Source organism: Equus przewalskii, chromosome 6 (genome assembly GCF_037783145.1).
Source record: "Equus przewalskii isolate Varuska chromosome 6, EquPr2, whole genome shotgun sequence".
Taxonomy (NCBI): domain Eukaryota; kingdom Metazoa; phylum Chordata; class Mammalia; order Perissodactyla; family Equidae; genus Equus; species Equus przewalskii.
The window spans coordinates 47,420,406-47,525,210 of NC_091836.1; the positions used below are offsets into that span (position 1 = coordinate 47,420,406).

Sequence of the window (104,805 nt, forward strand, 5' to 3'; positions counted from 1 at the left end):
CATCCTGATTGAGTACAAAAGGAAAAATAGGAAACTCCAAACATCTTTTCATCACAGGAGTCCCTGGAAGTCTCTTGTGTCAATGATCCACAAAGCCCTGGAGCCCCTTTAGCTGTTCGCAGGTTTCATTTCCATATGCTTAGACATCCAGCACATGTTATGGAAAAGTGGGAAACAGCAGTAACAGATTCCAGGTTTAAAACTGCAAAGGAAATGGAATGTATTCCATTTTTTTAGTGTTAACTTACGTATTGGAGGGGTGCCATTCAAATGGGCACCACAGGAGTGTTCTTTTGGAGTGAAGGTATGGTTTTCATCTTTTGATGGTAGTATACATTTGTGAAAGCTCATGAGAGCTCTTCCACTATTTTATATGTTTAAATATATGTTAAATACATAATTATTAGAAAACGAATAACATACTTGCTTTCATATGCTAGAAGATTGTTAAGCTCTTTTGAGCCTTGGTTTTTATATGTTCAACTCTTCTTTCTACTACTGTGGGATCCTTCTTAGGAAGAATTGAAGGACTGGGCAAGAAGGAGTCAGTCCTCAACAGGCCTTTCTTGCAACCCTGTCTTAATTGAAAAAACAACCTCTAGGGTTGCACCTGCCCTCAGCTCATACTCATAACCAAGAACGAAGTGACAAGGCTCCCAGAATCTGTCCTTGAGTTCAAAACAGCTTCTGTGGACAGATCTTGAGAAATACTATGGTTGTAAAACATGAAAGTGTATCTGAAGCGGGATCTGCCTGGGGACATCCCTATTCTTGTGCATCAGCATCATTTCATTGCCATCCAAAAACTCTTTCCAGCTGTTCGTTTCCCAACTCAAACCTACTCTCTGCCCGTTGACTTGGAAACATCTTTCGAAATCAACACATGACCCCCTGGAAGATTTCTCTAAGGCAACTCAAGGGGGCTCTGTGCTGAGTGGGTGACAGAAGCAGTGGTAGAACCCATGATGTGAGCACATTCTGTCAGCCACAATGACCACAGACATCCCATATTTATCAGAGATCTTGCTTACTTATTCATACAACACTTAGAAATTGACTGTCTTTGAACTGGGCAACAAACAGCTGTAGAAGTTTTCAAAATGACAGTCCCTATGTCAGCACCGCCCTTGACACATCCCTTTACCGTAAAGGTTTTAGCAGCCTTCCAGTGTGCATTAAAGAGGCTCTAAACCTCTCACAGTGGACATAAATTGCCCAAGGCATTCTTGTGCCAGAGGTATTCTCATCCATTGCTGCACACAATTAGGGAAACCACTAATGGCAACTGACATAGTCTCTTGTAAATGGAGGCTGTCCCAGGGCCTGAGCTGATGGTCTTCCACAGGCCACTTCTCATTGTGCCTTGGATCAGGAATGCAGAAGCCCTCAGGCTTCTTAATCAGAGGCTTTTTCATTGAAGAGAGTTGGATACCTACAGGATAGAGCCAAAGATGGTGCTTCTGGAATATCCTACTTAGAAAAGTAGAAAGTGCGTTCTGCTCTTTATTTGACATAATCCGTGTGAAGGAGGTCACTCCCTTTTCAGGCACAATGGCCACTCAGATAGTCACTTGGGGGCACAGGAGTAACCAGGGTGTTCATTTCCTTTATAGACAGTGTGCTGCCACCACACGTGATGGCATCCAGTGTAGAGATGCTGCATTCTTCTCCTAGATCAAACAGGCCATCTTTGATCAAAGATTGGACCCAAGCATCAGGTAAATTAGTCAAACTCCAGACAGTCATGCTAAAAATAGAAAAGTCCTTGGCCGAGAATTGAACTTATGTGCACATTTTTACAGATCCTTTGGAAATTGCCAATAATCTAGCTGTCTCGTCCCATCACTAACAACATCTTATTTATGGTCACATAAAGGATTCTGGGAATATCTTGCCTCATGATAGCCAAGTACAAATCATTCACTCTACTCTGCACATTTAAACCTCAATCTGCAGAGGCTCATGTCATTGCTCAGGGTGATAAATTGACCCAAATTTCTGAGACACAGACTGACACCTCAGACCTGATGGTATTGACGTTGACCCTCTGATCCCACAGAATATGAAACCACTTGGACGTTTCTAAGCTAAAAGCTTAGGCAGAATTCAAGGGACTTCCCTCCTTTGCCATAGCTACCTTCGTGACTGACCAAAGCAGCTAATGTGAAAAAACAAGTCACTGGTAATACAATCAAGTGACATACCTTGCAGGCCAAGGAGGGGATCCCTACAACTGATGGTGAATAGACATTGTAGGGACCCTTACCCTCTGTGCTGGCGCACTCGTTATGCAGAGACCATGGTAGAAACTTATATAGAAAAATTACTCATGCTATCATATAGAAACTCCTGAAACCAAAATGCACAGACTGATCAAGAGAGTCTAGAAGTTATCGATCATATCAACTCATTTATCAACATACAAAACACTGGGCTCCTGAAAAAGGTATTCAATGAACCTCATACCTCTCTTACAACCCTGGGCCCCTCTCATAAGCTGGCCTAATAGGTCACTTAGGCGGCCTTGCTTTCTTCTAAATAGATCTTCCTGCTGTTTGAGTCATTAGTTAGATTAATCCCCAGTCTTTAGGATCTATTACTTGGTCCTGATCATCAGACTTACTGGCACCTGTAAGTACAGCCTTTCTATATTAGACATCTCTGTCAGAATGGTCACTCCTACGGGTCTTTGGTTTACTGTAATAGTGCCCCCTAGCCACCACTCTTATATTCCACTCCTGGGTCTTCCTCCTAACATCACCTGTAGTCTGTGTGCCCTGCGTGTCAGTATTTCATTTTGGTCATGCTCCCTCCAAACTCCTCAAGCCCATTGAACAGAAAGCTGCTGGTTTCCTAACATTTACACGCATGTGCACATTGTCCTGGGAGTCACTGGTACGGACCTGGGCACACCTGATGTCATTCAACATCATCATTACTACCAACAAAGAAATGTCCAGAACACTTAAAATACATGAAGCAGACAGCCAATGTTTGACATGTTTTCCCTGAAGGAAAACCCCCTGGCAGCCATGGTAGCTGCCGACTCCTTGGGTTTGGATTATTTATCAACCAGCCAGGGAGAGCTCTGTTCCCTAAAAGGGCTGCTCGCTGCATGTGGGCAGGCTATACCGGCAAGGTGCCACCAATAACACAACAAATGAGACACTACCTTAAAATAAACAATAACATTACCAGTATATTTGAACAGAGTTCTGAAGCAATATTGACACACTTTTCTGGGTCTCTCCAATACTTTGAAATGACTGGATTCAAATGTTTTTCTGAGGCTTTTTCATCTTGTTTACTTTCTTGTGTTTTTCACATGGCTTTTTAATTAATATTCAAATCAAATTCATTTAAATGAGTTGTGTCATTATTCAGTCAACAAACCTCAGGAGTCTAATAAAGACACTGACATCATCTTTGATATTTGCCTCTCAATCAGCCTTAGACACCTGCTCACCCTGCCTGGTCCACAATGGTGAACAAGTCAGGAAGGTTCACATGCCACTTTTCTTTGTGTCAGTGTGTAGGAGGGTAAAAACTCAAAGACCTGCAGCCTGTTCTCCTGCCTTAACGAACCAACCCAGTGTTTTTGTGCGAGCCACCTCAATCCACTTACTTTTGCAATATTTGCCTTTAAAAGTACCTGTGAATAATAAACATATTTCTATTCACTTGCTATATGCGGTGACTTAGTCTTGCCATCCAGTCCTATTTTAGGCGAGGTGTCAATCCTGCCCCCCAAAGGGCAATGATACAACAGAATGTAACCCATTGAAAATCTTTTGGTTGATACACAAGTATTCAGTGTAGGGAATTTTTATAAGATGAGGAAAAGGAATCCAAATGCAGAGATCCCTGTGTGATAATATTTTTACATGTATTGGACACAAAAGAAAAACTCTGAGGGGCCGGCTCCATGGCCGGGTGGTTGAGTTCACGTGCTCCGCTGCAGCGGCCCAGGGTTTGGATCCTGGGCGCGGACATGGCACCGCTCGTCAGGCCACGTTGAGGCGGCGTCCCACATCCCACAGCTGGAGGGACGTGCAACTAAGATATACAACTGTGTACAGGGGGTTTGGGGAGATAAAGCAGAAAAAAAAAAGAAAAACTCTGAAACTGCCCACATGGCTCTAGCAGTGGAATTAATACATGAAAATGGTGTAGTCTCACAAGGGAAAATACAGGGCAACAGATGTGAATCGATAGTTTCTGTTCTGTTCTGCTGAGTGATGACGCTCATCTTCACAAAAATAAAAATACTAAACTCTGAAAAGGAACAACTCTTCTTAGATATACGAGACATTTGAGGTTACATGGCAAGCAATGCCTCCAAAATGAGAGGCAAACATAGAGAATCACTGGGTACTGGGAGGAGAAATAGCTGGAGTCAGCCACTCTCTATGGACACATAAACTAACAGATGAACTGCTGGAGACACAGTATGGATAATCTTAAGAGTGAAAAACTCTAGGAGGAGCCAGTCTTAGGGGGCCCTCAAAATTCATGAATGTTCCCTTCAGCAGCCCAACCCAGTTCTCATGGTGAAGATCAGGAGAAATTGCCTCCTGCTTCGTGCAGGACATGGAGGAAAACATCTTGATGTATACAAAAAGCTTTTTGTTGTCTGTAACATAGACCATCCCTCAGAGGAAACTAATGTGCAAAGTCTTCTCTGATTGGGAAAGTGCAAACAGACACCTACAGTCACTTCAGGTTCCTCTCTGAGCAAAGTGGAGGAAATATAAGTGCTAAGAACCTGTTCTGAAGTTCACAGTCCAGGGATTCTTTACCGCCAACATTGCAGGTTTCATCGTAACAGAAGAGGACATTTCCCTTTCAGATACCTGACACCATATCGCAGGTCCCAAGATAAAAACAGTGGATGAAAACAGAGCTGCAAGACAGACTCTACTTAAGAATGAGTTTGTAGGGAAACCCAACACACCAGGGAGATAAGTGCAAGGACACTGCAGACCATGAAGCCCCTGACCCCTCCAGCTGCAGCAAACACGAAACATAGTCTGACATCTGTTCAAGAAGTAATAACACATTACACTAAAGGCCTATTTATCTCAAAAATTATTGTGAAATTTCACAATTATGTGGAAATTAAATAACACACTCTTGGACAAACCACTGAGTCAAAGACAAAATCAGAAGGGAATTTAATATATCTGCTGCCAAAGCAAGCAAAAGGAAATTTAAAAAATATCTTGAGACACAAAGATGAAAGACTTGTGGGATGCAGCATAAGGAGTATTAAAAGGAACATTTGTAGTGAAAAACGCCTATATTAAGAAAAGAGTTCTAAAATTAACAACCTAAATTTACACCTTAAGGAACTAGAAAAGAGAGCCAGCCCAGTCATGAAGTGGTTAAGTTCATGCATTCTGCTTCAGCAGCCTGTGGTTCACAGGTTTGGATGGTGAGCACAGACCTAGCACCGCTCATCAAGCCATGCTGTGGCAGCATCCCACATAAAATAGAGGGAGATTGGCACAGATGTTAGTTCAGTGACAATCTTCCTCAAGCAAAAAGAGGAAGATTTGGCAACAGATGTTAGCTCAGGGCCAATCTTCCTCACACACACACACAAAGGAACTAGAAAAGGAAGCACAAAATAAACCCAACATTAGCTTAAAGTTAGGAAATAATAAATATATATATTTTTTGGTGAGCAAGATTCACAGATGAGGAAACATCTGTTGCCAGTCTTCCCCTTTTTCTCCTTTTATGTGGGCCACTGCCACAGCATGGCTGCTAACAGATGAGTGGTGCAGGTCTGTGCCTGGGAACTGAACCCAGGCCACCTAGCGGAACACGCCAAACTTAACTACTAGGCAACCGGGGCTGGCCCTAGGATATAATACATCTTAAAGGAGAAATACAGAATAGAAAAACAGCAGTTTTGATTTTTTGAAAAGGTAAACAAAATCAACAAACCCTTAAATAGACTAACAATGCAGAGCGAAGACTCAAGGACCTAAAATCGGAAAGGAAGGACATATTACAACAGATTCCTCAAAAAAATAAAAAGGATCAAAAGAGACCATTATGAAAATTTATATGCAACCAAATTGGATAATTTAGAAGAAATGGATAAGTTCCTAGAAAAATGTGACCTACCAAGAAAGAATTAAACATTAGGAAGCCTGAGCATATGAACACCAAATAACAACAAATTCAAAGAATTAATAGCGATCCTTGTTAAAGTCTTCCAGAAACTGGAAGTAGAAGCAATACTTCCAAACTCATTTTAGAGGCCAGCATCTCCCTGATTATCAAAGTCAGACAAAGACACTAGAAGAAAAGGAAACTACAAGCCAATATCTCTGTGTCAACTTGGTTCGATCATAGCGCCAAGATATTAGTTCAAACATTCTACTGGATGTTTCTGTGCAAGGTTTTTTTTTTTTCAAGAGATTACCATTTCAACGGATAGAGGCTGAGTAAATCAGCCCCCTCCCACTGTGGATGTGCCTCATCCAGTCAACTCCAGTGCTTAATACAACACAGACTGACCTTCCCACAACAGGAAGGAATTCTGCCAGTAAACTGCATTTGTACTTGAGCTGCAGGTCTTCCCCTGGGTTCCCAGCTTGCTCATCTAGACTACAGATTTTTCACTTTACCAAGTCTTTATATTCATATGAATCACTTCCTTAAAAGAAAAGAAAAAATGACATATATGTATGATCACACAGGCACTTACATACACATGTCATGTTGGTTCTGTTTCCCTGGTGAACCCTGACTAACACTATGTTTTATTTTTAGTATTTTATAAGTTGAAAGAGTCATTAATTTTAAAAGGGAAGCCATTTTGTTTAATTCTCTAAACAATAATTTTTATGAAGTGTTCAATACATTTTTGCAAACCATAAAAAATAAGTTTTCTGTTTTGTTCACATATAAAATGACAAGTGATATTGGAGCTTCTTCCATCCTATTTCACACTTGTAAATATTGAGAGGAATGGGCTCCACTCTAAAGGTATTAGGGTGGCATAACTGTTAGAGGAGCTCTGCTGACTTACTCCCCAATAAAACTGGTGAAAATTATTTTAATAAACATTTAAAGCCACTGGAAATGGTCCTAAAGGCAAACAGGAAATGATGAACACTTATTCAAGAAAAGCTATGAAGTTTTGTAAGAAACATGAGAGTCTGTGCTATTGGAACCAAGAGCACTGCCTCCCTAACCCCTCCCAGCTCACATTGGTGGAGACTCCACTCCAGACCCCTGCAGTCTAGTACATGGGGCACCCTGTCACCACAGCTCCCACTGACAGGGTTATCTTCCTGGAAAGAACAGGACATCAACATTTCAAACCTTGTGCCCAGGTACCTGTTGCTGAGAGTAAATAAGTGCTGGGGGAGTGTGCTTGAGAAGTGGGGACACCATTGTTTCAGTCCCTACCGTGGAAGTGAGGTGATGCCTTTGGAGTGGTGAGCTGACAATACTTAGGCGCTGATCGCCCTCGTTCCATCTCAAGATTGGGTGGCAGATGTAACTGTAAGTATGTCAATAGTACTAAATGTGAATGGATTACATTATCCAAACAGGAGAAGGAGATTGTCACCTCAGATTTAAAAAAGAAATGAAATCATGATCTAAGTATATGCTGTGTACAGTAAGCACTTTTCAGATTCAAAGATACAAAGAGATTGAAGGTAAAAGCATGGGAAATATACATTGGAAAACAGCACCCACAAGGTAGCTGGAGATAATACATATATCCAGTCAAAGAGACTTGAAAACAAAAAAATGTCACTAGTGATACTGAGGAACATTATATCATACTGAAAGGGTCAACGTTTATGGGTGGCCTCTCAAAACCAATATAGAAAATGATCTATAGGCATCAATGCCTGTACCAGCAAAGAAGAGAGATCTCAAATCAATGATGTAACTTCTCACCTAAACAGACTTGAAAAGACAAAGCACCAAACCCACAGCAAGGGGAAAAGGAGATGATAAAAGCAGAGCAGGAATTAATGAAATGAAGAAGAGAAAAATCAATGAAACCAAAAGTGGGTTCTATGGAAAGATTAACAAAATCCACAAATCTTCACCTAAATTGAACCAGAGAAAATGAAGGAAGATTCAAATCAATACAATCAAGAGAAAAGAGAATACTATGGCTGATATTTCAGAAATAAAAAGAATTATAAAGGAATTCAAAGAACAATCGTATGGTCACAAATTAGGTAACTCAGATGAAATGGATAAGTTCCTCAAAAGACAGAAAGTACTGAAATTAATTCAAGAAGGAATGGAAAATTTGAACAGAACTTGAAAAGTGAAGTAGTTAAATCAGTAAAGAAAAAACCCTCTAAGTAAGTGTAGGCTCAGATGGGTTCAACTCAGAATTCTCCAAAAACACTAAGTGAAGATTTATTACAGATTCCTCACATGCTCTTCTAAATAATAGCATGGAGACAACACTTCACACTCATTTCGTGAAGACAGTACTACTCCGATACCAAAACCAAGTGTATTGCCAAAAAAACTACACTTCTCTTTTCTGAATATGAATGCAAAAAATCTCAACAAATACTAGTGAGACCAATCAGCAACGTATAAAAAGAATTATATACCATGACCAAGTGGGGTTATTCCAAGGATGAAAGGTTGGGTTAACATCTCAAAATCTATTAATGTACCAAAGGATATCAATAGAGTAAAAATCAAAAATGGCAAGATCATTTCAATAGACTCAAGGAAAATAATTGACAAAATCAGTACACTTTCAGGATTAAAACACTCAGCATACCAGGAATGGAAGGGAATTTCCTTACTTCATAGTGAGCATCTATGCAAAACCCCCAGCTATTATTATATTTAATAGTGAAAGACTGGAATGCTTTTTGCTGAAGATAAGGAACCAAAGAAGGATGTCTCTCTAGGATGTATTGGAGATTTTAGCCAGAACCCTTAGGCAAGAAAAGGAAATAAAATGCAAGTAAGTTGGTTGGGAAGATGTAAAACTCTCTACTTCCAGATGAGGTATCTTGTGTGGGCATTTGGAATATGTCACCTCAAAATATGGTACAGTGACATATTGATTATTTTGAATTAAATGTACTTGAGAAACATTTCAGTAAAGAAGTTCTGGGGGCCAGCCTGGTGGCATGGTGTTGAGTTTGTGCACTCCACATCGGTGGCCTGGGGTTTGTGGCTTCAGATCCCAGGTGTGGACCTCCACACCACTCATCAAGCCATGCTTTTGCAGCACTCCATACACAAAATAGAGGAAGATTGGCACAGATGTTAGCTCAGGGACAACCTTCCTCAAGCAAAAAAGGATGATTGGCAACAGATGTTAGCTCAGGGCTAATCTTCCTCACCAAAAAAATAAATAAATAAATAAACGACACTCTGGCCCTCCTTTGTCCCCAAGAAAGTTGGAGATGGATTTTCCATGTGAAAAGTATCCTCCTTGAATCAGAAGGGCAGAAGGCAACTTTATCATCAGAGACAGGGAATTAGGACTGAGAAGGCTGTACAAACCTTGTTATTTCTGCAGCATTTACTACAACTAGCCCAAAGTACTCTGCCTTGGCAATTCTTCCCCAATTTATTGTTTCTTTGCCTAAAAGGCATGAAAGCTTCCTGCTCTGGTTACTTCTTTGAGTCCCATTTTTTATGGGGCTCCCATACGTAGGTAATTAAATATGTGTTCCTTCTGTTAATCTGTCTTAGGTCGTTTTAATTATCAGACCAAAGAACCTGGGAGGGAAGAAGAGGAATTATTCTGCCCCTACAAATGCACATCAAAAACTCTGAGAAGGCCACCAAAAAAACTACTAGAACTGACACTTGCATTATGTAATGTTGTAGGATACAAGATCGAAATATAAATGAATTGCATGTCCCCAGCCAATGAGAAATTCCATAGCTCAGCCAATGAAGAGCCATTGCTGCCCTGAGCTGTTATTTCCCCCAAGTATTTTCATTTAGAACAGCCCCTCCCTACTCTCCCTTTTTCTCTATAAAAGCAGCTCCTTTTCTTTGTTTTCTGGATTTGCCTCTGGTTTGCAAAGCATTCACATCCCAAATTGCAATTCTTTTGGCTACTCTTGAATAAACTCATTTTGAGATAAAATAAGTGGCAAATTTGCTTTTTAAGTTGACGTTAGAAATTGGCAAATGTTTCATAAATCATATGGAATTATATGGAAATCAGAATAGCCAAACAAATCTTCAAAAGCAAAACAAAGTAGTAAGATTAACATTTCCTGATTTCAGATCTGACTACTCAATCCAAGGAATGAGATAATGACACAAGGACAGACACACAGATCAATGGATTTGATTGAGATTCCATATATAAACCCACTCATCTATGGTCAAGTGATTTTCAATAAAGGTGCCAAGAACGAGGAAAGAACATTCTTTTCAAAAACTGGTACTGGGACAACTGGATAGCAACATGCAAAAGAATGAAGTTGGACCCTTACGTTACACCACATACAATAATTTACCAAAATGGATTGAAGACTGAAACCAGAGTTAAAACTATAACACTGTTAGAAAAAACACAGGGGAAAAAATGACCTTGGATTTGGCAAAGAATTATTAGATGTGACAATAAAGGCAAAAACAGTAAAAAAAAAAAAAAAGTTTCGAACTTCATCGAAATTAAACCTTTTTTTTGCTTCAAAGGACACCATCAAGAAAGTGAAAACACCCAGGGGAATCCTTGTTCACTTCTGGTGGGAATGTAAAATCATGTCCCCATTGTGGTAAACAGTATGGCACTTTTTCAAAAATTACAGAGAGTGTTACCCTATGATGCAGCAATTCCATTTCTGAGTATATACCTCAAAGAACTCAAAACACAGTCCCAAACAAATATTTGTTCCCCTGTGTTCTTGGAGCATTATTCGCAGTAGCCAAAAAGTGAAAACAACTCAAGCATCCATCAACAGATGAATGGATCAACAAAATGTGGTATGCACATATGACGGAATATTATTCAGTTTTTAAAAGCAATGAAATTCTGACACATGCTACAACACAGGTGAACCTTGAGGGCATTAGTCTAAGTGTAACAAGCCAGTCAAAAAAAGGACAAAAAGTGTATGATTCCACTGACGTGACGTGCCTAGAGTGGTCAAATTCATAGAGACAGCAGAATGATGGTTGTCAGGGGCTGGAGTACAGGGCAGTGGGGTGCTGCTGTTTCACGTGTACAGAGTTGCAGTTTTGCAGGATGAAGAGTTCTGGAGATTGGTTTCACAATGTCAGTGTACTTCACACTACTGAACTATACACTTAAATATGGATAAGATGTAACTTTTATGGAAAATATATAGAAGGTGGTCAAATGGTGCACACTTCACATTGTAAACTAAGTCATGGCGATGTAATGTACAGCAAGGTGACCATAATTAATACTACTGAATTGTATATTTAAAATTAGCTAAGAAAGTAGATCTTAAAAGTTCTTATCACAAGAAAAAAAATTGTAACTGTGTGGTGATGGATGTTACCTTATTGTGGTACACGTGAAACAAATATAATGTTATAAATCAATTATATCTCAACTTTAAAAAGAAAGAAATGGAGCCGGCCCCAGGGCGGAATGGTTAAGTTCGTGAGCTCTGCTGCAGGCGGCCCAGTGTTTCGTCAGTTCGAATCCTGGGCGCAGACATGGCACCACTCATGGAGCCACGCTGAAGCGGTGTCCCACATGCCACAACTAGAAGGACCCAAAACTAAGAATATACAACTATGTACCGGGGGGCTTCGGGGAGAAAAAGGAAAAAAAATAAAAAATCTTTTAAAAAATAAAGAAAGAAAAGAAAAAGAAAAAGAAAAATGAAGTATTGATGCATGCTACAATGTAGAATTCCCTAAAAAAATTATACCAAGTGAATGAAGTTAAACACAAAGACCAAGTTATTATACAATTCCATTCATCTGAAAGTCAAGAAATTTGGAAATTTATAGAGACTGACAATAGATTAGTGGCTGTCTGGGGTTAGTGCTCCGAGGAGCTAGGTGGGAAGACAGGGCAGCGAGAGGTTAAGGGTGGAGGCGTTTGTTTTTAGGTGATGGAAATGTTCTGAAATTGACGGCAGTGATAATTGCACAGTATCTGTGAATATACTGAAGACCAGTGAGTTGTAGACCTTACAGGGTTCCCTTGTATGGTACGTGTATTGTATCTTTAAAAAACTGCTCAGGGGCCACCCAGTGGCCAAGCGGTTAAGTTTGCGCACTCGGCTTCTGCCGGCCAGGGTTTCACCAGTTTGGATCCTGGGCACAGATGTGGCACCGCTCTCAGGCCATGTTGAGACGGCGTCCCACGTGCCGCAGCTGGAGGGACCCACAACTAAAATATACAACTATGTACTGGGGGGATTTGGGGAGCAAAAGCAAAAAAAAAAAAAAAAAACAAAAAAACTTCAAATAAGTGGATAAATGCATTGTTTTGCAATGCAAATGAGTTTTATAATCCAATCTCTTTAGCATATGAATACTTTCCAGTACATCCCACATTTACATAACCTTTTCTTGCTTTGTTTTTATATCAGTCCAAATGGGAACTGAATTTCCTTAGGGATACTATAGACTTTTACATTTCAAAGATCTTTCAGGATACACTCAAAAAATGATCTAAAAGAAATTTCCCTCCAGTGTAAAACGTACACCTTAGAACTGAATGAACACATCTCATACCTTGTGGTTAGACTGAGAAGAGATCTTGCGCCCAGTTGGGGCTACAGGTTCCAACTTCCCAGCAGAGCGAAGGGCTTGGGAGGCCACAGGATTTTGTAAACTGTGATATGAGTCGGGGTGGGGAAGCGCCGGGTGGAAGATCAAAGATCAGAGTGGAGTCAGTCTAATTATTACATATGGGGAGGTGACTTTTAAGTATCTGTGTCCGCAAAGAAGGGTCACAGTTCCTCAAGTGGCCTCGCAGGAAGAAATTTCAATAGAAAGTCCCGGGAGAGGACTAGGTCCAGCTCCCGGTCAGCTCAGAGACGAAACGTCTGTCCCGCTGTCACTCAAGAGCGAGGGGGCGGGGGTTTTGAACTGTCCAATCAGAGTCGGCGCCGGGGCAGGTGGGTGGGGCGAGTCTCTGCGCCCACCCCCTACTTCCTGTCCCTCCACGATCCTTCAAGATTGAGGTCGCCTGTCCTTAAAGGCCCCACGTTGCTCTGCGACTGACTTTGTCTCACTGTTACCTGTGCTGAATTATAGGAAGGACTCAGGGGACCCAGGACACTCAGCAATGGTGAGAGTGCGGTCCCGGGGTGAGGACACGGGAGGAGGGGCTGGTGGGAAGCGGCGGGGCGGGCCCGGCCTCCCGCGGTCCCCTCCGGGGTCTGCGGCCCCGAGTCCGCGGTGGCGCCGCTCGGCCCTCAGGCCCCTCCGGCCGCAGCGTGGGGGCGGGGCCGGCAGCCAGGCCAGGGCGTCCTGTGGTCCCTGCGCGCGGCGACTTGGGCAGGAGCGTCTCTGGGCCGCTGTGCGCCCGCAGCCCCGCGTGTCCCAGACGGTGCGGGGCCCGGGGGAGGGCCCGCAGGACAGTCGGGCCTCGGTGTCCGAGGTCCGTGCGCGGAGGGGCTGCGGTGTGTGGGTCCCCAGGGCCTCCTTTCTCCTCAGAGGGGACCCGTTTTCTCCTGAGTTTTCTAAACGTTTGGGGAGCAGGGTCTCAAGTCAGCGACCCTGTTCCCCCAGCTCTTCCAGGACCGACAGTAAATCCCTAAATTCCCAGATTCCTCCTCACGTTCCCGAACGCCAACTTCCCGTCCCCGAGTCACAGCATCGTCATCAACCACAAACAGACCCGATATTTTAGTTGTTTATCACTTTTCCGTAGTCAGTGGGCGGCTCTTTCAAGAGGGTTTATTCCTCGTTCGTGGACGTTTTTCTTGAGAGAAAGTAGCGCATCCCCCTGGAGGCGCGTGGTGCGAGCTCCTCCCGCCTCTCCTCCAGGCTGCGACCTGGGCGCCGACGCGCAGCTGGCAGTCCTTTGCTGCAGGTTCCTCTTGAGAAACTTTTCCGGGCCATCTGTCCTGTCAGCACCGCCCCTCCCTGGGGTTGTCACCTTGAAAAGAGGTATTCACTTAAATTTAGTCTCAGTTTTTTCAGTGAATAAAAATTTATTTAATCAATACGGCTTGACAGACAATATAAAATATCTCCAAAGAGGGAGAAAAGAAGTGAATTTCAGAAAAAATAAAATATTCCAGTTTTACATTGCATGATTTAAAAATTATTTTTCGTTTTTCCTCCCCTGAGCATGATACTAACATTCTGACATCTGTTCTTTTATTTTGGGTGAGTTCAAGTGGATTTCCAGGACTTAGATGTGCAGAACAGCAGTGTTCAAGTATGATTAATAGTTTATAAAAAAAATTTCTTGTCTTGGAAAAAATAAACATCTTTTTTTTTTCCAGAATGCAATGCATGCTTGTGGGGTTTCTTGTTGAGTCAGAAAACTGCCATACAATTTTCTTCCCTCATTTCCACATAAGACTGGTTTGAGTGTTTTCACTGGATTGTTCACACACTGGGTTTGTGTATTTAAAATGTCAACAGTGGTCAAAAAAACTCCTGTGGGGAGAGAGGCCTGAGGGCAGTGTCTCTGAGCTAAGTGCCCCTTCGACCTGCAGAGGGAAGGCCTTGAAGGCCCAGTTGTCCTTCCTGGGGGTCCTCCCCCTGCAGGTGTCCTACTGCTCACACCCCATGGAAGGAGCCTTTATCCTGAGAGGAGCTGCAGAGCCCTGGAAAGCTGGGGGTGCCCGTGCTCATCGGGTGGGGAGTGACGCCCTTTCTGAGGTTGTCACTGTGGTTCCCTTGGGCCTGTTTCTAGACATAGTTGGAGTTTTGCATCCACAGTGTAGGTGCACTCAGAGAGTAATTTGTTTACACTGAGAAAGTCTGTGAGAGTCAGGAGCTCTTGTGTCCTGGGTTAGGGCCCATTCATCTGGGGTCCATTTGGGTCAGAACCTTAAACTGGATCCAGCTGAGTTTCCTCACTGTGAGAATGGAGCCTGAGAGAGGGAGCATGTGCACTGTTCCCTGGGGAGAGAAGGGTGTGTGGGGCTCCCAGAGCTCCTTCCTGTGGCTGCTCAGGTGCCCTCCCCTCCTTCTCCAGGGACTGACCCCCTCCAGGGCTCTGTCTCCACCAGGAGAGTCAGGAACCTGGGACCTTCTGACTGAGGCTTTCCTTCTGTCCTGTGGGAAGCAGGCTGCTCATCTGAGCTGATTCCAGCATTTGTGTTTCTTTCCTTTGGATTCCTTTATCGATGGACTAGTGCAGCCCTTTGGCTCCAGTTTCCCTTAGCACTTCGGCCCTGAGACTGTAAGTTGATTGAGAGATGAGATGTGAAGAAAGCAAGAAAATTCTAGAAACAAGTAGTACTTTTGTTTCATTTAGGAAAGAGAACCTCAAGATGTCAGATGAATGTATTGAAGTTCTCAGGTACATGTTTCATTTTTAGATCCATTTTTCTATATGCATGTCTCTAGAGAATATAGAAATTTAAAAGGCTAAAATAATTGAAATTCTACTTTAATTTATGTGAGGAAAACTTCTGAAAGCTTATGTAAGTCTTTTAAAATCCAATACGTGTAAGCTTTTAAACACAAACCCTGATTGCATTATAATATGCTGCTTATTCCCCAAAATATCCCCAGCATGAGATACAGGGGAGGGACAAAGTAGGACGCCACATGCCCTTTTAGTGAGAAAGAGATTTGAAAATTTTCATTTTGAATTGTGTAAACTTTTGCAACCAATAGTATTTAAAGGAATTAAATCTTAGGATGGTTTCCGATGTACAAAAGTTAGAATTAAAGACTGTTAAATGGTAAAATATAGTTACATAAATTTCTCTGTTTATTTGAAATAAATCTGTAAGACAGCAAACTCTACCTTAAGAAGACTCACTGTCAACATATCCTGGTCCCCTGCAGCAGTGGTAATCAAGTCACCCCCAAATATATTTTTGAGGCTCCTATTAGTGTTTCTTTACATAAATCAATAGAGAATGCATATTTTTCTTACCCACTTTGTCCTTATAGTGAGCAGTCAGACTCCACATTTTGGGTGACTGCTCACAGCTTAAGCCTCACCCACCCTCTTCCCTTGTGCCCCCACCTGGACAAGCTGAGGAGAAGCCTGGGTGTCTCTCCTCTAGAGCAGGCAGGAGATTCCCACCACCCCAGCCCCTGCCTGTGTGCAGAGCTCTTGCCCCGGCCCCGCCCCCAGGCCCAGTGAAGCCCCAGGCCAGGCTCCATTCCTTGCTTTCTGAGCCCTGTCAGAGCTGCTTGAGAGGCCTGCCCTGTCCTCCCCTGATTCCTGTATTATGTGAGTCCTAAGCCTTTTCCTACCCTGTGTGTGTGTGTTTGTGCCACCCTGGCATCAGTCCCAACAGGGGAACCACCCCTCTGCAGGTGACCATAACAGTTGGCACCTGTGCAGCATGTCCAGACATGACCCCACCCATGGGTCTGTCTTCTCTTGCTCTGACTTGCTCCCCGTCTCTGCTGTCTGGTGACGGCATGTGCTGTGGGCTGCTGCTTGCTGGGGAGCTCGTGCTGGGAGCTGTGCTGCCCCGTGTTGCATTGTTGACCCACCAACCTCAGTTCTAGGTTCAACTCACCAGCATTGGCAGTTTCAAGATTGTATAGGCATTTGGGAGCAGGAGTATGGGATTGGGGCCTCCTTAAATGACTCCTGGGTCAATATGTTTGCCAAGATTTATCTGTGTGTTAGAGTGAAGCTGTGACACAAACTGGGTTGGCCTGACACACCCCAGGGACCGGGATGGTAGACAGGGACTATATACCCTGTGCAAGAGTTGTGTCCATTACATGGTCACTCCTACAAGAGCAATCCTTAAAGAAAAGAGAAGAAAAGGGGAAAGGCAGGCCTCATTTTGCTGAGGAAGATTAGCCCTGAGCTAACATCTGTGCACATCTTCCTCTAATTTTTGTATGTGGGATGCTGCCACAGCATGGCTTGATGAGCAGTGCTTAGGTCTGTGCCTGGGATCCGAAGCCCTGAACCCCAGGCTGCCAAAGCACAGAGCGTGAACTTAACCACTACAACCCTGGACCGGCCCCTTAATTTTAATTTTTTAAAATTTATTTTATTGAGGTCATATTAGTTTATAACATTGTGGAACTTCCATTGTACATTATTAGTTGTCAGTCAGCATATATAAGTGACCTTTTATCCCTTACGTCCATCCCCTAACCTTCTCCTCTGGTAACCACTAATCTGTTCTTTTTGTCCATGTGTTTTATCTTCCACATGTGAGTGAAATCACATGGGGTCTGTCTTTGGCTTATTTTGCTTAACATACTACCCTTAAGGTCCATCCATGTTTTTGCAAATGGGATGATTTTTCCTTTTTTCATGGCTGAGTATTCTATTGTATGTATATCCATTTGTCAGTTTTTAGCACTTGGTTTGCTTCCACACCTTGGCTGTTGTGCATAATGCTGCAATGAATATAGGGGTGAATGTCTCCTTGAATTGTTGATTTCAAGTTCTTTGGATAAATACCCAGTAGAGGGATGGCCAGGTTGTATGGTATTTCTCTTTTTAACTTTTTGAGAAATCTCCATACTGTTTTCCATAGCGGCTGCTCCAGTTTGCGTTGCCACCAGCAGTGGATGAGGGTGACTTTTCTCCACACCCTCTCAGACATTTGTTGTTATTCTCTTGGTAATTATATCCATTCTAACAGGTGTAAGGTGATATCTCATTGTCGTTTTGATTTGCATTTCTCTTATGATTAGTGGTGTTGAACATCTTTGCATGTGCCTATTGGCCATCTGTATATCTTCTTTGGAAAAATGGCTGTTCATACCCTCTGCCCATCTTTTGATAAGGTGGTTGTTTTTTATTGATGAGTTGTGTGAGTTCTTTATATATTTTAGAGATTAACACCTTGTCAGATATATGATTTGCAAATATTTTCTCCCAGTTGGTGGGTTTCTTTTTTGTTTTGTTCCTGGTTTCCTTTGTCTTGGAGGAGCTCTTTAGTCTGATGTGGTTCCATTTGTTTACTTTTTCTTTTGTTTCTCTTGCTGAAGTCGATACAGTATTTGAAAAGATCCTTCTACGACCATTGTCAAAGAGTGTACTTCCTATATTTTCTTCTAGGAATTTTCTGGTTTCACATCTCACCTTCAAGTCTTTGATCCATTCTGAGATAATTTTTGTGTATAGTGAAAGATAATGGTCTACTTTCATTCTTTTGCATGTGGCTGTCCAGTTATCCCAACACCATTTGTTGAAGAGACTTTCTTTTCTCCAGTGTATATTCTTGGCTCTTTTGTCAAAGATTAGCTGTCCGTGGATGTGTGGTTTTATTTCTGGGCTTTCAGTTCTTTTCCATTGATCTGTCTGTCTGTTTTAGTACCAGTACGATGCTGTTTTGATTATTATATTAGTACATTTTGAGGTCAGGGATTGTGATTCCTCCAGCTTTGTTCTTTTTTCTCAGGATTGCTTCAGCTGTTTGGGGTCTTTTGTTGCCCCATATGAATTTTAGGATTGATTGTTCTATTTCCATGAAGAATGTCATTGGGATTCTGATTCGGATTGCATTGAATCTGTAGATTGCTTTAGGTAGTATGGACATTTTAACTGTTTATTCTTCCAATCCATGTGCATGGAATATCCTTCCATTTTTTTATGTCAATTTCTTTCAATAATGTCTTAGAGTTTTCATTGTATAGGTGTTTCACCTCCTTGGTTAAATTTATTCCTAGATATTTTATTCTTTTTCTTGCGAGTGTAAATGGAGTTGTATTCTTGAGTTCTTGTTCTGTTAGTTCGTTATTAGAGTGTAGAAATGCCACTGATTTTTGTAAACTGACTTTGTGTCCTGCAACTTTGCTGTAGTTGTTGATAATGTCTAATAGTTTTCTGATGGATTCTTTAGGGTTTTCTATTTATAAAATCATGTCATCTGCAAACAGCGAGAGTTTCACTTCTTCATTTACTATTTGGATTCCTTTTATTTATTTTTCTTGCCTAATTGCTCTGACCAAAACCTCTAGTACTATGTTGAATAAGAGTGTTGAGAGTGGAACCCTTGTCTTGTTCCTGTTCTCAGCAGGATGGCTGTCAGTTTTTTCCCATTGAGTATGATGTTGGCTGTGGGTTTGTCATATGTGGCCTTTATTATGTTGAAGTACTTTCCTTCTATACCCATTTTATTGAGTTTTTATCATGAATGGGTGTTGGATCTTGTCAAATGCTTTCTCTGCATCTATGGAGGTGATCGTGTGGTTTTTTCCCCTCCTCTTTTTAATATGGTGTATCACGTTGATTGATTTGTGGATGTTGAACCATCCCTGTGTCCCTGGTGTGAATTCCACTTGATCCTGGTGTTTGATCTTTTTAACATATTGCTGTATTTGGTTTGCCAATATTTTGATGAGGATTTTTGCATCTATGTTCATCAGCCGTATTGGCCTGTGGTTTTCCTTTGTGTTGTCCTTCTCTGGCTTTGCGATCGGGGTGATGTTGGCCTCGTAGAATGTGTTAGGAATATTTCCGTCTTCCTCAATTTTTTGGAATTGTTTGAGAAGAATAGGTAATAAATTGTCTTTGAATGTTTGGTAGAACTCTCCAGAGAAGCTGTCTGGTTCTGGACTTTTATTTTGGGGGAGGTTTTTGATTACTGTTTCAGTCTCTTTCCTTGTGATTGGTTTATTCAGATTGTCTATTTCTTCTTCATTCAGTTTTGGGAGGTTGTAAGAGTCTAAGAATTTATCTGTTTCTGCTAGATTGTCCAGTTTGTTGGCATATAGTTTTTCATAATATTCTCTTATAATCTTTTGTATTTCTGTGGTATCCATTGCAATTTCTCCTCCTTCATTTCTAATTTTATTTATTTGAGTTTTCTCTCTTTTCTTCTTAGTGAATGTGGCTAGGGGTTTGTCAATTTTTTTTATCCTCTCAAAGAACGAGCTCATTGTTTCTTTGATCCTTTTTGTAGTCTTTTTTGTTTCTATTTCATTTATTTCTGCTCTAATTTTTATTATTTCCCTACTTCTGGTGAGTTTGGGCTTTTTTCTTCTTTTTCTAATTCTGTTAGGAGTAATTTAAGATTGTTTATTTGAGTTTTTTCTTGTTTTTTACCATGGGCCTGTATTGCTATAAATTTCCCTCTTACGACTGCTTTTGCTGCATCCTATAAGAGTTGGTATGGTGTGTTTTCTTTCTCATTTGTCTCCAAATATTTTTTGATTTCTCTCTTTATTTCTTCGATGAGCCGTTGGTTGTTCAATAGCATGTTGTTTAGTCTCCACATTTTTGTTCCTTTTCCAGCTTTTTTCTTGTAGTTGATTTCTAGTTCCATGGCATTGTGGTTAGAAAAGATAGTAGATGTGATTTCAGTCTTAAATTTATTGAGGTTTGCCTTGTTTCCCAATATACGGTCTGTCCTTGAGAATGTTCCATGTGCACTTGAAAAGAATGTATATTCTGTGAATTTTGGATGGAGTGCTCTCTAGATATCTATTAAGTTCATTTGGTCTAGATTTTCATTTAAGTCCACTATCTCCTTGTTGACTTTTTGTCTGGATGATCTATCCATTGATGTAAGTGGGGTCTTGAGGTCCCCTACTATTACGTCTTCTCAATATCTCCTTTTAGATTTGTGAATAGTTCCTTTATATACTTTGGTGCTCCTGTGTTGGGTGCATACATGTTTATAAGCGTTATGTCTTCTTGGTGGAGAGTCCCTTTTATCATTATATACTGCCCTTCTGTGTCTCTCTTTACCAGTTTTATCTTGAAGTCTACTTTGTCTGATATAAGTATGGCAACATCTGCTTTCTACTGTTTGCCATTAGCTTGGAGTATTGTCTTGCATCCCTTTACTCTGAGCTTATGTTTGTCTCTAGAGTTGAGATATGTTTCCTGGAGGCAGCATATTGTTGGGTCTTGTTCTTTAATCCGTCCTGCCACTCTGTGTCTTTTGATTGGAGAATTCAAGCCATATACATTTAAAGTGATTATTGATATATGAGGGCTTAATATTGCCATCTTATCACACTTTTCCCGGTTCTTCTGCATTTCCTTTGATTCTCATCCCTTGTATTTTGGACTACCAATTTGATCAGGTAGTTTTCTCTGTTGATTTCCTTCATTTTCTCCTTGTTTACTGTAAATGTCTCTATTCTAATTGATTGTTTAGTAGTTACCCTTAGGTTCATATAAAATCTTGTAGTTCAGATAGTCCATTTTCTGGTGGCCTCTTATTTCCTTAGACTATACTGATTCCATCCCTTGCCTCTTCCCCTTCTAAGTTATTTTTGTCATACCTTTTTCCGTCTTGTGTTGTGAGTTTGTGGTTAAAATGATGAGGTCATTTTTGTTTTGGTGTTTTCCTTTTCTTTATCCTTAATGTTAACATTAAGTGTTTACTAACCTGATCTGATAGAGAGCTGCTGTTTTCTGATTATTACCTATCTAGTCATCTCCTTGCTCAGGGCTTTGTAGCCCCTTTCATATTTTATTTTTTTCAGGTATGAGGGACTTCTTGAGGATTTCTTGTAGGGGGGTCTTGTGGCAATGAATTCCCTTAGCTTTTGTTTATCTGGGGAAATTTTTACTTCTCTGTCATATCTGAAGGAGATTTTCAGTGAATAGAGTATTCTTGGCTGCAAGTTTTTGTCTTTCAGCATTTTGAATATATCACTCCACTCTCTCCTAGCCTGTAAGGTTTCTGCTGAGAAATCCGCTGAAAGCCTGATAGGGGTTCCTTAGTAAGTTATTTTCTTCTGCCTTGCTGCCCTTAGTATATTTCCTTTGTTCTTGACTTTTGCCAGTTTCACTACTATGTGCCTTGGAGTGGGTCTTTTATATTGACAAAGTTAGGAGATCTGGAGGCGTCTTTCACATGGATTTCCAGCTCCCTCCCCAGGTTTGGGAAGTTCTCAGCTATTATGTCTTTGAGTAAGCTTTCTGCTCCATTCTCCTTCTCTTCCCCCTCTAGAATACTTATAATCCTTATGTTGCATTTCCTGATTGAGTCAGATATTTCTCTGAGAGCTTCTTCGTTTCTTTTTAGTCTTAGTTCTCCTCCTCCCTGTGAAGCATTTCTATAGTACTGTCCTCTAACTGGCTTATTCTCTCCTCCATGTTGTCAGCTCTGTTCTTTAGGGAATCCAGATTTTTCTTTATTTTATCCATTGTTTTCATCTCCAACAATTCTGATTGGTTCTTCTTTATGGTTTCAATCTCCTTTGTGAAGAAGCTTCTGAATTCATTAATTTGTCTTTCTGTGTTTTCTTGTAACTTGTTGAGTTTTTTAATGATAGTTGTTTTGAATTCCTTATCATTTATGCTATGGATTTCTCTGCCTTCACGGTTGGTTTCTGGGTACTTGTGACTTTCCTTCTGGTCTGAAGATTTAATATACCTGCTCATACTGCTTGATGGAGTGGGTTTTTGCTTCCTCCTGGTGCTCTTATCTGGTCACAGCTGCCACATATCAACACTGGGTGGGGATCAGGTGCTGTGTATTCTGGGCCCAGAATGAACAGGGGCTCCCCAGCTCCAGCCACTAACTACTTTTCTCTCTGAGTGACTGATTGATGGCAGATCTGGAGCACCAGGAAGGGGCAGGGGTACTCTCCTTCCCCAGTGCTGCCCCCAGCCCCCACTTGTCTCTCTGTACAGAACTCTGGGAAATTGCAGGACTGTGAACTTTCCCTTTTCCCAGCCACCTCTCCCTTGCTCACCGCTCTATGCACCAGGCGATAGTGGGGCTGGAGTGCCAGGCAGGGACGGGGTACCTCTCCTCACCTGTACACTTTCCCTCCTGCCTCTGCCACATGCTCTGCACTGTGCTCCAGTTGATTCTAGTGCTATGCACTTTCCCCTCTGCCACCACCAAGCTCTCTGGGCTGTGCTCCGGGCAATCCTGGGGCTGGAGTGCTGGGCAGGGATGGGGCACCTCCCTCTCCTGTGCACTTTCCCCTCTGCCACACACTCTGCACCATGCTCTGGACAATGCTGGGGCTGTGCACTTTCCCTGCCACCACCACCAAGCTCTCTGCACCTTGCTCTGGGTGATCCTGGGGCTGCGAACTTTGCCTGTTGCTTCTACCTGTTTTCTCTACCCCTGTTTTCTCAGGGGTTCTTTAGGGTTTTCTATATATAAAATCATGTCATCTGCAAACGATGAGAGTTGCACTTCTTCCTTTCCAATTTGGATCCCTTTATTTCTTTTTCTTTACTAATTGCTAATTTCTTGACTAGTTTCTTGACTAATGGCTAAAACCTCCAGTACTATGTTCAATAAGAGTAGTGAGAATGGGCATGCTTGTATTGTTCCTGTTCTCAGAGGGATGGCTTTCAGTTTTTCCCCATCGAGTGTGACGTTGGCTGTGGGTCTGTCATGGATGGCCTTTATTATGATGATGAACTTGCCTTCTATACCCATTTTATTAAGAGTTTTTATCATAAATGGCTGTTGGATCTTGTCAAATGCTTTCTCTGCATCTATTGAGATGATCATGTGGCTAGAAGAGTGTTTTCCCCCATACACATTCAGAATTCTTGCTGCTCTGTAACTGATATCCCTTTACAATTATGTACATTCATTAATGACCATCCAATAGCGATGGTGCATAGTTTCTAAATTTTAAATATATAAGTGTATAATCACTTTTCTGTTCATATATGACTATCATAAATATGCATTTGGGGGTACAACTCCCTTTCTTTTGTATTTTTAAATTTTACCTTTGTCCTCATTCACCCCTTTCTCCCACTCCCCCCTTCTGGCAACCTCCAGAACACTGTGTATCCACAGGCTTGGTGTTTTTTTTTGTTTGTTGTTTTTGTTTTAGATTTCATATATAAGAGAGATCACATAATATTTGTCTTTCTCTGTTAGCATAATGCCAGCAGGGTCCATCCATGTTGGCACAAATGGCAAGATTTCAATCATTTTTTATGGCTGAATATGTTCCATTGTACTAGTATACCACAATTTCTTTATCCATTTATTTATTGATGGACACCTAGGTTGTTTCCATATCTTGGCTATTGTAAATAATGTGGCAGTGAACATGTGGACACATATATCTTTTTGAGTTAGCATTTTTCCCTTCTTTTGATAAATACCCAGAAGTGGAAGTGCTGAATCACATGGTAGCTCTATTTTAAGTTTTTATGAATCTCCATACTGTTTTCCATAGTAGCTGCACTACTTTATATTCCCACCGACATACACAATGGTTCCCTTTTCTTCACATCCTTGCCAGTGTTTATTTCACACTCGTAGATCTTTATTAATTTTTTAATAATGTTTTGCAGTTTTCAGAGTATTTTCTACTTTTATTAAATTTATTCCTATTTTATTCTTTTTGATGTCATTATAACTAGATTTCTTTTGTTAATTTTATCAGACTGTTCATTGCAGTGTATGAAATATAATTTATTTTCTTATACTTATCTTGTATCATACAGAATTGCTGTACTCAATTGTCAGTTCTAATAGATTTTTTAGAGGCTTCCTTAGAGTTTTCTATTTGCAAGATAAGTCATACGAGTGAAGATAGTTTTACATCTTCCTACCCAGTCTGGATGCTTTTTATTTCCTTTTTTTTGCAAAACTGCTCTGACTAAAATCTCCAGTACATTGTCAAATAGAAGGGGCAATAACAGACATTCTTGTTTTGTTCCTCATTTTTGGAAGAAAATATCCAGCCTTTCACCTTTAACTATAGTATTAACTGTGGGTGTCCCATACCTGCTCATTATCAGGTTCAGGAAATTTCCTTCAAATCCTGGTTTGCTGAGTGTTTCTGTCATGAAAGAATGTTGGATTCTGTTAAGTAGTTCCTCCAAGTGTATTGAGATGATCAGGTCATTTTTGCTCTTTATTGATAGGATGTATCACATTAATGGATTTTTAGAGGGTAACCCCACCCTGCATCCTTGGAATAAATCCCACTTTGTCATGGTGTTTAATTATTTTAAGATGTAGCTGGATTAAGTACTAATATTAGTTGAGGATTTTTTGGATCCATATTCACAAGGGAAATAGGTCTGTAGGTTTTTTTGTGATACTTTTGTCTGATTTTGGTATCAGTATAACATTAGTTTCACAAATGAGTTTGAAGTGTTGTGTTGATTTTGTTTTGGGTGAGACTTTGTGAAGAATGACTATTAAACCTTAATTGGATGTTTTGGAGAATTCTGTGCAACTGTCTTGAGCTCAGCTTGTCTTTATGGGTAGTTTTTTGTTTACTAATTCAACCACTTCACTTCTTATCATTCTATTCAGATTTTTCTGTTTCTCTTTAGTCACCTTTGGGAGTTTGTGTATTTCTAGAAATGTATCCAGTTCACCTAAGTTATCTAATTTCTTTGCATGCAATTATTCATTGAATTTTTTTATAACCATTTTTATTTCTATAATCTTAGTAGTAATATCCCCGCTCTCAATCTGATTCCAGGAATTTGAGTTGGCTTTGTTTCTCTTTAGGTCGATCTAGCTAAATTGTCTATTAGTTCGTTATTGTCAATCTTGGTCTTTTTATAGGACACACTTTTGGTTTCATTGATTTTCTTTATGTGTTTTCTATTTTCTTCATTTCTGCTCTAATTTTTATTTCCTTATCTCATTTTTGGTTTGGTTTCTCATCCTTTCCAATGTGTAAGGTAAATGGTTACTGATTTGAGATCTTTCTTCTTTGTTAGCTGAGGTGTTTATGGATATAATTTGTCTCTATATAGTGTTTTTGATGTAGCCCATAAAATTTGGTATATTGAGGTGGTTGTTTTCATTCATTAAAAATGTGTTCTGTTTTCCCTATTGATTTCTTTGACTTATTGGTTATTTAGGAGTGTCTTGTTTAATTTCCTCATATTTGCAAGTTTCCCCAAATATCTCAAGCTACTGATTTCTAATTTCATTCCCTTGTGGTCAGAGATCTTACTTTGTATTTAAATTTTAAATTTCCTAGCATTTTAAATTTAATGAAGTGTTTTTTAGGGCGTGGATTTGATCTACCTGGGAGAAAGTTCCATGCGTGGTTGAGAAGAATATGTATTCTGTGTAAGAACGTGTAAGAAGTTGCACACCAGATGCCACAAGCCTTGATCATATGCCCCAGTAATGATTCCACATTTGGAAAACAGCTCTAATTGACATCGCAACCTCTTTAAGTTTGTGATATTCTAAACTCACTCTCCATAGTTTTCTAACAAACAAACATGGAAAGTAAAGAGGAAGATGGTTAAAAAGTGCCCCTGTATCTCTCAGGTCTTTGATGATAGAACTTATCTCTACAGTCTTCTACAGATAAGGTGTTGTTTCTGGGTTACTGTATTTGTTGGGGAAGAGATCAAGAAGCACCCATTTGCACTTTCCCACAAGAATATGCCTCAGTAAATCTATTAGGAAACCAAGATAGGTATTTTGTGCATTAATAAGTACATCTATTTTCATTATGTATATTGGGCCTAATGAGCTAATTATTTTTATAACTTTGATAGGCAGTTATAATTTATAATTTTGTAAGCTTTGTGCATGGCTTTTGCACATGTTTATTGGAACATTCATAGTTTGTTTTTGATTACTAAGAACTATTTAAACTGTTAATGATATTATGTTTTTCTCGATTTTATTACAGGAAACAATTTCCCAGGTGGTGTTTCTGTATCTTTTATTATTATCATTGATATATTTACATTTTTTAGTTTATCAAATCTATTTAACTTTAATTTACAATTTTCTTGGGATATGGTGCCTTCCACTGCCTACGTATACAGAAGTGCTTCCTGATGTTTACTTTCAGTATTTTCATTTTATATTTTTTACTGTTTATCTCTTTATTTCATATAGAATTTCTTTGGATGGAGGAGACAGGAGAGTTATAGATTGTCAGAATTCATCATCTATTTTGTTACATCCTTGTGTGTTTATACACCATCAGGGGTTCATCTGACTAGTCCAGTTTTTCAATACTGACACTACTGACATTTTCAACAACATAATAGTCTCTGTGAAGCGGACTGTTCTGTGCATCAGAGGATCCCTAGATGTCTGTAGCAGTGCTTCCCACCTGCCACAGTCATGACAGCCAGAAATGCCCCCAGATACTGCCAAATGTTCCCTGAGAGGTTAAATCATTGCTGTACAAACAGCTGGTTAGTTTTTATGGCGGCAACAGACCATTAAATTATCACAACTCATTAATTTTTGTAATTAGTGCATCTGGTGAAAACTTACTCTTCATTCTTTATTTGCAATCATTTCCCAAATACCCTTTGAAGTTATTTTCAGAGATATACTTTACAATTATGGTATTTTAAGGCAGAAACAATCGTCCTGATGGAAATGTCTTTAAAAAGGTTGCTGTGTGTAGAGAGAGCTGCGTCTTTGACTTCAGGAGTCTCCCATGCACCAAAGTTGATTATGTTTGCATGGAGGTAATGCCTCTGTCACCTCATCAAGAAACACTCAGACTTGTCTGCATATAGATCCCACATATGATGTTAACCCTAAACCTCCAAATTTTGAAGGACATGTGATGTTAATTTTATAATATATGTTTCTATGTATAATGTGTGTATTTACACAATGTTCAACACACTGACTCCTTCATCAGTTGTAGTAATTTCCCAGTTATTTTCTCTTTAGCTTGTCTAAACAAGCCTCTCATCTCCAATAACAACATTTGCTTCTTCCATCTTATTCATCAGATTGATCATTGTGTTTTCTGACGTGAAGCTATAGATGAAAGCAATGATAAATACTTGGAGTGAAAAGAAACATCTTTGCTTGCTGTTTGGATTGGTTCCTCCTTTCGATGGGATGCCTCTCACACACCAGATCCTCTTTGTGCTCTGCTCCCAAACATCTTCTATGAGTACTAGGCTGGGCTGGCAGTCACTGTGCCTGACAGTGACCATGGCATTTTAGCACCAAAAAGTGACTAAAAATACTTTGGCACCCTCTTCAGATTTCAACCAAGGACATGGGCAATCTATTCCACAGTGGGGATTTTAATAAGGCTAATGGGGAAGAATAAAATTGTTTCTGATTTGCACAAAGTTTTCAGTCCTATTCAATGAACCATTTTTCCTAATTTCATAATTAGAGGTGAAGCATGCTCAGTGGCAAAGCTTGGTCTGAGTCGGGCAGCCTGGTGATGAATCCGAGCCCCCTCCTGACTGCCTATGTAAAGTCACCCAAGTCACTCAGCTGCCCCAAGTCTCAGTTTCCTCTTATCAAATAGGATCACGTTAGTGCTTCCCTGTTAGAAGTCTGTGCAGATGAAAAGGAATGAGCCAGTCCCCCTAAGGTGCTGAGTGCCATGCCTCACACTTAGTAAGCCTCCCCAAAGTGCCTTTATTGTAAGTGTCAGCATTCCTGTTAGTATTCTCACTGTCATTGTCATCATCATCTTTATAAGCACTTAGAAAGCAGAATTTCTCTCAGTGGAATCTACAACATTTCACACTGCAGATGACTCAGTGGTTCCTTGAAATGTAAGGCTGCAATTGGCCTTTAAAACTACTGAGAGCTAGCGCTTTTAATAAAGTTCTGTGATGGCTATTTTGATTTCTTCTATGGGTGCTTACTTTCCCATACTTTGAAATCTTCACTAAATAAATGTTGTGATAATTAGTTTTTGGTAATTCATTCTTTGCCCACTAGATAGAACAATTTAGTTCATCCTTTCTCCTGCCAGTACCTCAAACACCATGTCATTGTTCAGTGAGACCATGAAGAAAACAATAGTTTTAAAAGTGCAAACATATATCTTGTTGTGCCAGTCATCCTCCATGCTTCCCAGCACAAGAAGGATCAGTTGCTCTTTTATTTTCATTCAGAGCTAAGAACATGTTTGTTCACAACCTCGAGAGTTCTCCGGGTGGCATCTGAAACTGGCTCTTGTACATGGAGGGCAAGGAGAGCCTGAAGAAAGAGGGAGTCACTGCAGATTGTCTGGTGGCAGTTTAATAAGTAAAGGAACTTATTTTTGAGGCTTGTCATAGGTGGTGCAAGATGAGTAGATCTCCATAACCACCCACCAGAATCTTAAAAGTTTATATAGAGGCTTTTATGGGGTCCAGTAATGTCTACAGTCCCAATGATCTCAACAGCGCATTATTCTCTCCAGACTGCATCCTTGGAATGGCTCCTTGTTTGGGAACAGTAGGTAGAACATGTAGTCCAAGGACAGGGGAGTGGTTAAGAAGCCTCTGATTGCCCAAGTCCAGTCTGAGGGTCAACCAGTGGTCATGTCCTCACAATGACCTCCTCCAGCAGAGCAGCTTCCTGAACCTTGTGTAACTCATTCCATTAGGGCCATTTCTCAAGGTCATGGGAAAAATATCTATCTCCATGTGTACAACAACTCTCTCTGTTTCTTAAGTGGAGCTCTTTGTTTGGCTTATAAGACCATATAGTAGGATATTGTTGAGTTCTTATGGGCTTCCCTCAGTGCAGGTGGATGCACCAACACTCTAAGTATATTCTGGCCTTCATGTTTCCCATGATGGTGATTAACAGGAGTCAGGTGGTCTTACCAAAGGCACCCTTAGGTATCATGTCTACTATGCCAACCACAGTGAGTAAAGGACCTTTGAGAGCACCATGATGTGACCTCAAGACAGAGCCAGGCTGTCCCTAGTGTTACCTGTGAGAAGCAGAACAGTTTATCAATTCATGAGTGCAGGAAGCACATTCACGCTTTCTGTCCAGATGGGGCCACTACTGGAACTGGAATTCCCACAGATGCAAATGAAGTTGGCGGGGGGGGGCAGTGATGAAATGTAGTTTCCTCAGTGTCATGTACCTGCAGCTCAACAGTGTGTGAGAGTGGAGCCAGACTTATGCATCTTCTTAGGTGAATGCACAATCTTAGTATGGTGTGTCCTTTATTTGAGGTGGAGATGCAGAATTAGGAGATAAAACAAAAAACAGGCATTCCTGATGTAGGAAATCAGAGTAATTTCCAGGAAACCTCCTTACAGACTATTATTTTCCAGATAGTTCCTAAATGGAAGATGAAAAACAGATAATGAAATGGAATTATCTTCTCCATCTCTCAGTGCTTGATGCTGAATATCCACAGAACTTTTTTTCCTACATTGGATGGTGACTGATGGATGATGCCACTGCCCAGCAGTGTCCCCCTTGTATGATGAGCACTGGCTGCAAACTGGGCCCTTCTTTTCTCTCTTTATTGAGATCACTTATAATTCTGTAGCTCCTCCCCTCAGTTTCCATGTGTCCGATGGCCTCCAGGGATCCTTCTGTCCCTGGGCATGGTAGAGTTATTGCTGAAGTTCAGGTGGACTTGGGTGGGGCTGTTTGACTCAGATGATATCAAAGGTGGGTGCTTCCTCAGGGAACTGGGACAGGAAATGGTCAGAAAGGGTATCTGTGCAGACTGTATGGAGAGGATGCCTGTTGTGGAGTGATTCCCACATTGTCAGAATGAATGCTACTCTCTAGTATCATAGACTCACCAATCAGTGAGGTGATTGTTTAGATGCAGCCCAGTTTTCTGATGTCTCATTATAGATGGATTAAATAGTGTAACCACAAGTAAGGGGTGGATCACGACCACAGAGAGTAATTTAACCACGGATGAGAAAGAGTCCCTGCTTACATTTTCCATGGGATACAAATATTTTCATGTTAGAAACATTTTCTAAAGTCAAGCATTCTGAATACCCAGAAGTCACTTTTCTTCTCAAATGGCTTGTTTTTGCTTGCCTTGCTCTTTTTCTGAATCTGATTGAAGTGTTGGAAGGATGCCCACCTAATGTATACCTGCTGTCCGTGCCTGTGTACCTCTTTGGCAAAAGTATGTCAGACCCCAGTTGTCAACAAAGATCAAAATGGAGAGAGACTAATTATTGCACGTGGCGAGGTGACTTTTACTTGTGTTTGTAAAGAAGGATCACAGTTCCAGGAGTACCCTCCCGGCACTGCTTTTGAATACAATTGTCCCTGGAGATGACACGTTCTTGCTGGCATTAGGTTCAGTAACGTAACTTCAGGGGGCTGTCACTCAGGCAGGAGAGGGCAAGGTCTTGTGAACCGTCCAATCAGAGGTGGCGCCGGGGCAGGTGGACCGGACAAATCCCCCCAACCACCGGGAAGTTGCTGCTGCTCCAGCCGCTCGGGATGCCTGTCTTCTGCCGTTAAAGGCACCACGGTGTTATGTCGCCGGCTCTGTCGTGCTGTGACCTGTACCAAATCGTAGTAAGGACGCTGTGGGACCCTGGAAGCTTAGAAATGGTGAGTGTGCGGCCCCGGGGGGAGGATGCGGGAGGAGGGGCTGGTCGGAAGCGGTGGGGCGGGCCCGGCCTCCCGCGGTCCCCTCCGGGGCGGCCCCGAGTCTGCGGTGGCGCCGCTGGGCCCTCAGGCCCCTCTGGCCGCAGCGTGGGGGCGGGGCCGGCAGCCGGGCCCCGGGCGTCCTGTGGTCCCTGCGCGCGGCGACTTGGGCGGGAGCGTCTCTGGGCCGCTGTGCGCCCGCAGCCCCGCGTGTCCCAGACGGTGCGGGGCGCGCGGGAGGGCCCGCAGGACAGTCGGGCCTGGGTCTCCGGGGTCCGTGCGCGCAGGGGTTGTGGTCTGTGGGTCCCCAGGGCCTCCTTTCTCCTCAGAAGGGACCCGTTTTCTCCTGAGTCTTCAACATGTTTGGGGAGCAGGGTCTCAAATCCACACCCTGTCCCCCAGCCCGGCTCTTCCTAGGACTGCCAATAAGTCTCTAAATTTCCGGATCCCTCCCCACATTCCCAAAGTCACCTGCTCCTCCGATTCACAGCATCTTTATCAACTATTCGTCCTCCGTGGTGCATCAAACAGACCCAATATTTTCACTTTATCATTATTCCCCAGAGCAGTAGATTGATCTTTTTTAAAGATCATATTTGTCAGTGGATATGTTGCATGAGAGGAAAGCAGGGAATAACCACCTGGAACTACATTGCGTGAAATCCCTGTGCGTCTCCCCCAGGATCTTTCTGGGCCCAGACATCCTCTGGGAAGTCCTTTAGTTGGAGCTTCCTCTCCAGAAACTTTCCTGGGTTATCTGTCCTGTTGGCACAACCCCTCCCTAGATTTGTGACATACAAAAGGTTTATTCACTTATTTAAGTCTCCATTTTTCATTAAGGGTAAATATATTTAATGCATACAGCTTGGAAGACAATATAAAATAGTTCCAAACAGGCAACAAAGAGGTGGATTTCAGAAAAAATAAAATATTCTCATATTTCATTCCATTTATTAAGAATACTTATTTTATGCTTTCTTTCACTGAACATGTGTAGTTAGTTTCTGAGGTCTGTTCTTTACGTTTGGATGTTTCTAATGAAATTCCAGAACTTAGACATGCAGAGCACAAGCGTTCGTGTGATTTCTTGCCAAGGAAATAATAAACTGACCGTTTTTTCCTGAAAGGAATAGCTATTTAGGATTTTCTAGTTGAGTTACTAAATTTGCCTTATAATTTTACCTTTTTTCCAGTGAAAGGCTGGATTTGAGTGATTTTGCTGGATTATTCTAAACACTAGGTTTCTGTCATTTTAAATAACAATGATGTTCCAAAGCATCTCCGATGGGGGCAGAGCCTGTGGACAGTGACCCAAGCTAAGGCCCCCCTGGGCCTGCAGAGGGAAGGACTTGAAGGCCCGGTTGTCCTTCCTGGGGAGCCTCCCCTGCAGGTGTCCTACTGCTCTCAGCCCCATGGAAGGAGCCTTTATCCTGAGAGGAGCTGCAGAGCCCTGGAAAGATGGGGGCGCACGTACTCATGGGGTGGGGAGTGATGCCTTTTCTGAGGCTGTGGTTGTGGTTCCTTAGGCCTGGACATTTTAGACATTGTTTGAGTTTTGCACCCACACTGTAGGTGCACTGAGAGTGTAATCTGTGCACGTTGAGAAAGTCTGTGAGGATCAAGTGTTCCGTCTTGTGGACAAAGGGTTCATGAATTTGGAGTTCATGTGGGTCAGAAACTTAAACTGAATGCGGCTGAGAGTTTCCTCACTTGTGAGGATGGGAGCCTGGGGGAGGCAGTGCCTCCACGCTCACAGGAGAGGGAGGGTGCGTGGGGCTCCCAGAGTCCATTCCTGTGGCTGCTCAGGGGTCTCTAACCCCCTTCACCAGGGACAAAGCACTGTAGGGCTTACATCTCAATTGGGAGAGTCTAGACTGCAAGTTTCAGAATGTTTCCTTCTGAACTCTAGGCAAGCAGGCTGCTTCTGTGTACTGATTTGAATTTTCTTATTTATATCTTGGATTGCTTTATCAATTGAAGGTTGCAGCCCTTTGATTCTAGTCTCCATTAGCACTTGGGGTTTTAAAATGTAAGTTGATTGTGAGATAGGATGTGAGTAAGGCAAGAAAATTGTGGAGCCAAATAGAATTTTTGTTCCATTCAGGCGAAAGAACCTCGTGATGTGAGATGGGTTTACTTAAGTTCTCAGGTGCTTTTTCCACTTTTTGGTCAGTTTTTTGTGTCCATGTCCCTAGAGAACTTTGACATTTAAAAGGCTATACTATTCCTAAGGCAAATGAATTCTTCTTTTAATGAAATTGAGGATAAAGCCCTTGAATTTCTATTTTTATTGAAAAGAGGAAATAGGTCAAAGCTTATGTAAATGTTTGGGATTCCTAGTTATTTCAGTGCTTAATTGCAAACCACTGATGTATTATAATATGCTACCGCTTCCTGAAAATATCCCCAGTGTGAAATATATTGGAAGGACAAACTATAATGCCCTTTGTCCTTTTTGTTAGAAAGGGATTAGTAAGGTTTTTAAAATCATTTATAGTTTTATATCCAGTAGTGTTTAAAGGATTAAATCTTGGAGTGATTTTCTATGTACAAAGGTTAAATTAATTTTAAAAGGCAAAGGTTAATTAAAACTAATGATCAAGTGTAGGAAAATATGGTGTAGATAAATCCATCTCCTTATTTTAAATAAATAGTGTGTGGGAAGGTTTAAAAAATTCCTGAGAGGAGACTCACTTAAGACGACTCCCCGCCTGCACGTCCTGCCCCGCTCCTCTGCTCTGACTCCAGCCTCCCTCACGTGACCAGTGTTGCTCACTGCTTCATCAGCCTGTTAGCGTTTCTTTATATAGAAACACACCACTGTGAATGCCTATTTCTCTTACCGCTGTATACTCTTGTAATGAGTGGCCAGGGTGTACATGTTCAATGTTTGACTACTGACAACTTAACCCTCACCCTCCCTTTTCCCCCCTGGGCCTTCTTCCCTGGACAGGTTGATGAGAAAGCCTGGAGGCTCCTGCACTGTGGGCTGCTGCTTGCTGGGCAGCTCCTCCTGGGCGCTGTGCTGCCCTATGCTGCCCTGTTGACCCCACCAAGCCTGGGTTCTATACACAGAGGACTCTGAGTTGACAGGTTTGATAATTCCTTGTCCTTTGAGAGCAGGAGTATGAGGATGGGGCCCTCCTTAATTGCTCCTGGGTCCAGCATCTTCAGTGGAATCCATCTGTGTGTTTAGAGTGAACTTGAGAGTGAGGTTGGTGTTGCCTCAACATTAGGGGACATCTCGGGTTACAAGGATGATTATACCCTGTTAATGAGGTGAGCCCATCAGATGGTCACTCCTTAAATAGCAGTTATTTCAGAGAGAGGCAGGAAAATGCACCCAGTAGGTAGTGAGATTACAGAGGGCTCACCAGGACCCCCAAGTAACTCTGCTGCCACCCCTATATCTATTGCAACAAAGATCCTGACTCTCTGTGTTATAGTGGGCAACACCCATAGTCTGAATTTGACACAGCAAAGGGGTTAGTTCAAGCCTGACATAAGCTTAGGCTCCTTAAACTCTATCCAACCAGTTGTCACTGAGGAGGCCTCTGACCCTGATGGCAGTGATTTGAGGCTCTATGGAGGAAGGCCTTAAGTTGCCCATTGGCTTCTCATGAAGAAATTTCCCTACTCTCTACATTATATGCCATTAGAGCTGCTATTGTCACCAGGTACTGAGATCTCTTGGAATAGGCTGTCATAAGCATTGAGTAAGTGACCTTCTACCAAGGTACCCATTAGGCCTTTGGCCCTGGAAACAACTACCTGCCTGTTCAGCATGGCTACTGACACCTACTTGTGATATGATGGAGCCCAACATTGGCCCTTCCACTTATGCCACCTGTAGGAGAGGCATGGCCTTTCTTAAGTTCATTGAAAGAAGCTATGGTGATGGAGGAGGCCACCCCTCTCCCAGCCACCTTGGTTCCCTGGGTAGTTCCTTGGGATTAACTGAATGCACAGCACTGGGGAGTGCAATCTTTAAGGACAATACCCATTTGTATGTGCTGGAGCTCAGTGGAGAGTTGCTGCTCTTCATCCCTTAACTGGGACATCCCTGATGAAAAATCCAACCCAAGGATCACTAGACCTAAGGAAACTTCAAGTGGTCATCTTACTACTGGCCAAAGTGGCCTCATCTGCATATGTTCACAAACTCTTGCATGATTCTGTAAGAGATGCCCCTTTGTGGTAAAAAAAAAAAAAAAAAAAAAAAAAATCTCTGGGAATCTCTTGACTCAGAGATACTCAAAATAGGAATAAAGGTAACCCTTGTCTGTACATTACTAGGTCTACAATACGAGGACCCACCAGGACACTCAATATCCACCTTGGAGTTCTGACGCTACTGGGAGTGACCATGGCACTTCTCAGAGGATACAGTGCTGTGCTCTCCAACAAGGCATTTCATGGAAGTTTCCCCTCCCTTATGGGTCTCAGGCTCGTAGAGCACCACACTGGCTTATTGAAATGTGTTGAAATCAGTTGAATGAGAGATGTCTTGTTTCAGTCATTAGGAGTGAATTGTAATGAGTCCATCTTCATGTTGTTGTTGTTGTTGTTTTGAAAGGCTTCATTTTTTTTAGAGCAGTTTTAGGTTTACAGAAAAATTGATCAGAATTTACAGTTTCCACATAACCCTTCTCTCTGCATCCACACAGTTTGTGCTATTTTTCACATTTTGTATACCTGTGGTCCATATCTTACAATTTGCAAACCCATATTGACGCATTACAGTGGACAGTGCACATTAGTATTGACTCTGTGTTATACAATGTATGGGTTCTGGTAAATGTATAATGACATGGAGCCATCATTTCTGTATCACATAGTGTAGTTTCACTTCCCTAAAACTCCTCTGTGCTCCATCTGTGATTCATCCCTTCCCCAACCCCCAAATCCTTCACAACCAAAGATCTTTCTACTGGCTCATGCTTTTGTCTTTTCCGGAATGTCATATACTTGGAATCATACACTACATAGCCTTGTCCCATTGACTTCTTTACTTAGCAATAGACTTTTAATATTCCTCCATATGTTTTCATGGCTTGATACCTCATTTCTTTTTATCACTGAACAGTATTCATTGTATGGATATTCCACTGATTGTATTTGTCTATTCAACTATTGAAGAACATCTTGTTAAAACTCTAACAATTGCCAAATTTGAATAAAGCACCTATAAGGATTGATGTGTAGATTTTGAGTGAACATAAAGTTTTCAACTCATTAGGAAAAATACCAAGGAGACATCTTGCTGGATATTACTCTATGCAGCGACACTGTATTTTGTTTTCAAAGAAAGTTTCTGTCTTTCATTGTGGGTGTACCAAATTCCATTTACACTAGCAATGACTGAAGATTACCTGTAGCTTTGCATCTTCACCAGTGTTTGGTGTACTGAATGATTTGAGTTTTACCCATTAAATAAATGTTTAATGATACCTCATTGTTGTTTCATTTGCAATTTCCCAATGACATTTGATATAGCACATGTTTTCATCTTGCTTTTTTCCCATCTATGTCTTCTTTGGTGAGCTATCTGTTCAGATCTTTTGCTCATTTTTTAATTGGTTGGTTTGTCTTCTGACTGTTGAGTTCTTTTGATATTTCTGAACCAGTCATTTAACCAGTAAGTGTTTTACAAAGATTTTTCTCTTACTCGGAGAATTATGTTTTTATTCTCTTAACACTCTTTCGCAGAGCAGGAGTTATTTCATTTTAATGAAGTAACATTTTTGGTTTTTTCTTTTGTGGACTTTGCTTTTTGGTTTTGTATCTAAAAATTCATCCCCAAACCCAATGTCATCTAGATTTTCTTATGTTATCTTCTAGGAGTTTATTTCCTTGGCACTTTACATTTTAGATTTGTGATGTGTTTTGACTTAATTTTTGAAATATGTAAGACCTGTGACTACATTTGTGTGTGTGCGTTTGCATGTGGATATCCAATATTTCCACTCCTATTTGTTTAAAAGACTTTATTTTTCATTCGAATTGCCTTTCCTTCTTTGTCAAAGATCATTTGACTATATTTGTGTGGGTCTATAGGGAAAGCGTTGACTCACATATCCCTCAACTTTCCTATAATCTCATTAATTCCAGGAGTTAATTCTATTGCTGTGAATTCTTGGAGATGTTTCACAGAGACATTCATGCCATATGAAACAAAAGTTATGAACTTAAGTACAGGATTCATAGAGCTGTTCCTTCTCAAGAAGTACAAGTTCCCCTCTATTACTAGTTTTTTTTTTAATCATAAATGGATGTTGGATTTTATCAAATCCTTTTTAATTTTCATTTCCCTCTCCTTTCCTTTCTGATATTAGTAATTTCTGTTTTCCCCCTTTTCTTTGTTATCTTAACCAGGTGTTTATCTTAGTCTTGTCAAACAACCAGCACTTTTTGTTTTAATTTTTACTATTGACTTCCCACAGTGACGTTGATTTCTAAGTTATATTATTTCTATTATTGTGCTTACTTTGGGTTTAATCTGCTCTCTTTTTATTATTTCCTAGGGTAGATGCTTACATTATTGATTACAGACGTTTGGTTTTCCATTGTATTTGTTCAGTTGCATAATTTCCCTCTGGGCCCTGCTTTAGTGCATCCAAGAACCTTTGGTGTGTTGTGTTTTCATTTCATTTGGTTCAAACTATTTTTTTCATTTCACTTGAGACTTCTTTGATTCTATGTATTATTTAGTAGTGTCTTGTTAAATCTTCACGTATTTGGGGGTTTTCCAGCTATCTTGCTGTTATTGACTCTAGATCAATGCCTGGGTGGTGTGAGAGTATCTTTTTATGATTTCTGTTCTTTCAAATTTGTTAAAGTGTGCTCTATGTCCTAGAATGTGGTTTGTCTTGGTGAATCTTCCAGGTGAACTTGAGAAGAATGTATAATCTTGAGAACTTGAGAAGAATGTATATATCTGCTGTTCTTGTATGAAATATTCCATAGATTACAATGAAATCCAGTTGTTTCACAATGCTGTTCAGTTCACCTCTGTCCTTCCTCAGTTTTCACCTACTGGAATTTATAATTCATGATAAGAGGGTGTTGACTTCTACTGTTGTACTGGATTCATCTATTTCTCCTTGCATTCTATCATTTCTTGCCTCATGCATTTTGCCCCTCTGTTGTTATGGAGGCACACATGAGGGATTGCTGTGCCTTCTGGGAGAATAGACCCCTTTATCCAGATCTTTATCTCTGAATTTTCCTTGGTTTGGAATTTGCATTGTCTACAATTCATATACCTATGGCAGCTTTCTTTTGATTAGTGTCAACATGGTATATTTTTCTCCATCCCTTTACCCTTCATCTATCTGTATCTTTATATTGAATGTGGGATTCTTACAGACAATATATAACTCAGTTTGTTTTTTTTAAAATGTGATATTGCTATATCTTTCAATTGTAACGAGACCATTTATGATTAAAGTGATTATTGATAAGCTGGATTAATATATACCACTTCTTTTACTGTATTTTATGTCTTGTGCTTGTTATTTCTTTTTTGTCTTAAACAGTTTTTCCATCTTCTCTGGCTGAAATTGAACATTTTATCTTATTTTTTCTTCTCTCTTAGCATACCAATTACATGATTTTAAAAACACTCTTTTAGTGGTTGCCCTTCAGTTTTCAGTACACATTTACAACTACCCCACCTCCTCTGCAAACAGAACTGTACCACTTCTCTGTGTGCAAATAACTCAACACACTGTTCCCAATTTCCCCTCCCTGTGTCTTGTCACATTGCTGTCATTTATTTCACTTGGCGATGAGGTTTTCATTACCAAATAAATTGTTGCTAATATTATTTTAAACAAAGTGTCATCTGTTATATTAATTATAGGAAATATAAAATATATTTTACCTTCATTTTTTCTGTGCTGATCCTCTACCTTTATCATTTACATTCTTTCTGATAAATTTTTGATAATTTCATTCAAAGTACATGTACTCATAACAAATTTCCTCCATTTTGTCTCCAAAAGTCCTTCTTTCTCTATTATTTTTGGAAGATAAGTTTGCTCTACAGAGAATTCCAGGAGAGTGGTTTTTTATTTTCAACACTTTAAATATTTCACTCAACTCTGTTCGTGCTTGCCTGATTTTTGAAAATAAATCCAATTTCATTCACATCTTTGTTTCTTTATACCTAAAGTGTGTTTTTTCTCTGGCATTTTTACATGTGTTCTCTGATTTTTCTCTAGTTTGAATATTATATCCTTGGGTGTACGCTTTTGTAGTTTATCATGTTTAGCGTTCTCTAAGATTCCTGGATGTACAGTTTGCCAGCTCTCGTTAATTTTAAAATATTTTGTTGATTATTTCTTCACTTATTTCTCTCTGTCTTTCTTTTCCTTCAGGTATTCCCATTATGTGTATTATAAACCTTCTGTAATAGAGGTTTCGCCTAGGCTTAATGGATGTGTTTATTCTTTTTGTCTGATAATGATATTTATTTCACTGTATAGCATTTCTGTCATTGCCCAACATGCTCTGGATCATGCCATTACAGAGAAATATGATGAAATGTGATCACAGTAAAAATGTATAAATAATTTTCATGTGCTCATGATGCTGTTAAATTGATGAGGAAATGTCTACATAAAAACAGTGAGTTCTTGATGATCACATCAGAGTAATAAGTATTTCGAGATGACAGAATTATAAGTAATCTTCCTACAATGGAGTATAGATCCCAATCAGTGCTGTCAGTCTTACGCATCCTGCTATACAAAAATTTGTGATGTTTTAGGACTCACTGGCCATTGAGGACATTGCTGTGAGCTTCACCCCAGAGGAGTGGGCTTTACTGGATCCTTCACAGAAGAAACTCTACAGAGATGTGATGTGGGAAACCTTCAGGATCCTGGCCTCAGTAGGTAAGAATGAGGACATTCCTTCATGTCATCACTGAGAGAACAAATGTTTCCTCCCCATCAGCATTGTTCCAAGATGGAGAATATGGAAAGGGGAGATGTTGGTAAATAAACTAGAAATTGTCATAGCTTATCACGGTCTTAGAATCTAAAAATTTTTCTATAATTTCTAATACTTTTAAATCAAATTTCTGTGTCTTCATTTCAGGGAAAACATGGGCAGATCATGATATTGAGGATCAGTCCAAAAACCAGGGTAGAAAGAAAAGGTGAGTCACATTCACAATAGAAAGCAGTCTCACATGAGCATCTTGTTATATTATGAAATTTTAAAAAAGCAAACAAAACAAAGAATACTTAATTCAAATTTACCTTTTCTTAGAAAATTTTCACTTTCTGAAAAATGAGGTAGATGTCAGCTTTTACAAAATGGTTCACTTGGAAACAGGATTAATAAACCCTCTATATGAATATCACTGTTTGGATAACAGGAAGGGGGAAGTCCTCTCCCAGAGCGTTTAGTATATTCAATTTCCAAGAATTCAGACAGGCAGAAAACCTAAACTTTTCCTATAAATTATAATAAATATAACATAAATAAAATTATTAATAAAGAAATCATTAATAATGTGCATCTCACTTTTTACAGAAGTCCTATGGTAAAGAGATTCTCTCAAAGTGAAGAGGGTAGTCAATGTGGAGAAAATTTCAGCCTTATTCCAAATCTCAATGTGAACAAGAAAACTACAGGAGCAGAACCATGTGAATGCAGTGCATGTGGAAAAGTCATGCATCGTTCATCCATTGAAAGGCAAGTTAGATGTCACACTGAACACAAACCATATGATTATCAAAAATATGCAGAGAAGCCATATGTACGTAAGGAATGTGAGAAAGCCCTCCCTTTTCCCAGTTCTCTTCAAATATATGAAAGTACCTATAGTGGAGAGAAACCATATAAATGTCAAAAATGCAGTAAAGCATTCACTTCTTCCAGTTCTCTTCGAGTCCATGAAAGAATTCATACAGGAGAGAAACCCTATGAATGTAAGGAATGTGGAAAAGCCTTTACAGCTCCCTCAAGCCTTCGATCACACATGATCTTTCACACTGGAGATGGACCTTATAAATGTAAGGCATGTGAGAAGGCATTCATTTCGTCCAGTGCAATTCAAATACATGAAAGGAGACACACTGGAGAGAAACCCTATGAATGTAAACATTGTAGTAAAGCATTCACTCATCCCAGTACACTTCGAATGCATGAAAGAACTCATACTGGAGAGAGACCCTATAAATGTAAGGAATGTGGGAAAGCCTTTATTGCTCTCACAAACCTTCGAGTACACATGATCACTCACACTGGAGATGGACCTTATAAATGTAAGGAGTGTGAGAAAGTGTTCATTTATCCCAGTTTATTTCAAATACATGAAAGGAGTCACACTGGAGAGAAACCCTATGAATGTAAAGAATGTGGGAAAGCCTTCAGTTTGTACACTAACTTGAAAAAACACAAAAGAACTCACACAGGAGGGACACCCTATGTATGTAAGGAATGCGGTAAGGCTATTATTTCTCTTAAACTTTTCCAAATACATGAAAAAAGTCACACAAGAGAGAAATCCTATGAATGTAAAGACTGCAATAAAACATTCACTTGTCCTAGTTCTCTTCAAATACATGAAAGAACTCACACTGGAGAGAAACCCTATGAGTGTAAGGAATGTGGGAAAACCTTTATAGCTCCCTCAAACCTTCGATCACACATGATCTTTCACACTGGAGATGGACCTTATAAATGTAAGGAGTGTGAGAAAGCATTCATTACTCCCAGTTCACTTCAAAGACATGAAAGGAGTCACACTGGAGAGAAACCCTATGAATGTAAAGAATGCAGTAAAGCCTTCAGTTGTACCAGTTCTCTTCGAAAACATGAAAGAACTCATACTGGAGAGAAACCCTATGAATGTCAAAAATGCAGTAAAGCATTTACTTCTTCTAGCTATCTTCGAGAACATGAAAGAATTCATACTGGAGAGAAACCCTATGAATGTAAGGAATGTGGGAAAGCCTTTACTGCTCGCTCCAGCCTTCGATCACATATGATGCTTCACACTGGAGAGAAACCCTATAAATGTAACGAATGTGAGAAAGGATTCATTTATCCCAGATTCCTTCAAAGACATGAAAGAAGTCACTCTAGAGAGAAGCCCTATGCATGTTAAGAATATGGAAAAGCCTTCAGTTCTCATCAAGGTTTCCAAATTCATAAAAGAAATCATACTGGAAAGAAACTGTATGAATGCGAAAAATGTAGTAAAGTGTTTAATTTTCCCAGTTCTCTTTGAAGATATGAAAGAACTCACACTGGAGAGAAACCCTATGACTGTCAGGAAAGAAGGAAAGCTTTTATTTCTCATGGAAAATTTGAAGATATGCAACAACGCACAATAGAGAAAAAAACATATATATGTAATGAATGTGGGACCCTTGTCATCTGAGTTCTTTCTGAAGGGATAAAAGGAGTTACTTGATAAAAACTTCTTGAATGTAAACAGTATGGGAAAGACTTCAATTGGCCTACATCTTTCTATGTGAAACTCTCACCAAAAAATATATATAAATGTAAGAAATATGAAAAAGCTTGATGTAAATTAACTTGTGTATAATGTTCTAGAAAACTTTCAACATGAAAGAGTTGTTATAAATTTGTAAATATACTGTGTTTAGCAAGCCTCTTTCTTAAAGTGCAACATTGGATTGTGGATGTCTTTTTTTTTAAGGTATGCTTTTGGGTGAGGAAGATTGGCCTTGAGCTAGCATCTGTTGCCAATTTTCCTCTGTTTTATTTTCTCCCTGAAGCCCCAGAACATAGTTGTATATCCTAGCTCTACATCCTTCTAGTTCTTCTATGTGGGACGCTGCCTCAGCGTGGCTTGATGAGCCGTGTGTAGGTCCATGCCCAAGATCTGAACTGGCAAACCCTGGCGTGAACTCTACTGATCCTTGATTTTTATGCATTCAACACTTCTTTCTAGTACTGCAGGACCCCTATTAGGAAGAATTGAAGTATTAAAAAGAAGAATTCATTCTTCAACAGGCATTCTTGCAACACTGTCTTAATTGAGAAAACACTCCCGAGGGTTGCACCTGCCCTCAGCTCATACTCATAACAGGAGTGAAGTGAGAGGGCTCCCAGAATCTTGAGTTTAAATCAGGTTCTGTGGACAGATCTGTAGAAATACTGTAGTAATGAAACAAGATGTGTCTCCTACGTAGGATCTGTCTGGGGACATCCTCATTCATGTCATCAGCATTGTCTTTCCATTATTATCCATAGAGCATTTCCTGCTCTTCATTTCACAGCTGAAGCCTACGCATTCCTGAGTATTGGAAACATCTTCAGAAATCCATGCAGATCCCACTGTGGAAAATTTCCACGAGACAATGCCAGGGGCCTATGAGCTGAGATGGTCACAGGAGCAGTGGTAGAACCCTTGTTATGGGCACATTCTGTCAGCCACAGCAACCAGGAACATTCCATATTTGTCAGATCTGCTTCCTTGCTTATTCAACAATACTTAAACTGAGTGACCTTGAGCAGAGAAATAAATGGCTGTAGAATTTATCAAAATAAGTCAATTTATTAGCATCTCCTTCCACATACCCCTTTCTGAAAAAGGCTTTGCCAGCCTCCTATTATGCATCTAAGAGTCTCCAAACCTTCCACGGTGGACATGAATTGCCCAAGGCATCCTTCTACCAGAAACCATTCTCCTCATCCACTGCCACACAGTTAGAGATGCCAAGAAGGTAACGACAGAGCCTTTTGTAAATACAGGCCCTCCCAGGGCCTGAGTTGATGTTCCTCCACAGCCAGCTTCCCATTTTGCCTTCAGTCATAAATGCAGGACCCCTTGGGCTTGTTAACCAGAGGGTTCCTCATTGAAGAGATGGGTACTTACAGCATAGAGACAAAAATGGCGCTTCTGGCATATCACCCATACAGGAGGAAGTGTGTTCCCCTCTTCTCTGATTAGACACATTGGCCATTTCAGGAGTGACTTGGGAGCACATGAATGACCAGGCAGTTTATACACTTTATGCACAGTGTGCACCACCACACCTGATGGGGTCTACTGCAGAGTTGCTGTGTTCTTTCCCCAGATGAAACAGGCCAGCCCTGATCATGGATTAGATCATTTTGATTAGTCAAACTCCAGGTAATCATGCCAGCAACAGAGAATTCCCTGGGCAAGAATCAAACTAATCTGCATATTTTTATAAAAGATTTGTGGCCTTTGCTAATGATCTAGCTGTCTCATCCCACCAATAGCACCACCTCCTTATCCAAGGTTGCCCCCTTTGCCATGAAGAACTCTGGGATACCTTGCATAACAATATCCAAGTACAAATCAGAGTCACTCCTTACTCTGCACATATTAAACCTCAGTCTGCAGGGGCTCATTTCATTGCTCAGGGTGATAAATTCACTCGAATTTCTGAGACACATACTGACTCCTCAGACTTGATGGTGTTAAACTTGGTCCATGAGACCCTGTGATATGAAACCATTAAGAGGCCTCTAACCTAACGGTCTAGGAGGACTTCCAGAGACTTCCCTCCTCTACCCTGAACTTAGTGACTGTCCAACACAGCAGTCAGTTTCACTGATGTGGAAAACATGTGTCACAGGTAATATAATCCATGCACATTAAGTCCAGGTGGAGGAGGGGTCCCTACAGCTGATGGGATAGACTTTGTCAGGCTGCTCACCCCCTCTGCTGGGCTGCTTGCTACACTCAGACCACAGTAGACCCTTTTATAGACAAATTACTCCTCCTGTCATACATGATCCTGAAGCCAAAATCAAGGACTCACCAACATGCTCTAGAAATTATTGCTATTATCAGCTAATGTCTCAAATATTGGGCTCTTGAGAAAGGCATTCAATGGCTTGTACCTCTCGTGACTCAGGCTGCAGCGCTCTTAGGATGGCTAAGGCTTACTTAGACAAACCTTGCTTTCTTCTAAATAGATGTTCCTGCTGTTGGAGTTACATTCAATCCCCAGACTGTGGGGCTTATTAATTGGTTTTGATCATCAGGATTACGGGCACGTTGTAAGTAGAGCCTTTCTATACTAGGCTCTTCTGTCAGAATGGTCAGTCCTACAGGTCTTTGGTTTCTTGTAATTGTGCCCCATGGCCACCACTCTCATATCCCACTCCGGGTCTTCCTCCTAACATCATCTGTAGTCTGTGCCCTGTGAGTCAATATTTAATCGTGGGTGCTCTCTCTCAAACCATGGGTCCGACACCAATGTGCTGTTTTCCTATCATTCTCACTCATATGTTCATCGTCATGGGAGTCACTGGTAGTGACCTGGGCACACATGATGTCATTCAGCATCATCATTACTACCAACAAAGAAATGTCCAGAACACTTAAAACACATATAGCAGACAGCTAGTGTTTGAGGTGTTTCCCCTGAAGGAAAACCCCCTGGCAGCCATAGTGGCTGCTGACTACTTGGGTTTGGACTATTTATTAACCAGCCAGGGAGAGCTCTGTTCCCTAAAAGGGCTGCTCGCTGCATGTGGGCAGGCTGCTCTGACAGGGTGCCACCAAGAACACAACAAATGAGGCAGCAAATTAGAGTAAACAATAAGATTACTAGAATATTTGAACATAGTTCTTGAACCACACTGACCCACTTTCCTGGATCTCTCCAACACCCTGGGATGACTGGAGTCAAAGATTTTTGGAGGCTTTGTGATCCTACTTATAATGGCTTGTCCTTTTCACATGACTTTTCGATTAATACTGAAATTCAAATTCATTTAATGAGACGTGTCATCATTCAGTCAATAAGCCTCAGGAGTGAACTTTAATAAAGACACTGACCTCACTGTCTTCGCTGGCTTTAGATACCTGCTCAACCTGTCTGGCCCACAATGGGTAAATAAGTCAGGAAGGGTGACACATGCCCATTTTCTTCTTATGCCAATGGGTAGAAAGGTCAAATCTTGAAAACTTGCAGCCTCTACTCCTAGACACCTTAAAGGTTCAAGCCATTCTCCCTTGCACAAGCCACCCCAACACACTTACCCTTGCCCTGCTCTCCTTAGAAAGTACCTTTGAGTCATAAACATATTTCAATTAACTTGATGCATATGATGACACAGTCTTGACATCCAATCCCATTTTAGGTAGGATATTAATCCTGCCCCCAAAAGGGCAATGATAAATCAAGATAACCAATGGAAAGTGTCTTCTGGGTGAGAAAATGGTATTCAGGTTAGGGAGTTCTTATAAGGTGAGGAAAATAAACCTGAATATAGAGATTCCAATATACAATGTTTTTAGATGCATTTGTTACAAAAGAAAAACTTTGAGACCACCCACCTGGCTCTAGCAGGAGAATTAATGAGTGAAAATGGCATAGTCTCACAAGGGAAAATACAGCAACAGGAGTGAATGGTGGTTTGTGTTCTGATGTGTAAAGAGCTCTGAGTGATCATGTCACCTTCACAGCAAGAAAAAAACTGAACCACCTGAAAAGCAACTCCTCTTCTTAGATCCAAGAGAGATTTGAAATTACATGGCAAACCAACGCTCCCGGCGAGTATGGAGAATTACCACTTACCTGGGGGAGAAACATCTGGAGCCAGCAACATCTAGGAACACAGAAACTGTTAACGATGAATTTCCTGGAGACACAGATTGGACTAGCTTGAGAGTTAAAAGCTTTAGGGATTCCAGTCTTAGTGAAATCCCAAAATCTGTGTTTTTCCATCAGGAGCCCAAGGAGGTTCTTGTGGAGGCTGGAAAAAATTGTCTCATGCTTCATGCAGGAAATGGGGGGAAACTTTCTGATGTACACGGAAAGCATTCTGTGCTCTGTAACTTAGGCCATCTTTCAAAGGAAATTAATTTTCCAAAACCTTATCTGATTGGGAAAGAGCAGTCAGACAGCTCCTAGACTCTTCGGGATTTCTCTCTGACAAAAGGGGAGGAATAAACGCTAAGAACATATTCTGAAGTTCACCATCCAGGGATTCTGTACCATCAAAACATTACAGGTTTAATCATAGCATGAGAACATTTTCCCACCCTAATGCCTTCCCGCATATCAACATGGCTGCAGTGTAGAAATAGTGGGTTAAACAGAGAATTGCAAGAGACAGACCATCCAAGATTGAGTTTCTAGGGACGCGCAAACACACCAGGGGAGAAAACACAAGGACACTTGTATGCGGCATAAGGCATAGTAAGAGATTACAGCGATAAACACCTGTATTAAACAAGAGAGACACCAAGTTAACAAGGGAACGAGAAGAACAACAATAAACTAAACCCAAAGTACTCTGGAAACTACAAAGCATGGTGAAAACAAATTAAGACATGTATAAATAAGTGGGAAAATATCCCACTTTCATGGTTTTCAGGACTTAACACTTTTGAAATGGCACTGCTGCACACAGTGATCTAGAGATTCAGTGCGATACTGATCATAACCCAAACTGTACCCCTTATAGAAATCAAGCTGTTTCATAAATTACATGTAATTGCAAGGGAACCAGAATAGTCCAACCAATCTGAAGAAAGAAAAAGTAGTATGACTAACATTTCTGGATTTCAAAACTTTATACTAAGCAAAAGTAACCAAGGTCATGTGGTACTGATGCAAGGATGGCCACAGAGATGTGTGGAAGATTGAGATTAGAGAAATAACCCCCACATTTATGGTCAACTGATCTTTGACAAAGGTCCCCAAAGTGAGGAAAGAATATTCTTTTCATAAATTGGTGCTGGGCCAACTGGATAGGCATAGGCAAAAGGAAGAGATTGTGCCCTTAAAACCCACAACATACACTGATTTACCAAAAGGGATCAAAGACCTAAAGGTGAGAATAAAAGTACAACAAAAGTATATAAAACACAGGAAAATATTCCTAAGTTTGGATTTAGCAAAAAATGTTAGATATGACACCAACAGAATAATAGGAAAAAAAATAGGAAATTTAGGCTTATGTACTATGGATAAGTACTATGGTACTAATCTTATGGAACCACTGTGGTACATGCGGTCAGTCGTTGACCCAAACTGTGTTATGTAGGGCATGACTGTGTGTGGATTATATCTCAATAAAGCTGTCCACATATGTAAATAGATGCATTGAGCATTACAATACAAAACAGTTTTGCAATCCCCTCTCTTAGGCTTATTAGAATTTCCAGGTTAATTAGGTTAGTTGTCACTTGGTGTGTGACTGTGATGAGAATGCTTAATCCACTTTCTACAGCATACATATATCAAACCATCAGGTTGTAATCTTTAAATATAGATAGTATTAGTCAATTATACCTCAGTAAAGCTGGGGGAAATTTTACAGGTGCACCCCACATTTACATAAGGATTTCTTAGTTTTATTAGATCAGTGAAATTAGGAATCAGTTGCCTCAGGGATATTATAACTATTTACATTTCAAACTTCTCTAGGTTCACAGGCAAAAATTGATCTAAAATAAATTTCCCTCTAGTGTAAAATGTAAACTTGAGAATTTGGTGAGCATATCTCATAGTTTGTGGTTGGTGAGAAGAGTCCTTGTGCCCAGCTAGGGCTGTGGGGTTCCTACTTCCCGCCAGAGCGAAGGGCCCCCAGATTCTTTATCTTAAGATGGAACGAGTCGGGGTGGAGCAGGGATGGATGGAAGGCTGAACGCTGGCAAGAAGGAAGATCAAAATGGAACCTGACCCTTTATCACAGATGGTGACATCACGTTTAAGTGTCTGTGTTTCTAAACAAGGGTCAGGCTGACATGAGTGGCCTCGCAGCCTTACACCACGCCCTAGACCCTTAGAGGACATAAGACCCTCTTGTGTCCGTGTCACCCAGCCTGGTCCACTCTGTACTTGCTCCATCTTTAAACTGAATTAGGAAGTGCCTGTGCAGACCTGTTAACCACGCGTCATAAAGCGGTGGGGTAAACAACAGTGTGGTCCCAGGCCTGGAAAACATTATGTTTAAATGTAAATGACCCAGGCGGGGACAGGTTAGGGGCCACTGGCAGAAGCTCTTCCGCCAAGCCAGGCGTCTTCCTGCTCTCTGGTTTCAGGGGGTGTGGCCTTTTGAGAACTGTCCAATCCAGGCTCCGCTGAGGCAGGTGGGTGGGACGGTGCACTGCACTGGCGTAGATATCCCTTGTCACCTCCGCTAGGCTTGGGTTTGGGTGATGCCTGACCTAAAGGGTCCCTGGTGACTCTGCCGCAGCCTATGTCACGCTGTGACCTGCCCTGGCCGTGGGGGTCGTAGAAAGGACTCAAGGGACCCACGAGCCCTAGAAATGGTGTCCGGCCCCGAGGGTAGGACACGGCAGGAGGGGCTGGTGGGAAGCGGCGGGGCGGGCCCGGCCTCCCGCGGTCCCCTCCGGGCTCTGCGGCCCCGAGTCCGCGGTGGCGCCGCTGGGCCCTCAGGCCCCTCTGGCCGCAGCGTGGGGGCGGGGCCGGCAGCCGGGCCCCGGGCGTCCTGTGGTCCCTGCGCGCGGCGACTGGGGCCGCAGCGTCTCTGGGCCGCTGTGCGCCCGCAGCCCCGCGTGTCCCAGACGGTGCGGGGCCCGGGGGAGGGCCCGCAGGACAGTCGGGCCTCGGTCTCCGGGGTCCGTGCGCGGAGGCGCTGTGGTCTGTGGGGTCCTCAGTGCCTTCTTTCTCCCAAGGGGGCACCCGTTTTTTCCTGATGTTTCCAAAAGTTTGGGGAGCAGAATCTCAAATCCACGACGCTGTCCCCCTAGCCTAGCTCTTCCTAGAGCTGACAAGTCCCTAAATTTCCAGATCCCTCCCCACATGCCCAAAGCTAATTTCCCCTTTCAGATTCACAGCATCATCAACTTTGCGTCCTCCATGGTACATCAAACAGACCCAATATTTTAACTGTTCATCATTTTTCCCCAGAGCCATGGATGACTCTTTTTTAAAGATTATATTTGTCTGGATGTTTTCCATGAGAAGACAGCAAAAAATAACCACCTGAAACTGTGTTGCAAAAAATCCTTGTGTCCTCCGCCCCAGGATCTTTCTGGGCACAGACACCCTTGGGAAGTCCTTTGGGTGGAGCTTCCTCTTGAAAATCTTTCCTAGGTGATCTGTCCTGTCAGTCTTGCTTACCTCTTGGTCTGTTACCTTGAAAAGATTTACTCACTTAAGCCTCTGTTATTCAATAGAGGCAAAAGGTATTTCATCAATAGCGTTTGAAAGACAGTATAAAATATTTCCAAACTAGCAAGAAAGAGGTGAATTTCAAATAAAAAAAATTTCTTCATTGCATTTCATTTGTCAAGTATTCTTCTTAAAGATTGGCACCTGAGCTAACAACTGTTGCCAATCTTTTTTTTTTCTCTGCTTTATCTCCCCAAATGCCCCTTGGTACACAATTGTATATCCTAGTTGCAGGTTGTTCTAGTTGTGGTATGTGGGATGCCGCCTCAACGTGGCCTGATGTGCGGTGCCATGTCCGAACCCAGGATCTGAATCAGTGAAACCCTGGGCGGGCACAGGCAAGCGCGAACTTAACCACTTGGCCACAGGGCCAGCCCCTCATTTGTCAAGTAGTCTGATTTCACTCTTTCTTCCCCTGAGGGTGTGTAGTAATTTTCTCAGGGCTGTATCTCCTTTTGGATGTTTTCAAGTGAAATTCCAGGGCTTAGACATGCAGACCACAAGTGTTTAAGTGTGTTTCACCAATTTCTTTCCATGGAAATAATTAACTGACATCTGTTTTCTGGAAGGAATAATTTGGGGTTTTATGGTTGAACTAATAAAAGTGACTTACAATTTTCTTCCCTCCATTCCACATAAAGGATGAGTTGAAGTGATTTTGCTGGATTGTTCAAAAATTGGTTGTGTCATTTAAATAAGAGTGATGTTCTAAAGCATCTCCGGTGGGGAGCAGAGGCCCACAGTCCAAGACCCAAGCTAAGGCCCCCTTGAACCTGCAGAGGGAAGGCCTTGCAGGCCCAGTTGTCCTTCCTGGGGAGCCTCCCTCTGCAGGTGTGCTACTGCTCACACCCCCATGGAAGGAGCCTTTATCCTGAGAGGAGCTGCAGAGCCCTGGAAAGCTGGGGGCGCACGTGCTCATGGGGTGGGGAGTGACGCCCTTTCTGAGGCTGTGGTTGTGGTTCCTTAGGCCTGGACATTTAAATGTTATGTTTGAGTTTTGCACCCACACCGTAGGTGCACTGAGAGTGTAATCTGTACACAGTGAGAAAGTCTGTGAAGATCAGGTGTTCCGTCCTGTGGACAAAGGGTTCATGAATTTGGAGTTCATGTGGGTCAGCAGCTTAAACTGAATCCAGCTGAGAGTTTCTTCACTTGAGAGAGTGGGAGCCTGGGGGAGGCAGTGCTTCCATGCTCACAGGAGAGGCAGGGTGTGTGGGGATCGCAGAGTGCATTCCTGTGGCTGCTCAGGCGTCCCCACCCTCCTTCACCAGGGACTGACCCTCTCCATGGGTTACATCTCAACCAGGACAGTCTAGCCCAAGTCTAGGAATATGGTCCCTTTCTGAATGTGAGTTTTCCCTCTGCAGTGTAGACAAGCAGGCTGCTTCTATAAGCTGTTCGAAATATTTGTGTCTCTGTTTTCGGATTCCTTTATCCATTGGAGATTGCAGCCCTTTGATTCTAGTTTCACTTAGCACTTGGGTCTTTAAAATGTAAGTTGACTGACAGATACAATGTGAGGAAGTCAAGAAAAGTGTGGAGTCAAAAAGAATCTTTGTTTTATTTAGGCAAGAGAACTTCAACATGTGAGAGAGACGTGTTACTGAACACAAATATAGTTCCATTTACCTATCACATAGGAGGGCCAGAAACTCGAAAGACCAGGCTTGTGGCAAGGAAAGATTTTTTTTTTTAAAGATTTTAGTTTTTTCCTTTTTCTCCCCAAAGTCCCCCAGTACACAGTTGTATATTCTTCATTGTGGGTCCTTCTAGTTGTGGCATGTGGGATGCTGCCTCAGCATGGCTTGATGAGCAGTGCCATGTCCACGCCCAGGATTCGAACCAATGCAACACTGGGCCGCCTGCAGCAGAGCACGTGAACTTACCCACTTGGCCACGGAGCCAGCCCCAGGAAAGATTTTTTTAAATTATGGAAAAGCAGCCAGATGAGGAGATGGCAGTTGGAACTCAGATCCACCTCCTCAAAGGGAAAAATGTAGGGTTTTTTTTTGAGGAAGATTAGCCCTGAACTAACTACTGCCAATCCTCCTCTTTTTGCTGAGGAAGACTGGCTCCAAGCTAACATCCATGACCATCTTCCTCTATGTGGGACGCCTACCACAGCATAGCTTTTTGCCAAACAGTGCCATGTCCACACCTGGGATCCGAACTGGTGAACCCCAGGCTGCCAAAGCCCACTTAACCGCTGTGCCAGCGGGCTGGCCCTGGGGTTATCTGGGGTTTTAAGTAGGGGAGGGCGAAGATGTTCTGGGGTTTTAGGTAGGGGAGTGGGAACATGTGGCCTTGCTGGTTGGTGCCTTCCCACCAGCCTAAGTTTGGCCTTGAAGACTGGGGACTTTTGTTGTTCCATATAAATTTTAGGAGTCTTTGTTCTATCTCCATGAAGAATGTCATTGGGAGTCTGACTGGGATTGCAGTGAATCTGTACTGCTTTAAGTAATACGGACATTTTAACTATGTTTATTCGTCCAATCCACGTGCATGGACAACCATTCCATTTGGACAATCATTCCATTTCTTCATGTTATCTTTGATTTCTTTCAATAATATCTTATACTTTTCACTGTATAGGGCTTTCATCTCCTCGGTTAAGTTTATTCCTAGATGTTTTATTCTTTTTATTGCAATTATAAATGGGATTCTCTTCTTCTCCTTCTGCTTTTTTCATTATTAAAGTATAGAAATGCAACTGATTTTTATAAGTTGATTTTGTACCCTGCAACTTTGTTGTAGTTGTTATATCTTATCGTTTTCTGATGGATTCTTTAGGGTTTTCTACATGTAGAATCATGTCATTTGCAAACAGTAAGAGTTTCACTTGTTTTCCAATTTTGATCCCACTTATTTCTTTTTCTTGCCTAATTGTCCTGGCTAAAACCTCCCATACTATGGTGTATAAGAGTGGTGAGCTTGAGCACCCTTCTCTTGTAGGTGTTCTCAGAGTGATGGCTTTAAGTTTTTCCCCATTGAATATGATCCTGGCTGTGGGTTTGTCATATACGGCCTGAGTTATGTTGAGGTATTTTCCTTCTATACCCATTTTATTGACTTTTTATCAGAAATGGATGTTGGATATTGTCAAATGCTTTTTCTGTGTCTAAAGAGATGATTATCTTATTTTTATTCCTCATTTTGTTAATGTAGTGTAACACATTGATTTGAAGATGGTGAACCATCCCTGGGTCCCTGGGATAAATTCCACTTGATAATGGTGTATGACCCTTTTAAGGTATTGCTATATTTGGTTTGCCAATATTTTATTGAGGATTTTTGCATCTATGTTCATTGGTGATATTGCCCTGTAGTTTTCCTTTTTGTTGTCCTTTTCTGGTTTCGGGATCAGTGTGATGGCCTCATAGAATGAGTTAGGAAGTGTTCCATCTTCTTGAATTTTTTGCATAGTTTGAGAAGGATAAGTATTGAATCTTATTTGAATGTTTGGTAGAATTCTCCAGAGAAGCATATGATCCTGGACTTTTGTTTTTGGGAGGTTTTTGATTACTGTTTCAATCTCCTTACTTGTGATTAGTCTATTCAGTATCTGTATTCCTTCTGGATTCAGTTTCAGGAGCTCGTATAAGAATTTATCCATTTCTTCTAGGTTATCCAATGTGTAGGCGTATAGTTTTTAATAGAATTCTCTTAGAATCCTTTGTATTCCTGTGGTACCCATTGTACTTTCTCCTCTTTCATTTCTTTTATTTATTTAGGCCTTCTCCCTTTTTTCTTAGTGAGTCTGGTTAAGGATTTGTCAATTTTATCTTCTCAAAACAACAGCTCCTAGATTCATTGATCCTTTCTACAGTTTTTTTTCTCCTTTGGTATCTATTTCATTAATTTCTGCTCCAGTTTTTATTATTTCCCTCCTTCTACTGACTTTGGGCTTTGTTTGTTCTTATTTTTCTAGTTTTGATAGGTGTAATTTAAGATTACTTGAGATTTTTCTTGATTGTTGAGGTGGGCCTACATTGCTATAAATTTTCCTCTTATTACTGCTTTTGCTGCATCCCATAAGAATTAGTATGATGTACTTTCATTCTCATTTGTCTCCCAATATTTTTTTATTTCTCCTTTGATTTCTTCATTGATCCGATGGTTGTTCAGTAGCATGTTGTTTAGTCTTCACATATTTCTGACCTTCCAAACCTTTTTCTTATAGCTGATTTTGAGTTTCATAGCATTATGGTAGGAAAAGATCCTTAATGTGATTTCAATCTTCTTAAACTTATTGATGTTTGCCTTCTTTCCCAACACATGGTCTATGAGATTTTTCCATGTGCACTTGAGAAAGATGTACATTCTGCTGTTCTCAGATAGAATGTTTATATATATGTTAAGTCCTTCTGGTCTAGTTTTTAATTTCATTTCATTATTTCCTTGCTGACTTTCTGTCCGGCTCATCTGTCCATTGATGTAAGTGGGGATGTTGAAGTCCTCTATTATAGTTTTGTTGCTGTTAATTTCTCCATTTAGTTGTTAATAATTCCTTTATGTACCTTGGCACTCCTCTGTTAGGTGCATATGTATTCATAAGTATTATGTCCCCTTGGCTAAATGTCCCTTTAACATTATGTACTGCCCCTCATTGTCTTTTTTATCTTGAAGTCTTCTTTGTCTGATGTAAGTATGGCAACACCTGCTTTCTTTTGTTTGCCATTTGCTTGGATTATCATCCTACATCCCTTCACTCTGAGCCTGTGTTTTTCTTTAGTGCTAAGATGTGTTTCCTGGAGGCAGCATATTGTTGGGTCTTGCTTTTTAATCCATCCCACCACTCTGTGCCTCTTGATTGAAGAATTCAGTCCATTTACATTAAGAGTGATTATTGACATATGAGACGTTAATACTACCATTTTATCTCACTTTCTCGTTGTTCTGTATTTCCTTTGTCCCACTTCCTGTGTATTTCTGACTGCCATTTCAGTTTGATTTTCTAGGATAGTTTTCTCTTTATTTCTCATTGTGTCTCTGTTCTGATTTTTTGTTTAGTACTTAACATAAAGTTTACATAAAGATCTTGTAGATGATATAGCCCATTTTTTGATAGCCTTTCAGCACCATTAGCCTAATCAGGTTCCATCCCTTCCCTCTTCCCCATCTAATTATTATTGTCACAAATTATTTCGTGTTGTGAGTTTGTGATTAAAATCAAGTGTCTATAGTTACTTTAGGTCCTTTCCTTCCCTGTACCTTTAATGTTATAATTGAGGTTTGGTAACCTGTTCTGATAGAGAATTACAATTTTCTTATTTTGTATATTTATTGCCTTGTTTAAGGCTTTGTAAACCTTTTCATTTCAGTTATGAGGGCATTCATTATCATCTCTTGTGTGTGTGTCGCGGGGGGGGGGGGTCTTTTCACAATGAACTCCCTGAGCTTTTGTTTATCTGGTAATGTTTTTATTTCTCCATCATATATAAATGATGGTTTTGCTGGATAGAGTATTCTTTGCTGAAAATTTGGTCTCTCTTGGACTGTAATGTTTCTGCTGAGAACTCCACTGAAAGCCTGATAGGGTTTCCTTTGTAGATTATTCTCTTCTGCCTTGCTGCCCTTAATATTTTTCTTTGTCATTGGCTTTTTCTAGTTTTATTAATGTATGCTTTGGAGAAGGTCTTTTTGCATTAATGTAATTTGGACATCTATTAGCATCATTTACTTAGATTTTCAGTTCCATTCCCAGGTTTGGAAAGTTCTCAGCTATTATTTCTTTGAACAAGCTCTCTGGTCCTTTCTCCCTCTGTATTCTCTTTGGAATACCTATAATCCGTAGGTTGTATTTCCTAATCGAGTCACACTTCTCAGAGAATTTCTTCATTTTATTTTAGGCTTAGTTTTCTCTCCTCCATCTGAAGCATTTGTATATTTCTGACCTCTAATTTGCTAATTCTGTCCACCAAAATGTCAGCTTTTTTCTAGGGTTTCTAGATTGGTTTTTATCTTATTTGTTGTGTTCTTCATCTCTAGCATTTCTGTTTGATTTTGATTTTAGAATTTAAATCTCTTTTGTGAAAAACTCCTTGTGCTTATTAATTTTATTCCTGTGTTCACTGAACGGAGTTTTCTTGTAACTCACTGAGTTTCACTGCACCTAGTTTGAATTCTCTGTGATTAAGATTGTAAATTTCTGTGTCTTCAGGACTGGTTTCTGTCTTGTCATTTTCCTTCTGATCTGGAGTGTTGATGTATTTCTTCATGGTGTTTGATGAAGTGGACTTTTGCCAGCACACAGCTGTAGTGTCTGGTCACATTCCGCCTGCCACGAATAGGGGGCAGAAGCTGTGTTTTCTTTTTTTTCCTGGTTTATCTTCCCCAAATCCGCCCAGCACACAGTTGTATATCTTAGTCAGGTACTTCTAGTTGTGGCAAGTAGGACGCCGCCTAAACGTGGCCTGATGAGCAGCGCCATGTCCACGCCCAGGATCCAAACCAGCAAAACCCTGGGCCGCCACAGCGGAGCATGCAAACTTAACCACTTAGCCACGGGGCCAGCCCCTGAAGCTGTGTTATCTGAACCTGCCATGTCTGCTGGAAGTTATGCTCACCCACTGAATGTAGATGAATACAACTCATCTACATTTGCTGGCTCCTGCTGGTTGGTGAGTCCCATAAACAGATGCAGGAGCTCTGGTGTGGGTCTGCTGCCCTGATTGATTGGCCAAGTTGGTGCACCTGGGGGGGAGGAGTGGAGGACTAATTTCTTTCACATGCATGTGTATGCACATGCTCTGCATTCACTGACAGCCCACCTGGGCTGCTGGGCTTGGTGGGAGCACCTAAATGGTGGCCTAGCCACCTAAGTGTGGAGCATTCCTGTGGGCTGGGATGCAACTCGGAAAGCAAAAATGTTCCCGTGAGGGCTGCCTACTTCCCAGTCTTCCCCTCCGCGCCCCCCCCCCCCCCCCGCCGAGTCACGCCAGCAGCTGCACAAGGTCCCACGCTGCAGATCACTGTTGCTGGGGAGGGGGAGATCTACTCATCTCTTTCTGCTGCTTCCTGGGGATGCAGCAGATTCACCATCAGATGTATTGCTGCATAGAGCCCTCAGATGTCCTGTTGTGCTGTGTGTATGTGTGTGATCTGTTGGCTAATGAATGTCCTTTTGGTTGTATCCTAGGGAGAAAGGCAATGGGAACAGCTCGCTCTGCCATGATACTGACATTGCTCCCATTTCTCCTTTTATACTCAATTAGGATATCACTCAAAATGACACCCTCTCTGCAGCTCACCTCAATAATTACTTGGATGATTAGCTCTAAACACCCATGGCTCTTACTGGTGTTTCCACTGGGAAGTCAGAGTTGACTTTTACAGATAGCACTCTACTCATAGAATACACTCAGTATGAACCATAACAGTGCAGATAGATACCAGTGCGTCTCTACATGGGTGGAACTCCATAGGTTAGTGGGGTATATATTCCACACTCAATCACTACATTAGCAAAATGAAAATGCCAACTACTGTAACATTTAAAATATTTAAAGGTAAAATAAAAACCCTCTCAAAGGACATTAAAACAAAAAGACACCAAAAACATCTGTGGCTTAACTCAAAAGGAAGTCTTAATCCTCAGAAAACAATGACATCCTCACTTACTGAGATTCCTACCCTCACAGAAAAGATATGTATACATCTCAGTCTATTAGCTCAATGTTATTTTTTACATACCTTCAAAAGTCCATTCCTTCAAAGTCCTTATTTCCATCTCATAAGAGAAAGCTTTGCCATTTGTTAATCCTCTCTTCCCACAAAAAACTTGTTTTATGCTGCCCTATCCAAATCCTACTGTGAGTGACTTCTGTTGAACTGGGGACACTGACTTTATAGTGCATGGGATCTGAGGGATATTGAAGCATTATTAAGAGCATAATCACTGAGAAAGAAAGGCTTGACTGGCATAGTGGTCTTGCCTCTCTCCCTTGCTGGATTTGTATTGTCTCACAGAATCAGTTGAGTCATACGGGAGATATTAAAAATACCACATAGTCTATTAAGAAGTGTATTTATGTATTTTGACTGAGGTATTTATGATAAACAGTGTCTAATACACCATAGGAAATACACCAGTGTTTTGATAATAAGTAGGAAAGGCAAAAGCTCTTCCAGAGGACTAGGAGCTGGACTGCATTCACTGCAAGGCCAACTCTTATCCTGCTGAAGAGAAATATGGCAAACACTTCCTTTGTTAAATGTATACACTTAGCAAGACAAAAATAAAAGTAGTCTGTAACCACACCACTTAAAAATGGTAAAAAAATAAAACTCTAAATCATGAACGTGAATACTATTCATTTCTTCTTATTTATATGTCTGACTGAAATTTCTTACAAATTAACTTTAGCTCCACAGCATTGTTTTTGCCTTCAGGAAAACAATGCTTTACTAGGGCAAAACGCTTGCAAAAGAGAGAACTAAGTTAACTTCCTCACATCATTCAATACAGAAAATGACCGGCTCCCCTGAATAGCAATCAAATCAACAAATAGATGCCAAAACCTCGTAAGAAGTCATTTTGAGCACCCTGTTATTTTTATCCCTCACAGTCCTTTATGGTCCGTGGTCATTCTTATCACAACTTACTGCACCCCATTCTGTGACTACAGCTGTAATTCTGAAGGTCACTGGCCAGACGGCACTGAAAACAACATGCTTGTTATGTTTTGGGTTCAGAATGAAGAAGTTAATTTCATGACAAAAAGTGTACCTACAAAAGAATAAAAAATAGTTTGCCTGAGGAAAGAAACCTGAATTACTATGCAAATGATAAAATGGACCATAATGTATAATAGTTAATTAAATAAAACTGCAAAGCATATCTGAAAATCCATAATTAAAATGAATTTTAATATATTCTGAAGAAATGAAAACCACAATAACATTTATTAACATATAAGGAATTAGAGAACAGCTGATAAAGTACATTAACGAAACAACTACAGAAGTGTTCATTTCTCAAGGAAATGCATGCAGTTTTCAGGACATACAAAGATTACTGAAAACACTGAGGGGCTATGGGCAAATACAAGTGACAAGAACACACACGGTTTCCTGACATGAGAAGGTGATGACTGTCCTCATGTGAAAAAACAGGGTCAAGGCAGCCACATCACAATGCAGCAGAGAAACAAACTCCCACATCCTTCTTTTTACTGCCCCAGTGCAGATGTCATGGTGAATCAGGAGGCATACTCACTAGCAATGTTAACAGCAAAAGCTGTTTCCTGTAGACATTACACCTTATAAAGATATAATCTAGAGAAGAGGGGAATCAGAGAATACTCACAACCACAAATGTCTGAACTAGTTTCCTGGTGGACACAAGAGGCCTTACAAAAATTCCTGACTGTGATTGATCTTTGAAGTGAAACTTGTGAAAACATCAGTGGAAAACACATGTGTAAGAGGATGGAGACCAAATGGTGGTGAATTCCAAGATACTCCTGATAAGGGCAAAGAATCCAGAATATGGGATGGAAGACAGTGTCCTTGAAGCTCCTGTGTGACTGTCTCTCTCCACGTAAGGTGGCTCCAAAATCTGCCTAATGCCTTGTTTGCTTCTGCCTTCCAAATCTCATGCAAGTGAGGCTACTGGCGAATTCCAACATGGAACCATAAAGGGGGTGGATTCTTAAAGTTCTAGTTTTTAATATAACCCTTATTGACATAACACAAAAGAGGGGTGGTATGTCCAGCTATGCATTTCGTTGCCCTAACACAGGCCTCCATTTTATTCAAAGTCTATTCAACCAAATACCATCAGAAGGAAGGACTCTGACTGAGCAAAGGCCCAAATGGGAAAATAAGAATTCAAAGGAGGGGCCAGCCCCATGGCCGAGTGGTTAAGTTTGCGTGCTCTGCTTTGGCAGCCCGGGGTTTCGCTGGTTCAGATCCTGGGCATGGACAGGGCACCGCTCACTGGGCCATGTTGAGGCAGCATCTCACATGCCACTAGAAGGACCCAGAGCTAAAAATACACAACTATGTACTGGAAGGCTTTGGGGAGAAAAAGGAAAACTAAAATCTTAAAACAAAAAGAATTCAAAGGAAAGTATACTCTTTGAAAACTGCCACACACAAAAATTTATTCCAACTAATCAACAGTATGGAAAATAAAAATAGGTTCCTATACCTAACATCCCAAAAAAGGACTGGTCTCTAAAAAAGGCACAATACATACAATGGATCAGGCATATGCAGGATCTGTAATACAAGGCCAGTAAAAGAATCCCGACAACACCAAACTGTCATTTTTCAATGGCCTCTGAACATAGAACAATTAAAACATTATACAAAAATTAAACAGAAAATATTACTAGGTGATCTAAGAAGAAAGCACCACCTATTAAGCCTTATGTAGTATTGACGAAGGATGACTTGCAGAATTATCTCACCTCAATATTCATTTCAGGAAGTTAATTAAGAGAAATCCACACTAGAATGTTGCACTTTAAGAAAAATGCTTGGTAAACAACGTATTTACAAACTTACAGGAACTCTTTCATATTCAAAGTTTTCTAGAACATTATATACAAGTTAATTTCCATGAAGCTTTCTCTTGTTACTTACATTTATATTTCTTTTTGGTGGGAGTGTAACATAGAAGCATGTAGGCCAATTGAGGTCTTTCCCACGCCGTGTACTTTCAAGAAATTTTTATCAAGTCAGTCCTTTCATGCCTTCAGAAAGAACTGGAAGACAAAAGTCTTTCTGACATTCTTTACATTGACATGGTTTTTCCTCTAGTGTGCATTCTTGAATAGCCCTGGAAGTTTTCATGATAAATAAAGGCATTTCCATTTTACTGGTATTCACAGCATGTCTCTCCAGTGTGACTTCTTTCATGTCATGGAAGTGAAGTGGGGACACTACATGCTTTATTGCCTTTTTTTACATTCATAGAGTTTCCCTCCAGTATGAGTTCTCTCATGCTTTCGAAGAGAACTAGTACAACTGAAGGCTTTACTGCATTCTTTACATTCATACGGTTTCTCTCCAGTGTGAGTTCTTTCATGTACTTGAACATTACTGGAAAATCTGAATGCTTTACCACATATCTTACATTCATAGGGTTTCTCTCCAGTATGAGTTCTTTCATGTATTTGAAGAGAATTAGAAGAAGTGAATGCTTTACGGCATTTTTTACATTCATAAGGTTTCTCTACAGTGTGAGTTCTTTCATGTACATGAACATTACTGGAAAAACTGAAGGCTTTACCACATATCTTACATTCATAGGGTTTCACTCCAGTGTGAGTTCTTTCATGTTTTCGAAGAGAACTGGTACAACTGAAGGCTTTACCACATTCTTTACATTCATAAGGTTTCTCTCCAGTGTGACTTCTTTCATGTATTTGAAGAGAACTGGAAGAAGTGAATGCTTTACTGCATTTTTTACATTCATAGGGTTTCTCTCCAGTGTGATTTCTTTCATGTACTCGAAGAGAACTGGAAGAAGTGAATGCTTTACTACATTTCTTACATTCATAAGGTTTCTCTCCAGTATGAGTTCTTTCATGGTTTTGAAGAGAACTGGAAGAAGTGAAGGCTTTACTGCATTTTTTGCATTCATAGGGTTTCTCTCCAGTGTGAGTTCTTTCATGTATTTGAAGAGAATTGGAAAACCTGAAGGCTTTTCCACACATTTTACATTCAAATGGTTTCTCTCCAGTATGAATTCTTTCATGTTTTTGAAGTAAGCTGGGAGAAATGAATGTTTTATTACACTTTTTACATTCAAAAGGTTTCTCTCCAGTGTGAGTTCTTTCATGCACATGAAAATTACTGGAAAAACTGAAGGCTTTACCACATATTTTACATTCATAAGGTTTCGCTCCAGTATGAGTTCTCTCATGTTTTCGAAGAGAACTGGTACAACTGAAGGCTTTACTGCATTCTTTACATTCATAGGGTTTCTCTCCAGTATGAGTTCTTTCATGTATTCGAAATATACTGGGAGAAATGAATGATTTCTCACATTCCTTACATTTATAAGGTCCATCTCCAGTGTGAGAGATCATGTGTGCTCGAAGGCTTGTGGGAGTTATAAAGGCTTTCCCACATTCCTTACATTTATAGGGCTTCTCTCCAGTATGAATTCTTTGATGTACTTGAACACTAAAGGAAAAACTGAAGGCTTTACCACATATTTTACATTCATAAGGTTTCTCTCCAGTATGAGTCCTTTCATGTACTCGAACATCACTGGGAAATCTGAAGGCTTTACCACATATTTTACATTCAAAGGGTTTCTTTCCAGTATGAATTCTTTTATATTTTTTAAGCAAACTGGGAGAAATGAATGCTTTACTGCAATTTTTAGATTCACAGAGTTTCTCCTGAGTGTGGTGAGTTCTTTCATGTATTTGAACAAAACTGGGAAAAGTGAAGGCTTTCTCACATTTCTTAGATTTATACGGCTTCTCTCCATGTTTTTGAGGATCATATGGTTTGTGTTCAGTATGACATCTAACATGTCTATTAAGGGATGAATGATGCATGAAGCCTTTTCCACATGAACTGCATTCACATGCTTTTCCTCCTGCAATTTTCTTGTCCAGATTGAGATTTGGAATAAGGCTGAAGTTTTCTCCACTTTGACTGCCCTCTTCACTTTCACAGAGCCTCATTACCATATTACTTCTGTAAAAAAGGAGAAGCACATTTTTAATGATTTCTTCATTAATGATCTGATATTTGTTATATCATGATTTATAGGAAAATGTCTTGTCTGAATGCTTGGAAATAGAATGTACTGAGAGCTCTGCAAGAGAACATCATCTTTGTTATTATCCAGTGATATTCATATATAGGTTTTATTAATACATTTCCAAGTGAAGTCTTGCAAAAACTTAACCTCTACATCACATTTCAGAAAATGTATTTGGTGCAAATTTTCAAAGAATAAGTAAATTTGAAGCAAGGATTATGTGTTTGCTCCTTTTCAAAACTCATATAATACCAGAAATCTCATGTGAGATAATATTCTATTGTAAGTATGACTCACCTTAATTTTCTCCCCCAGTTTTTGTACTGATCTTCAATATAACGACTTTCCCATGTTTTTCCTGAAATGCAGACCCAGAAAGGTGATTCTAAAGTAATAAAAATTACAGAGAAAATTTTATATTCTAATCCCACGATGAGCCATGACCATTTCTAGTTTATTTACCAACATCCCCCATTTCCACATTCTACATCTTGGAACAATTTGAATGGGCAAGAAACACTTGTTCCCTAATTGATGAACTGAAGGAATATCCTCATTCTTACCTACTGAGGCCAGGTTCCTGCAGGTTTCCCACATCACATCTCTGTAGAGTTTCTTCTGTGAAGGATCCAGTAAAGCCCACTCCTCTGGGGTGAAGTTCACAGTCACATCTTCAATAGCCACTGAGTCCTGAAACATCCCAAATATATGTAGAGTAGGAAGCATAAGACAGACAGCAGTGGGGACCTACACTCCATTTGTAGGAAGGTTACATATGACTGTGTCATCTTGAAACATTTATTGTATGTCACAATCATCAAAACACTCTTTTTATGTACACACATCCTCATTAATTTAACACCATCATGGACACATGGAAATTATTTACGAATTTTTACTGTGATTACATTATATTGTATTTCTCAAATGACAGGGTGCAGAGTATACTGGGAAATGACCAAAATGCTATACAAATGAAAGTAATATCCTTTTAAGGCTGATAATTCCTTGTGAGAATAAATAATTCTTCCATATTCTTCCTTATTACTCACCAGTCACAGCACTCCCTGAGGAAGAGGGTCAAATCTGTGTGAGGCTTCAATGGATAAAAAAATAGTGAAGAAGGGGGGCTTTCTTGTCTAGTCCCATCACCAAATAGAGCGTTGAGGCGGCCTATAGAAATCAAAACTTAACAAAGCCCAGCTGGCCACATTGTCCTAAAGTACTCCAGGCCATTAAAAGTAATCAGAGGCAGCAGGCTGAATGTAAGTATTCTTGGGGGGAAGCATTACTTTTAACTTGTGTAATATTGATCATAAACTCAGTTCTTCCTTGCTCTGTCTATATAATCTGATGGGGCTAAAATGTTATTTGGAACTTAGAGCTCAGACACAAGTAGACCATGAAATCCCTACATTCACATGCCTCAAAGCTACTTCCCACCAATTTTAGAACACATAGTGAGATAACAATATGCCATAAGAGCTCTTTCAGGTCAAACAGTAACAGGGTACCTTGAGGCCTGCTAGCCTTGGAGGGTAGGTTAAGAGCTACAGATTGCAAGGAGTTCAAAATAGTTTCATGGTAAATATGGCCATGATTATAAAATACGTGAAGGATTAACTCCAAAAGAAGATAAAATTTCCATTCTCCAACTTCAAGAGCAAGTGTTTCCTGACCACACACTCTAGATGATGCCTTGCTAACTTCTCATCCCGCTCTTAAGGAACTTAGAAGCTGTCAACCTTCATGTCACAAGAAGAATGTGAACAAATTTGAAATGAAAAAGTCTTCTCAGGTTTATGAGAGCCTTAAGGTCATAGGGCCAACCAATGTCTACATAATTAGGAATGAGAAAAAAAGATGGCATTTTGAAAGTATGCCCCAGATATTCTGCTGTTAACAATGCTTACACTAAACAGAAAATCTATTACACCAGTCTAATGCAAAGCCAAAACGAACAAAAAAAGAGGGAATGAAGTCTAGGACAATCCTCTTTAACAGAAAGTTTAAAATACACATAATAGGAATACCTGAAGAAAAAGAAAGACAGAAACAAAAGTAAGTGAAGTAATAATAACCAAAATATCACAAAACTAATGTTAGCTGGCAAACTTTACATCCAGGAAACTCAGAGAATGCTAAACTTGATAAACTACAAAAGTGCACACCCAAGGAAATCACATTCAAACTGCAGAAAAATCAAAAACACAGAATGCACTGAGAAATAGCAAAGAAGAAAGACACCTTAGGTATAAAAAACAAAGATAAATTAAGTTGGACTTCTTTTCAAACACCATGCAAGCAGGAAAAGAGTAGAGCGAAATATTTAAAATTCTGAAAATAGAAAAACCCTATCCTAGAATTCTCTGTCAAGCAAAATTATAATTCATAAATAAAGGAGAAATAAGGACTTTCTGAGACAAAAATTAAGAAAAATTTTCAGGAGTACACTTACTTTGAATGAAATGTTCAAAATTTATCAGAAAGAATGTAAATGAGAAAGCTAGAGGAACAGAAAACGAAAGAATGAAGGTAAAATGTCATATATATTCCCCAAATTTATATGACAGATGTCACTTTGCTTAAAATAATATTAGCAACAAGGTATTTGGGAAGGAGCAGCTTATGTACAAGTGAAATAAATGACACTAGTGTGACAAGGCACAGGTAAGTGGAAACTGTGTTAAGCGGTACTTGCACAGCATGAAGTAGTATAGTGTTATCTGGCAGAACAAGTCGGTTAGTTGTAAATGTATGTTGAAAACTGAAGGGGAACCACTAAAAGACGTTTTTTAAAAATCTGTAAATGATATGCTAAGAGAAGAGAAAAAAAGAACCAAAGTAAATGCTCAATATCAGCCAGAGGAGGTAAAAGGTGGAAGAAAAAGAGGGGAAAAAATAAGTAAAAATGGAAAACACTAAAAGCTTTGATAAATATTAATCCAACTGCATCAATCACAACTTTAATCATCAACTGTCTTGATACAATTGAAAGACACAGTAATATCAGGTTTCAAAAAACACAATTACATGTTCTCTACAAGAAACTCATTTTAATTCTAAAGACACAGATAGATGAAGGGTAAAGCCATGGAGAAAAATAGACCCTGCTAACACTAATCAGAAGACAGCTGAAATATTTATATTATAGACAATGCAGATTTTAATCCAAGGAAAATTCAGAGACAGAGAGGGGCATTAGATACTAATAAAGGGGTCCATTCACCAAGAAGGCACAGCAATCGTTCATGTGGACCTGCATAACAGCAGAGGGGCAAAATACATGAGGCAAGAACTGATAGAATGCAAGGAGAAACAGATGAATCCAGTACTACAGCTGAATTCAACACCCCTTTATCATGAAATATAAATTCCAGTAGGCAGGAAATGAGGAAGGAGAGGTGAACTGAACAGCATTTGTGAAACAACTGAATTTCATTACAATCTAGGGACTACTTCATGCAACAGTAGAAGAATATACATTATTCTCAGGTTCACATGGAACGTTAACCAACACAAACCACACTCTGGGACATAAAGCACAAATTAACAAATTTGACAAACAGACATCATACAAAATAAGCTCTCACACAACATAGCCATCAATCTAGAAGTCAATAACAGCAACGTAGAAGGAAAACACCAAAATGTCTGGGCATTCAACAACACACTTCTACATAATACATAGGATCAAAGAAGAAGTCTCAAGACAAATAAAATCTTATTTTGAAACAAATGAAATAAAAACACAACATGCCAAAGGTTCTTGGACGCAGCAAAAGCAGTGCCTAGAGGGAAATTTACATCTTCCAACAAATACACTTGGAAAAACCAAAGATCTGTAATCAATAATGTAAGTGTGTATCTTAGGAAACAATGGAAAGACAAGCAAATGAAACCAAAAGCAAGCACAATAAAGAAATAATAAAACAGAAATCAACTGTCACTATCAGAAATCAATGGAGAAAATTAAACCAAAAAACTGGTTGTTTCACAAGACTAATAAAATTGATAAGCCTCTAGTGAAGATAAAGACAGAAGACAGAAATTAGTAACATCAAGCTCAGGTACCAATCTTTAAACACATACATACATAAATACTAACATCAGAAATGAAAGAAGAAGGAAATGAAAATAAAAGAGGATTTGATAAAATCCAACATCCATTTATAAGAAACTAATAATAGAGGGGAACTTCTGCTTCTTGAGAAAGAACACCTTCACAAAATCTGTAGCTAAATTTCTAACATCTGTTCCACAGGACATGATTGTCTGTGTAACATCTGAAAAATTCACAACAGAAATCATTCCTGGAATTTCTAAGTGAGTAAAGCAAGGCTGAAGAATATGTGAGTCAATTCCTTTCCATATAGGCCCACTCAAATAGAGGCAACTGATCTTCAACATGGAAGGAAAGGCAATTCAAATGAAAAAGTCTTTTAAACAACAATTTAAAAAGTCTTTTAAACAGTGGTGGAAATAATGGATATCCACATGCAAACATACACACACACACAAATGAAGGTCCACACCAGTCTTAGATCTTTCCCAAAAATTAAGTCAAAACATATCACACACCTAAATGTAAAATGCCAAAGGAATAAACTTCAAAAAATAACATAGGAGAAAATCTAGATGATCTTGGGTTTGGAGATGTATGTATCTATGTATGTATGTGTGTGTGTATGTATGTATGTATTGTTGAGGTCAAAATAAATTTACAACACTGTAAAATGTCAGTTACATTATTATTTGTCAGTCACCGTATGTATGTGCCCCTTTATCCCTTATGCCTACCCCCCAACCTCGTTTCCCTCTGGTAACCACGAATCCGTTCTCTTTGTTCATGTATTTATCTTCCACATATGAGTGAAACCATACAGTTATGTGTCTTTGTCTGGCTTATCTTTATTAACAGAATACTTGCAAGATCCATTCATGTTTTTGCAACTGGGACAGTTTTGTCTTTTTTATGGCTAAGTAGTATTCCATGGTATAGATATACTACATCATCTTTATTCACTCCTCACTCAATGGGAATTTGGGTTGCATTCATGTCTTGGCTATTGTGAATAATGCTGCAATGAACATAGGAGTGCATAAGTTTCTTTGAATTGTTGATTTCAAGTTTGTCGGATGAAGGCCCAGTAGTGGAAGAACTGGATCATATGGTATTTTGATTTTTAATTTTTTGAGAAATCTCCATAATGTTTTCCATACTGGCTGCACCAGTTTGCATTCCCACCAGCAACGGATGACGGTTCTCTTTTCTCCATACCCTCTCCAACATTTGGTATTTTTTGTCTTAATGATTACAGCGATTCTAAAGAGCGTAAGGTGAGATCTCAATGTAGTTTTGATTTGCATTTCACTGATGATTGGTGCTGTTGAAAATCTTCTCATGCGCCTATTGACCATCTGTATATCTCCTTTGGAAAAATGACTGTTCATATCTTCTGCCCATTTTTTGATCGGCTTGTTTGCTTTTTGTTAAGTTGTGTGAGTTCTTTATATATGTTGGAGATTAACCCTTGCCAGATATAGGATTTGCAAATATCTTCTCCCAGTTGGTAGGGTGTCTTTTCGTTTTGTTCCTGGTTTCCTTTGCCTGGCAGAAACTCTTCAGTCTGACAGAGTCTCACTTCTTTATTTTTCTTTTGTTTCCCTTGCCCAAGTAGACAAGGTATTTGAAAATATCTTTCTAAGACCAATGTACTCCCTATATTTTCTTCTAGGACTTTTATGGTTTCACATCTTACCTTCAAGTCTTTAATCCATTTTGAGTTAATTTTTGTGTATGGGGAAAGATAACGGTCTACTTCCATTCTGTTGCATGCGGCTGTGCAGTTTTCCCAACACCATTTATTGAAGACACTTTCCTTTCTCTAATGTATGTTCTTAGCTCCTTTGTCAAAGATTGGCTGTCCATAGATGTGTGATTTTATTTCTGGGCTTTCAATTCTGTGCCAATGATCTCTGTGTCTATTTTTGTATCAGTACCATGCTGCTTTGATTACTACAGCTTTGCAATATATTTTGAAGTCATGGATTGTGATACCTCTAGCTTTTTTCTTTTTTTCTGAGGATTGCTTTAGCTTTTCGAGGTCTTTTGTTGCCCCACATGTATTTTAGGATTCTTTGTTGTATTTCCATGAAGAATGTCACTGGGATTCTGATTGGGATTGCATTGAATCTGTAGATTGCTTTAGGTAGTATTTTAACTATGTTTATTCATCCAATCCATGTGCACGGAATGTCCTCCCATTTCTTTATGTCATCATCAATGTCTTTCAATAGTGTCTTATAGTTTTCATTATATAGGTGTTTCACCTCCTTGGTTAAATTTATTCCTGGATATTTTATTCTTTTTGTTGCATTTGTAAATGGGATTGTTTTCTTGAGTTCTCTTCCTCTTAGTTCCTTATCAGAACATAGAAATGCAACTGATTTTTCTAAGTTGATTTTGTACCCTGCAACTTCACTGTAGTTGATTATTTCTAATACTTTTCTGATGGGTTCTTTAGGGTTTTCTAAATAGAAAATCATGTCATCTGAAAACAGCAGGAGTTTCACTTCTTTCTTACCAATTTGGATACCTTTTTTCTTTTTTTTTTTTGTTGCCTAATATTAGCTCTGGCCAAAGCCCCCAGTACTAAGGTGAATAAGAACAGCAAGAGTGGGCATCCTTGTCTTGTTCCTGTTCTCGGAGGGTGGCTTTCAGTTTTTCCCTGTTGAGATGGTGTTGGTTGTGGGCTTGTGACATATGGCCTTTGTTATACTAAGGTACTTTTCTTCTATACTCATTTTATTGAGATTTTTTTTTTTATCATAAATGGATGTTGGACCTTCTCAAACGCTTTCTCAGTATCCACTGAGATGATCACGTGGTTTTTATTTCTCATTTTGTTAATGCGGTGTATCACGGTGATTGATTTGCAGATGTTCAACACTCCCTGGGTCCCTGGTATAATCCTACTTGATCATGGTGTGTGATCTTTTTGATGTATTGCTACATTCAGTTTGCCAATATTTTGCTGAGAATTTCCACATCAGTGTTCATCAGTGATATTGGCCTGTAATTTTCCTTCTTTCTGTTATCCTTGTCTGGCTTTGACATCAGGGTGATGTTACCCTTGTAAAACGTGTAGGGAAGCGTTCTATCTTCTTCAATTTATTGTAATAGTTTGAGGACAGGTACTCAATTTTCTCTGAATGTTTGGTAGAATTCTCCAGAGAATCCATCTTATCCTGGGCTTTTATTTTTGGGGAGGGTTTGATTACTATTTTAATGTATTTACTTATGATTGTTCTATTCAGATTCTCTGTTTCTTTCAGTTCAGTTTTGAGAGGTTGTATGAGTCTAAGAATTCACCCATTTCTTCTAGATTTTCCAATTTGTTGGCATATAGTTTTTCATAGTATTCTCTTAAAATCCTTTGTATTTCTGGGGAATCTGTTGCAATTTCTCTTCTTTCTAGTTTTATTTATTTGAGCCTTCTCTCTTTTGTTGTCAGTGAGCCTGGCTAATGGTTTGTCAACTTTGTTTATCTTCTCAAAGAAGCAGCTCTTAGCGTCATTGATACTTTCTATTGTTTTTCTGGTTTCTATTTCATTTATTTCTGATCTAATTTTTTTTATTTGCCTCCTGCTGACCATAGGCTTTGTCTTTTTCTAATTCTGCTAGGTGTAGTTTAAGACTGCTTATCTGAGATTTTTCTTGTTAAGGTGGTCTGTATTGCTATGAATTTCCCTCTTAGGACTACTTTTGCTGCATCCCATATGAGGTGCTATAGTGTATTCTTTTAATTATCTCTAGATATTCTTTTATTTCTCCTTTAATTTCTTCAATGATCTATTGGTTGTTCAGTAGCATGTTGTTTACTCTCCACGTTTGTCACTTTCCCCCTTTGATCTTGTAGTTCATGTCTAGTTTCACAACATTACGGTCAGAAAAGATTGTTGATATTATTTAAATCTTCCTAAATTTATTAAGGCTTGCCTTGTTTCCCAACATATGGTCTATCTATGAGAATTTTCCAGGAGCACTTGAAAAGAATGTGTATTCTGCTGATTTTGCATGGAGTTTTCCTTATGTATCTATTAAGTCCATCTGGTCTAGTTTTTCATTTAGTTCCACTATTTCCTTGTTGACTTTCTGTCTGCCTCATGTATCCATTGATGAAAGCAGGGTGTTAAGGCCCCCTACTATTATTGTCGTTGTTAATGTCTACTTTTAGGTCAATTAAGAGTTGTTTTAGGTATTTTGGTGCTCCTACGTTAGGTGGATATTTATTTATAAGTGTTATATCCTCTTTGTGGAGTGTCCCTCATCATTATATACCCCCCTTCTTTGTCTCTCATTGTCTTCCTTATCTTGAAGTCTACTTTGTCTGATATAAGCATGGCAACACCTGCTTTCTTCTCTTTGCCATTAGCTTGGACACCTTCACTTTTAGCCTGTGTTTGTCTTTAAAGCTGAGATAATGCTTCCTGGAGGCAGTATATTGTTGAATATTGTTTTTTAATCCATACCACTACTCTGCATATTTTGATTGGGGAATTCAACCCATTTATATCTGGAGTGATTATTGATATATGAGAGCTTAATACTACCATTTTATCACATGTTTTCCAGTTGTTCTGTATTTCCCTTGTTTCTTGTCTTGTGTATTTTGGACTGCCAATGCAGTTTGGTGGCTCTCTATGATAGTTTTCTCATTATTTATCATTTGTGTCTCTGTTCTGATTTTTTGTTTAGTTGTTTCTGTGAGGTATGTATAAAAGATCTCATAAGTGAGATGGTCCATTTTCTGATAGCCTCTTATTCCCTTACTCTAAGCAGGTTCCATCCTCTACTTCTTCCCCTTCTAAGTTGTTGTTGTGACAACTTATTCCATTTTGTATTGTGAGTGGTGTGGTTAAATGATTATATATCTTCCTTCCCTTCATCTTTAATGTTATAATTAAGTTTGCTAATCTGTTTTGATTGAGAGTTGCAATTTTCTGATCTTGTCTACTTGTTTATCTCCCTTCTCAAGGCTTTGTAACCCCTCTCTTCATTTTTTTTTTTTTCCCCAAGTATGTGGGCCTTCATGATCATGTAAGGTTACTGCTGAGAAATCTGCTGAAAGTCTCACAGGGGTCCTTTATAGGTTATTTTCTTCTGCCTTGCTGTCCTTAATATTTTCTTTGCTTGGGGCTGGCCCCGTGGCTGAGTGGTTAAGTTCACACGCTCTGCTGCAGGCAGCCCAGTGTTTCAGTGGTTTGAATCCTGGGCGCGGACATCGCACTGCTCATCAAACCACGCTGAGGCAGTGTCCCACATGCCACAACTAGAAGGACCCACAACGAAGAATATACAACTATGTACTGGGGGGGCTTTGGGGAGAAAAAGGAAAAAAATAAAATCTTTAATACTTTGTCATTGACTTTTCCTGGTTTTACTAATATATGCCTGGAGAAAGTCTTTTTACATTGATGTAATTAGGAGTTCTATTGGCTTCATTTACATGTAATTCCAGCTCCTTATCCAGGTTTGGGGAGTTCTCTGCTATTATTTCTTTGAACAAGCTCTCTGCTCCTCTCTCCCTCTGGAATACCAGTAATCCTTATGTTGCATTTCCTAATTAAGTTGGATTTTTCTTGAGAATTTCTTTATTTTTTAGTCTTAGTTCTCTGTCCTCCTCAATCTGAAACATTTCTATATTCCTGTCCTCTACATTGCTAATCATATCCTCCTTAATATAAGCTCTGTTACTAAAGAACTCCAGATTTTTCTTTATCTCATCCATTGTGTTTTTCATCTCTAACATTTCTGATTGGTTTTCTTTAGTGTTTCCATCTGTTTTATGAAGAATTCCCTCTGCTCATTAATTTCATTCCTGATTTTATTGAACTGTATTTCTGAGTTATCCTGTAACTCGTTGACTTTTTTTATGATAGCTATTTGGAATTCTCTGTCATTTAGGTTGTAGATTTCTGTGCCTTCAGGATTGACTTCTGGGTGTTTGTCCTTTTCCTTCTGGTCTGGACTAATGCTATATTTCATCATAGTTCTTGTCTGAGTGGATTTTTGCCGTCGCATAGTGATTGTATCTGGTCATATATTCCAGCTGCCACCACTGGGGGGGTGGGGCAGGAGCTGTGAATTCTGAGCCCACAATGATCCCTGTCAGCATCCACAAAAGAGAGTGCAAAGGAGGAAGCCCTCACAAGATCCAGAAAGTTCACTCCCAAAAGTAGTCCAAGAAAGCAAAGGCTTTTCCTGCACAGGCAGTATTGCACTAACAAACAACAAAGGTTGAGATGACAAAGGCCCCCAATGGACTTGGACCCCTCATGACCAGAGAGGTCACAAAGCCAAGATCTAAAGACATAGAACAAAAGAAAAGAAAAAACTTTTATCTTATATTCACATTAACAACCTGAGCTATGCTTTGGATCTCTTGGAGGCAGACTAATACCTAGGGGGGAGGTGCCGCAGGGGTGGGGATTGTATATGCTTTACAGAGTACCGCATCACTGCATGGACATTTGCTTGAGGTCAGTAGGGGATCTTTCATCATCTACCCCATTCCCATGACCAACTTACCTATCACAGAAGTGTTCTTGAAGTGATGAGTGCCCTAATGGCTCTGAACTGCTCAACCCATGCCCACCAATATTTCAGCCTTTTTGGCTTAATGTCCCCTAGCAAGAGCTTCCACCTTATGTGCATATTTCATAGGTGGGTGCTACAGCAAAGTTTACTGTGGGCCTGCCCAGACAAGAGGCTTCTGGAGATGCCTGCTTCTTTCTCTAGGTTCTCCCTTTTTATGACAAATGACTCCAAAAGAGAAAAGGAAAAGTAGCGACCATCTCTGGGAGGAGAGAGATCAATAAACTAATGAATACTCAGTACACATAGCTAAAAGCCACCCAATTTGAAAAATGCAGCCTAAGGGGCTACAAGTGAGGATGGAATTAGCATTTCCCATTGTTTCAGAATTTAGACACAGTCTGTCAAAAGTATATTTATGCTACAGCCAGAATCAAATAGTGAAAATTTCAAGGATCCCTGAAATCAAGGCCTTCACAATGAAGGCCCAGCCAAGGCTTTCTTCTGATGGCCAATGTAACTCCCCTAAGGCTCACAGCAGTTTGGTAGGACTCTTAGCCACAGATGGGAGTGTAACCCATGTTTCTGTCCAACTATCTCTGACTACAGAATGGGGTGCAACCATATTTTTGTCCGACCGTATTTTAGGAGCACCCCCCCCACCCCACCCCACCCCCCCCCCCCGTAACCTGACGCTTATCAAGTCAAGCCCTCAGGGCACAGAACAAGGTTAGTAAGATTCTGCTGTTCTCTGTGAACATTTACAGCTTCTGGAAACTTTTAGATAAAAGGAGGAGCCTTTGACTCTAAAGATTTCTTTGTTTCTTGGTTCAAAAGTTCAAAAGGAGCCCAAAGTGGCCACTGTTATTTTAAATTATCCCAGGTTATCTTGCCAGCTGTTTACAGTTATCCCCATTTTAAGGGGATCTCCCAAGGTGGCTGCAACGAACAAGGTAATTTCTAAAGAGTTTGTTATGATCACCAGGAATCTCAGTCCCAAAACAGGCAATTTTAACAAATAAAACAGTCAGACATAGACAAACATGAACAGACACCAAAATGCAATACTCTGAGCCTCTAACTCAGGGTACTCTGGGTATCTAACCCAGAGCTTGGGACTTTAATCCAATCCTTTTGAATGCCCCAGTGGCTCTAACTCTTTTACATTGTCTCCCACAATCGTAGCCTTAGGACTTTAGCCCAGGAAAAAAATCTCACCAGTGGGGCATCTAACCCACTATCCTGATGAAATATTAGACAATTTTAGGCACAGGCACATTTTAATCACCCAAAAGATGTTTGATCCAGGAAGCTACTCCAGATGTGACACCACTGACCCACCAGAAGTAGCTGTTTCTCTTCCTACCATAGGGAGCATTAGGAGGCAGCCAGCACCAGCATGGGAGAGCAGGAAGGGCAGATCCCCAAGACAAATGGAGCCTCAGTAGCTGCTGGAGACTTACGCAACAGGTCACCCATCTGAGGTCAACTGGTCATGAGCTACACTTAAAGTCTCACCAGAGTCACCAGATTTCTGGTACTGCATAAAGAGCATGATCTGCTCACTGAGACAAAAACCAATTGTCAAGAGGCAAGATGATGGCAAAGAAAGGCCATTTTATTACAGCTTGCTAGCAAGTGGGAAACATGGCCAAATAACGTCTGAAAGAACCATCTTAAGGGGGCAGAGAATCTTGAAGCAGTTATATTGGCAAGTGGGTTCTAGGGGAAGGGGGTTAGGAATATTGACCCTCTGGTGTTACAGACAGGGAGTCACCACACTGGATCTTTTGTTTCTGACTAATGATGTCCATCAGTACAGACTTTCTGTCCAGGGGTCAACACATCCCTAAGGAACTCAAAAGAACAAAGTTCTCATCTAATCACAGCTAGGAGGGACATACACAAACAGGGGTCATAAAATCTACAGAACAGTTAGATCTCGAGGGTACAGATCCAGCTGGGTTAGTTAGCCATAGGTCACTCAAAGTTATAATATGGGTTCTTTTCTACAATATGGCTTCCTTTCTGTCAATCTTCTGTTGAGCCAGTATCATACTGATTAAATCTATCTACCCTTAGTGAAAAACATAGAATTAAGTCAGTGATAAATTTTCTCTAGGGCACAAGCCTAGGCAGGCGCAGTACCAATGGGACAGATCACCCAAGAAATTTTTGCAAGAGGAACTTCCACCCAAAGGGCTTCCCATAGGATGTCTGTGCCCAGAAAGATCCTGAGGGGAGAGGCACAGGATTTCCTGCAATGTAGTTCCAAGTGGCTATTCTCTGCTTTCCTCTCATGTAAAATATCCACAGACAAAAATCTTTAAAAAAGTCATCAATGGCTCTTGGGAATAATGACAAATAGTTAAAATACTGGGTCTGTTTGAAACGCACCACAGAGGAGGAAGAGTTGATACAATGCTGTGAATCAGACAGAGTAAGCTGTCTTTGGGAATGTCGGGAGGGATCTAAAAATTTAGAGACTTATTGTCATTCCTAGGAAGAGCTAGCCCAGGGAGACAGGATGATAAATTTGAGACCCTGCTCCCCAAACATTCAGAAAACTCAGGAAAAAACAGGTGCCCCGTGGGGAGAAAAGGAGGCACTCAGGACCCCACAGACCACAGCACCTCCCACACACGAACCCCAGAGACTGTGTCACAACTGCTGGCCCAGTCCACTAGGCCTTTCAAAAATTAACCACTAAAATATCTGGATCTGAGGCAACTGATCCTATTTCAACTGATACAAGAAAAAAATATAAATATTATGGAAATGTGGGATAGACCTGGAAAATCTTCCTAACCTTAGCTTTATTGAGGTATAACAGACTAAAAACTTGTCTATATTTAAAGATTACAAAGTCATCATTTGATATACATATACAATTTGAATAGTTGAAATTTGCTAAGACAGTGCAGTAAGCCATCTCACCACACATACACACACAAAACTAAGTAGCTAGGATTGGAATTGATGGCTCAGAGGGTACTTTTTAGGTTTTTATTTGAGGAACTCCTAGACCTTTTTCCACAGTAACTACACCATTTTATACTCTCACCGGCCACGTATGAGAGTTCAGATTTCTAAACGTATCCTCAACAAATCTTATTTCCTCACTTCTTGATTCTAGCCATCCCATTGCTTGTGAGGTGGTATCTCACTGGGATTTTGATTTGCATTCCCTTGATGATTAACAATGTCCAAGACTGTTGGTCAAGATGGTGGTGTAGGCAGACTCTAAACTCACTTCCTCTCACAGACACAACCAATTTACCACTACCCTAGAAACAATTACCCCCAAGAGAGAACTGAAAACTGGATAAAAGGAACCACTGCAACAAGGCACAGTCCTGACTGAGATGGAAGATGCAGAAATTCCGTTCTGGAGAGAAAAAAGCCACCCTTCACAAGCCATGGTGCTTCATGGCTGGCCAGGAGCAATCCCAAGGTACACTGCCCTTCCTGGAGGAGTGGGTATCTGAGCAGAGGAGCATTACCACTATGAGCATCATCTGGACTCAGGACAAGTGAGACAAGTGTCACAATATCTGGTTTTGCTGGCTACTAACAACAGGGAATACCCCCAGACAAGCTATCAGACATAAGAGGAAAAAGTCAGTTCTTAACGGGCCCACATACAAATTCACTAATTTCAGAAAGCTAACTAAAATCACCAGAAAGTAAGGTACACAGTCCTTTGGTGAAAAGAGACTCACCTGATAGGCTCTGGGCTCATCTCAGTGAAAGGTGAGACCTCTACAGGAACTGAGACATTGGCAGCAGCTGTAATTGTGATATCTAGTACAGGTGTGCTGACACAGATGCTGGGAGATGCCATTGGAGTTCTTCCCCTGGCCTGTTACCCCAGGGTCTGACCCACCCACTAGAGCACTGATTTAATCCAGCTCAGCCAGGGCAGGCACCCTGTCCTAAAGACTCACCCCACCAAAGAGCAAGCCCGCGGGCAACTTGAGGGCCTGCATAGGCTGAGTGCCTGGATCCTCCACAGGGTCCATATCTGTGTGGCAGAACATGCACAAGGAGTGGGTGGAGTGTGTGGGGCCACTGGAGTGGGGTGACTGGGTCCACTTCAAGGGGTCAGGACACATGCATGCGGGCAGGACTGTGTTCACAATGTGTGTTGCCCTATGAGTGGTGGGACTTACCAGCTGCAGAAGAGTTGTGCTTCTTAGACACATAAGGGATCAGCCCCACCTTCCAAAGCCTGAAATAATTGGGTGCCTCCATGCCTGGGGCCAGTGCCACTCAGCTGCAATCCTGAGAAAGCTGACAACAGCATTGCATGCTGGAGGCCTACAGCAATTGCAAGCCCCTCAACCTACCAACCAGCCCCAGTACACTGGGGGCCTACTCAACTAACAGGAATGTGCTCTTAGCTCTTGCAGCCAACTGTGCTGGGGCTCCCCATGACCCATAAAGTGACTGAAGGGTCCCTAGCAGACACACACAGCTGAGCATTACAACCAGCCAGGGGGACAGCCAAGCCTCCCCAGGCACCTGCAGCAAGAGTAATCCTGCCACAACAAAAGGACACATGTAGCTGACACAGGGGTCACTCCCAGAATATTTGGAACTAGTGATGAGAGGGAAGAACACTGCTGCACCTCATAAGGCCATCTCTCCAAGATCAGAAAACGTAGCTGACTCACCTAATACATAGATATAAGCACAGAGAAAGAAGCAAAGGGAGGAGGCAAAGGAACATGTTCCAAGTAAGGGAACAGGACAAAACCCCAGAAAAAGAACTAAATGACAAAGAGTCCAAACAAAAAGTCATCAGGATGCTCACTGATCTTGGGAGAAGAATGGATGAACTCAGCAAGAACATCAACAAAGAGGCCGGCTCCGTGGCCGAGTGGTTAAGTTCGTGCACTCTGCTGCAGTGGCCCAGGGTTTGGATCCTGGGCATGGACATGGCATCGCTCGTCAGGCCACGCTGAGGTGGAGTCCCACGTCCCACAACTAGAAGGACGTGCAACTAAGATATACAACTGTGTACAGGGGGGCTTTGGGGAGATAAAGCAAGAAAAAAAAAAAAGATTGGCAACAGTTGTTAGCCCAGGTGCCAATCTTTAAAGAAAGAACATCAACAAAGAATTGGAAAATATAAAAAAGAACCAATCAGAAATGAAGAAAACAACACCAGAAATGAAAAATTCACTAGAGGGACTCAATAGCAGAGTGGATGATACAGAAGAATGGATCAGCAAGCTGGATGAAAGAATAGAGCAAATCACCCAAGCTGAACAGATAAAAGAAAAAAGAATTTAAAAAGACGAGGGCAGCCTAAGGGACCTCTGGGACAACATCAAGCACACTAACCTTCATATTACAGATGTGCCAGAGGGAGAACAGAGAGAAAAAGGGGCAGAGAATCCATTTGAAGAAATAATAGCTGAGAAATTTCCTAACCTATGGAAGGAAACAGACATCCAGGTACACAAAGAACAGAAAGCACCAAACAAGATAAGCCAAAAGAGGCCCACACCAAGGCATATTATAATTAATGTCAAAAATTAAAGATACAGGCCAGACCAGTGGCACAGCAGTTAAGTGCACATGTTCCACTTCGGTGGCCGATGGTTCACTGGTTCGGATGGCGGGTGCAGACATGGCACCACTTGGCAAGCCATGCTATGGTAGGTGTCCCGCATATAAAGTGGAGGAAGATGGGCACAGATGTTAGCTGAGGGCCAGTCTTCCTCAGCAAAAAGAGGAGGATTGGCAGCAGATGTTAGCTCAGGTCTAATCTTCCTTAAAAAAAAAGAAAAATTAAAGATAGAGAATGCTAAAAGCCACAAGAGAAAGGCAACAAGTTGCATACAAAGGATACCCCATAAGGCTATCAGCTGACTTCTCAGCAGAAACCTTACAGGCTTTTTCGAGGGGAGTGGCACAGTATATTTAGAGAGCTGAAAGGAAAAAACCTATAGCCAAGAATACCCTACCTGGCAAGATTATCATTCAAAATGGAAGCAAAGACAAAGAGTTTCCCAGACAAGCAAAAATTAAAGAAGGTTTGTCATCAAGAAACTAGTTTTAGAAGTAATGCTAAAGGGACTTATTTAAGCAAGAAAGAGAAGACCACAAATAGGAATAAGATAATTATCCCCCCAAAAAGGCAATAAAGTCACTGGTAAAGGCAAAAATACAGTACAGGTAGTAGATCAACCACCTATGAAGACAAAATGAAGGTCAAAAGACAAAAGTAGTAAAATCACCTGTTTCCATGATAAGAGGGTAACAGATACACACACAAAAAAAGAGGTTTGATATCAAAAAGATAAAACATGGGAGGAGGAGAGTAAGACTAGAGCCTTTAGAAAGACGTCAAACTAAAGACATCATTAACTTAATATAGATTGCTATATACATAGGTTATTATATATGAACCTCAAGGTAATCACAAGTCAGAAACCTATAATAAATACACAAAAAAGTAAGAGAAAGGAAGCCAAACATACTACTAAAGAAAGCCATCAAATCACAAGGGAAGAGAGCAAGAGAAGAAGAAAGAAACAGAGAAAAACTACTAAAACACCCAGAAAAAAGTAACAAAATGGCAATAAGTATATACAATAGCTACCTTAAATGTCAATAGACTAAATGCTCCAATCAAAAGGCACAGGGTGGCCAAGTGGATAAAAAAACAAGACCCACATATATGCTGCATACAAGAGAGAGATTTCAGACCTAAAGACACTCACAAACTGAAAGTGAAGGGATAGAAAAAGATACTCCATGCAAATAGCAATGAAAAGACAGCTGGAGTAGAAATACTTATATCAAGACAAAATAGACTTTAAAACAAAAACTGTAACAAGCAACAAAGAAGGGTACTACATAATAAAGGGAACAATTCAACAAGTGGATATAACACTTGTAAATATCTGTGAACCGAACATAGGAACACATAAATACAAAAAGCAATTATTAACAGACAAAAAAGAATAGACAATAACACAATAGTAGGAGACTTTAACTCCACTTACACCAATGTATAGAATATCCAAACAGAAGATCAATAAGGAAACATTGGCCTTAAATGACACATTACACCTGGTGGACTTGGTAGATATATATGGAACATTCCATCCAAAAACCAGAGAATACACATTCTTTTCAAATGCACATGGAAGATTCTCCAGCATTGATCACATATTAGGGCACCAAACAAGTCTGAATAAATTTAAGAAGACTGAAATAATACCAAGTATCTTTTCTGACCACAAAGGCATAAAAGTAGAAATCAACTACAGGAAGAACCTCAGAAAAGCGAAAAATATGTGGAGATTAAACAAAATGCTACTGAACAACAACTGGGTCAATGGAGAAATCAAAGGAGAAATTAAAAAGTACCTGGAGACATATGAAAATGAAAATACAGCATGCTAAAATTTATGGGATACAGCAAAAGCAGTTCTATGAGGGAAGTTTGTATCATTGCAAAACTACAAATGCAGCTCTAGGGACAGTTAAAATTCCTGTCACCAATCCCAAAACCTGGCCCGATGAGATTTATCCCTAAAGACACATAAATTATTGGCCTTAGGAAATCAAAGTCCTCCTTGGACAAATCCGCATTTCTTCCTTGTGCCTCCGAGATGAAAATGTTAAAAGTATGAACTTCAAGGACATAATTCTTAGAAGAAAAATGAAAGGGGGAAAAGTTATTTGAAATTTGGGCAAATAAAAATCTTTTTAGTGTTTCTCCACAGATATTAGTGAAAGGCTTTACTCATCTGAGCAGGCAATCTTAACTTATTCCATCTACCAGAAAAACAACTTAGATCCCACTTCTTAGTAACTAGTGAGTTTTACATTATTGTACCTGTCTCATGGCTAAAATTTTGAAATGGAAACTATAAGCTCTCTGTTTCATGTGTCTGTATGTTTTATAGATGTGTGGTACTCTTCCACCTGTGGATGGTATTACTAAAATTAATTTGTAAATAGATCTATTTAATTGGCTTAAACAAACACATGCTTAGTATTCATGAAATTCTCAAAAATGTAATAGAAACTAACACAAATGTTTTTCAGGTTCACATGAACTGAGAAAATATTCACTATCAAAGTTAGTTTAAATCTAGTGATTTAATTAAAAAAGACAAGTCTTTAAAGTTATCAACATTGAATATAAAGCAGAAATAGAACTCTTATTCCACCTGAGTTCATTAATAAAATGAGTTTACATAATCTCTTACAAAATTTACAAGTAGAAAAATTAAGTTGGGATGATAACTTTTTCTGATGTCTAATGAGGTTTTTGTGGGTAATCTAAATATACAGATTAAGAACAAGCAAATTAAAGAGATGTAAGATTAAAAGTTCAAAGGTGAACATCTTAAAGAGTCTCGTCAAATCTTTTTGGTAAGCTGTAACCTTAAAGTTTTGCTAAGTTAAATGAGAAGTTAAATTCATTGAACATCCAGGTCATTTCTAAATAAGAGGAAATACTCAAACATTACTTACTGAATGTACTTTTATCCATTTTTTGCTTCCTTCTATAGAGGAATAAAAGATCTTTGGATCTATTAGCGAACACGTCTTGTGGCATACTGAAAAATTTACTCTGAGGAAGCACATGTTCCTAGAAAGTATAAAGTGTTTTTATGATAAATCTGTCAATCCACAGAACGCTAATGTGAAAGACCATTCATAATTGCTTCGTTCTTAGTTTTCACTAGAAATTAAAAATATTGAAGTGCTTAAGAATTCTAATGTATGCAATTAAAACTACCAAAAATAATAAGGAAAAGGAATTCTATGTGTGGTCAGGGCTGGCTAAGACTAGAATAAATTTAACTGTGTAAGTGAGTTTTAATATAAAAGTAAGCTGCTGCAACATTAGTATTTGGTTTTCTCTCTAACAGACCATGTTCTTAAACTCTTGGTCTGCTCTAGATGATCAGAAATTATAAAAGGTTTGTTTCTTTTCCTTTATAAGTAATCTGCCTGGAGAAAAACACAAAGATTTTGTATCTTATCAAAATAAACATCTATGTTCCGTGTTGACTTAATCAGGTCTTTGATTAATTAAATTCAGTACTCTCTTGCTGCCTGGCAACAAGAACATCAGCTCCTTATCCAAGGTCACCCTTTTGGGAGAAAGCACTCTGGATAGTCTTGTTCATAATTACTCAAATACAAAAGAAGATCACACATGTCTCTGCATGGATGAAATCCCAGAGCCTCACCTCAACCCTCAGGCTAATAAATTGGTTACAATTTCTGAGACACACACTGACACCTCACCTGTACTGAGAAGAAGAGAAAAGCAACAGGGTGGGGGAGGTGGGCTTTAGGGTATCAAGATAGTGAGGTGCCCCTATGCTCCCATGGGAGGATGTGAACAGCTTATTTGAATAATTTTCTGGACAGACATGGTAATGTTACCCACTATGCTACAGAATGATGACAGTAATATTATTATGTAAAAGTATAGCACTATAGTATACACTAGAAAGCTGAATATACATATGTTAACTATAGAATATATTCTACTTACATATAATAATTACTTATAATACTATACTATATACTACCTATAGTATATACAGGTTACATACACCATATAAAAATAAATATATATGTCTTGCATTCTACATTTTTTCTATATCTACATACACATATACACAGAAAGATATATACTATATGCACCATTATTTTATACTATATATATATTACAGTAAACAAACACCAATTTTTAATATAGGTATAGAAGCATCAAAAAATAGTAATACACTGAATCTGGAAATATATAAAATGAACTAAACACCCTGACCACGTGGGATTTAACCTAGGACAAAAATATTAGTTTTACCTCTGAAAATGAATTAACATAAGAAACCACTAATAGAATCAACATCAAAAACTACAGGATCATTTCAATAGATATAAACAAGCATTAGACCAAGTTCAACTCCCCTTCACAAGGAAAACACTCAAGAAACTAGGAGAAACTCCCTCAGTAAATGCCCTCAACCTGAAACAAAGCATCAGTGAAGAACCCACAGCTGACGTCACTCTTGATGGTGAAGGACTGTGGGCTTTCTCTCTCAGATCAGAGAGAAGACAGAGATGTCTGCTCTCACCAGCTCTACCCAACGTGGTGAGAAAGGAGCTACCAGGGCAGTTAGGCAAGAACATGGGAAAAACCAACCACTCCAGAATTCAAAGGACACACACATATAGCTCCACAGACAGACATGCAAAATCACACAGGCTTTCTTTTGGCACATATAGGAGGACACACACAGACACGGATGCAAACTCACAACTCTCAGAGTTAATGGCTCAGAGAGACAAAGATGTTCCCAGACACACAGAGCCCAGGCCCTCTGCACTTCTCCCCACTTTTCTTTACTAGTTCGGGCCAAACATCATCAGATACACTGTATAATTTTACTTATATATCTTCTTTCTTCTCTCCTAAAATGTCAGCTTTAAAGTGAACAAGGATATTTGCTCTGCTTTGTTCACCAAAGCATCTACCAGAAGGCCTATCACACCAATATTTATTGCATATCAGGGCTCACAGAGAAACAGACACACACACTCACATGGAAGCTTTACACAAACCTCATCACAGGCCCAGAACTTACAAAGTGCGTTATTCTCACTCCCATCCCACCTGGTAGAGGGGTGTCTCCTGGCTCCCAAACCAATCCCCAAAGAGGGGGTCTCAGCTCCTCCAGATGCGGAAGGGATTTCACCCCTCCTGACACCACAGTACAAACAGGACATCTCTACAAAAAACACAAAATGGGAGACTGGATGGCAGTCAGGGCCCAAAATGGCTGGAGTCATGATGTTCCAGGCCCTCTCACTGCTATAGATGCATCCAGAAACCCCCTCAACATGAATTGTCCGTTTGTCACTTTGCTTTTCTATTGTGAGCTCAGTGAGGGGACCAAAGGTGAGCATCTCCTCGCTCAGCCCCCATGTCCCCTGCTGCAGGCTCCCTGGGAAACATCAGCTCTGCTGTGGACTCACATTCCCACAGACCTCACTCCGTCCTCCCACGGTGGCTCCACCATCTTCACTGAACACTTTCTCTTTAGGATCAGGGTCTAATTTGTATCCCTGAGATTTTAATTTATAGAGGTGACTAGTGACAACACAACAAGCCAATGTCATTGAAAGATTTTTATTTCTTAGATTTCCCAAGATAAGGGCACACCATGCCAGGCAGGGTCACAGGGCTGCTCAGGAGGCAGAATCAGGAGAGGGACACAAACCTAGGCCACAGCCTTCATTTGGGTCCCACAGGAAATGTGAGTCAGGGCAGAGTGAGCAGCTCAGGACTGGCTGCTTTGAACAGTTCCAGCAGCCTTTGGGGCCTAGGGACAGTCCTCAGTGATCTGGTTCCTGGCCCTGGGTGGGTTTAGGGCAGGGAATACTGTCTGGCGTGTGAGAGGCAGATAAGGAGGTCTGTAGGGACAGGGCACTGGATCGGGCGGGATGCATACAAGAAGCCCGCTGCAGACAAGCTGTCCACTGCCAACGTGGAATGAGGTGCCCCTGGGAGGGGCAGGGTCTCCCTATGTCCGAGAGGCCCCACAAGATGTCAAAACATTTTGAGACAAAATAAAACACAGGACTAATACAATCAGAAAGAAGACAAGGATTTGTCTGCTCACGTCAGTTCAATCCAACATGGTGAGGGAGGGGCTACCAGGGCAGTCAGGCACCAAATGAAATAACAGCATTCCAGATTTTAAGGACATACACACACAGCCCCCCAGACAGACAGACAAAAATCATACAGGCTTCCTCACTGGACACACATGTGCCCACACCCACACACAGACCCTCAGAGATAACGGCCCAGAGACACACAGCCCAGGCCCTGAAGAGGGAGAGTCAGGGCCCGCGATGGCTGCAGTGATCACCGTGTTCCAGCCCCTCACGCTGCTATGATCATTTCCAGAAACGTGTCCTCACCATGTGACCCTTCCTCACTTTGCTTTCCCATTGGAAGCTGAGTACAGACAACAAAGGTCTGTGCGTCCTCAGTCAGCCACCATGTCCCCCACTGCCATCTCTCCAGTCTGGGATCCATCACCGCCTGAGTCTCATCTGCATGCAGACCTCATGTGTGCCAGCCCAGTGGGCAGTCCTCACCAAGGCCCTGATCACTGCTTTTCCCTGGAACATTCACGGAAGGGGGTGGAAGCCTCGGGACTTGAGACTGCAGGTATTCCAGCACAGAGACATCACTTTGGGGACACAGGAATGCACTGGAAGTTGTTGAAAGAGCATGCTGGGACATGGTTTGATGCACAACTGCCTCTTCTCTTCAACAAAGAGTGGATGTGGCCTCTGACAAAGGGGAGGACACCACATCCTGCATCTGCACACTTCAGAAAAAGTGGAAATCCCTGCCATTTCTGCCACTTCCTTTGGCGGGGTGCCCATTGCATTCTGGGAGCCATGTGAGGAGAGCAGGCCTCGTGACGGTGGAGGGTCTGGCTGAGATCACCATTTCCCAGAGTGCCAGGGCTGGAACTCTACAGGGTGAGTCCTGTTCTAGAAAAAGTAAGCACCGGCCTTGGTGGGTGGGCTCCAAACTCACTCTGGAAGCAGGTTCTGAGGTGAAGGAGCTGGGGTGGTCAGTGCATGAGCCATTGAAACCACAGGGTGGAAGATGCCAGAGATCTCAGGGAGAGTGATTTAGGTACAGCCAGGCGCCTGAGGGACTCCCAGAGCTAGGACAAGGCAGGACATCTCTTAGACACTATTGGTGGAACTGAAACTATCATGAAACTGTGTGTGTTGGTGCAGAGATGATGTGTATGTGACAGTGGGGAGTATTGTGTTCCAGGGGCTTGTGTCTTGTGACATGGGTTCTGCCCCTGTCTCACCTCACAGTCGCCTGGGGTTGCAAATGTGAAAATAAATACAGGAAATCTCATTTAAAATGGGCTAGGAAGCCCCAAAGCAGGAGCGCTCATGAACTAGTACTCACCATACACTGTAGACACCGAACAGGAAGAAGCGTCCTTTCCATCCCCCAAGAGGAAGCAGCTTACTTCACAGACCACTGAAGGAGGAAGGAAGAACTTCTCCTGCCCAGGAACAGCCCAGCCAATGAGAAACCACCACCCTCGGCCACTGACAGCACCTTGATCTCTCATTCTCCTTCCATGGACTTCTGTTCCAAACAGCCCCTCCCAGCTTCCTTCCTGTCCTCTATAAAAGCAAACCCATCTGTTCTGTTCTCCCTACTCGCTGATGCTTCACCACAGTTTACATGTCCTGAATCGTACTCCTGAATAAACTCATTTTACTGGTAAAATAAGTGGCTCTTTAATATTTTAAGGTTAACAACAGAGAAAATTTCCAGAGTGGGACAAGTGTTGCATTTAAACATGTTTCCCAGTAAGGAGGCACAAAGTAGGCTTGAGATGGGAAACTTAAGAGCTGGATCCCATGTGGAGATGTGTTAGATGCACCTTTATGTTTCAGACCACCGCATTCCCAGGATATGACCTGAGAAACCTGGTGTCAACTCAAGGATTGAGGCCGGAAGTCCTATCACTTTCTCTGCAGTTATGTGAATAACACGAGGGCAGGTGTAGCCCTAGAGGGAATTTTCTAATTCAGACTGGGTACCAGGAACAGTCTGTAGTGGCCGATGTCCTTCTTCCCCAGTCCTTCCACTTCTTCCTAAGATGAACCCAAGGTGGTGCAAGGAAGTGTTCGACATATAGCAATCAGAGTTCTGGAGAGTTTAATATCCTCCTGGCATGTGAAAACATTTTTGTTTTCTACTGTTTTTAGTATATACACATACTATTTTAAGAGTAGTGGTGAGTTTTCACAAACGTACAGTTATACCGCCATCAGGATGGAGAACGCTCCATCACCCCAAAGGAACACTCTTGTGGTGCCCATTTGTACTGAACCCTCCCACCCTGAAGAGCTGATCTGTTTTAGGTTCCTATACATTTGGATTTTCCAGAACGTCATATCAGTGGAACACCATGTTACCTCAGAAGTCCTATTTTCAAACTTTAATGCCACAGTTGTAAAAGTGCATAATTATATAAAACTTGCAGTGTCCTTGTGAGTTTGAAGTTTTTGACATTGCCCAGGAGAGGGGACACATTATACCTTCCAAACTTCAAAATAAGAGATTCTGCTGTTACGAGCTATGTGAATTTGGGTAAGACCCTGTGTTTAACTTTCGTCATTTGTCTCATGAAAGGAAAGATGGGGTCAGGAGATAAAATGAAATGCAAATAATTTAAAAATCATATACTCTCTACACTGCTAAGAAAACAGAAATTAGCGCTAAGAAAATAGAGAACCAGTCTAGATTTCTGTTGTCGTTTAATGAAACAAAAGCTGTCACGTTTTACCCCATCTTCCATAACATCTGGAAATGTAAACATATGGAAATAATCCCTGAAAAAAGCAAAAACGGGCTTTGAGGTCTTTGTGCCTCATTGAAACAAAAACCTCCCAGCTACTCCTCTTAGAAAAAGGAATAGAGGGGCCGGCCTCGTGGCCAAGTGGTTAAGTTCGTGTGCTCTGCTTCAGCGGCCCAGGGTTTCGCCGGTTTGAATCCTGGGCATGGACAGGGCACCACTCATCAAGCCATGCTGAGGCGGTATCCCACATGCCACAACTAGAAAGACCCACAACTAAAAATTGGAACTATGTACCAGGGGGCTTTGGGGAGAAAAAGGAAAAATAAAATCTTTAGAAAAACAAAAAGGAATGGAAAATTTTATAATGTGAGGATGTGAAATTTACCTCCTTTGCCACCACACAGGATATTATTCCAAACAATACTCCGTCTGTCTACAGCTCACCTCAATTACTGCTTGGATCATTACCCTCTAAACATTCACAGCTCTTTTTAGTATTTTAACCAGGAAATCACATTGACCTTGCACAGATATCAGTCTACTCAGAGGAAAACCCATGATGGGCTACAACTGTGCAGATGACCTGAACGCTTCCTCACACTGGGAGAAACTCGAAGGTTTCATGGGGTACAAATTGTGTCACTCAGTCTGAATAGCAGCAAAATGATATGCTGAATCAAAACGCAATTTCAAATCCTTTCAACTGATGTTAAACAGAAACATAAATACCACAAATACCCATGGCCCAAAGCAATGGAAGTTGAGTTCTAGTTACCCATGTATCTGGATCATGATCGAACAGCACATGCAGGAAAACATTTGGCCACAGCTAAAATGAAGATGAACTCTGTCTATGCCTTTATCTTTACGGGGAACCATCGTGGTTAATCTCAATAAGGCAGGACTTTGGTATTGCTGCCCATTGTTTACATCCACACTGGAGCAGTCCCTTCAACAGTGTTTAAGATACATATGATGTTGGGAAAACAATGATCAATGATGACATCCTCACTCACTGAGGCTGCTGCCTACCACAGAGAAGATATACATCCACCAAAGGACGAATGAATACAGAAGTTCTATGTGTGTGTACATATATATATACACACACACAATGGGTTGTTATTCAGCCATAAAAAACCAGGACATCATACCATTTTCAAAGACATGGATGAAACCTGAAGGCATAATGCTAAGTGCAATAAGTCAGAGAAAGATAAATACTTTATACTCTCACTTATATTTGGATTCTAAAAAAATAAACTCATAGAAAAGGAGATCAGACTTGTGGTTACTAGAGATGGGGGTTGGGGTGTGCTGGAAGGAGCAATTGGAGGAGTGGTCAAAAGGTACAAAATTCCAGTTATAAGAGAAATAAGGACTAGGGATATAATGTATCACATGATTATAGCTAACACTGCTATATGATATATAGGAAAGCTGTTAAGAGAGTAAATCCTAAGAATTCTACTCACAAAGAGAAAATCTATTTTCTTTACGCTTTTCTTCTTCCTTTCATTTTTTATATTACCTATATGAGAAGCGGATGTTAACTGACCTATTGTGGTAATCACTTCACAATTATGTGTAAATCAAACCACCATGTTGTACACTAAGTATATAACGTCATGGAGTCAATTCTTTCTCAATAAAACTGGAAAGAAAGGAGTCAGAGACTTTTGATCTCTGGACTGTCAAGCAAGGAGCTCAGAAGCCAGATTCCAGTTCTCAAAACAAAAAAACCATGCCACAACCAGAAGAACCCACAACGAAGAATATACAACTATGTAACGGGGGGCTTTGGGGAGAAAAAGGAAAAAATAAAATCTTAAAAAAAAAAAATCTAGACACAGACTTTACACTTTTCACAAAAATTAATTAAAAATTAATCAAAGATCTTAGGATAAAATGCAAAACAGACATACTCCTAAAGATAAAATAGGAGAAAATCTAAGTGACCTGGGGTTTGGTGATTTTTAGCTACACCACCAAAAGCAAGGCCCAAGATAGAAAAGCAAATTTGACTTCATTAAAATGACAAGCTTCCGAGGTGGGCGGAGCAAAATGGCGGGGTGAGCTGACCCGGGATTCTCTCCCCTCCAAAATACAACAAAAGATTGGAAGAACTGAATTTCAGAGAATAAACATAATGCCAGCTCGTTAGAGACCTACAATACCAGGAAGGCGGACATCATAATCTTGCTTACACCTTCGGAGGCGCCAGAACGGTAGGAGAGAACATCGCTCCCTCCCCTAGAGTCTGCGATCGCTGCGGCGCGGGTCGGGAAGGAGCGGGGGAGGGGCCGCACAACTGGGGGATAATCCAGGACTCCTGCCGCTGATTCAGTGGAGACCCGCTGACGGGGGGAAAGCTTCCATCCATGGGGACCCTATAAATCAAGGGCCTTGGGAGACCAGAGAACAGAACTGATCTGAACCCAGACCAGCGCCTGTAACAGCCCCTCCCCTCTAACAAAGCCAGTGGGCGCAGCCATCTTGCCCCGAAGGCGGAGAGCTAACGCGCTGCTCTCGACCCCCATCTAGTGGCGACAGGCTGTAACTGCAACTGAATTCTACCACCATGAGAAAAAACCGCTCCTCTACCATCCAGCAATTTATAAAAGCCCCAGACCAGAAGGAAAACAATAAAAACACAGAATTAAGTCCTGAGAACTTGGAACTAGGTAAACTAAGTGATAATGAATTCAGATCAGCTATAATCAAAAAACTCAATGAGGTGGAGAGAAAGATAGAGAAACAAGCCGAGTTCTGGAGTTACTTCACAAAAGAGATTGAGATCATAAAGAAGAATCAAACAGAATTACTTGAGATGAAAAACACAATGGACCAGATAAAACAGAATACGGATTCCCTGAATGCCCGTGTAGACAACCTAGAGGAGCAAATCAGCATAATCGAGGACAGACAGGCTGAATGGCGCCAAAGAAAGAGAACTAAGAATTTTAAAAAATGAGGAAAATCTCCGAGAGATAATGGATTCAATGAGGAGTAAGAACATAAGGATCATAGGAATTCCCGAGAATATGGAAAAGGAAAATGGAGCAGAAAGTGTGCTTAACGAAATTATTGAAGAGAACTTCCCAAATCTAGGGATCGGCGGAGAAATGTGTGTAGAAGAGGGTTTTAGATCTCCTAGACTTGTCAATGTAAAAAGACCCACCGCAAGGCACATAATAGTAAAGTTGGCACATAAAAATGATAAGGAAAGAATACTCAGGGAAGTAAGAAAAAAAAGAGAATAACCTATAAAGGACCCCCTATCAGACTGTCAGCAGATTTCTCTACAGAAACCCTACAAGCTAGGAGAGAATGGAGTGATATATTCAAAGCTTTAAAGGATAAAAACCTTCAGCCAAGAATACTCTATCCAGCAAGAATTTCCTTCAGATATGAGGGAGAAAGTAAATCTTTTCCAGACAAACAAAAGTTAAGGGAATTTGTAATTAAAAGCCCTCCATTACAAGAAATCCTCAAGAAGGCTCTCACACTTGAAAAAAGAAAAAAGGGAGAAAGGGGACACAAGCCACAGACCAGGAAGACCGATGGATAGAAGCAGAACAGGATAGTAAATATTCAACTATAGCATTAGGGTAAAAATAAGGAAACTACCAAAACAAGGATGATCTTAGCACCCTAACTACAAATTAATAAGACGAGTTGGAATAAAAAATGAAAATAATTATTTACGAGGGGAAGAGCAAAGGGTCTAAATCAGTATTGGTTGAGTAAGTAAGAGACCACCAGAGAATAGACTATATTATACACGAGATTCTAAATACAAACTTCAAGGTAGACACTAAAATAAAGTACAGAACAGAGTCACAAATCATAGATAAGGAAAAATCTAAGAAACCCAGCATAAGAAATTGCAGTATTAAATGGGTCATCTAAAGCACACAGGAAAAGAAACGCAGGAAAACAAGATAATGAGCGACAGATTAACAGCACTAAGTCCACATGCATCAATAATCACTCTCAATGTGAACGGACTGAACTCTCCAATAAAAAGACACAGAGTGGCAAAATGGATTAAAGAACAAGATCCAACAATTTGTTGCCTCCAGGAAACACACCTCAGCCCCAAGGACAAACACAGACTCAGGGTGAAGGGGTGGAGGACAATACTTCAAGCAAATAGCAAGGAAAAAAAGGCAGGTGTTGCAATTCTCATATCAGACCAAGTGGATTTCAAAATAAGACAGGTAAAGAGAGACACAGAGGGACAATATATAATGATCAAAGGGACACTTCATCAAGAAGAAATAACGCTTATAAATATCTATGCACCCAACACAGGAGCACCAAGATTCATAAAGCAACTATTAACAGACCTAAAGGAAGATGTTAAAAACAACACAATAATAGTAGGGGACCTCAACACTCCACTCACATCAATGGACAGATCATCCAGACAGAAAATCAACAAGGAAATAGTGGAGCTGAATGAAAAACTAAAACAATTGGGCTTAAAAGACATATATAGATCACTCCACCCTGAAGGAGCTGAATACACATTCTTCTCAAGTGCACATGGAACATTCTCTAGGATAGACCATATGTTGGGAAACAAGACAAGCCTCTACAAATTTAAAAAAATTGAAATAATAACAAGCATCTTCTCAGATCATAGTGCTATAAGGCTAGAAATTAATTACAAGAAAAAAGCTGAGAAAGGCACAAAGATGTGGAGACTAAACAACACACTACTGAACAAGCAATGGATCATTGAAGAAATTAAAGAAGAAATAAAAAACTACCTGGAAACAAATGAAAATGATAGCATGCCATACCAACTCATATGGGATACAGCAAAAGCTGTATTAAGAGGAAAATTCATCGCAATACAGGCACATCTTAACAAACAAGAAAAATCCCAAATAAGCAACCTTAAAGCACACCTAACTGAACTAGAGAAAAAAGAACAAATGAAGCCCAAACTCAGCAGAAGGAGAGAAATAATAAAAATCAGAGCAGAAATAAATACTATTGAAACGAGAAAGGCAGTAGAAAGGATCAATGAGACAAAGAGCTGGTTTTTTGAGAAGATAAATAAAATTGACAAACCACTAGCCAGACTTACAAAGAAAAAAAGGGAGAAAGCTCAAATAAACAAAATCAGAAATGAGCGAGGAGAAATAACAACAGACTCTGCAGAAATACAACAGATTATAAGAGAATACTACAAAAAACTATATGCCAACAGAATGGATAACCTAGAGGAAATGGATAAATTCCTGGACTCCTACAATCTCCCAAAGCTCACTCAAGAAGAGGCAGACAATTTGAACAGACCAACCACAAGGAAAGAGATTGAAACAGCAATCAAAAACATCCCAAAGAGGGGCTGGCCCCGTGGCCGAGTGGTTAAGTTCGCACGCTCCGCTGCAGGCAGCCCAGTGTTTCATTGGTTCGAATCCTGGGCGCGGACATGGCACTGCTCATCAAAACCACGCTGAGGCAGCGTCCCACATACCACAACTAGAAGAATCCACAACGAAGAATATACAACTATGTACCGGGGGGCTTTGGGGAGAAAAAGGAAATAATAAAATCTTTAAAAAAAAAAAAATCCCAAAGAATAAAACCCCAGGACCAGATGGCTTTCCTGGGGAATTCTACCAAACTTTCAGAGAGAAGTTAATACCTATCCTTTTCAAGCTATTCCAAAAAATTAGGGAAGATGGAACACTTCCTAACACATTCTATGAGGCCAACATCACGCTGATCCCAAAACCTGACAAGGACACCACGAAAAAAGAGAACTACAGGCCAATATCACTGATGAACATAGATGCAAAAATTCTAAACAAAATTTTGGCAACCAGAATTCAGCAATTCATCAAAAGAATCATACATCAGGATCAGGTGGGATTCATACCAGGGACACAGGGATGGTTCAACATCTGCAAATCAATCAACGTGATACACCACATCAACAAACTGAGGAATAAAAACCACATGATCATCTCAATAGATGCAGAGAAGGCATTTGACAAGATCCAACAGCCATTTATGATAAAAACTCTGAACAAAATGGGCATAGAAGGAAACTACCGCAACATAATAAAGGCCATATACGACAAACCCATAGCCAACATCATACTCAATGGGCAAATACTGAACGCCATCCCCCTGAAAACAGGAACGAGACAAGGATGGCCTCTATCACCACTCTTATTTAACATAGTACTGGAGGTCCTGGCCAGAGCAATCAGGCAAGAAAAAGGAATAAAAGGAATCCAAATAGGGAGGGAAGAAGTGAAACTCTCGCTGTTTGCAGACGACATGATCTTAGATATAGAAAACCCCAAAGAATCCATTGGAAAACTGTTAGAAGTAATCAACAACTACAGCAAAGTTGCAGGGTATAAAATCAATTTGCATAAATCAGTAGCATTTCTATATTCCAGTAATGAACCAACAGAAAAAGAACTCAAGAATACAATACCATTCACAATCGCAACAAAAAGAATAAAATACCTTGGGGTAAATTTAACTAAGGAAGTGAAGGACCTATATAATGAAGATTACAAGGCCTTTCTGAGAGAATTGGATGACAACATAAGGAGATGGAAAGACATTCCATGTACATGGATTGGAAGAATAAACATAGTTAAAATGTCCTTTCTACCTAAAGCAAACTACAGATTCAACGCCATCCCAATCAGAATCCCAATGACATTCTTTACAGAATTAGAACAAAGAATCCTAAAATTCATATGGGGCAACAAAAGACCCCGAATTGCTAAAGCAATCCTGAGAAAAAAGAACAAAACGGGAGGCATCACAATCCCTGACTTCAAAACATACTACAAAGCTACAGTAATCGAAACAGCATGGTACTGGTACAAAAACAGGTGCACAGATCAATGGAACAAAATTGAAAGCCCAGAAATAAAACCACACATTTATGGACGGCTTATCTTTGACAAAGGAGCTGAGGGCATACAATGGAGAAAAGAAAGTCTTTTCAACAAATGGTGCTGGGAAAACTGGAAAGCCACATGTACAAGAATGAAAATTGACCATACTTTTTCACCATTCACCAAAATAAACTCAAAATGGATTAAAGACCTAAAGGCGAGACCTGAAACCATAAGGCTTCTGGAAGAAAACGTAGGCAGTACACTCTTTGACATCAGTATTAAAAGGATCTTTTCGGACACCATGCCTTCTCAGAGAAGGGAAACAATAGAAAGAATAAACAAATGGGACTTCATCAGATTAAAGAGCTTCTTCAAGGCAAATGAAAACAGGATTGAAACAAAAAAACAACCCACTAACTGGGAAAAAATATTTGCAAGTCATATATCTGACAAAGGCTTAATATCCTTAATATATAAAGAACTCTCGCAACTCAAGCACAAAACATCAAACAACCCAATCAAAAAATGGGCTGGAGACATGAACAGACATTTCTCCAAAGAAGATATACGGATGGCCAATAGGCACATGAAAAGATGCTCATCATCGCTGATCATCAGGGAAACGCAAATCAAAACTACACTAAGATATCACCTTACACCCGTTAGAATGACAAAAATATCTAAAACTAATAGCAACAAATGTTGGAGAGGTTGCGGAGAAAAAGGAACCCTCATACACTGCTGGTGGGAATGCAAACTGGTGCAGCCACTATGGAAAACAGTATGGAGATTCCTCAAAAAACTAAAAATAGAACTACCATACGATCCAGCCATCCCACTACTGGGTATTTATCCAAAGAGCCTGAAGTCAGCAATCCCAAAAGTCCTGTGCACCCCAATGTTTATTGCAGCACTGTTTACAATAGCCAAGACGTGGAAGCAACCTAAGTGCCCATGAACAGACGAATGGATAAAGAAGATGTGGTACATATATACAATGGAATACTACTCAGCTGCAAAACAGAACAAAATCATTCCATTTGCAATAACATGGATGGACCTTGAGAGAATTATGTTAAGTGAAATAAGCCAGCAAGAGAAAGATAATCTGTGTATGACTCCACTCATATGAGGAATTTAAAACTATGGACCAAGAACAGTTTAATAGATACCAGGGGAAAGATGGAGTGGGGGGTGGGCACAAAGGGTGAAGTGGTGCACCTACAACATGACTGACAAACATTAATGTACAACTGAAATTTCACAAGATTGTAACCTATCAATAACTCAATAAAAAAAATATTAAAAATAAATAAATAAAAAATAAAAAAAAAAATGACAAGCTTCCACTTGGTGAAACACAATGTTAAGAGAATGAACAGAAGCCACAAACTGGGAGAAAATCTTTAAAATTCACTTATCTGATAAAGGACTCTTGCCCAAAACATCCAAAGAACTCTGAAAACTCAACAGAGGGGCCGGCCCCATGACCCAGAGGTTAAGTTCACATGCTCTGCTTCAGCAGCCCAGGGTTTCGCTGGTTCGAATCCTGGGCACGGACATGGCACCACTCATCCGGCCATGCTGAGGTGGCGTCCCACATGCCACAACTAGAAAGACCCACAACTAAAAATACACAACTATGTATCGGAGGGCTTTGGGGAGAAAAGGAAAAATAAAATCTTTAAAAAAACAAACTCAATAGAAAGAAGACAAATAACCCACTTAAAAATGGGCAAATGTTGTGAATACACACTTCAGCAATGGTACACAAATGGTAAATAAGCCCATGAAAAGATGCTCAAAATCATGTGTCACTAGGAAATTGCAAATAAAAGAAAAGTGAGGGGCTGGCCCCGTGGCCGAGCGGTTAAGTTCACGCGCTCTGCTTCGGCGGCCCAGGGTTTCACCAGTTCGGATCCTGGGCATGGACGTGGCACTGCTCATCAGGCCACGCTGAGGGGGCATCCCACATGCCACAACTAGAAGGACCCACAACTAAAATATACAACTATGTACTGGGGGGCTTGGGGAGAAAGAGCAGAAGAAAAAAAAAAGATTGACAACAGTTGTTAGCTCAGGTGCCAATCTTTAAAAAAAAAAGAAGAAAGAAGGAAAGAAAAGTGAGATGTCACCAGACAATACAATGGCTGAAATTAAAAACAGAGAGACACCAAAGGATCACAAAGATAGAAAGCAAGAGGAACCCTCATTCATTGCTGGTAGGAATGGAAAATGGTATGCCTACTTTGTAAGAAAGGCAGTTTCTTAAATCTAAGCCTACGCTTACCACATGGCATAGTAATCAAGTTTTTTGAACTTACCCAAACGAGCTGAAAACTAATATTCACAAAAACTCTGCATGTGAATGTTTACAGAAGCTTTATGCATAACTGTCAAGACCTAGATGTAACCAAGATAATTTCAACAGGAAAATGGATAAACAACAAGTGGTACCTCCATAGGATGAAATATTCTTCAGTGATGAATAGAAATGAGGCTACCAAGCCAAAAAGACATGAAAAAACTTTACAATCATATTGCTAAGTGAAAGAAGCCAGTATGTCGAATATAAATGTGGTGATGCCATCCCAAAAGTCTATGAACTCCCACTGCTTTTCTCTCAAAGAATTCAAGGAGCTTCCCAGGGAGCCTCGGGGTCTGGAAATGGAGTAACCTCCTTCAACACCATGGCACCTGGCAGGAGACTGAGGACAGGGAAGACCACAGCCTCCTGCAGGTAGGATATCCCAGAGGGCCCAGGTTTGCCTCCATTATGTCTCCAGGGGGTCTTGGTAGCCATGCAGACCTCTTAGAGTGCCGTTTCCAGGTTCCAAGGCAAAACGGACTGCTGGATAGAGGGTCCCATGCTCAGGGCTGTCTACATTCAGGATAGCCTCAGAAGTAGAGGTCACTGCAGCTCTAATGCAACACAGTCTGGAGTCTGGGGCAGGTTCTTGCATCAGAAGTCTATGGACAAGTTAAGGCCATCATGGGCACCCTAGAAAGCATGACAAGTCACTGAGGCCGCTATAGTGAAGGACTCTCCGAGGGGACTCAGGATTGTTGGTTATATGACGATATGAAGAGTCTCCAGACTTTTGCAGTAGAGGTGCCCATTCTAGGTGGGAAATTTGCAAGTAAAAGCACAAATAGACTCAAGCAAAACTTGTAAATAATGAATATACTGCCTCCCAAACATAAAGAGAACCTAGCAGATGTGGGTGCTGAGGGGAACAATAGCTATTTCTTCATGGTGTCAGAGAAGGGGCGGGTCTCAGATTATCACATAATTTCCAGAAATTTAAGTAAGTTGTCAGGGCCTCACATTTTACGCATGGCAATGTCCCATCCACTTTTTTTTTTTTTTTGAGGAAGATTAGCCCTGAGCTAACATCTGCTGCCAATCCTCCTCTTTTTGCTGAGGAAGACTGGCCCTGAGCTAACATCTGTGCCCATCTTCCTCTACTTTACACGTGGGATGCTAACCACAGCATAGCTTGCCAAGCAGTGCCATGTCCACACCTGGGATCCAAACTGGCGAACCTGGGACCCCCGAAGCAGAATGTGCAAACTTAACCACTGCGCCACCGGGCCAGCCCCCTTTTTTGTTTTTTAAAGATTTTATTTTCCTTTTTCTCCCCAGAACCCCCCAGTACACAGTTGTATATTTTTAGCTGTGGGTCTTTCTAGTTCTGGCACATGGGATGCCACCTCAGCATGGCCTGATCAGCGGTGCCATGTCCGTGCCCAGGATCCAAACCTGCGAAACCCTGGGCCACCAAAGCAGAGCGCGTGAACTTAACCACTCAGCCACGGGGTCGGCACCCCCATCCACTTTTTGTGAGCCCTTTCTTTAAATATTTGTATATCCTGAATGCCCTTAGAAGAGATGTCACTAATGTAATGTCATACCTGTGTTCTTGGAGACACCAGGATGAGTTCAGACCCTGCCTGCAATGACTGTGGGAGGGCACAGCTGGGGAAGATCCATGAGGATAACCCAGTAAAGGGGCATCATGTCCCTTCAGAGGGAAGGCCAAGCGCAGCTGAGAGGCTGTGGACACAGGACTGGACGGAACAGACTCAGCCAAATCTGTGATGGTAGGATATTGATCAATTGCTCATCAGTTGTAGTCAGTAATTTCCATACTGTTGGAGACAGGGTAGAGGTCTGTGCGGTGCAACCACAGCCTCAAGTTGAGGTAAAACACTCTGAGGTGTCATCCTTTCTTTCCAGGTTTAATAAGAGGACTAATTGGCTGTTAAAAGCAGCACTGATTATAATCACCCCTTCACTAACTAGGTCTCCCATACAGTTTCCAATCCTTCAAGGCCCTGTGTCATTTACATTCAGTCATATAACTGTATTATTTGTGGGTAAGGTCCCTGGGTCCCAATTTGTCAAGCCAGTTTGTAAGTGGCAAAGACTTCATTTAACTTTAATTCTTGCTCATTGGGTCAGAGCTTCCCAGCTCACTAAGGGATTTTTAGGATAACAGGTGCTATGACCATGGAGAATTTAGACAAGGCCATAGTTTTGATGGCTAAAGATTAAACATTTATCCTATTTGTCATCTACATGATATTCATCAACACCGCTAAGATAATCAGGGGCATCTTCCTTAAATTTAGTGGGATCCCAGGTATAACTGTAATTTGAGATCTAGTGTTGATTAAGTGCTTTAAGGTTTCTGAACTAGTGCATTACATCGGAGAGCAAAATTAATTCAGAACGGATGTTGTAGAGGCCCAGAAGCCAAGCACTGTACCTTTATCTGTTTTCTTATGTAAATTTTTTCAGTATATTTTGAATTTCCAATTAGGGCAAATTGTGGACCTTTGTTTCAGTGTTTTATCTACTGTTTCCCCCTGATCTTTCCTGTTTTGTTTCCTTCATCATGGGATACACTTCAGGAGGGCAAGTGCCTCTCTACCTTGGTAGTTATAATTTTTCTCCATCCAAGAGTCTCAAAATAGTGCCATCAGTGTTAGGAGGCTCTCTTGTGACAACTGGTTGCTTTATAAGGTTTAAACCCCTGGCTTAAGTCAGGTTTGAACCTTCGGACACAATGGTGCCATGTCTGTTTTCCCCTAAAATCCTGAGAGTCAGGATCTTTGCGGCAGTAGAGGCAGGGGCAGCAGCAGAGGTACTGAAGGGTCATGGGAAGTCCTCTGCTATCACCTACAGCTTGTGTTTCCCTCCCTCTTATCTTTCTTTTAAATGACTGCTGTTTCCACAGTGACCCTCTGATGGACCCACCTCCTGCAAAGGGTATAGTCCCTGTCTAACACCCTCATCCCTCAGGCATGTCAGGCCAACACAGCTTCTGTCACAGCTTCACTCTAATACACAGAAAAATCCCACCAAATCACTGACCCAGGATTCATTTAAGGAGGCCCCAATCTCATATTCCTGCTCTCAAATGCCTATAGAGTCTTGAAACTGCCAACACTGGTCAGGTGAACCTAGAACTGTGGCCTGGTAAGGTCAACAATGCAACACAGGGCAGCACAGCTCCCAGCACGAGCTCCCCAGCAAGCAGCAGCCCACAGTGCATGCCGTCACCAGGCAGCAGAGATGGGGAGCAAGTCAGAGCAAGAGAAGACGGACCCAGGGGTGGGGTTATGTCTGGACATGCTGCTCAGGGCGCCAACCGTTATGGTCACCTGCAGAGCGGTGGTTCCCTTGTGGAGAACGATGCCAGGGTGGCACAAACACACAGAGCAGGAAAAGGCTTAGGACTCACATAATAGAGGTCTGAGGGGAGGGCAGGGCCGGCCTCTCAAGCAGCTCTCACAGGGCTCAGAAAGCAAGGAATGCAGCCTGGCCTGGGGCTTCACTGGGCCTGGGGGCGGGGCCGGGGCAAGAGCTCTGCACACAGGCAGGGGCTGGGGTGGTGGGAATCTCCTGCCTGCTCTAGAGGAGAGAGCACCCAGGCTTCCTCCTCAGCTTGTCCAGGTTGGGGCACAAGGGGAAGAGGGTGGGTGAGGCTTAAGCTGTGAGCAGTCACCCAAAAATGTGGAGTCTGACTGCTCATTACAAGGACAAAGTGGGTAAGAAAAATATGCATTGTTGATCAATTTATAAAGAAACACAAACAGAAGATGCAAAAATGATCAAAACTGTACTTGAGGGTGGCTGGAGTTACAGTGCTGGAGAGGACCAGAATATGTTGGCACTGAGTCTTCTTAAGTTAGGCTTTGCTAACTTACAGATTGATTTCAAGTAAACAGAAATTTGTGCATACTATTTTACTATTTAACAGTCTTTAACTTTTGCATACAAGAAACCATTCTAACATTTAATTCCTCCAAAGACTACCGATTACAGAGTGTACACCATTCAAAATTAAAATTTTTAAGTCTCTTTAACTAAAAAGACATGCAGCATCCTAGTTTGTCCTTCCCCTGTATCTCACACCGGGGTATTTTCAGGAATAAGCAGCATATTATAACGCAATGGGGGTTTGAGGTTAGCTGCTTAAATATACTAGTATTTTCAAAGATTAATATAAGCTTCCAGAAGTTTCCCTCACATCAACTGAAATAGAAATTTAATTGCTTTAACCTTTTTAATTTCAAAGTTCTCTAGGGGACATGCAAATATGAAAACTGATGTAATAACGAAACATACACCTGAGAACTTCAATACATTCATCACACATCTTGAGGTTATCTTCCCTAAATGGAACATAAATTCTATTTGTTTCTAGAGTTTTCTTGCTTTCTTCACATCCTCTCTCTCCATCAACTTACAATCTCAGGGCCCGAGTGCTAAGGGAAACTAGAGCCAAAGGGCTGCACTAGTCCATCGATAAAGGAATCCAAAGGAAAGAAACACAAATGCTGGAATCAGCTCAGATGAGCAGCCTGCTTCCCACAGGACAGAAGGAAAGCCACAGTCAGAAGGTCCCATGTTCCTGACTCTCCTGGTGGAGACAGAGCCCTGGGGGGGGGGGGGTCAATCACTGGAGAAGGAGAGGAGGGCACCTGAGCAGCCACAAGAAGGAGCTCTGGGAGCCCCACACACCCTCCTCTCCCCAGGGAACAGTGCACATGCTCCCTCTCTCACGCTCCATTCTCACAGTGAGGAAACTCAGCTGGATCCAGTTTAAGGTTCTGACCCAAATGGACCCCCAGATTAATGTGCCCTAATCCAGGACACAGAGCTCCTGACTCTCACAGACTTTCTCAGTGTAAACAAATTACACTCTGAGCACACCTACACTGTGGATGCAAAACTCCAGTTATGTCTAGAAACAGGCCCAAGGGAACCAGAGCTACAATCTCAGAAAGGGCGTCACTCCCCACCCCATGAGCACGTGCACCCCCAGCTTTCCAGGGCTCTGTAGCTCCTCTCAGGATAAAGGCTCCTCCCATGGGCTGTGAGCAGTAGAACAGCTGCAGGGGAGGTTCCCCAGGAAGAACAGCTGGGCCTTCAAGTCCTTCCCTCTGCAGGCCCAAGGGGGCATTAGCTTAGATCCAGTGCCCTCAGGCCTCTGCCCCCAGTGGAGTTTTTTCCGGCCATCATTGATACCTTAAATGACACAAACCCAGTGTTTGAACAATCCAGCTAAAGGATTCAAACCAGTCTTAATGCGGAAATGAGGGAAGAAAATTGTATGGCACTTTGCTGGCTCAACAAGAAAGCCCTCAAGAACGTATTGCATTGTCAGGAAAAAAAGATGTTAAGTATTATTTCCATGACAGGACATTTTTTATAAACCATTAATCATACTTGAACACTCAGGTTTTCAATCTAAACCCTGGAAATCCATTCAAAGTCACCCAAAATAAAAGAACAGACCTCAGAATATTAGTAACATGCTCAGGGGACGAAAAAGGAAGAATAATTTTTAAATCAGGCAATGTAAAACTGGAATATTTTATTTTTTCCTGAAATTCGCCTCTTTCTTCCCTCTTTGGAGGTATTTTATATTGTCTTTCAATCTGTATTGATTAAATACATTTTATCTATAGGAAAATTGCAACTAAAATAAAGTGAATGTATCTTTTCAAGGTGACAACCCCAGGGTGCAGCAGTGCTGACAGGCCGGATCGCCCCGAAAAGTTTGCCGAGAGGAACCTGCAGCAAAGGACTGCCAGCTGCGCGTCGGCGCCCAGGACGCAGCCTTGAGGAGAGGCGGGAGGAGCTCGCACCACGCGCCTCCAGGGGGATGCGCTACTTTCTCTCAAGAAAAACATCCACGAACGAGGAATAAACCCTCTTGAAAGAGCCGCCCACTGACTACGGAAAAGTGATAAACAACTAAAATATCGGGTCTGTTTGTGGTTGATGACGATGCTGTGACTCGGAGACGGGAAGCTGGCGTTCGGGAACGTGAGGAGGAATCTGGAAATTTAGGGACTTACTGTCGGTCCTGGAAGAGCTGGGGGGACAGGGTCGTGGATCGGAGACCTTGCTCCCCAAACACTTAGAAAACTCAGGAGAAAACGGGTCCCCTCTGAGGAGAAAGGAGGCCCTGGGGACCCACAGACCGCAGCCGCTCCGCGCACGGACCCCGGAACCCGAGGCCCGACTGTCCTGCGGGCCCTCCCGCGGGCCCAGCACCGTCTGGGACACGCGGGGCTGCGGGCGCACAGCGGCCCAGAGACGCTCCGGCCCAAGTCGCCGCGCGCTGGGACCACAGGACGCCCGGGGCCCGGCTGCCGGCCCCGCCCCCACGCTGCGGCCGGAGGGGCCTGAGGCCCAAGCGGCGCCAAAGCGGACTCGGGGCCGCAGACCCCGGAGGGGACCGCGGGAGGCCGGGCCCGCCCCGCCGCTCCAACCAGCCCCTCCTCCCGCGTCCTCACCCCGGGGCCGCACACTCACCATTTCTAGGTCTCCTGGGTCCCCTGAGTTCTTCCTACGGTTCAGGTCAGGTCACAGCGCGACAAAGTCCGTGCAGAGCAACGCGGCGCCTTAAGCGCCAGGCGACCCGCGACCGGAAGGACCGTGGAACGCCAGGAAGTGGAAAGTGATTGCGAGCATCGCCCCGCCCACCTGCCCCGGAGCCGACCTGATTGGACAGTTCGAAAAGCCCCCTCGGTCCTGAGTGACAGCGGGACGGAGATTACGCGTCTGAGCTGACGAGGAGCGGGAAATTGTCCTCTCCGGGGACTTTTCTACTGAAACGCCATGCTGCGAGGCCATTTAGGGAACTGTGACCCTTCTTTGCAAACACACAAAATCACCTCACCATGTGTAAAAATTAGTGCGTCTCCACTTGGATCTTTGATCTTCCACCCAGCTCTTCCCCACCTCCACTCAATTGTACTTTAAACATTCACTTGGTGTAATTTTTTCAGGGAATTCCATGTTGTAGCATGTATCCATACTTCATTGTTTTTTTAAATTGAGATATCATTGAGAAGCGACATTATATTGATTTCAAGTGTACCACAATAAGTCTGGTTAACATCCATCACCACACAGACGTATACGTTTTTTTTTCTTGTGATGAGAACTTTTGAGATCAACTTGATACCGAACCTGAAGTGAGTTCGGTCGCCTGTTGCACAGCAAGCCAATCTCTGACACCGGGTGTGGTGGAAGAAAGGAGGAATTGCAGTTTTGCACAGCGCTGACCAAGGAAAGAGGGCAGCTAACGCTGAAATCCCAAACTCCCCGAAAAGCTAAAAGGAAGGGTTTTCATTTGGGGTTTTAGGTAAGGGAGGGGGAGCATATGGCCTTGCTGGTCAGAGCTTTCCCACCAGCCTGTCTTTGGCCTTGAGACACTTGCAGA

At 41.1% G+C, this 104,805-nt stretch overlaps 2 protein-coding genes across 6 annotated transcripts; one reads left to right on the forward strand and one right to left on the reverse strand.

Moving 5' to 3' along the window:
* Positions 1 to 13,117: 13,117 nt before the first annotated feature.
* On the forward strand, positions 13,118 to 42,966 carry LOC103558048 (zinc finger protein 709-like). 3 transcript variants are annotated; one of them, XM_070625431.1, is made up of 6 exons: positions 13,125 to 13,258; positions 13,960 to 14,082; positions 15,407 to 15,451; positions 40,087 to 40,213; positions 40,419 to 40,479; positions 40,860 to 42,966. In XM_070625431.1, exons 4-6 carry the CDS (start codon positions 40,180 to 40,182, stop codon positions 42,436 to 42,438), a joined length of 1,674 nt encoding a protein of 557 aa, XP_070481532.1. In that variant the 5' UTR covers positions 13,125 to 13,258; positions 13,960 to 14,082; positions 15,407 to 15,451; positions 40,087 to 40,179; the 3' UTR covers positions 42,439 to 42,966. The 3 variants fall into 3 exon arrangements, with proteins under 3 accessions (XP_070481531.1, XP_070481532.1, XP_070481533.1); XM_070625432.1 differs by lacking the exon at positions 13,960 to 14,082 and having other exon boundaries at positions 13,141 to 13,258; XM_070625430.1 differs by lacking the exons at positions 13,960 to 14,082; positions 15,407 to 15,451 and having other exon boundaries at positions 13,118 to 13,258.
* A 16,312-nt stretch (positions 42,967 to 59,278) lies between these two features.
* LOC103543217 (zinc finger protein 709-like) lies at positions 59,279 to 104,035 on the reverse strand. Of its 3 annotated transcripts, none has more exons than XM_070625401.1 (4): positions 103,893 to 104,035; positions 63,725 to 63,851; positions 63,459 to 63,519; positions 59,279 to 63,094 (listed from the first exon to the last, which is right to left on the reverse strand). In XM_070625401.1, exons 1-4 carry the CDS (start codon positions 103,893 to 103,895, stop codon positions 61,330 to 61,332), a joined length of 1,956 nt encoding a protein of 651 aa, XP_070481502.1. In that variant the 5' UTR covers positions 103,896 to 104,035; the 3' UTR covers positions 59,279 to 61,329. The 3 variants fall into 3 exon arrangements, with proteins under 3 accessions (XP_070481502.1, XP_070481501.1, XP_008508333.2); XM_070625400.1 differs by having other exon boundaries at positions 63,459 to 63,546; positions 103,893 to 104,022; XM_008510111.2 differs by lacking the exon at positions 103,893 to 104,035 and having other exon boundaries at positions 63,725 to 63,860.
* Positions 104,036 to 104,805: the final 770 nt, after the last annotated feature.

Coding starts and splice junctions, on each gene's coding strand:
- LOC103558048 (XM_070625430.1), top strand. Junction 40,214..40,418: donor CAGGATCCTGGCCTCAGTAG/GTAAGAATGAGG, acceptor TCTTCATTTCAG/GGAAAACATGGGCAGATCAT. Junction 40,480..40,859: donor AACCAGGGTAGAAAGAAAAG/GTGAGTCACATT, acceptor CACTTTTTACAG/AAGTCCTATGGTAAAGAGAT.
- LOC103543217 (XM_070625400.1), bottom strand. Junction 63,547..63,724: donor CAGGAACCTGGCCTCAGTAG/GTAAGAATGAGG, acceptor TTATTACTTTAG/AATCACCTTTCTGGGTCTGC. Junction 63,095..63,458: donor AACTGGGGGAGAAAATTAAG/GTGAGTCATACT, acceptor CCTTTTTTACAG/AAGTAATATGGTAATGAGGC.